This window comes from Nomascus leucogenys, chromosome 23 (assembly GCF_006542625.1).
Source record: "Nomascus leucogenys isolate Asia chromosome 23, Asia_NLE_v1, whole genome shotgun sequence".
Lineage (NCBI taxonomy): Eukaryota > Metazoa > Chordata > Mammalia > Primates > Hylobatidae > Nomascus > Nomascus leucogenys.
This window is the reverse complement of record NC_044403.1, coordinates 24,005,292-24,136,614: the sequence shown is the minus strand read 5'-3', so window position 1 is coordinate 24,136,614 and position 131,323 is coordinate 24,005,292. Positions and strand designations below refer to the sequence as shown.

At 37.9% G+C, this 131,323-nt stretch overlaps 1 protein-coding gene and 2 pseudogenes across 1 annotated transcript; 1 reads left to right on the top strand and 2 right to left on the bottom strand.

Annotated features, from left to right (window-relative positions):
• The first annotated feature begins 17,799 nt into the window (after positions 1-17,799).
• Positions 17,800-18,469, top strand: LOC100583938 (annotated as a pseudogene).
• Positions 18,470-40,841: 22,372 nt separating this feature from the next.
• On the bottom strand, positions 40,842-101,200 carry PZP (PZP alpha-2-macroglobulin like). The gene is made up of 36 exons (XM_030804753.1): positions 101,064-101,200; positions 96,503-96,686; positions 95,277-95,436; positions 95,067-95,119; positions 94,076-94,096; positions 93,641-93,809; positions 93,112-93,196; positions 89,623-89,734; positions 89,179-89,293; positions 88,933-89,042; positions 86,614-86,775; positions 85,027-85,254; positions 84,708-84,771; positions 74,964-75,106; positions 73,653-73,802; positions 62,887-63,051; positions 62,334-62,439; positions 58,339-58,486; positions 57,425-57,653; positions 56,432-56,558; positions 55,964-56,085; positions 54,893-54,944; positions 53,325-53,408; positions 52,592-52,768; positions 52,215-52,302; positions 50,722-50,878; positions 50,042-50,116; positions 49,449-49,629; positions 46,933-47,156; positions 45,446-45,664; positions 45,144-45,271; positions 44,536-44,626; positions 43,617-43,685; positions 42,658-42,760; positions 41,572-41,613; positions 40,842-41,001 (listed from the first exon to the last, which is right to left on the bottom strand). Exons 1-36 carry the CDS (start codon positions 101,144-101,146, stop codon positions 40,979-40,981), a joined length of 4,449 nt encoding a protein of 1,482 aa, XP_030660613.1. The 5' UTR covers positions 101,147-101,200; the 3' UTR covers positions 40,842-40,978.
• On the bottom strand, positions 48,162-48,712 carry LOC105738876 (annotated as a pseudogene).
• Positions 101,201-131,323: the final 30,123 nt, after the last annotated feature.

Genomic DNA, 131,323 nt, shown 5'->3' with positions numbered 1-131,323 from the left:
GCACATGCATGAAATGAAAACTATTTGGTATGGAGGAAATACTCCTTTCTGATGCTTCAAATCAGAAAGGAATTTGTCAACAATATTAAGGTATTCAGAGGAGTACTCAGTGGATTGACTTCAGGTTTGTTTCCTGGAAAGCTTGCTCTTATTGAAATTTGAAAGGGCAGCTAGAAAGAGGTGATCCAGGATGCAGAAACGACCAGATGGGAGCTGGTGTAATAATACAGGTGAAAGCTGATGGCATTTTGAACTATGGAATTTGTGGTAGTATTGAAAAGAGCTTGCAGATTTATATCATATTTAAGAGATAATTATAGTGCTCAGTGAATATATGAATGTGAGGAATAAAGGAAAATGTGTCTTTCCATTTTCCTGACTTGTCACTGAGTGAATTGTGTTGCCTTTAGCTGAGTGAGTGAAACAGAAGAAACAGATTGGTGGGAGCAGAAGGAGGACAGAAGGGCTGAGGATTGGGAAGATGGAGTAAGTGCTTGTGGGATATTCACGTATTAATATTCACAGGAGTTTGACATTTGAATCTTGAGCTTAGAGCAGTGTGGTCTACTAGAAATAGAATGTGATCGCCCTGTGTAATTTTAAATTTAAAATTTTCTAGTAACCACATAAAGAGAAACATTGAATTAATTTTAATATATACTTTATTTAATCCAATATATCCAAAATATAATTATTTCAACATTTAGCCAATATAAAATTGTTAATGATATCTTAAAGACTTTTTTTTCATAATTTGTTTTCACAAGCTCGTGTGAATTTTATACTGACAACATAGATCAATTTAGGCTAGCCATACTTCAAGTGGCCAATATTAGACATAATATAGGTAATATTTTTCAGATTATGGTATTAGCATCTAAGTGGGTTATAACATCATGACCTGTGAGTCATGACCAGGATTTTAAAAAATGAAATAGAATATAATAAAAAATACAGTGTATCAGACAGAATAAGTGAGAATAGTGATTTGGGAAACATCTGTTTCATATACATGCAGCAGAGGCCAGTGGTGGTTTCCTGTTACCACTTCTCCAATTCTGCTTTAATAATAGAACTCCTGATCCTTTGCTGGGTGCAGACTGCCTAGTTGACTTCTATTTCTTAACCCCCTCCCTTGAAGCTGGGTATGGCATATGACTAAGTTCTGGTGATTGGAGGGCAAGTGGAAGTGATACATGCAACTTTCAGTTCATGACTTAAAAAGGAAGGGTACAGTTTTGCGCTTCCCCTTTCTTCCTTGCCCAGGCTAGAATGTGGACATGCTGACTGTAGGGATAGGTACTGCTGTAGCTCATCAGATGGAAGCCATGTGTTAAGGAAAGCAGAACCACAAACCAGGCACAGCCTGAGCCCTTGAGTCATCAAAAGGCTACTCCAGTTGGGACCTTTATGTGACAGAGAAATGCATTCTCTTAGTTAACCATTGTATTTTGAGGTCTGTTTGTTACAGCATTAAAACCTATATCCTAACCTTATTTTTCTTTGTCACTATTTCTATCTCAATCATCTGTATCCTTTACTGTAAGTGTCCTAGGTCACAACTGTGGAAATGTGATTACAGTGTTACAGTGGGAACTGCTTACTGAACATGTACAAAATCCCTTATTTTTGGTTAAAGTTAAAGCAGTCTGAATGCCACTAGCTTGATGAGATCTGCTCTACTTATAGAGACTGTGGATTTATCAGTTTATTGGGCAAGCTGATGCCATGGAAACGGATGATAATACCCAGGTAGAAGATGTTGATGAAAAGAGAGAGAGAGCCCAAGACAGAGTTACAGGGAATGCCCTTGTCTAGGCAATGGGCAGGAGCACCCAAATGGAGCAAGAAGGGCCAGTTAGAGAGGAAGAAACACAGGTAGGAGAGTGTGAGGTCTCTGAGTCCCAAGGAAGGGACCGCTTTAGTAAGAGAATAGTCAATAGAAGATTGCTACTAGACCAGAATGATCATGACTTTATACCAAGGCATCAATGTTAATAGCACACAACATTTTAAAAAATTATTACAAATGATTGTATAATTTTATAATGTATTGATTCAAAATGTAACATAATTTAAATGGTTTCTAAGACGCTAGAAATAAGTGAGCATTTACTTGGATTAATGACTTAAAATAGGAGGGATTAATGTTAATAGCATTCATTTGATACCTCATGATAAATTACAAAGATGATCTGTAAAGGTTGTTATTGAAAAATTCCTGGCTACCCATGTCAAATGCTGCTGTGAAATCAAATAATAGATTGATTTTTTTTTCTGCTGGGTTTAAGGACAAGGACATTGGGATTCAGCTGTTTCGGTGCCAGTGTGGGGCAGAAGCTTGCTGAGGGGGATGGGGAATGTGAGGGACTAGAGCCAGTTGGCTGGCAGTTTGTCTGTAGGGGAGAAAAACAACAGGGCAGTACCTGACGGAGATGCCAGGGTGAAAGGAATATTTCTTTAGGTGGAGATAAACTTGAATAAGTTTGAATGAAATATTGCTTCTAAAAATGCTGAGTGGGAGGCGCAAATGACAGAGGAGGGGTTGAGCCTTTTGGAGTGACAAGGGATGATCCCAGAGGGAGGTCTCTGAAGGATGCATGCAGCAGATGTATTAAGAAAGTGGGTGGAGGAATGATCCTTAATGGGAGAGATGCCGCATTCATTATAATCACAGATAAAAAGGAAAGTATTATTAAAATCCCCTTTCACCACGACAGAGCCTCATATTCTTTAGGAGAGGGAAAACGAGCTTGAGGGAAAAAATAACTGAACCAGTTAGTTGCCAGGACACCTGAGCCCTACTTCTAACTTAGCCGTGTGGTCCTGGATAACTCAGTTAACTGCTCTGAGCCTCAGCTTTCATGCCAATAGTGGGGCACTAATATCTGCGGTCTCACCTTCATGGGGTAGTTTCATACAAGATGCTAGGTGTAACACAGCTTTAACATTCTGATCCTTACTATACCAGTGTAAATTAATTTTTATAGTTTGAATGCTAATGGCTGAGGATGACATCTATTTCATCTCTGTTCTGGGTTTCGCTATAGGAATAGCATCCATCAGTATTTCCAGGAAAAATCACCAATTGGGTTACCTGAGTAGCAAGTTCTTGACAGAAAGGGGAGCACACAATTTGAACAAGTTCTGTACAGTTTTGAAATATTTAGCAAATACTGCTAGAAAGCTGAGGTAAAGGGGTAAAGAGAGAAAAAAAGGGAAGGGAAAAAGATAGTTCATGGAAAAAAAAGTAGAATAGCAAAATACAGGAAAGCACATAACAGTAAGAACAAACAAGGAATGTTTGGGAAATGAGAGAAATTAGGATTAGGAGGTACGTGGGCCTTAAAAAAAATAAATAGAATCAAATTTTCTCCTTGTATTGCCGTAGTGCTTCCCAGGAACTGAATGTAACTTATTTAATTGTATCAATTGTACACTTAGTGCACATTGTCCTCAAAAAGAGAACACTTAAGCTTCCCATGGTCCTGACAGTGACGATAATGACAATTTCATCTGGTTACATATTAACTACTATCAAAATCAGAAAGCTCAGTAGGTGGCATAACCATATTCACCCTATTAGAGGGTGTACTGGCTTTGTCTTTGACCAAGTATCTTGGGCAAAATCTGCAGTGAAGGATATATGTATCTACAGAGATGTACTCAGTGATCAAAGAGCAGAGTTTTTCTCATTTGTGCTATCTTTTTAACATATATATGTGTGTGTGTATATATACATGTATATATATGCACTTTTTTTTTTCAGAGACAGGGTCTTGCTCTGTTGCCCAGGCTGGAGTACAGTGGTTAGATCATAGCTCAGTGCAGCCTTGAACTCCTAGGCTCAAGCGATCCTCCCATCTCAGCCTCCCAAATAGCTAAGACTACAGGTGCACTCCACCATGCCCAGCTAGTTTTTTTCTTAAGCTTTTTGTAGAGACAGGATCCTACTATGTTGCTTAGGCTAGCCTCAAAGTCCTGGCCTCAAGGGATCTTCCTATCTCGGCCCCCCAAAGTGTTAGGGTAACAGGCATGAACCATCATACCTGGCCTTTCTGCTTTTTAATGAGAAAAAATATTTGAATATACAAAGATAAAAGCACATCCTCAGGTTGTCTTCATTCTAATATGCTTCCATTATTTCTCAAAATTATCAAAAAGCACTTTGGGAGACCGAGGTGGGTGGATCATAAGGTCAAGAGATCGAGACCATCCTGGCCAACATGGTGAAACCCCATCTCTACTAAAAATACAAAAATTAGCTGGGCGTGGTGGCGTGCGCCTGTAATCCCAGCTACACGGGAGACCGATGCAGGAGAATCACTTACACCCGGGAGGCAGAGGTTGCAGTGAGCCGAGATCGCGCCACTGCACTCCAGCCTGGCAACAGAGCAAGCCTCTGTCTCGAAACAAACAAACAAAAAAAACAAAAACAAAAAGAAAGAAAGCATTTTATCTTTTTAATCAGGATGCACTTGCTCCTTTAGGTTTCTAAAGAGGACTGATTTCCACCCATAATCCATTTTATTAGATCCTGTGTTTTGCTACAGAGGAATTAGTGTTTGGACTAAAACAATTTACTACAAACAATAGAATTCAATGGCTGTCCTAACATATTTATACTTTTGGGCATGTAGAAGTATTTTTGTATAATGAATCTGTCCCCACTGTGAATTTGCTATGTACATACATTTCAAATTTATAGATACTATCTCATCAACTTTCTAAAACGACTGCCAATGTACCTTCTCACTAGCAATGCTTACGTGTATGTATTCTCCCAGCACTCATCTTTTAAAATGTTACCAATCTGAGGGGGAGGGGAGCGTGATCTATTTTGTCTTTTGTCTTTCAAGTTCATGATTACTGGTGATGTTCAGCATCATTGTCACTTGTAGGAACTCTGTTGCTTATAATTTATCTTTGTTTAACTTTCTATCTTTATTTTCTGATTAAGAAGTCCTTCTGCATATGCATACTGAAATTGTAAAAATATTATCCTACATTTTTTCCTACATTAAGTATTTGTGTTTAGATTTTAATCTTCATCTGGAGTTTATTTTGGAATAGGAAGAAAGGTGGGGGAAATGTTACAGGATTACTTTTCCTTTGATGAACAGAAAATAAGTGTTTGTGTGTGGGTGTGCACAAGGTTGATTCATGACTCTTAACCATAGGAGCCCCTTTGTTCACTGTAGCTCTCATGTTCGCTGTGGAACTTTCCAGTGTCAGAACTTTCATTTTAGAGAGTTCTATTAGGTTTGGGAGCAAACACTGGGGTTAAATTTTAAAAGTAGGAAAGATAAAGTTGTTCACCAACTTTACTTAATTGCTCAGATGATGCTGATGATAATGATGCTAACAACAATAGCTACAACAGTAACAAGTAATGACAGCTAGCAATTATGTAGTACTTACTACATAAATGGGCTAAGACAAGTTCTAAGAGATTTAGATGTTCTAATTTTTGTTATGCTAAAAGATTATTTTACTATTAGTTGAACTGTCGGTTCCTAAACCCACAATTTACAGTAATATTATAAAAATGTATTAAAAAGTAATTATGGAATATATTGTATAGGGTATTATTGAAAGTTCTTAAGTTTTAAATAGTGTAGTTTTCATAATTCATTTATTTTCAAAGCAAGTTATACATATGTACTCTCATTATTTAATTTAAAGTAATGCAGTATAATTTGAAGGTAAAATTACAAGTTACTTACAAAGAAAAGGGTATAAAAAGGCATGGTATTTAAGATGTAAGTATCAAACTGGTTTTTGACTTTTGGCAGTAATTATAAATAACTATTTATTAATTAGACTTCATAATGTAACTTTTTCCATGTAATTAAAGAAGTGGTATAGACTGCTAACATATTTTAACTTTTATTAGAAAGTAAAACATGTTAATTTTTGTTAGATAAAATAATTTGAATATATCTTGTTATTAGCACAAATATTTTAGGACACAATTTTATAAATGAATTTTAAGTGACCTTATTTAATCTCGTATATAGTAGTTCCCCTTATCTGAGGGGCATATGTTCCAAGATGCCCAGTGGACACCTGGAACTACAGATAGTGCCCAACCCTATATATACCATGTTTTTTCCTATACATACATACTTAGGGTGAAGTTTAATTTATAAATTAGGCTTAGTAAGAGATTAACAAAACTGATAATAAAAGAACAATTATAACAATATGCCAACATCACTACTCTTGAGCTTTGGGACCATTATTAAGTAAAATAAGGATTACTTGAACATAAGCACTGCAGTATTGAGATAGCTACTAAGTGACCGGGGTGGGGGTTAGGGGGAATAACAGCAGCATATACAGCATGGATACGCTGGAGAAAGGAATGATTGACGTCCCAGGTGTCAAGATTTCATCACACCACTCAGAATGGCACACAATTGAAAATTTATGAATAGTTTATTTCTGGAATTTTCCATTTAATATTTTTGGACCCTGGATGACCAAGGGTAACTGAAACCACAGAAAGTGAAGCTGCAGATAACAGAGAACTAATATACTATCTTTCTTGCATAAAGCACATCAGCAATACTAATTGACTAGATTTCTAGTTTCAGTTTCTTCCTTGTTTGTGAAGCAATTAGAGTATTTTCCTAGATCCTTTACATTATCCCTTAAACTTTATAGTAATTTCCTCTATGCCTAATTCAAGGCCTTTTTTTTTGGCAGAAAATGCAAGATGAGCCTAGAATATCTTATCCTACCAAACCGAAAGGATGCTGCCAAAGACTACTAGGGTGATGTCGAAAGGACTCAGCCGCCGCCCTTAACCCATTTCCCATTTAGAAAAAAAAGTGCAGCTCCCTGCCAGCATTCATTTAATTTTAGCAAACACATTCTTTGAGGCTGAAGCAAATCTGACTGATTTTCAATGTGAAAATAAAATATAAAAGCTGTTTGGAGTTATTTCTAAACAGAACTTGTCTCTAATCCTAGTGTAACACACATGTATGTGATGTTACCTTAGGATTAGAGACAAGAAGATTCTCGGGGCAAACGGGAAATGCATTAAGATGTTTCCACTTGCCAAAGATGGGATACCTTTGATGGTAGCCGCTGCTGCCATAATGTTGGCTGCAATGGAGCCGTCCCTTCTGAGCTGGAGCTCCGTCCCTTCTGAGCTGGAGCTCCGTCCCTTCTGAGCTGGAGCTCCGTTCCTTCTGAGTTGGGGCCAGAGCTCCCCAGGTGCCGCTGCAGCTGCCCAAACCGAGGGTGCAGACCCAGGCCTCCTGCTCTATGGAGCGGGTAGGAGCCCGCCCAAACTGCGGCTGTGGATCTGAGCCTCCCTGTGCTCTTGGAGGGGGCTGGGAGCTGGCAAGATCTACCCTCCCCGTGCAGCTGCAGCACCCCGACCAGTGGCTGCAGACCTGGGCCTACTGCTCCACTGAGCCGGAGAGAGCCCGGGACAAGCGGGAGCCCTGCCCATTCCCAGCTGGCTGCGCGGGAGATCCCCTGGTGCAGCTGCGGCACCCTCACAGGTGCAGGTCCAGGCATCTCTGCAGCCTGCACCCTTGAGAGCCGGGAAGACCCTCCCCTTCCCTCGACCTGCAGGCTCAGGGGTGTCTGCTCCCATTGCCCGGCCTTTCTTCTCTCCCAGAGCCTGCTCCAATCTTGGGGCTGAGCCCAGGGGCCATGAATGGCAGCGGGAGGCAGACAGACTCCTGGGCAGAAGAGGGCAGGTCCCCTCTAAGGCCCCACCTTCAGGCCAGGGAGGACCTGAAGGTTGGGAGCCTGGCAGTCAGTCCCTAGGACTTGTGGTGCCTCCTTTGGCCTGCCCATGGCTGCCCATGGATCAATCAGCAGGCGTTTCCTCCATCCCATAAAAGCCTCGGGCTCAGGCAGAGCAAGAGAGAGGATGGAGGGACAGGAAGACCAGTTGCAGAGAGAAGCTGCCCTCCCTGCTGATAGCAGGAGACGATGGGACAACCAGCTGCACAGAGGAACTACCCTCTCTGCTGAGAGCTTCAGAGACCTGCAGAGACGTCGGGACTACCATGCAGAGAGGAGCAAGGAGCACTCGGGTGCTCCAGGGCCTCCTCTCTGCTGAGAGCAGTAGATGTTGGGAGGACCTGCCTGCGGAGAGGAGCTACCTACCCACTGTGGTCTCCTCTGAGCTGTTCTAAAACTTAGTAAAGCTCATCTTCGTCTTGCCCTTCACCTCTCTGGGTACCTCATTCTTATTGTGCACCCTTCACTTGTTCGTGTACCTCATTCTTCCTGTCATTCTTCCTGGATGCAGCACAAGAACTCGTCGCCGGCCACAGAAGTTTCCGGCCAGAAAATCGATACCTCAAAGCACTAGGTAATACCTTGAAGTTTAAGAAATACAGAAAATATAATGAACTTAAGCTCATTAAATATATTTAAATTTTTGAGTTAATAATATATTTTTAAATCTAATTGGTCACATTATTTCCAATTGACAGAAAATTATATAGACATTGTGTGTAACATGTCATTCTGAAATATTGTACATTGCAGAATGGCTTCAATAGCATTTTTAAGGTATTCCTCTCCATGGACTCTTTCCAAAGACTTTTAATCTAGGTTTTAGATAAAAACTGAGTTTTAAAATAATGTGTGTATATATATATATATATATTTTGTTTGTTTGTTTGTTCGTTTTTTGAGATGGAATCTTGCTCTATGCCCAGGCTGGAGTGCAGTGGCACAATCTTGGCTCACTGCAACCTCCACCTCCCGGGTTCAAGTGATTCTCCTGCCTCAGCCTCCCAAGTAGCTGGGACAACAGGCGCTCGCCACCATGCCCGGCTAATTTTTGTATTTTCAGTAGAGACGGGGTTTCACCATATTGGGCAGGCTGGTCTCAAACTCCTGACCTTGTGCTCCACCCACCTCGGCCTCCCAAAGTGCTGGGATTACAGGCGTGAGCCACTGTGCCTGGCCATGTTTATATTTTATAAGTTCCTGTACTTTATTCCTCAAATTTGTAATTACAATAATGCAACTGGCATAACAATATACCACAATCATACAGGGTGAGCATACATCTCAACTGTTAGGAGCAAAAGTATGTAGAAATATTAGAGATTATTATTAATCACAGCATTTAATATTGTACTAGTTTCATTTTCTGAAGTGGAGAATGTTATTTCATCTGGTGAATCTCTTAAGACCTAGCATTTTTACTATAACTCATTCGAATGTTATATAAAATATATTCTCTTGAAACTTTATTTTAAAACAGTAACAACTTTAGATTTCATGTTTAGGACACAATGTGTATGAAGCAACTTTTCATGTGACACAGGAATTTTTTAGAGGAAAACTTGAGTTTGCTGTTTCTTCTGTGGCTCATTTTATAAACCAAGCAAGAGTCCTGGTAGAGGCTTAAGTTTTTCAGAAGAATGCATAACTTACCTGCTGCCCATCTGATTTCTAAATATGGAACTACCCGACATAGCAATTAAGAATACAGGGACTCCAGGTCTTTCAGTGGGCTGCTATCTAGCCCCCATCCAAAGCTTGACTAAAAGAGGTGATGTGTATAAAATACCAGACTGTTGCAAGCCTAGAAGTTTCTCTTAAGTATGGGTGCACCCTCCCTCTTCTTGTCTCCACCATGGAATACAATGGACTGCAATCTGACTTTCAGCTGATCACTGCCTGAAACTTCTGTGCATAGTTCTCTGCCTGGGATTCTGCTCCCACCAGTGAGGAGGCCTTAGTTTTTTCTTTTACTCACCTGTCCATTTAGTTTGTATATCATCACTAGACAATGCTGAAGTGTATTAGACTTTCCTAAAAGGGTTAGAGTAATTAGTTACAGAAAACATTATAACACAAGAGGGAAAATACAGAGCTATATGATAAATATACCTTGTCCCGCAGTCTATGAGTAAAAGCCCTAGATGTTACATTCTTTCTAGGCCGTCTGTCATGGACACACTCAGCTCCTAATCTCAGTTCCTTGTTCTCACCTTTTTCCTATCCCTTTATTAAAGCACCTCATTCTTCTCTGCTATCTTTCCAACAAACTTTTGAGGATGTCTGTCCAGTCCTCCTAGGAATTGATTCATCTCTCCACAGGAGTACATTTTTCCCGTCTGGGTTGTTCTATCTAGAATAATGCCAGGGAACGGCCTTTGGTAGGACACCCAATGGTGGGCTTGGTTACCTTTCTGGGGAATGAAGACTGTGCTTTAAATTCTGTGGCAGTCTATGGTGAGTTTAGGAGCTTGAAGCCTGGTTCCCTCTTAAGTTCTCCTCACCAGTGGTTTTGGTGTTTTATCGGCCCGTTTTTGGGTCCACTCATAGCACAAAAATTCTTATAATTGGTAATAATGCAATTAAAACTTCCGATTCCTCCTGCCGATTGCAGCTCCTTGGACCGTTCTCCTCTGCCTCACCCTAACTTCCTGCAGCCCTCGCCAGTCATTGGCCACTTAGTCCTTTGGGGGCTGGGCAGCGGCTCCGTGCACTATGGGGTCGGGGGCGCCTTCCTACCGCCCAGCATCCACTGGGGCGCCGAAGCCATGGCCTGTGTCCTCCACCCACTTTGCGCCCTCATCCTCCTCTATGGCAGTGGTGATGCCAGCGTCCTGGGCAGGTCCGACAGGCTGCTGACGGGCACCAAGATCACTACGCAGAACATCCACGACCACCTGGTTCCTACCTGGACAAGGTGCGGGTTCTGGAGGAGGCCGGGTGAGCTGAAGGTGAAGATCTGCAACTGGGCCCCGGGGCCCCAGCAATTACAGCCACTACTTCAAGACCATCGAAGACCTGCGGGACAAGATTCGTGGTGTCACCATTGAGAACTCCAGGATTGTCTTGCAGATTGACAACCCCTGCTTGGCTGCAGATCACTTCTGAACCAAGTCTGAGATGGAGCAGGCTCTGCGAAGGAGCTTGGAGGCAGACATCAAGGCCTGCGCGGGGCGCCCGATGAGCTGACCCCGGCCAGGGCTGACCTGAAGACGCACATCCGAGGCCTGCAGGAGGAGCTGGATCACCTGGAGAAGAACCACAACGAGGAAATCAGTGCTGCGGGTGGCCAGGTCAGTGTGGAGGTGGATTCTGCTCCAGGCATTGCTCTTGCCAAGATCCTGGGCAACACGTGAAGCCAGTATGCGGTCATGGCTGAGCAGATGCGGAAGATGCTGAAGCCTGGTCACCAGCCAGACTGAGGAGCCGAGCTGGGAGGTCGCTGGCCACACGGAGCAGCTCCAGATGCGCAAGTCGGAGTGACGGACTGGTGGCGTACCCTCCGGGGTCTTGAGATTGAGCTGCAGTTGCAGCTCAGCATGAAAGCCGCATTGGAAGGCCGCACTGCAGGAACTGAGGCCTGCGTTGAGGCCCAGCTGGTGCGGATCCAGGCTCTGAGCAGCGGTGCCGAAGTCCAGCTGGGCGATGTGTGTGCTGACTGCCAGAGGAGGCCTGAGCAGGAGATCACTGCCCACCGCTCGAGCGCCAGAAAGATCCTTACAGCAACCTGCCCACCTGCAAGGTCCGCTGAGTGGCAGGCTCCTGGGCTTCTGCTCTCCTTCAGAGGGAGGATCCTGGGTAGGGGATGGGAAGGGAGGGACCCTTACTCCTGGCTCTTCCCCTTACCTGCTAATAAAATTTTATGGCCCAAGGGGGTGGGGGGAAGAATGCAATTAACTTCCAAACCAGTTTTTCTTACACCAGTTTTCTCTGGCAGAAGCTGGAGTGGGGTGACTGGGTCTGCGGGTATTTCATACTCGCTGTTACATGTTTTTGAAGTATGTGAAATCTATTCTCTTTGCTATGTATTTAGGCTCTAACTATGATAAAACCAGACCACCAGAGTACTACATACCTGGACTATACTATCTTGACTTGTAATGGGGTTTCATGAAGTGGCTTGCTTTTGAATGTTACCAGCTAGCCATAACCTCTTTCTTTCTCTCTTTCTCTTTTTCTCTTTCTTCATCAAAAGATAGTTTCAAGAAATAACCATGTTAATTACTCAAAACCTACACAGGGACATCGGGCATATCCTAGGCACCTAATAACAATCGGTATTCATTAAATGAAGAACTGTATTAAATTAATGTCTTCATTTGGTGCTAAATATAAATTTTTATTGAAGGCATTATTCATTATCACTAGTTGATGATACATTTATTATTTCATTCAATAAATATAAATTCTGTTGGTGACTACATAAGTACAAATAAATGGTCATTACTATTTGAGGAGAGAGAGAGAGAAGAAAGTACCTGGTAATTTCTTAAATTTTTTCTAATATTTCTCTGACTATAAAAAGTAATGTACACTTATTATAAAATATATAAATATGAAGAAAATATAATGTAATGTGTGAGCTACCCACCAAATTCATAAACTGAAAGTATTTTCAGTATTATTGTATATAATAATATATATGAAGATGCAGGTATGGGTTTTCCTTTTTCCCATCTTAACCTTTTTTTTTTTTTCCCGAGACTGTGTTTCACTCTGTCGCCCAGGCTAGAGTGCAGTGGCGCGATCTCTGCTCACTGCAAGCTCTGCCTCCCTGGTTCACGAATAGCTGGGACTACAGGCACCCGCCACCACGCCTGGCTAATTTTTTTGTATTTTTAGTAGAGACGGGGTTTCACCGTGTTAGCCAGGATGGTCTAGATCTCCTGACCTTGTGATCCACCCGCCTTGGCCTCCCAAAGTGCTGGGATTACAAGCGTGAGCCACCGTGCCTGGCGAACCATTTTTAAATGTACAGTTTAGTAGTGTAAAGTATATACACATTGTTGTGAGACAGATCTCCAGAGCTTTTATATCTTGCAAATCTGAAACTCTATACCTATTAAACAACCTATTAAACACCTTCCTTTTCTCCTCTTCTCTGTCCCTGGGAACCAGCGTTCTTCTTTCTGTTTTTATGAATTTGGCTTGGATACTTCATATAGGTGAAATAATACAGTATTTGTCATTTTGTGACTAGCTTATTTTACTTAGTAAAATTTCTTCAAAGTTCATCCATGTTGCAGCATGTATCAGAATTTCATTTCTTTTTAAGGCTGAATAGTATTTGATTGTATGTATTCATTCTTCCATTGATGGACTTTTGGCTCACTTTTATTTCTTGGTTATTGGGAATAGTGCTATGACTGTGGTATGTAAATATCTCTTCAAGACCATGTTTTCAATTCTTTTGGATATACACCCATAAGTAAAATTCCTGGATCATATGGTAGTTCTATTTGAATTTTTTGAGGAAACTTCGCAGTGTTTTCCATAGCAGTTAAACCATTTTACAATCCTCCAACTGTGCACAAGGGTTTCCATTTCTCCCCATCCTTGTCAACACTTGTTACTTTCTGTTTTTTTTTATAGCAGCCATCCTCACAGATGTGAAGTAATATGTCATTGTGATTTTGATTTGCATTTCTCTGGTGATTAGTAATGTTGAGCACCTTTTCAATGTTTATTAGCCATTTGTATATATTCTTTAGAAAAATATCTATTCAAATATCTTGCACACTTTAAAATCTAGTTATTTGATTTTTTTTTCATTGTTTAGTTGTGGGAGTTCTTTACATATCGTGGATAATAACTTCTAAATATATTCTTTGTAAATATTTTTTTCCCATTTTGTATGTTGCCATTCACTCTTTTGATTGTGTCCTTTGATGCACAAATATTTTCAAGTTTGATGTAGTCCCACTTATTTATTTTTGCTTTTGTTACCTGTGCTTTTGGTGTCATATCTAAGAAGTCATTGACAAACCCAATATCATGAGATTATCCTGTCTGTTTTCTTCTAGAAATTTTATAGTTTTAGGTCTTATGCTTATGTCTTTAATATATTATAAGTTAAATTTTGTAGATAGTGTAAAATCAAGGTTTAACTTTCATTTCCAGTGTTCCCAGGACCATTTGTTGAGGAGACTATCATTTTCCCAATAAGTGGTCTTGGCACCCTTGTTGAACATCATTTGACCACATACGCACCAGCTTATTTCTAGGCTCTTTATTCTATTCCTATGGTTTCTTTGTCTGTCTTTATGCCAGTGCCACACTGTTTTGATTAATGTATCTTTGTAATATGCTTTGAAATCAGGAAGTGTGAGTCTAATACCTTTGTTCTTCTTCCAAAGTTGTTTTGGCTATTTCAGATTCCTCGAGATCCCATATGAATTTGGGGATGGATTTTCCTTTTAAAAGTGAGAGTTTACTATACATTTTGGTCTTCCATTATTTGAAGTAAAATATATGTTGGGGACAGCTTTCCATGTTAGTATATCTCTATTAAGAGGAATATAGTTTTTTGAATGATTACATTTTAAAATTTTATGTATATTATAATCAATCCCATAGTGATATTTATCAGATTTTTGTTATTCTAGTTATCACTTCAATGAGCATCCTTGTTTTTGAGGTGTAGTCTGTAAGGTAAGTTACTAGAGGTGAAAAAGTTAGATCAAAGGGTAAACACTAGGATGTAAATTCCACAAAGGAAAGGATGTTGTTCACTGCTGTATTCCCAGTGCCTAGAACAGTACCTAGCATGCACTGTGTACAGGTGCTTGATAAATATTCAGTTAATGATGAAAGGGTACATACTATATATATGTTTATATATTTGTCTTTTATGTATGCTTATATAAATATCAATATAATTTATATACATATAATTTATATACTATATAATTTATATACACATATATACATTTCTAAATTTCTAAGATATAACTCTTGAGTTGAATCTCACAAAAAATGAGAAGATATTTTCCAAGCAGACTGTGGCAGACACTGCTCATTGGCTAAACTACTCACAACATCCCTCTCTCTAGGCATCTTCAAACGAGAGTGACTGTGGTGCTGTTTGGGCAATGAGATGTAAGTAGAAAACTGCTGGGTAGGGCTTATGGTAAACATTTGCTTTCTTAAAAAGAAGAGTTGTAGTGGGCATACCTCTGAATGTCCTTCCTTGTTCTTACTTAATAGAAAATAGATGTGATATTTAATATTTCAATGACCACCTTGAGACAGCAAAGTAACAAGCAGGGGGATGAAGGTCTGCATGTTAAGGAAGTCTGAAAGATAATCCTCATCAGCATTATTGGGCAATTCTATCAACCTTGGAACACCAACCTATGGACTTTCCTATTTGTTTAAGCGACTGCTAGTTGCTTTTCTGTTATTTATTGCCAGAGGGATTCCAGCTGATACAAAACATTTTCAAGATAGGTCAGTGTGATAAAAGACATGGGTTGTGAAACAACATAGGGTGTTAAGTAATCTGCAAGTACAGAAAGGAGGTCAACTTGACTGTGGCTTAGGGATTAGGCTAAAGAGAAAGAGAGTCAGAGCCCTGTGTGCCATATGAAAGAATCTGGATTCCATTTTGCAGGCAGTTGTGTAGATAATGAAGTGAGTTAGGCATGAGAGAAACATGATTACTCTGGCATGAATATGACACACACATTGGAGAAGGGCAATACAGTCAGCAGGAAGACCATTCAGGGGGCTAATTCAATGTTCAGTTGAAAGAAAATGAGGGCCCAAAGTAAGATTACAACAGTGGGAAGAGTGAGAAAAATATGGATTTGAAAAGTACGTGATGTGACCTAATTACTACTTTAATATGTGTGGGCACGTTGGAGAGAGCAGTTGTGTTACTGCAAATTATCACATCTGAAGCACCACTGAGGTAAAGGACACAATTTTCTAATAAAGTATTTAAAGAAAAAATTTCTACCTGATTAATGATTAGATGTGTATCCAAGTATGAAACACTGCTGATCACAAAACATATCTTGGTTTCAGAGATGTGAAAAGATGTGCCTCTTTGAATCAATGAAAACTGGTATAGCTAAACTAATATTTATAGATACTGTATGCCAGGCATTGTGATAGGCACTTTGCTTATTTCACTTAGTGAACCCAAAACTTTATGAAAAAGGTGTGGGTTTTTTTTTTTCATTTTAGAGATAAGTAAAGGATGATTGTAGATTTCCTACTAGGGCAAGTGCTGGGTTTGTTGCTAATAACAGATAGGGAAAGTAGACATATTGAATTTGAGGTTCTTTTGAGATATCCAGTGAAGCTACTCAAGTAGGGAGCTGGGCACAGAGTTCAGAAGTTAAAGAAAAAAGTGATTAATTGGGTTCAGTCAATATTTAAAAGCTGACAATGAACCAAGCTCTTGAATTAGGTACTGGGGATGTGTGGCAAGTAAAGCAATCAAGTGGAGAAGATGGATATTATTTAGTCAGTTCACAAGAATTTTAATGCGTATTTTGTATCAGATACTGTTCTGTGGTTAACAAAAACCACATGTTCCTGCCATTGGGGATTTTACATTCCTGTGGAAGAATACAGATCAAAGTATACAAACAAATAAATTAAATAAGATAATTCCATATGATGATAAATGCTGTGAAAGAAAAAAATGTTTCTTTTCTTTCCTGAACATCTAGGGAGATCCAACATAGATTGTGCGTTCAGGGAAGACCTCTCTTATGATATGGCATTTAAGCTGGGAATTTATCCTTGCAAAAAGGGAGAGGGCAAGTTATACAGCCTTATAGGCAGAGGGAAGCATGTGCTAAACTCCCCAGGCAGAAATAAAGTATTCAAGATTAGAGAGAGGGCCAATGTGCTGACACATCATCACCAAAGAGGGGAAAAGTATGAGGCAAGAGAATCACAGTGAAAATAGCAATCTGGGAGCTACCTATACACACTATTAAAAGTTGTAGAAATGAATGAAGAAAATGTAGAGTGCAAAGAACAAGCAGCATAGATTTAAATCTAGAGGAATCTCAATATTTAGAGATCTGATAAAGAAGAAGATATCCAGAAACCGGTCTGTGAAGGAGGGGCCTCAGAAGAAAAGAAAGTGTTATTTTACAGAAATCAAAGGTAGAGATTGTTCTAGGAAGTATAGATTGTTGGGTTTAATGCTGCTGGCAAGAACCCTGCTCTCAATATCAACCTTGGTAGAATTGCAAGGAAGTCTACGGAACTCTTCTTTCCTTGGTTAGACTTTGCCTGTCTTGGTCTCAATAACTATCATGGCAGAATTGCACAAGGGACTACAGAACCTATGCCATGGTGTTTTGGAGAAGAATGCCATTTCCAATCTCTCCATCATTCCCCACCTCAAGTGCTTGACTCCAGTCTCAAGATGGAGGCTATAATCCAGACCTCTTTGTAAGAGAAAATCAAACTAATGCCCATACACCCATACATCTCTATTTACTTCAGTTGCTACAAGAAAAAGACACCAGATGTCCTTCTTTCTTTTAAAAATTTTATTTTATTGTGGTAAGAACATTTAACATGAGATCTCCCTTTTAACAAATTTTAAGTGTACAATACATTATTATTGTCGACTGTAAGTACAACATTGTAGAGCAAATCTCCAGAGCTTATTTACCTTGCTTCACTGAAATTTTATGTCCATCGATTACAAACTCCCAGTTCCCTCTTCAGTTTAGCCCCTGACAACCACTATTTTACTCTTTGATTCTATGAATTTGGCTGTTTTAGATAAATCATGTAACTGGAATCATGCAGTATTTGTCTTTCTGTGACTTATTTCACTGAGCAGAATGTCCTCAAGATTCATTAATTTTGTCGTATACAGAATTTTCTTCTTTTTAAAGAAGTTCGCCCTTTGGTGTTGGAAAGGCAACTGTTGGGATCTTCAGAGGCTGTGCAGCCAGGGGTGGAGGCAGCTGGGGAGGTCCTAGCCATGAAACCAAACCGCCATCGCTCCTCTCTTCTGTCTCTTCCTGTCCAGAAAATAACTTTTTTACTCTAATGAAAGAAAAAAGTAGCTGTCTGCCCCTCACGCCCTCTCTTCCTCTCAGCTCTCTGCTCTGTGAGGAAGCCCTGGGGGCTGCTCAGCTGCTGAGGCAGCGCAGCCGAGCCCCGGCATTCCCGGGCCGCCCCACCTCTGCCTCCTTGCATCCCTTCTACCCCGGAGCCACCACTACGGTAGGCGAGATGGCCGCCGCCATGTCCTTCGTCTCCGTTTCTCCACACCAAAGGGCTCACGAACGGGCAACAGCTGCAGACCTTCAGCCACAGCCTGCAGGAGCTGCTGACAGAACATTATAAACATCACTGATTCCCAGAAAAGTCATACAGAAGATCAGGTTATCTTTGTGTTAGCATCAACCATAAAATGGATCCCCTGGACAGGCAGCACAGCGGATTGGACCGAGCAGTCAGGAGCTGTTCAAGCTTCTCCCAAGCGAACTCACACTCTGGGTTGGACGCTCACCTCAACCTATGAGATATCTGTCATACAGAATTGGAGAGGATGGCTCCATCTGTGTGCCGTATGAAAGCCCCACCAGCAGGAGGTAGCACTCAAAACAGCACCGACATGCAAATGGTAGACAGCTGGATAAGCTATAAGGACGAATTTCTCTGGGGCACAACAAGCCCTTCCAAAAACTACAGTGTGATGACTGTATCAGGTTAAGATGGATCATCTCATAGTGCATGGATAAATTTGATTTTGGCTTTGGGTGGGCTCCTATTGGGGATGGATTATGGAATTTAAACCATGTCACAGCTGTGAAGATCTGGCACAAGATAGAGTGGTAAACATTTTTTTTAAAGTGACAGTGCCATAGTTTGTACAGTACCTTTCAATAATTTAATAGCCTGTGAGTCCAAGTAAATGATCACTTTATTTACTAGGGAGTGAAGTCCTAGAGTGGTTTCAGCTTCTCCCAGACATACTTAAATTTTTACATCAATTCCTTTAAAGAAAATCTGTATGTCAAAGAACGTTTCTCTGTAGTAGATCTCGCAGAGGAATTTGCACTATCACACTTGAAAATTATTGTTTACCTTTTTGGCAGCTCAATGGGGAGCTCAACGTTTTAAATATGGTAGTACTGGAAATTTTACGACAAGACTTTTACCTAGCAAATATTTCTAAATGTACATAAAGACAAGCTAGCAAACATGACCTGGGAAAACGGTCAGACTTTGTATTGTGTTTTTGACCTTAAAAGTAGCAAGTGACCAGAATCTGCCATGGCAACGGGTTTTTAAAAAGACCCTTAGAAAGACTGTTTCAACTGTGGTGTTGGCACCAGCCAGCTCTACCTACATTTGCTAGCTTGTAGTTTTCTAAGACTGAGTAAACTTCTATTTTAGAAAGTGAAGGTCTGGTTTGAACTTTCCTGGGTAAAAGTATTTTCATCTATTTTGTGAACTTTGTTAATCATCTTTTATTTGGTAAATTATGAATGGGTATAAATTTGTACAGTTCATGTATATTGATTGTGGCAAACTTGTATAGATTTCTATATTTTGGATGAGAAATTTTTCTTCTCTAATAAATTCCTTCTTATCCTGGCATTTAAAAAAGGCAATATTCCATTGTGCTTGTGTGTGTGCATATATATATGCATGTATATATAATATGCATATACATATATACAAATATACATGAATATATACACCATGTTTCCATAGCAGTTGCACCATTTTGCATTAACACCAACAGTATACAAAGATTCCAGTTTTCTCCACATCTTTGCCAACCACTTGTCTTTTATTTGATAATAGGCATCCTGACATGTGTGAAGTGATATCTCACTGTGGTTTTGATTTGCATTTCCCTGATTAGTGGCATTGAGCATTTCTTCATATACCTGTTGGCCATTTGTATGTTTTCTTTTGAAAGATGTCTACTCAGATCCTTGCCCATTTTAAAGTCATGTTATTAGTTTTTTTGCTATTGAGTTGAGTTGAAGGAGTTGCTTATATGTTTTGGATAGCAACCCCTTGTCAGACACATGGTTTGCAAATATTTTCTATCATTCCATATGTTGTCTTTTCACTCAGTTGATTATTCCTTTGCTTTGCAAGAGCTTTCCAGTTTGACATAGTTCAACTTATTTGTTTTTGTTTTTGTTGTCTGTGATTTTGGTGTCATATCCAAGAAATCATTGCCAAGACCAAGGTCATAAAGTATTTCTTTTATTTTTTCTTTTATCAGTTTTGCAGTTTCAGGCCTTACTTTTATGTCTTTAATCCACTTTGAGTTAATTCTTGTGTATGGTGTAAGATAAACATCCAATTTTATTGTTTTGCTTTTGGATATACAGCTTTCTCCACACCATTTGTTGAAGGGACTATCCTTCCCCCTAGTGTATTCTTGGTACCCTTGTCAAAGACCAGTTGACCTTTTATGTGTGCATTTATTCCTGAGATCTCTATTCTGTCACTGATGTTTGTCTGTCTTTATGCCAGCACCATACTGTTTTGATTACTGTGGTTTTGTACTAAATTTTGAAATTAGAAAGTGTGAGTCCTCCAGCTTTCTTTTTTCTCAAGATTGATTTTGTTATTTGTGGTGTTTTCTCTTTCCCTATAAATTTTAGGATTTCCTTTTCTATTTTTGTGAACAATACCAATGTGATTTTGACAGAGGTTGCATTGAATATGTAGATTGCTTTTGATATTATGGTTATTTTAACAATAGTAAATTTTCCAATCAATTGAACATGGTATATATTTTTATTTAATTGTGTCTTAATTTCTTTCATCAATGTTTTGTTTCCAGATACAGGTCTTTCACTTCCTTGGAAAAGTTTTTCCTTAAGTATTTAATTCTTTTTTGTGCTATTGTAAATGGGATTGTTGTCTTAATTTCCTTTTTGGAGTTTATTGCTAGTGTATAGAAATGCAACTGATTTTTGTATGTTGATCTTGTAGCTTGCAATCTTACTGAATTTGTGTATTAGTTTTAACAGTTTTTTAAAATGGAGCCTTTGGGATTTTAAATACATAATATAATGGCATCAGCAAACAGGAAAAAGTTTATCTCTTCCTTTCTGATTTGGTAGACTTTAATTTATTTTTCTTACCTAACTGTTCTGGCTAGGGCTTTGGTACTGTATTGAATAAAAGTGGCAAGAGTGGGCATCATTGCCTTGCTCCTGTTCTTAAAGGAAATGCTTTCAATTTTTCACTGTTGAGTCTGATATTATCTATGGGCCTTTCATATATAGCCTGTATTATGTTGAGATACTCTCCTATTTCTAGTTTCTTGAGAGTTTTTAACATGAAAGAATGTTGAATTTGGTCAAATGCTTTTTCTGCATGTATTGATATAATCATGTGATTTTTTTTCCCTTTATTTTGTGAATGTGGTACAAATTTATACATATTGAACCATCCTTGCATCCTGGGAGTAAATACCACTTGGTCATGATGTATGATCCCTTTAATGTGCTGTTGGATTCTATTTCCTAATATTTTTTGAAGATTTTTTGCATCTATATTCATCAGAGATATTGGCCTGTCATTTTTTTTTCTTGTAGTATCCTTGTCTGGCTTTGGTAGCAGAGTGCTACTGGCCTTATAAAATGAGTTTGGAAGTGTTCTCTCAGTTTTTAGAAGTATTTGGGACAGATTGGCACTTTTTAAAAAAAATGTGCATTAGAATCTACCTGTGAAGCTATCTGATCCTGGGTTTTTATTTGTTAGAAGGATTTTTGTTATTCATTAAATCTCCATACTAATGATAGGTCTGTTCAAACTTTCTTGATTGTTACTTTTGTCATGTTTTATGTGTTTGAGAATTTACACAATTCTTCTAGGTTATTCGATTAGTTGACATATTTGTTCACTTATGATAATTTTTATTTCTAAAAGAGCAGTTATAATGTCTCTTCTTTCATTTCTTTTTTTTTTAATCTCGATAAGGATTTGTTCATTATTTTTTTCAAAAAACCCACTCAGCCTCTTTGATTTTTTTCTTTTCTTGTTTTATTTATTTCTTCTCTAATTTTTGTTATTTCTCTCTGCTAATTTTGAGCTTAGTTTGTTCTTTTTCTAGCCTCTTGAAGTATAAATTTGGGTTGATTATTTTAGATCTTTGTTCTTTGTTAATGTCGGTATTTATCACAGTAAACTTCCTTCTTAATAGTGCTTTTGCTGAATACCATAATTTTAGTGTGTTTTATTTTTGTTTTCGTTTGTATTAAGGCACTTTAAATTCCTTCTTGATTCCTTCTTTCACTCAATGACTTTTCAAGAGTCTGTTGTTTAATATCTATGTATTTTTTATTTTTCCAGTCTTCCTTCTGTTATTGATTTATAGTTTAATTTCATTGTGGCCAGAAAAGACACTTGGTATGATTTCAATCTTTCCAAATTCATTATAACTTATTTTGTGACTTAATATGTGACCTATCCTGGAGAAAGATCTGAGTGCACATGAGAAGAGTATGTATTCAGCTGCTGTTTGGTGGAATATTCTGCATATATCTGTTTGGTCCATTTGGTCTATTGCGTTATTCAAGTCTGCTGTTTTCTTATGGATATGGATTTCTGTCTGAATGATGTATCCATTATTTCAAATAGTATTGAAATCTCCTACTATTATTTTATTGCTACCTATTTCTCTTTTCTGTTTTTCCAATGTTTGCTTTATATATTTAGGTGTTCTACTGTTGGATGCATATATAATTGTAATTGTTATATATTCCTGTTGAATTGACCCTTTTATCATTATAAAATTTCCCTTTTTGTCTCTTGTAACCGTTTTTAACTCAGTCTATTTTATCTGATATAAGTGTAGCCTCTCCTACTGTAAAGAGTTAAAGAAAGAGGAAAGAAACGTGAAAAGTGGCTCCACAGTCAAAGACAGGTTTATTTTGGAGAATAAATCTGAGAGGGGATTCTGACCAAGTTTGGTCAGGACCACTCTCTCTTACAGACTAAGAGTATTTAAGGGTTTTAGGGCAAGAGAGCTTATCACAGGACTGGAATGTTTCTGTGTGGAGGAGAAGTTTATTGCGGGGTTGGACTGTCTCTGGTCAGAGGGGAGGTTATCTTGGGGCTGCATCTCTCTGGCCGGAGAGGAGGTTATCTTGGGACGGGCATGTCTCTGGCTGGGGAGGGGTTTGTTTTCGTGTTGGAATGTTACTGGTCAGAGATGTCATTTGTGGTTTATTGTCATGCTGACATTAGCCATTAGGTTGATGCCCTTTGGGGCAGTTTTTGGGTAGTTGCCTGTGAAATGGCCATGATCCTGTCAGTTAAAAATCCTTGGAAAAGATTAATTAGTCAGGGTAAGAACATTAGTCCTAGGCATATTAGAAGGGGAGGGCCCAGGAATGGGATGACCCATGCTGTGGTTTTGTTCCCAAACCAAGAATCCATTTGGTTGTTTTGGAATTCCCTTAGCTTTTTGGCCCTTACTTTAAGTTACTTAGCAGCGTTTCTTACTAGGCCCAATTGATTGAGATAGAAGCAACATTCCCTACCTAATGAGAGGCAGAGGCACATGTTTGGAAAAGGCCATGTGTTATTTTCTGCTAGTAACCGTTATTAAAAAATAAATCATGGTATGAATGGTTTGCTTTATTATACTTGGTTTAATTATTTGCATACAGTGCAGCAAGAATAATTATGTTACATAGGCCTTTTAAACTGGCATTGATGGAATTTTGTTCCATAGAAGGAATCTGAGATAAGGCCTTTTAAAGCTGAGCCCAGTCATGGAATTGTACCATTAAATACATATCAGTTAGGTGAATTCCTCTCCTCTTGAGGTTCTAAGATAACTTGGGGGTCCTGGCCTGTCAGAAAGTGACATTCTTTACTTACCACAGGTCAGAAACCCTGTACAGGGACGGTGCACATAAAATATGAGGCCAGTTTCCCAAGAGCTTTATTGGCTCCATAAGTCAAGTTTGATTCCTTAAAGGAGAGCACACCTCTCCAGTCAAAGCCTTGGTAAAATAACCAGTTTTTCAAATCGTGTTCTGTTACAAAACAAAACAGATTCTTATTGCACTGATGCAAATAACTATATTGCCATAACTTAAAAATACTCAAAAAGTCAAAAAGATTACTTCAGTCTCTAGAGGACCAAAAACAAGACAACAACTGTTTATGGATGACAAAAAGTTTTATGGTAGCCATAAAGTTACAATTGACAAGAATATCTGTTACCTTTGTGGCACGCAATAATTTTAACATAACAATTATACTTATTACTGATAATGTACACTAAGATATATCAGAAATATAGGAGTCTCTTATAACTTTGGAACACATACAAATAACATATTTATACAAATATAGCCCAAAGAAAGCCAAACACCATTTTATATTTGACAATGCTTCCTGTATGATTTTATACCAAATAAGCCAAGTTTTACCTTTATATTAGCGTGCTATTAATGTTAAGCTCAATTTTTAATAGAACCTTGTAGACACATTTACCCAATTTTAATGTTTGACCATAAGGTAAGATTTCTATAGACCCTTTTTAACCCTTTATAATTTTTGTTAAAGAGCAGGTTAGTGCTTTAAGAGAAACCCATTGTGCTTTTATTTTAATGCCAGTTTACAGAAAAACTGGATGATACCCCTTCAACTTTAGCCAGTATATTTACACACAGAATTTCCTTTACAATTAACCTTCCAAAACTTGCTTAAACCTTCGTTTTTATTTTATTCAACTTAAAACAATTCTTTAACCTTTTAATCTAGGTAAAAATCCACATTCTCATGCCTCCTTATAATCTTTTTACCAAAAGTATATGTAAACTGTTTTTTCAATAGTCTTAAATACATGTCACACTGTTAACTTTTAGCAACCTTTACTTTTGTTGGTAAGTTTGGGATTTTAATTATGTACTAGGTGGAGAGCCTAGGACCCAGATAGAAGTTCAGATAAGGTCTGACTTATTCCAGCATTTAACTCCATGTGTCCTAGGTCTTAGCTAGCTGCAAAGCAGGCAAGTTGTACAGCTAAGAGTTATATGGCATTTTATAAAGCACTCAGGAGTCCTAATCACTTTTAAATTGTACAGCATTTCTTGCATAAATTCCCTTTTATAAATTTTTTCATGACTTACATGGACAATCTCTGAAATGCCTCGACTTTGTTGTAAACATCTCTCTCTTTAAACAACCAGTTAATTTACTTTAGGACAAGAATTTACCATATATGATTCTTTTTTATATAAATTCTCTTTTCTTTAATATCAAAGATGATAACAGTCCTTTCCCAAAACAAACTTCCTTCATGTCTGTGCACTAGACTGCCTAAGGCCACAAAATTAGAAGTTAGGGTATTTCACTAAATAGTTCAAGATGAAGCTATCTTTATTAAACCAATATTAATGTTTCATTTATTAAAAAATTACACAAGCAAAGATTATTCTGTTTGGGCTGAGTTATAGTTTTGTAGACTCTATGCCAAATTTTGACACCTTATAGTATTTGGCAGAGATAAGTATGAAATTGCTTGATTAATAAATGCAAACAAAAATGCATGCTGGTAACTCTTAAAACATTTCTAATTTTACTGTGCCAGTAAGTTTTAAAGATTAAAGTCACGTGAACTGAAAGGTCCCATAGCTTTTACTTTTCCCCTAAAAATATTTGATTTAAGCACTTATTTTTCTTAGGCCAGTTAATTAGAGCTTTTTAAATAGACATTGCACAACTAACACATATTTAGCCACACAGACAACCAGAAGAAAATCCAGTAGTTATAAGATTTTTTTTCTAATTTTCCAATTGGATTATTGGCCTTTGGGTGAGGCCCTTTAAGAACAGGGCTAGGAAAATAATTTCCAGGGCCTAATAAACAAGGATAGCTGGGAGACAAAGACAGATTTTGAGAGTTACTTATTTACCTCTAATTCCAGGGGTTCCATAAGGAAAGCAAAGGTTTCTCCCCAAATGGGATTTGTGGCAACTTTTCTGCCTTCCCAAGGAATCCCAGGCCACCAGAAGTCATTTTAGGGTCTTTCATACCTGCACCAAGAGTGGAAGAAAGAATGGAGAAAAGTAATTCAGTTGACTGGGAAAAAACCTTTTCCAGGAAAACAAGATTTATGAAGAGAAAAACATAAAAGTCTTTGAATATACTCATAACTTGGACATCCATTTTAATTAAGCTGAGTGCTCTTTTTCATCGGGGTGAGGGTTGAGGTTAGAATTATATAAATAATATGCCAAGTTAAGTTAAATGATTGGGTTATGTGCAGGAATTCCCTGTGATAATGAGAGGGATTTTCAGAGAAAGATCCAAGGTGCTGTTTAATCTGTGACAAATCAGACGTGGAGAAAGGTACATGAACGCGAGCAATACCTTCAACCCTAGCCACTTCCCAGAGTGGGAGAAAGGCAGAGGTGGTTTGACTGGTTGAAGTAGTTTTTGAATGAGTAACAGATGGAGAAGGAGGAGTGGAGTTTGGGGCTGAGGGTTCGGACAGGCAAGAAGTGGATCCAGGGGGATGAGGATAGAGAGGGCATTCATCTGTAGGGTCAAAAGGGGTTTCAGAGGAAGGGTTTAGAAGGAAGGAATTTCAGAGGAAGGAGAAACCTGGGAAGGGTTTTATTAAGAAGGATTTCATGAGGGGTGCAAGCTTGACACAGGGAGGGTCAGCATCTAAGGTAGAAGAAAGCCTGAATATTCAGACAAGAACCTCTTGCCATTTGCTGTTCCTGGTTATAAAGTTGTCAAGGTCCCTGAGAATTTGAAAAATAAAAGGTGCCATTTTCTGGCCACTAGTTGTCTTTATCTAATTTGCACTGGGGCCCTGCCACGTTGCAATAAAAAGCCAAATGCTTTGGCTTTATGCTTCCCATAAGCCAAGTTTGGCAAGGCTGTGAAGGAGACAGCCCAGTGGAGAGGACATAGGAATTTTGGATTGTTGAGTGTTGGAGAAGGGCACAAGGAACACCTAAATATGACAGGGGAAGAAGTTCCTGGGGTTTGTAATATAAGGTAAGGAATTTAGTTTCCTTCCAAATTCAATGTGAAGCTAATGGAGATTAGCTGATATGGTGTGGGCTGATATGGAGTGGGCTAATATGGTCAGATTTATGTTTCAGAGGTATTATTTTGACTATTTGGAAAAAATCAATTGCAATAGAACAATAATAGAAGTATGGAGACTAATTAGAAGGCAGCAGCCTTCTAATTAGAAGGGAAAATATCACAGTGGAAAAGGCAAAAATGGAGGGAAGTGAACAAATTTAGGCTGTGTTTTGAAGGTATAGTACACAGGCATGCTGACAGATTGGACTATGGTGTGAGACGAAGAGGGGAGTCAAGGATGTGATTTTGAACAACTTGGATAAAAGGTGATAACAAAAATTCATGTGAGGAGGAGTTGGTGGAGGAACAGATTTTGGTGGAGAGGAATTTCAGAGCCAGAGTTCTGTTTTGGGCTGCCTACTGGATATCCAAGAGACGAGATAAAAAAGGTGTAGGATATGGTATATGAATCTGAAGTGTGGTGCCACTGAAGCAGAGATAAAAATGTCCCAAGGAGTGGGTGGTCAGCTTTGATGAAGGTAAGATAAGAAAGTGATATAAAAGTGTTTAACAAATATCTCTTGGTAATGAACCAAACAGCCAAGGACTTTATCCTCATAGAGCTTCCAGTCTAGTGAGAAAATCAGGCACAAAGAAAATTATGCAATACATAAATAAATTATTACAAATGTTATGATGGAAAGAATTGAATGTTAGAAGCGAGGGGAGGTGGGCTATTTCAGATTGGGAATCAGAAAAGACTACCCTTAGGAAGAGACATTTGAGCAGCTTCCTAAGATATAAGTAAGAGGTACCCAGGAAAAGATGAAAGAGCATTCTAAGCTGTATATGGGTTAGTACCTGTAAAAGACACAAGGACAGAAAAATCTTGGTGCGTGTAAGGATGTGAATGAAAGCCAGTGTGAATGGAGCATGATGGTGATGTGAGATGAGTTTGAAGAGGGAAGAAGATCTGGATCATGCAAAGACTTTGGATATTATTCTAGGTGTAAGGAGCAGCCGCTAAAAGCTTTTAAGCAAAAGAGTGATATAATCTCATAGACATTTAAAAATCATTATGTTGAGTGCTGTGTAGGGAATGGATTTAGAAGAGCAAGAAAAAAAATGCAAAGAGGTCAGAAGTGCAGTGATGGGAGATAACGGTGCTCCAGATTAGGAATTAGAATGAGGACAAAGAAAGTAAATTAAGCTGATTAAGTCATGATAGCATTATTAGCAAGATAGTTCATAGAGGACAAGAAAAGTGGAAAGGAGGGGGAAAGAGTTGGATGCATTTCTAAGACATCAAAGTAGAGATGTCCAGAAGGCATTTATATCTTTGGCAGGAATATAGTGAAGGGGATGCTGTGTTCTTCCTATTGTACTTTATCAGGTGGCCACAAGTTTCAATTTATTTAATTTCTGGTGATGTTAAATTTGGTTACCTTATTAAGGTCATATGTGCCAAGCTCCTGGTTTATAAAGTTATTTTTTCCTTTATAATTAATAAATATTTTATGGGAGGTACTATCAGACAGTATAAGTATACTGTTTCTCATCAAAATTTTAATTTATTAATTCCAGCATGGAGTCTTGGTTTCCTTTTAACCAATGGGTAATAATCTGTTACTGTTATTATTTATTTTTATGCTCAGATTATCTCAGAGTTGGCCAGAAGTCCCTTCAATCTGCCTTCTGAGTTCCTTCGATGTGTTATCATTATTCTTTGAGCACTTCTTTATTTTCTGGTGCAAGATATTTTGGCTCATCTTGTAATTTTCCTGCCCTGAAACTAGAATCAGCATTTCTTCAAAAATTAAAATAAATAAATATATTTTGGGTATCGCTGCTTTCAGGATCTCTAGCAAGTAGAGCTACATAGTTTATGTATGTCCATACATATGTACATGCATATACACACATATGTATACATACATACATACATACATACTCCACTTGGCTTCTGATATCCTACACACAGATTGCCCCTTCATGAAAATTCCCTCCCCACCCTACTCTAGCTCTGAGAGCTTAAGCAAAGCCACCCTCCTTGATAGACATTCTCCTTACCCTTGCCAGCCTTAGACACCCATTCTAGAATGCCATGACTCTCAAGTCATCATGACACCTACCTTGCCCCATCTAGTGACTTTTGGACTGAATTATCTAGGAAATAACAAAGCTGATTTTTTAAAAATTTTACTTCAGGTTCCAGGATACATGTGCAGAATGTGCAGGTTTGTTACATAGGTATACTTGTGCCATGCTGGTTTGCTGCATCTATCAACCCATTATCTAGGTTTTAAGTCCCACATGCATTAGGCATTTGTCCTAATGCTCTTCCTCCCCTTGCCCTCCACCCCATGACAGGCCCTGGTGTGTGTTGTTCCCCTCCTGTGTCCATGTGTTCATGATCATTGTTCAACTTTCACTTATGAGTAAGAACATGCAGTGTTTGTTTTTCTGTTCCCGTGTTAGTTTGAGACAGCTGATTTTTACTTCTTTTGAGGATTTCTGCATTTTTCAAACTTTAGTAGACACATGCTACTTATAAAATAAACACAGTTAAGAAAACAGAAACTGCTAAACAGACACAGACCTAAATAGATAAACAGAATTATCTTAGTAAAATGATGTTTATTCTGTCAAGATCAGAATTTAAGGTTCATTCTTTCAGGTGTCGCTTAATTAGCACTTAGTAAAATAAATAGAAAACACCTTAGTTTTGAAATAAATGAGAGAAATAGGATGGTAGGTATGGTGAATTGAGCCCCAGAGTTTTAAAAATTGCTTTTTCCCCCCAATATGGGACCATTTTCAGCATATTTATTATATGAGGTAAGAAATCCAATAGAATGAAGAGAAGTTAAACAAAGCCAGGTGTCCAAAACCTGACTGGTGGGATTACCTTCAGGCAGGAGGAGGATCCATCTCCCCTGAACCAGAAGGAATGGAAGATTGGATGTGTAGTCATCTGATCTACTGAAGGTGATGAAGAAAAAAGTTTCCATGTTCTTGGCTGATAAACTCTATTTGTTTTTTAATAAAACATGAGGCATGATCATATATTGAAAGGGTTTTAAAGTTGGGTGGGAGTTTGGACTAACTGTTGAGGTGTAGGAGACAGACAGCTAAAAACACGCAGGCATTGAGGGTCCTTGTGGGGTTGGAAACCATCTATCTATCTGTCTGTGTGTCTGTCTGTCTATCTATCTATCTATCATCTATCATCTATCTATCTATCATCATCTATCATCTATTTTTTGAGACAGGCCCTCACTCTGTCACCCAGGTGGGAGTGCAGTGGCGTGATCATGGCTCATTGCAACCTTAACCTCTCAGGTTCAAGCGACCCTCACTTCACCCTCCTGAGTAGCTACGACTGCAGGCACCCACCACAATGCCCTGCTAATTTGTGTGTGTGTGTGTGTGTGTGGTGTGTGTGTGTGTGTGTGTGTGTGTGTGTGTGCAGAAACAGGGTCTCCCTGTGTTGCCCAGGCTGGTCTCAAATTCCTGGGCTCAAGCAATCCTCCTGCCTTTGCCTCTCCAAGCTCTGGGATTACAGACATGAGCTACTGCGTCCAGCCAAAAGCCATATATTTTTAGTGGCAATGGTCTTCATTATTTCATGAATTGTTCTACTAAAAATACAAAAAAATTAGCCAGGCGTGGTGGCATGCACCTAGTATCTGAGCACTAGTCCCAGATACTCAGGAGGCTGAGGCAGGAGAATCACTTGAACCCAGGAGGATTGCAGTGAGCTGAGACACGCCACTGCACCTCCAGCCTGGGCAACAGAGCGAGACTCCATCTCAATAAATAAATAAATAATAAAGACACTCAAACAGTAACCAAAAACCTCACAACCAAAAAAATCAAGAAACAGATGGCTTCATGGGTTAATTATATTCTACCAAACATTAAAGAAAATATCGGCCGGGCGCGGTGGCTCACGCCTGTAATCCCAGCACTTTGGGAGGCCGAGGCGGGCAGATCACGAGGTCAGGACATCAAGACCATCCTGGCTAACAAGGTGAAACCCCGTCTCTACTAAAAAATACAAAAAATTAGCCGGGCGCAGTGGCGGGCTCCTGTAGTCCCAGCTACTCGGGAGGCTGAGGCAGGAGAATGGCCTGAACCCGGGAGGCAAAGCTAGCAGTGAGCTGAGATCGCACCACTGCACTCCAGCCTGGGTGACAGAGCGAGACTCCGTCTCAAAAAAAAAAAAAAAAAAAAGAAAACATCAATCCTTCTGTGTTATGATGGATTCATGGATAAACTCTTTCACCTCCTATTTAAGGCAACCCTTCTCCATGGGAGCACTGGGCCTGTCCCCCATTTCTTTAATCATGAACTCTATTCCTCTCTGTCATCAATGTCTTCTCATCAGTTTATTTCTCTGTACTGGATCATTTTCATCCACACACGAACATTGTGTAATAGATTGTATTATTTCACAATCTTTCTTATAGTTTAAATAAGACATAAGCTAATTCCTCTTACACAAGATCGTCTAGAGGCGGTGGGGCAGCTCTGAAAATGAGGTAATCTGAGGGAACAATGTGCCCGCTCACCATCCTCAATACATGACTTCTGCTTCTGGGTCCAAAGTGGCTGCTCTATCTTCAAGACAGAAGCAAGGATAGGGTGGGTAGGAAGGGAAGTGGGAGGGGTGGGTATGCAGTTCTGGGCAAGAGGCTTTATCTTTAAAGAGAGGATCTGAAAGTTAAGCACATCTCCTGTGCTAACATCTTGGTGTTATTCTACTCTGTTGGTCAAAACTAATTGCAAGGAAAGCGAGGAAATGATGTTTGTGGTGATACAGGAGTTAAAAAGAAATTACTTAAGCAGATAATGAGGTTACAGGGGTTCTCAGTAAGGTTTTCCATTTAATGAAAAGCAGCCCCCAAATCATTTTCTTTTCTAACAAAGAGCGGCCTGTAAAATCGAGCTGCAGACATAGGGAAGCAAGCTGGAAGCTTGCACAGGTGAATGCCGGCAGTTGTGCATTGCAATAGGCTACCTGTGGCTAGGCATGATCAAAATGGTGGCTTCGTCTTCCATTCTCTTTGCCAGCTACGTGTACAGTAAGGAGCAGACAAAATGGCACTGGCCAAGTAGAAAGCCTATGTGCATAATAAGATTAAGGTGGGGCGACCAGCCTTCCCCATGCGCTACGTAAGCATCACATCTGGTCGAACCAATCTGTGGCCCTGTGTAAATCAGACACTGCCTCCTCAAGCCTGCCTATAAAATCTGCTGCTGTCCACCACTCTTCCTTTTTTGGACGCCCGTCTCTTGCAAGACAGAGAGAGCTGCTCTCCTTTCTCCTTCCTATTGAACTTTCCGCTTCTTAACACACCCACATGTGTTCGTGTCCTTAATCCTCTTGGTGGGAGAGGACAAACCTGGGTATTTACCCCAGACAACGATGCTGCTTCAGTGGCTTTAGTGGTCATGCACTAAAACACAAAAGGTTCTGATACTGAAAAGAAAAATGGATGGGGTAGAATATATACTGGAGGGATAGTTAGCAGTTCCTAACATTCTTGCCTTGATCTACATCTCCCCTGAGCTACAATCCCAAGTTTTTGTTCCCTTTTAGAGCAAGTCTCTACAAACATATTGTCTATATCCACTGTCTCTCATTCTTTGTTTTCTTGATAAAATAACTAGAAATTAATTGAATACTTCTAAAAGATGTTCTGGTATTGAATAGAATAAAGAATAATAAGATATATAAAGACTTGATAAATCTATGGAACTATGATAATGCTTTAATCTGAGTATTCTAATCTATAAGCTTGAAATAAATCATTCAGAGTGTATATAAAACAAAAATTTTCATTCAGTTTTTATACAATTAAAAAATAAAATTTAATTCAAATAAGTTTCACTGTGGCTGTTACCACCAATAGAATAATTCTATGGTACTTTTAAGTTTAATTTTAAAATAGAAAAAGTTAATATACTCAAAAATATGGAAAAGTATATGATATCTGTGCCTCCCTACACTGACCCAATTTCTACTCCTTCCCTCTACTCCAAACCATCAGTAACTTCTTGCATACTTTAAGAGTTTCTTTCTAGATGTAAATTAATACAATATATATGTATATGTGTGTATATATATTTATTTTTATTTTTCAATACAAAGGCCAGCATACAATATACATTATTAGACACCTTTTATTTTTAGTTAACTATATATGGAAGAACTTGTGGCCAACAGCTTTCCCATTCTATTTTTGTTTTCTTTTTTTACAGTTGCATATTATTTTATTGCTTTGATAACCCATAATTTAGCTAGTCCCTGACCAACTATAACAAACAATCCTAAAATGAACAATTTTGTTCATATGGCATTTCATTTGTATGCAAGAATGTCTATGGAAAAATTTCACATAAATGGAATTTCTGAATTAATGAGTATATGCATTTTTTTGAATTTTGATTGACACTGACATATTACTCTCCATAGAAGCTGTACACATTTACCTTCCTCAGAACTAGCAATGTTTGAATGCTGAGTTTACCAATAGCATTGCCTTCAAGGTGTCACCAGATTTTTGGATTTCTGACAATCAACTATGTGAAAAATAATGTCACAATTTGACCTTAATTTGTGTATCTCTTGACAAATAAAGGTGAACATGGTTTCATAACTTAAGGGCCTTTTATATGTTCCCTTCTCTGACCCTTTATGAGCTGCTTGTTCACATCTTTTACTAAATTTCTAGATTCTCTCTCTCTTTTATAGACATTCCAATGACGTGATTTGTAAACGCAGGTATTTTGTTTCCAAGTTTGCCATTTGTTTTTGAAATTGTTTATGGTGGGCTTTTTTGATTGCTTGTTTGTTGTTTTTTTACTCCACTAAAGATTTGTTTTAAATATATTGAATATATCAGTCTTTTATTTGATACCTTCTGGATTTTGAATTTTGGTTCAAAAGGTCTTCCCCTACTAATTGTTTTGGGATGTTAATTTTATCATATACAAAATTATCCTATTTATTTACAAGTGTTTTTGGCAGGACAACAAATGTGACCTCAGGATAAGATAAAGTCAAAATTTTGATTGCAATGTCCTACATTAAGATTCAGAACTATGTAAGGTATGTTTAGCAGGTTTTCTCAGGTAAAAAAAAAATGACTTCTAAGAAATTTAAGGGTATATCTTTTAGACCATATTTGCTAGACAACATAAATCCTAATAATCCTATTCACAGCAGCCTCACACATGGCCTAAGCTAGAGAAGGGTCTTTGTTGGAGAGATGTGTGGGTGTTGCTTTTGTCTTAGGGAATAAATCTCACTGAGGTTCATAGGAAACTCATGAACTTTTAAGAGAATTGTATTAGTAGAAACATTGCCAGATTGGACTTCAAACGATAGAGACAATTCAAAATGAAAATAAATTTTAGAGCCCTCAAACTTTATAGACAGGCAAAAGGCCAAGAACCCTTTTCAACTAACACATGTCCATTCTTGTGGAAAAGGAAGGATTGATTAGCATGTACAATAAACCCAAACCAGCAGAGAACTACTCTGAGGAAGCAGGACTGAGCCCTGGTGAAAGAACAGGTGACATGTGCCTGGCTATATTTCAGAATGGCTATGGACCAGTAACTGATATGTGCCTCCTGTTCTCTACCCTTTTAAGCAGGAATGTCTGTTACAGTTATCCTATGACTCCTCCCAGCTGTGCAGTGGCAGATGACTTGTGTTTTTATTCTATAGGTCTTAAGATTGAGAGAAACTGTGCATCAGAAACTGCACTCGAGGAAGATGAACTCCAGGGACCTCATCTGTACTTGGACATAATTTAGATGACAAAATCTTAGATTTCAAGCTTGAGAATGGTGCAGTATTATAATGAGACATCATTATAATTGGAAGGGATTATGCATGAGCATATTTTGCACACAGGAGAGCTGCAAATCACTGGGGTCCCAGAGGAAGATTATGGTATCTAGTTGCTGAAGATTGTTCCCCAGTGAACCATGCCTCCTGGTATTCATGCCCTTGTGTAGTCTCCTCCCCTTCAATTTGGGCTTGCCCTGTGAATTGCACTAGATAAAAGGTATATGATGGAAGTGATAATGTATGACTTTCAAAGTTAGGCTAAGAGGTATTTTAATTTCTTCCTTGGTCCCCTGCAATGCCTGTACTTCAGACACACCCTCTTGGAATCCTGTCACCATTTTGTGAGAATCTGAATCACAAGGACAGGCCACTTGTAGGCACCTTTGTTGACATCCCCAGGTGTTGGCTAGCATTGACTGCATGCTGTATGAGGACATACAGTGTCCAAGACACTTGACTAGTGTCTTGGACACTAGTCAAGTCGAATCTGCAAAAGACTGCAGCCCTAGTCAACATCTGACTGCAACTGTGTGAGAGACCCATGGCAAGCACTTCCCTGGTACGGTTAACCCAGTCAATCCACAGAACCAAGAAAGGGAAAGATTAAATTTTTGTTTTAAACTATTAACTTGTAGATTGATAAAGGGGGCTCATAATTCCATAGACACACATACTCACATACATACTTGGCTTATAGCAGAGACTGGCTAGCTCTGCATCAAATCTCTTTTCCTCTTCTCCTGGCTATACATGTAGAGCATGAAATCATTTGACTGTGTTATGGCTAATGGAATATGGGTAAGTATGATATACATCACATCCAGGTTTGGCACATTAAATCCTCCCAAGGGCTTTTTTCACACTCTTTCTTTCACTGCCTGCTGGATGAACATGTTTTGGAAGTGACACATTGAAGGTAACAAAGCCTCCATCTGCTTGGGTTACTGTGATGAGTCACTGAGTTTTTGCAGTTAATTGTTATTGCAGCTAAGATAAGATTAAATATGTTGATACACAGTTCAATACACAATTGAAAATAAATTGTCAATATTTTTGGATTGTACTTTGTGTTCATAAGTGAGATTGATATTTAGTTTTATTTTCTGTGCTTCTGGTGATAATTAACTCTTAAAACTCTTATTTGTATACATAATCTTTTTTTATTCACTAAATAGCATATTTAAGATAGGAATTATCACTTTCTTGAAAGCTTGGTAAAGCTTTGTAAAACATTTTTGTGACAGGATCTTTTGCAAATGCTTATTCCCTGGTAGGGTTAACCCAGTCAATCCACAGAACCAAGAAAGAGAAAGATTAAATTTTTAATCTTTAATTAAAAAAGGACCTTTAGGCCTCTCAAAAGAAAGTATAAGAATGCTTATTACTACTGATTCAATTCCTTTATGGTTGTTAGCTGACTTAATTTTTCAATATATTTTCAAGTTGATGTGGATCACTTCAATAATTTTTATATTTCTAGAATATCCTTTTCATCTAAGTTTTCAAATTATTAATCTTTATTTTAATTTTTATTTATTTAATCTTCATTATTATTAAACTTTTAGGATATTAATGTTTTGTTTCTTGAGTCTATCATTTCTTTGACTTCCTTTTTTTGGTTTCTGTTCTTCATAATTTCTTCTGTAAACATTTTTTGTATTTAAAAAATTCATTTTCTAGCTTTTTTTAAGCTCATGTCATCTATTTTTAATTTTTTCTTGATGTTCAATATGTGTAGTTTAGTTTTAGAAAACAAAATTTTAAGTTTTACTTTAAACAACTTTTTTCTTTTTTTTTTTTCCTTTTTAGAGGCAGGGTCTTGCTCTGTCACCCAGGCTAAAGGGAAGTGGTGTAATTGTAGCTCACTATAACCTCAAATTCCTGGGCTCAAGCTGTCTTCCCGCCTCAGCTTCCTGCGTAGCTGGGATTATAGGCGTGAGCCACTACCTCTGACCCAACCCAGGTATTTTGACATTTAATGTTTTAAGTAGTTTTCAGTCCAAATAGTTTTGTGACTTTCATTATTATTCACGTTTAATTTTAAAGTTTCTATGACAAAGAGTTTCAAACAAAACAAAACTAGACAAGACAATATAATGAATCCAGACATACTCACAATACTATAATACTAAAATATATCCACAATGTGCATCCCCAATATCCATTAACCCATGTACAATTTTGCCCTTCCCACATCCCATCCATATTGCTATCTACATTCCACCATTATACCTCTCCTACTATCATTTGGAAGCAAAATCCTTAAGTATTTTAGTATACGTTTCTAGAAGATAAGGATTTTTTTTTTCAAACAAAAGCACGATATTATCGTTGTATGTAAACATTAGGAAAAATATTTCATATCATAAGTATTCAAATATTTAGCCACCACAAATTTCTAATTGCTGATTAAATGTCATAATTTTTTTATGTTGTTTGAATCAAGATCTAATTTAGGTTCATACTTTGTCATTGATTAATGTCTTTTAAATCTCTTTTTAACTTATAAGTTCTTTCTCTTTCTGAGATAATGTATTTATGGGAGAATTTGCAATGTTTTCCTTCATGTACAAATTTTGCAGATTACATCCCCATTATATAATTTAACATGTTCCCGGCCGGGCGCGGTGGCTCACGCTTGTAATCCCAGCACTTTGGGAGGCCGAGGCGGGCGGATCACGAGGTCAGGAGATCGAGACCACGGTGAAACCCCGTCTCTACTAAAAATACAAAAAATTATCCGGGCGTGGTGGCGGGCGCCTGTAGTCCCAGCTACTCGGAGAGGCTGAGGCAGGAGAATGGCGTGAACCCGGGAGACGGAGCTTGCAGTGAGCCGAGATTGCGCCACTGCACTCCAGCCTGGGTGACAGAGCGAGACTCCGTCTCAAGAAAAAATAAAAAATAAAAAAATAATAATTTAACATGTTCCTTTGAACTCTGTGTTTTCTGAAAATTAATAGATAAATCTAGGCTTAAGCAGAATTAGCTTTGATTTTTTTTTGGCATTTTTTAACCTCATAGGTAGTATTTTATTCACTTATCAAGATCCCCCGAGTGTCTATTTCACTTTTTGTAATGTTAGAAACTGTTGGTGTGCAAGACTTAAATCCATTATTTCATTAAGAGCTGCAAAATGGTGATCTTGGAGTTCAGCTTCTATGTGGGATATAAAAAGCTGCAGTGAAATGTTGCTTTCACTGTAAGAAGGAGAAATAAAATGGGATAATATTACAAAACTATAACCTTTCTTGTACTCATCAGTGATCTGAGGTTGCAAGGTAACCAAGTAGAATGGATTGATTCTGAAAATGTTCTATAGGATTTGACTATAAATAAAAATTGATCAAGCTTTGCCGTTAACATTTGTGCATTTTATGGTATATAAATTATATCTTAATAAGAGAATTCCATAGCAAATCTTTTTATATGTAACTAGTTTATATAATAAAATATATGTTTTTAATAAGAATACAGTAAGAGACCTAGAAATAAATAAATAAGAAATATGTATATATATCCTATATAGAAAAAACTTTAAAATACTGAAACACACATAAGGAGACTTGAAAAATGACAATTAAAAATAAATAAATACAACCTGTTCTTGGATAAGAAAACTCAACCTCAAAAAGCTGACAATGCTCCTTATGTGAATGCACACATTTGATGAGATTCCAACTTTAAAAAAAAAAAAGTTGATTCTAAAGTTCATATGAGAAAATAAACAAAGGCATAGTTGAGAAAAAATCAGAAAAATAAGAGCAATGATGAGGAACTATCCCTGTGAGATATTAAAACATATTATAAAGTTATGACAATTAAAATAATGTGATATATGAATACACAGAGAGAGCAAAGAAACAGACTATAAATTCATTAAATACTCCAGAAAATGTGTGGAAATTTAGTATAGGATAAAGGCATCCTTTCAAATTAGTGTGCTATGGGTGAACTATTTAATAAAAGCTTGTGAGATTAAGTTGTATTTATGCTTCACTCTTATGTGGAATTGTATGCTTTTTCTTATCTACTGTTGTCTCTGTAAGACAATTATGTACTTCTGCACATTGTCACGTAGCTTGTGTGCCTGCCTGTGAGAAAAGTCACAGCACCCCATCATCAACCTTATTATTAAAGCATTAAAGCCAGGCTTGGTCATGTGACTTGCTTTAGCCAATAGAATGTAAGTGAAATTGACATACAGCTCATTGGAGCAGAAGCATTGAGTCATTGCTTGATTCAGTTATTTCTCTTTTACCTCTTCCAGGAGAGTGGCACATTCTCATAAATAGTGCTTTGAGCTAGAGTTGAAACCGACTCAATAATCCCATAGACTGTTCTTTTGGATAAACATAGAAATTGACCTTTCTGGTCTTAAAACTTGAAACTTATATTTGTTTTATCTGACTTCCTTCCTCAGGAAAGGACCTTTAGGCCTCTCAAAAGAAAGTATAAAAGAACTGAAACTCACCAGATCACCACATCCAGACAATGAGACATTGGATCCCTCATTCATCATAATTGCTTCCTTGCCCCTCCCTAGTTCCTGTTTTCTTACACGTTGTCACATTTGTTCCCTGCTATATAAACCTCTGGTTTTAGTTGGTCAGGAAGATGGATTTTGAACTGAACTCCCATCTTCTCAGCTGCAGGACCCAATTAAAGCCTTGTTCCTTGGCAATACTTGTCTCAGTGATTGGCTTTCTGTGCAGCAAGCAGCAGGACCTAGACTGGACCCCTGGTATTTCAGTAATAGAATCTGTTGTTATTTTCATTTCTCAATGAGAAAGTCAAAGCAGTGAGGTTAAACAACTGCCCTACAAAGGACATGAACTCAAAAGAAGACGTTAATGAGGCCAAAAAACGTAAGAAAAAAAGCTCAACGTCACTGATCATTAGAGAAATGCAAATCAAAACGACAATGAGAGACCATCTCATGCCAGTCAGAATGGTGATTATTAAAAAGTCGAGAAACAACAGATGCTGGTGAAGTTGCAGAGAAAAAGGATTGCTTGTACTCTGTTGGTGGGAGTGTAAATTAGTTCAACCATTGTGGAAGACAGTGTGTGGCAGTTTCTCAAAGATCTAGAGGCAGAAATACCATTTGACCCAGCAATCCCATTACTGGGTATATACACAAAAGGATATAAATCATTCTACTATAAAGATATAAACATACATGCACATGTATGTTCATTGCAGCACTATTCACAATAGCAAAGGCATGGAATCAACCCAAATGCCCATCAGTGATAGACTGTGTAAAGAAAACATGGTACATATACACCATGGGATATTATGCAGCAATAAAAAGGAATGAAATCATGTCCTTTGCAGGGACATGGATGAAATTGGAAGCCATTATCCTCAGCAGACTAATGCAGGAACAGAAAACCAAAAATCGCATGTTCTCACTTATAAGTGGGAGCTGAACAATGAGAACACATGGACATATGATGGGGAACAACACACATTGCCACCTGTAAGGGAGAGTTTGGGGAGGGAGAGCATCAGGAAGAATAGCAAATGGATGCTAGGCTTAATACCTAGGTGGTGGGTTGACCTGTGCAGCAAACCATTATGGCACATGTTTACCTGTGTAACAAACCTGCACATTCTACACATGCACCCTGGAATTTAAAATAAAAGTTGAAGAAAAAGAAAGAAACCCTCACCGGGGGAAGGGATAGTGGAAAATAAATAAGTAAATAAATAACTGCCCTAGTGACTTAATTCGTGAGGCAGGGATGGAATCAAGATTCGAACCTAGGCAGTTTGGCTCTAGTGTCTAGAATTTAACCACTGTACAATACTGCCTCTTTCCAACATATTCTCCATTTACTCCAATCATTTTTGCCTCCTGTCAAATCAATTTTTGATGCTTTTGCTTAGGATATTCCTTCTCAAGAAATATTTATGCCTTCCTAATTATTAATCAGTACTACATACTTTTGCCTTTAGCTCCTAAGTAAAATCTTCATAGATGAAAGAACATTTTTTTTCTAACGTCTCTTAGAACTTAAGTTATTTAAAATTATCCTTGATTTGACTTTATATCCACATTTGGAATACAAGCAAATATGTTATACAACTGTATTCTTTATATTATTTGAAACAATATAACTCATCATGTGAACATGTTATTAATGTCTGATGAATGAATGATGCAACAAGTGATAGTGTGACCAGAAATACATATTTATTCAGCGAATCTTTTTAGTGTCTATTTTATAGACACAAATAACTCCATTCCTTCTAAGTAAATGTATAGGATAGGACAGATAATCCACCAAAATATACAGCCTGTATGGTCCTCAAACATTTCCATGCTCTGTATCTATGGAGAAAAGAAAAACGTAAGGAGGTTGTACGGTTTCCTGGGGAGCATTCAGTTGAGTGTAGGCAGCAGAGTGAGCTTACGCAGGGTCAGCAAACTTTGTCTGTGAAAGTCCAGATGGTAATTATTTTAGGTTTATATGCCATGTGGTCTGTCATGAGTAATCAGCACACAAAGGCAGCCATAGACAATGTTAATAATAAGTGTGGCTATGTGCCAATAAAGCTTCATTTACAAAATTAAGTGTAAGGCTAGATTTGGTTTGAGGCGTGTGATTAGCTGACCATTGTGTTGAAGGAAGCCCAATTAGCTGTGAAGTGAAATGTTGCTTTTAGAGACAGCTGTCCTACAAATAACCAAAGCTTATTGACTTTTCTGGGAGTGAATATCTGAAATTGGAGAGTCCACTACAGAATAGGCATGCTACGCCACAGTTTTTTCTTGGTGTGAAGACATGCCATGTGGATTGTCTCAGATGTAGGAAAAGCCTCGTAGAGAATTTAAAATGCAGGGGCCCTTGGAGAGTGGGTTAATGCCATCTAGTACGGGTCATAAGCTGTGAACTCTTACCTGTGCTGCAGGGGGCGATATATTCAGCAACCACAGACTCATCTGAAAAGTACGTTGGGTGAAGGAAGAAATGAAAGATCTATGAACTAGGGACCATGGTAAATCTGTCTAGTCACTTTACTACTGGCGAAAAGCACGCCCTATCAGAATTGTCAAAACTTCATGTAAATAGACCAGGATTCAACAGGATCATTAACATATTTATATTCTCTTTCCCTGAGACCGGAGATGGGGATTGAAGCCTGTTCAGAAGGCAGCTGTTCAAATTTTAAATTCTTGGGAAGATGATCATAATTGCACTAACCTGTAGTTCTCTCTTCCATGACGTCTCTGCTTCTATTCACTTTGTTCAGCTTGCTCCCTTAATTCCTTTTCTAAGATTATTGTTCCAGCTTGAAACACTCCTCCTACTTCTATAGACCCCCAAAATTCCATTCATCCTCTAGGATCCAAACCAGATCTTTCTTCCTGTTTGTTCTTCCTGAGCACCAGCCTTCTGTGCTGTTTTTGCCTCTCAAACTTATTGCTTAGCTCACTAACACTCATTTGTCACTAATAGTCTTTCCTGTTATGTAATATTTTTATCTGTGTTATGTTATCTATGTCTCTAAACTACTTGAAAGCAGTGACTATATATTATCATTCTTTTTAATTCTTAAGTTTCTGACTCAAGAAACACTAATTGATAAATTTGTTCAGTAAGTTTTTTTTTTTAATTTTGTTTTGTTTTTTCTTTTTTTTTTGAGACGGAGTCTCGAGCTGTCACCCGGGCTGGAGTGCAATGGCGCGATCTCGGCTCACTGCAACCTCTGCCTCCCAGGCTTACACGATTCTCCTGCCTCAGCCTCCAAAGTAGCTGGGATTACAGGCACACACCACCACACCCGGCTAATTTTTTGTATTTTTAGTAAAGATGGGGTTTTGCTATGTTGGCCAGACTGTAGTAAGTCGTTTTTATAGTGTACATCTTGGAGGAAAGAAACAAAAGATTAATGTTGACTAAGTGGGCTAAGAACAGGATCAACTGTCACAACAGGATCCATTTCTTGGCTCTGGTTAAGATTGTTTCATTTTTCTCTCACTCACCTGTCTCATAGTAATCATAGACTTTAACAATTGCTGGCTTCAAGTCTCTTACTGGGATGTCTTGCAGAACCGTGAAGGAAAAACTTAGTGTCTGATTTGTCACCTAAAAGGAAAAGTGGGAGTAATCAAGACCTAGAAAGCCTCCTTCTTTCTCCCATGAGCAAAACATTGTTGTTCTTTGACTCTTTTTCACCAGTGTCTTTAGGTGAGCAGATATTTGTGGATGTCAAGACGGGTTTTAGAATGCATCCTTGGGAACTCTATTTAGTCAACAGATTTTCACAGATTTTCTTCTAAACAACTGAGCCAGCCCTATTCTTTTGTAGTCCCTTGTTATGAGATTAACTCTCTGGGCCCATGTGAATGTGTTCTAAGCTAGAGAAACATGGTTTCATACAATCTGTAATTAAAACGACAAAGTATTCTTTCTGTTTGGATACATAAAACATTTTCTTTGTTTTATGGTCATATTTGAAAATATTCATAAAACCCACATTTTATTTTATGGTGACATTTTAGAATGTTACCATTATCATTAGTCAACCACTGGGGTCATATTTATTCGTTTTGTGGAGGTGGTCTTTAAAATAACAGGAATGCATGATAACCTTTAGTCCTATTGATTTATCACTTCAAATTTAATATTTATTCATATTGTCGGGGAGTGGAGTCTTTAAAACAACAGGAATACATGGTACACATTTTTTTCTATTGATTCTATACTTTAAATTTCATGGAAATATTCATATTCCAATTTTAACATAATTAAAAATAGAACAGAACACTACAGGGAGTTCAAAGATTTCCCCTCTTATTCTTCTTGGAATAGATAAACTTTCTGGAAGAACATTACTAATGATTGTTTTCCTCATATTACTGGCTATTTACTATTCTAGTAAAGAGACTCACTTAGAAAGATGACCCATATGTAGTCTCAGCCAGGATGTCAGAGCCCTCACCTGTTCCACATAAATGAGGACATGGTTGTTGCTCACTTCTGTCCGGCTCACGGAGCTGGATCTTTCAAGCTGGAGAGAATTAGAAAACTTGAGTTAAAGTTAGAGAACAGATGTGAGAATGCTGTGAGATCTAGAGCAGATTGTAATAAGGGACAAATGGTCATTCTCTGAAGAGAAGAAAGCTAATTGTTTTTAGGTCAGGAGTTCCACTATTCTTCAATATCCAAGTAACACATTAGACCCTCTGGCATCTTTTTTTTTTTTTTTTTTTTTTTTGAGACGGAGTCTCACTCTGTTGCCCAGGCTGGAGTGCAGTGGCGCAATCTTGGCTCACTGTAACCTCCGCCTCCTGGGTTCATGCCATTCTCCTGCCTCAGCCTCTCCGAGTAGCTGGGACTACAGGCACCCGCCACCACGCCTGGCTAATTTTTTGTATTTTTAGTAGAGACGGGGTTTCACCGTGGTCTCAATCTCCTGACCTCGTGATCCGCCCGCCTCGGCCTCCCAAAGTGCTGGGATTACAAGCGTGAGCCAACGCGCCCGGCCTCTGGCATCTTTGATAATTTTAGTTCACGATGATTTTTTCCCTTCTCAAATTTTTAGTGCGTATCAGTCAGTTTGGGATTTAAACCATACCCTATCTTTCTTGGGTGGTTTCATTGTTTTGTGTCCAAGTGCTTTAAATTCCTAACTAAACTATGAGTGGCCTAAGGATAGGGACTCCTCGTGCATTTCTCTGGTATCACATATGTCCCTTAGCTTACGGCCAAGTAAATAGTTCATTTACTTCCTGGGTTTGGGGAAAATATTTTTTTTGGGGCAGGATGCTGTTGACATGGTTTTGCTATTGGTATGGTCTTAGTTTGGAGATACGGAACATACTTTTGAATGAAGTCTATTAGGATTAAAATACACCTACCATTTTTACTGTTGGTTTCAGGGGAATAAAACCAGATACCATCTTTACATCAACAATCACCATATTGGAAGCAGGACGGTTTCCTGTGTAACTGTAGTGTCAAAGGAAAAAGAAGTTAGGGTTTTATACGTGAAAGAAAGCCAAATTTCTGCTTTCAAAAGTCCCTTTAAGCCTGTCCGTCTTCAAGAAGTTGTCCGTAACAATATTCTACAAAGGTCTGTGTTCCCTGGTCATGTGCAACGTTGACATTGGACACATGAATATACATCAGATCTACCACTTGCTAAAATTACAGATGTTTAAGCATCAACCCAAAACAATCAAATCAAAATCTTTGGTAGTGAATCTTGCTAATTGGCACTTTTAACATATCTATGGTTTTTGCACACCTAATCTATACGGTTCATTTGTTATTTAGTATATACTACTTTTATATTTTTAGTAGAGAAAGGATCACGTCATAATGATAAAAGCCGAAATTCATTTATAGATCTATCAATTCTAAATTATATTAATCTAATAACATAGTTTCCAAATGGACTATTAATTTCTGTTAATTCCAAGTTGCTTTTGAGCCAAAGATAGGTGATTAGGTCAGAACATCTTACCTGATGGTCAGTGAGATCTGGAAGCTGGTGTGGGCTTTGTGTCCATCACAAGTTTGGGGCACAGTCTGCACTTTTAAAGCAAATGGGGAGTCCTCTTTCTCTGGAAGAATATTGTATTTCATGGATGTCTGTGAAACAGCAAAGACACTATCAGTTTCTCTCTTTTTCTGGGACCCCTCACTTCCTCATTACTTAACGTCTCCAGAGGTGCCCTTTACTTTCCCAGGAAGGAAGGAACAGAGTTTCCATTTCAATTGGCAAGTTTAAAGTTGACTCTCACCCATATAACCTTGGAGCCCTACCTGAAGATACACACATCTTTCCCCAGTTACTGTTATGACATATTCTCCAGGGAGCTCTGGCAATGAGATCTGCTGCAGTAACAGGAGGTTGTTGTTGTCTACTTGGAAATTTGTAGAAAAGGTCTGTGAATCCTGAACGGTGACCTGTGCAGTTTTCTCAGTTCTGGTGAAAGTGGCTGCTCCATACCTGGACAGGGCATGGAGAGCCACCACTGTGTCCTGGAAGAGATGAGTGGACAACCGCCCCAAAGAGTAAATTTTTGGCATCTGGGATTTTCCCCCGAAGTCTGTGTTAGCCTGCCATGAGGGAAGCTGGCTTTTTACCCCTAAAGTAGATCTTCACTAATTGCCTTTCCTTTTTCTCTGCCTTTCAGGCATTATCAAAATCATGCTGCAGTTTCTCCAAATGAAATAAAAGGCGAATAATGTTTATTAATTTCACAGTTTATTTTCATTGACAGTCATTTTGGATATGTCCTTCAAAGAACAGGTCTAAAACTAAGAAGTTAAGACAAAAATAGTGACCATTTTTAAGTAGATGATTGACCAGTTAGATGGAAGAGTGATAAAAATTTACTGTACATGAAAATGGTATGAGACAAGTTGCACTTTCTTTTCTTTTTACCTTCATCTAGCTTGTTTTTATTTCCCCCACCAAATCTCTCTGAAAAACAAAAGTTTCACTATGGAGATCCTAACTGTTGAAAGAAGACATGTAGGAGGGAAAAGCCAGACACTCTGGGTGTTTAATACAATCATTTATGCTCTCGATAAAATATTTTTAGAATTATGCTAGAAAAATAAATTTTCAAGAGCTTCAGCTTAAAAAAGATCAACTTAAAGAGAAAGTAAGAAGAGCACTCTCAGGGAAAGTAGAAAGGAGTGAAGAAGCTGAGTTCCTTGGAGTAGTTGAAATGGAACTTCTCATTCTGAAAAGATCAAAGTGGATTCTACTTAGTCACTGTACTTTTAATCACACATTTTTGGGGGGATACATCTTAGAGGATTTCTTGTTAGATTCTGAAGATGTCTGCAACGTTGATTCCCAACTGGAGGAAATTTTTTCTTGTTTCAATTGGAAGTGGGGTGCTACTGGCATCTAATGGGGAGAGGCCAGGGATGCTATCGAACATTTCATAAGGCTGAGGATAGCTCCTTTTACCACGATGATGTGGCTCCAAATGTCAATAGTGTTGATGCTGAAAAACTCTGGTCTAGAATGTGTCCAATGACCATAGCATGGCTTTAGAGGGTAAAGATGCTCATTGTAAGTCTCTATGTTGCTAATATATTAACACAGGGCTTAGTGAAAAGTGTTATGGGGGATGTCTTAAGTCTTTCCTTAAAATTTTCATGGTCCTCAAATATTCCTAAATACTTCTTCTATGATTTAATAATTGCCTTCTCTTTTCCATTAACTGTTCTACTTTTAAGCCTCCCAATTGCCAACTGAACCTGGAGCAGAAGACCCTTTGGGAACCACTGACCTGGGTGGAGGAGAAACCGCCCTGAGAGTTCTGCTGCTTCATGATCCACTTCACAATGTTAGTTGCAGAGGTCAGGTCCTCTGAGGTGGGGGCTGGCTGGGCCGTGAGATAAGCGAGGAGCACATAGGATGTCATCTCCACCTCAGCAGAGGGAGCCTGGGGTTGGTAAAAATGCCCCACTGGTGCCTGGGGTTTCTGAGGGCGCTCCCAATGGACAAGGTTGTCTTAAGGGTGAGAAAAAGGAGATAACTGTAACTCGTAAATAAGTAATTATAACTGGCAAATAAGAGAATGCACATTCATAATACATGGAGCCGAAAATAATACAGGAGAAGCAAGGTCTTCTCTGTCATAAACTTCTGAAACTCACTAACTCACACTTCTATGCCAAACTTGATTCGTCCTGTGGGGCGAAGGTAGGGTAGGTTGATGGAGGAAGAAGCATAGAGCATACTCACCAATCTCTCCAATGTTATTTTAGTTGGACTGATGAAAGAGAAAAGTGGTAGAGAGAGTTCTTTTATTGTTTGTGATATTTCCTGAGAATTGCAGTATAGACTAGAATATAAAACCTAACTATTGATCTCATATGACTTTTGTGATGCTGTCTCTGGCAAATAGAGATAAAAATACTTTGAAAATGTTATTGCATTTTCTTTCTGTTTGTTGTACCTCTTTTCTTTCTTTTTTTTCTCCCCAACCGAATCAGTCCCTTTTTGTTCTTTTGGTAACGTCTTCCAGAGTTAACTACTTCTATTGTAGGTGATGAAATGTATAAGGCTTCACTTCAAATGTTGGCACTGCTATAAGCATGTTCTTTCCCGTTAATTCAAATTAGAATTAAAACTTTTGATTCTTGTTTTTTTTTGTACTCCAACCTCAGAAATAGTTTCCACTGTAGAAGTTATCTTATGGCAGTCGTGTTCTTTCTAGTAGTGGTCTACAATCACACTCTAGTTTCTCCAAGAACACTACAAGATAGATTGAGTTTAAATATGTACTAAACTAAATGACACTCAAATGAGTTTGAATGCATTTTATTTTTAGACAACATTTATGACATTTTTTCCTTAAAAACAATGCCTCTGCTCCAAATAAATCATGGTCAAAATAAATGAAGATCTCAAGATGACATCAGTTCCACTTGTCTAAGTCCTGGTGTTGTGTGGATGACAAGCAGAAGCCAGTTATGATGACAGGTGATACATCCAAAGTAACGGCCAAATTTGTTAACATTTTTCCATTTCTAAACCATGGAAAATCATCTATGGAGTCACACCATCCTCATGGTAGTCCAGCAGAGGCACCATGCCATGTGAGTTCATGTTTTCACTAATAAAGAACTGGTAGTTTTTATTGCTTCTTGACCTTTTGGCTAAGATCAAGTGAAGAATTGGTAGTTTTTGAGATTAGCAAGAGTGTGCTTGACTTGTTCTGCAGCTCCCGTTATAAAAGGTTTTACTCTTTCTGGTCTCTGTTCTTTAAGTTTGTCTTTGATTTTATGTCAGCTTTGATGTACTTCTTGTAGGCTTCTTTTGTGAAGTTGGTTCCTGCAAGTGATTGTTCATGACAACATCAACACCAATGATTACTCTGTTTCCAGTACCTTCGCCTTGGGAAACTTGAGTGAATGCATTTCCACCAATAAGCAAGTCATCAATGTCACCCTTTGTCCTATTGACCATCTTCCCCTCCACCTCCAGGCACAGTCCTTCCTCCATCTCTGGATCTTGTAAATGTCAGAGAACATCTCAGCGTGGCTGATGAGATCCTGGTAGATAATTATGATGGTAGCTGAAAGGAGACTACAGCAGCGCTAGCTTAGCAGGAGCCCAGAGCATGAAGCGAGCATGGTGCAGCCAGGACGGCGTTGGGTGGGCGTTTGGGGGTATGGAAGAGCTGTTGTACCTTTTTCATTCAATTAAGTAGGCAGAAATCATGAGAAAATGAATCTATTTGTCTATTATATTGGTTTTAGCAAGTAGAAATAAAATTGCATAATTATCTGCAGCATTATGTCTATTATGTTCTGTTCTGTATAACATATGCAATCCCAGAGAAGGTAGTTTTATAAGAGGTGCTCTGATCTCACAATGTATGACTTGGTTAAGGAATTACAGATGAAGCTTGTGGATTTCAGCAGGAATATATTTCTCTTCTTTTTGTAGAATCAGTATAAATGGAAATGGAAATTTGGTACCACTTGCTGTTTGTTCTCACCTTTTTTGCACAGTTTTTAAAAAAACTTTTTTTATTCATTTATTTATTTTTTAAATTTTATTTTATTTTAAGTTCTGGGGTACAAGTGCAGGATGTGCAGGTTTGTTACATAGGTGTGCCATGGTGGTTTGCTGCACCTATCAACCCATCACCTGGTTATTAGGTCCTGCATGCATTAGCTATTTATCCTGATGCTCTCCCTCTCCGCACCTCCCAGACAGGTCCCAATGTGTGCCGTTCCCCTCCCTGTGTCTATGTGTTCTCATTGTTCAGCTCCCACTTACAAGTGCTCTCACCTTCTTTCACAGCTTCCTTATCAAGTGAGTTCAGTATTTCTCTATTCTTGTTTTGCTTTCCTAGTAGGGAAAAGGCATAGGCCAGCAATGCCTTGGTGTAGACATGGCTCCCATGGGTCCCCTCCTTTGCTACATTCCAGGCTGACTCCAGGCAGAACAGAGCATTGCGAACAACAGGGTGCTGTAAAGGCAAAAAGGTGGTTGTGTCAAACTAGGGTGAATAGAGGGCAGAGCAAGCCGAGAGCTGGATATTGACAGTCAGATGTTATTAATGGATTTCAGATGGATAGGCAGACAGCTAGATATTCATCAAATTTAAATAGAAAAATATTTGGATCTCTTCACTTTATAGTTCAATCTTAAAGAATAAGACAAGAGAACCTGTTTTTAGGATTGGTTTTGATACATAGTCTAAGGGCATTACTGGGCAAGTGTAAATCCCTCTTAATGCATCAACCAAAGAGCTTATCAGTCTGAGAAATGCCTCATCATTGAACCAAAAGAGACTTGAGACTCAGCCCTTAGCAGGGTGGCATTCCAGACAGCAGGTCTACAGTTTTCATGGTAGGGAATGGGATTGAGCTGGTACCTACAGTGACTGGGAGAGGAATTTCCAGAAGGGCAATAGTAACATAGGCGGAGAGGGTCACTTCATCTTCTACACCTCCCTGTGAATACAACATTGATTTGATTAATTTCAGTGCCAAGTGTTAGTATATTCTCTTCTGTTGTTTGATGGAAACACCTCTCAGTATCTGTTTCTATCAGGTAAGGTAATGCCCCCATTCAAAGTATACCATTTCCTTCTCTCTCTCTCTCTCTCTCAACAGGATCTTGCTCTGTAGCTCAGGCTGGAGTGCAGTAGCAGTATCACACATGGCAGCCTCAAGCTCCTGGGCTCAAGCAATTCTCCTGCCTCAGCTTCTCAAGTAGCTGCAACTACAGGCACAGGCCACCATGCCTGGCTAATTTTGTAAAATGTTTTTTGTAGAGACTGGGTCTTGCTATGTTGCCCAGGCTAGTCTTAAACTCCTGGGCTCAAGTGATCCACCTGCCTTGGCCTCCCAAAGTGCTGTGATTCTATGTGTGATCCACTGCATCTGGCCCAATTTCTTCCTTCTCTGTAGAAGGTTTAATACTCTTTCCCTGATGCCATTCCACATCATCCAGGACTTCATCTTTGCAATTTCCTTGTGCCTCCTTCTTCCCCTCACCCCTGGGGGATGTTATGTTGATGTGTGTCATAGGCTGAGAAGTTCGTGGAACAGTTCACCTTTATGGCATTGTTGAGCAGTGACCCAGAGCTCCTGAAACAGCCATTGTCCTTCTGCATCTGGGAGAGCCACGTGAGAGATTGGGTAATGTGTGCTTCATCAATGAAGATGTAGGATCGAGCCTGGGCGAAAGTCTTCAGTACAAAAGCTGTGAGCCTAGGGGGAGGAAAAACGCAGTGCTGAGGCTCTTTTCATTGAGCACTTTACTGCTGTGTTTTGTACACACAGCCTCCTCCATCACAGTGTGCCCCAAGAAAGTCAATCAGCTATTACTGAGAGTTTGGGGACTTTTCTTTTTCACTTGGAAATTTCTTTTTCTTTTTTCTTTTTTTTGCTGCCACATGTTGTTCAATTCATTACCAACTTGTCCTTGCTTCCTAAAGCATTTCTATGCCACTTTAGAGGTTCAGGTTCCTTCTAGTTTTCTTGGTTGGTTAACTAAGGCATTTGCTTTTACACTGTGGGCTTTATGCATTTATTTCCTTTCCTAGATTTCTTAGCTTACTTTTTGTAGTTTTAACTCTAATCAGCTAACTTCTAATGCTCTGCTTCAGTAAATATTTCCCTCCATCATCCTGCCCTTCCACTTTTTTTTCCCCTGTGTTTGCCTGTGTGGTAAAACTACAAACAGAGAGAGAAAGGATATTATCTAGTAGAAAGTAGTAAGGTATGCTCTGTCAGTAACGGTTGTGGTTTTTTCTAGCATTTTTCTAACACCTCTTAGTGCTGAGCAACAATTTACAGGGGCAAGTTACAAACTTATAATGTTCCCTTAGTAACATGAGAAGGAAGAGGGTCTGGGTATATTGGATTTAAAAAATCAACCTAAAAGTGTTCTCAATTTTGCCACTTATTAGATGTTTGCTCCTGACACATTTATTTATCCACACTGAATATCAGTTTTCTCCTCTGTAAAATGAAGCTAATAACTCTCACTTCCCAGGGTAGCTATAAGAATTAAATAAGGTAACATTATGGTTTAGAAATGGTTTCTCCACCAAAACTCATGTTAAAATTTAATCCCCAATGTGGTAGTATTGAGAAGTGGAACCTTTAAGAGGTGAATGGATCATGAGGGTTCTGCTCTCATGAATGGATGAATCCATTCTTAGATTAAAGGGCTATCATGAGAGTTGGACTGGTAGCTTAATAAGAAGAGGAGGAGATGCTAGCCCAGTCTCTACTAAGTAAAACAAAGAAAATAAGAGAAGGAGAGACCTGAGTAAGCACGTTCAATCCTCTAGCCATATGATGCCCTGCATCACCGTAGGACTCCTCAGAGTCCACACCAGCAAGAAGACTCTCAACTAGATGCAGCCCCTAGACTTTGGACTTATCAGCCTTCCTAGCTGTAAGAAATAAATTTCTTTTCTTTATAAATTACCTAGTTTCAGGTATTCTGTTATAAGCAACAGAAAATGGACTAAGACAGGTAATCTATGTGCACGTTCTGAACTCATAGTTGAAACTCAGAATAGATTTTCTTTCTTACCAAGTGTTGCCCTGGTTCCTGCCATATCGTTCCCCAAAGGTGCTGTAGGAGCCATCTTGGTGTTTGTAGTTCAGCTGTCTCTGGTAACCTGAAATGGAAGGCTTCAGATGGTTCATGAAGCACTAAAGAAAGGCAGGCCATCCATATGTTTAGGCTGATGCATCCAGGAGCCATGGACATTTTATGACCTCCTGTGATCTGCCATAGTTTTGTGAATGTTATGGATATATCAAAACACGACATCCTATTAGAGTGTGGGAAGATTGTTGTTTTCATAAAAATTATCATCATGGGTTAATATTCGATGATATAACTGAAGCCTAATTGGGAAAAGTTTCATTAGAGTAACAAAGTAAATTTTTCTCTGTCTCAGTTACCAGTGATGAGATAGCCAACGGCCTTGGCCTTGATCTCCTGCGTCAGCTGCTGGGTTTCATTCAGATAGTTCAAGACATAGATGTTAGGAGCAAATAGGACCATGTTCTGTTCTCCACAGCCATACGGCATCTGGAGGAGATTTTGTATATTTTGCATAGCAGAACCTAGTATGTCACCTGGGGAATGTGAAAGATTAGATGTCAGAATAATTTCAGTTCATGAATAGCCAACATTATTAACAAAAATGGCTTTTATATTCAGAGTCTATCATTTAGGTAAGAGAAAAGTTATATACACAGAGTGTGACTTCCAGGATCCTAATAAGAATAGCAGCTATCGCCTGTAATCCCAGCACTTTGGGAGGCTCAGGCCGGCGGATCACGAGGTCAGGAGATCGAGACCATCCTGGTGAAGACAGTGAAACCCCGTCTCTACTAAAAATACAAAAAAATTAGCCAGGCATGGTGGCGGGCGCCTGTAGTCCCAGCTACTCAGGAGGTTGAGGCAGGAGAATGGCGTGAACCCGGGAGGCGGAGCTTGCAGTGAGCCGAGATCACATCACTGTACTCCAGCCTGGGCGACAGAGCCAGACTCTGTCTCAAAAAAAAAAAAAAAAAAAAAAAAAAAAGAATAGCAGCTATCAAGAACTTGATAATTCAAATACAAATACGTAGATAAGATGTACAGTGGCAACTCTTTTGGCCCAAGTTTACTAAATGGAAGGTGACTCACCCAGAACTGAGAAAGAAGCTCTGGCAGATTCTTTGACCACATTTGATGGGAGCTTCAAGGACAACTGCTCAGACACATCAGCACCTTTAGAAACAGACAGCCTATGTTAAAGGAGGACATCTATGATTACAATATAATTTAGTGATTATAATGTAGTGAGAGCTTCAGAGCCACACTCCCTGGATATGGTACTGGCCCTGCTTTGTGACCTTGGGTAAATTGTGATGATTTGAGGAAAAAATACATGTAAAACATTCAGAACAGTATCTGCAACATATTCAATTTCAATGAATGTGAGCAATTGTTATTATTGCGGTTATTTTATTATTAGAGTTAGCAGTAATATTATTATATCTCCTTGTGGAACTCTGGGTGCAAGGAATAAGAATTTGACTTAATGACTACCTTTGATAGTCTAATTGCTTTTGGCACTGTGTGACTTCCAGAGTCCTTCCTCTTCTCATTTAACTATATTTTTGCATTGCTGTGCTCAGCAGCTTTCTAAAAGAAGCCTAAGACTTAGTGGGGGAACTATCGCTCTCCACTTTTGTAGCAATATTAAGACTTATACCCATAATAATACAAGTTATTTTACTGCCTCCCTTACTCTATATAATATTTGAATGGAGTCCCATGTTTATAAATAAATAACGTGAGTGTACCTTAAATTAGTCCTTCTCAAATGACAAATACAGTGTTGTATACACCGTGGACATAAAACTAATAATGTGACAGTGCTGTATAAAAGCTACAACTAGTTCTTAATGATATGATGAAGTTAAATGTAAATTATTTTCTGACACAGAAAACACACATTTTTAGTGAGATAGGTAGAAAATGCTATACGTTTTGTCAGCAGCTGTTTTAGAGACCATCTCTTGGGATTCAAACTTATCATGACCCTGCTCTCTTTAGTTTTTGTTGTTGTTGTTGTTGTTTGTTTGTTTTTTTGAGACAGAGTCTCACTCTGTCGCCCAGGTTGGAGTGCAGCGGTGCGATCTCGGCTCACTGCAACCTCCCCCTCCCCGGCTCAAGCGATTCTCATGCCTCAGCCCCCCATGTAGCTGGAACTACAGGCGCCCGCCACCAGGCCTGGCTAATTTTTGTATTTTTAGTAGAGACAGGGTTTCACCGTGTTGGCCAGGCTGTTCTCAAACTCCTGACCTCAAGTGATCCTCCCGCCTCAGCCTCCCAAAGTGCTGGGATTACAGATGTGAGCCACCACACCCGGCCAACCCTGCTCTCTTTCTACCTCATCCTGGGACACCCTAAGCTTCTGCAGCTGGACTTGTCAGTGAGCAGCCACAGGGCCATCCAGGTAAAAGAGCTACGTATGAACCAAGAAAGCCCAGGTATTAGTCCTGTCTGTACCACCTGAGTCCCATTAACTTGCTCTCTTGGGCTCAATGTCTTCATCTGTAAAACATACATAAAGAAATATTTAGTATTATGCTGCCTTGCATGGAACACTCTGAAAACTGGGAGATAATATGAATGCGCATTGTAACTTGAGGTTTATACCCCTTTGTGGCTTTGATTTCACTATGATTATGAGGATGGACTCTTACCTGAGGCACAGGTCATGGAACTGAAAGTCTTTTCTTGCTCAATACCTTCAGCCTTGGATGAAAAGAAAGAAAAGGAGAAAAGATAGAAATATCCCGGTGACAAGAGAACAACCATGGATTCCTTTCTTTGATGGGTGGGGTTTATACGAATGATGTTTACCATCCTACTCTTTTTTTTCCAACTTTTAAGTTCAAGGGGACATGTGCAGGATGTGCAGGTTTGTTACATAGGTGAACGTGTGCCATGGCGTTTTGCTGCACAGATCATCCCATCACCTAGGTATTAAGCCCAGCATCCACTAGCTATTCTTCCTGATGCTCTCCCTCCTCTCACTCCCACCCTCAGACAGGCCCCATATATGTTGCTCCCCTCCATGTGTCTATGTGTTTGCATCATTCAGCTCCTACTTATAAGTGAGAACATAACATCCTACTTGTTATTGAATTATTACAAATCCATAAAACATTGAAGAACCAGGGAGTGTGGTAGGGAGAAAATGGGAAGAGATCATAAGGGCAGTAAATCAAAGGTAATGGGTATGAGAGATATGTGAATCTTAGGAGAGAGGTGGAGATCGAGAAGTTGCACTCAATGTAATCCCAGCACTTTGGGAGGCCAAGGAGGGAGATCACGAGGTCAGGAGATCGAGACCATCCTGGTGAACACAGTGAAACCCCGTCTCTACTAAAAAAAAAAAAAAAAAATTAGCCAGGCGCCTGTAGTCCCAGCTACTTGGGAGGCTGAGGCAGGAGAATGGCACGAACCCGGGAGGCAGAGCTTGCAGTGAGCCGAGACTGCGCCACTGCACTTCAACCTGGGCAACAGAGCAAAACGCCGTCTCAAAAAAAAAAAAAAAAAAAAAAAAAAGGAAATTGCACTCAAATAATTTGTGAAAAAAAATTTACAATAGCTGGCAATGTTGCCTGCTGCAATGCTTTTAGGATAGGAAATTCCATTAGTCTCACAGGATGTATTGTGTGAGCATGATATTAATGGTTCTTTGTTGTCTCAAGAGTGACCGCCCGGTGTTGCATTCTTACAGTTGTTAGGGACTCCCAAAAATATGTTACCTCCACCAACAGGGTTTTGATGACTGTGTCTTTTCTTTTAATCTCAGGGACCTCAGCAACCTCATTTCCACAGAGTTCTAGGGACTGCATTGCCTCTGCACTCACTGAGAAGTTCACATTCCCTAAAACAAGGAATATTGAAAACATGAGTATCCACTTTGATAGTCCAATCACCTTTAAGGGCTACACCTTAAACTTACAATTGGCCAGAATAGAAAATAAGGCTAAAAAAAAACAAAAAACCCACAAGGTTAATGTACACTGAGTAGCCAATGTCCAAGAGTAGTGATTATGGGGACTAGCTTGGGTAAGAACAGTGGGAGGAGGTCATAGTGGATAGAAATAGGAAAAAAATTAACTTTATATAATTATATCTATGGCAAATAAAACAGAGAATATGATGAAAAAAGTGCTCTGCCAGCCACCATCCTTGTTGATTGATAGGCCCTTTTGGGTACTGTCACTCACCCAGAGTTTTAGGAGTCACTGTCCAAGACAAGGTTTGCCTCTCATTTCCACAGATACAATAGGATTCTTCTCCCTTTGTATTTTGGGAAGCTAGGAAGGCTGGAGAGGCTTTCAGCTGCACACTGACCTATCGCCCCATGTGAGGCAGAGACAGAAATGATCAGAATATGGAACGACGTGAACATGTAGAATTGGGGCCAAGTGTGAGATGCTGCAGTAAATTGGGATTTGCAAGAAAAATGTATGTCACATAGATTCATCCATGCTTTAAGAAGCATGGAAATGGCAATGATACAAATCAAGATTGGTTGTGTATTAGGAGGATTTGGCATTTGCCTTAGGGTAGATTGTGGACGTGCAGGCTTGGCCGTGGCGGAGGAAAGGGAAAAGCAGTGATTGTATATTGCCCTAGGGAGTACTATCTGCTGCTATGTAGATTTTCTTACTGTTTCTTCCTTCCTCTCTTCTCCTATTTCTTACAACATATATTACATGTCTACTCCATACAAGACATAAAACACTGGGAATGGTAGATGATAGGCTCCTGATCTTGAGGAAAGATGACCTATATACAACCACTATTACATAATTTACAAAGAGATAAGTGCTATAAGATAAACTAAAATTATATATTTTGGAGATTTCAAGATGAGGGGTTGGAGAATGACACTCGTGGAACTGAGAAAGATGAGTTGTGTGTCAGCTTCAAGAATGTTCCTGGCATAAAACCTAACTTGCAGCAAAGAATTCTGCAAGCGCTAAGAAATAGAAAAGCAAGGTGTGGCTTAGAGAGCCATGGTTTAAGCACCCATAGCATATATATCATTGTATTATCTTTCTGATCATGTCCTGCTTTGCATAGCACTAATTATTCACAGGGCTAACACACAATCCCTTGAATTATCCTTAGTCTCAGGAACAGAATCAGTAGCTGACTGATCAAAGGAATCTTTTGTTCTACCCACCTTTCCTGTTCACCCTCATTTCCCTTACCCGGATGCATTTGGGAAGGTAGTTTAGGACCGTGGCCTTGAGTGTGAAGACCTCTCCACGAATCACAGAGTAAGGCATTGTGAGCTCCACAAAGAAGGGTTGGAAGGCTCGGAGAGAGGCAGTGGAAGAGATACCAAGTCCAGCATCTTCGGACAGGCAGAAGGCCCCTGCCTTCCACTCGGTGATCGTGTCAGGGACTGTTACTCCTACCTCAGCCACACCTGATGAGCTGGGGAGGAGGGCAAGTGAAGAATAGAAATAATGAATATAAGCCACTTTTTCTCAAGTGAGAATCGATATGCATAAAGCTAATGTCAAGAACTGAATCCACTTAAGGGTATATGGGTGTGTGCGTTCGTGTGCACACTAGATTATGTCCTGGGATCTGAGTTGGGAAAATGAAAGCCACTAAATGGCACCTCTCCCCCTTATCAACAAATGATCATATCCCACATGTCTGTACTTTGAATAAAAGTATTTGAATTGCGATTCATTTTGGTCCTTAACTTCCCTTGCTATTGTATAATCCCATAAATAAGCATTTTTAAGAATCATGACCAACAATTCGACCGTTGGATTAATGTAGCCTGATTTGTTTATGTGCCTGCTCGAGCCCTGATATTTACAGAAGGCTCCCTGAATGACATTAAGCAGTACATATAGAACTGAATATTTATAGTTCTCATGTCTACTATTTGACAGTATCAGAAACAATTATTTTAGAATTGCTCAGCACTGAGACAATTGTATTAATAAGCCTATGCAATTGCAGCATTTTACTTAGGTTTATCCTAAAAAGTAAGAGGTTAAGATAATTATTCAGAACTTTTCAGGAAGATTGTCTTAGAATTGAAAGTGTTGGAGGAACCACATTCCCTCCCCTCCAGCAAATGGAGGAAAGTAAAGTTACTTACTCCACTGCCACCAACTCCCAGATCCAAGTCTCAGGAAAATAGCTTCGCACCGTTTCAGGGACTGGCCCTGAACTTTGTTCATTATTTAAGGGTATCATATATGCACCTAATTGAGGAACATATGGTCTCGCTACTACTCCTAGATCTGCTAAAGTAAGAGAAAATTGTCTAGTTAGGGAAAAACATTCATTAATTTCATGGTGCACATGTGAGACGTCAGAGAACAAATTTTCAGTTTTCCTGCTCAGACTGTCCTAAAAGTCTTGTAGAAGTTGTAGAACTTGGGAAATACTTTGTGATCCTTCATTCCCTGAAAAGAGAGGAGTCTTTGTCAAAGGTGGAAATTCTATATATCCTAGACATAGCATAATTTGATGTGAATGGAAGCTGGAAAAACAAGATCACTTGGAGACAGTTTTATGGGTTTTGTGGCGAAGGACCAGTTTTGAAGTTGAGACAGTATTGCTTCATTCTTAGAGAAACTGAGCAGGAATTGTAAAATGCTCTTTAGACATTGTGAGTGGTTGCTATACTGAAAATGAAATTACCAGTGGAGTGAACAGAATTTAATGATTTACATTCTGTGTACTGTATGGAAGTTTGCAAAACTGTTGTTCTCTGGGGAATAAGATTAGAGCATTAGATTTTATTCCACTTATTTTTTGACATCTGAAATAAACAATTCAGATGTCAAAAACAGATATTTCCATTTGGAATGGCTGTGTGGTTGAGACAAATCATTTACCAACGTGAGAGGGTGGAGAGCTAGACATGAAAGCAATTTTGTCCATGTTGTGCCTGAAATCATGCTTACTAACTGAATTTGATTTAAGATCTCCCTCCATGCATCCCATCTGATATTTCAGAAATACCTTGTGAAAGAACACTTATAAGGAAAAAATATATTTCTAGCAATTTCACCCTAATAGTTTTCTCCACTGAAAAACGCATCAGTAGTAATTTCTTTGGTGAATACCATACACCTTCTTGCCCCATGTCCTTCCAAGTGGTAACGATTTCTATCTCTGACTCTGATTTCTCACTGATGTTCTGTCTTCTCTGTCTTCACTCTTCTCTTAAATATTGAAATATCTAAAAGGATGATGCACCTAAATGAACTGTTTTCCATTTTCTACTGGATATGTCAAGGGCCCTCCAACTCCTCCAGTTATTGCAGTTAACAAACCATGGCATTATGTGTTATTTCAACTCCATTTAGTGGACCATGGCTATATCCTTCCTACTCTTACTGTCAACTTGACTTTCCATGTATTCTTTCATAGTCTCTGTATCAAAGTTTTATTCTTCTGCATGCCACAACTAATAATCTCTACAGTAAATGCCTTTAAATCAGTTTCCCAGGACAAAAATCTTTTTTTTTTTTCTTGCTTCCTTTCCCCATTTGACTTCATGAAAATGTGCTGAACTCTGGACTAAGCCACTCATACTCTGTTTTGTTGCTGATCCCAAAATACTTTCAATGAAATGTTCTGTTCATGGCTTAAAAAGGGCTGCTTAACCCAGCTTTGTAATACTTTTTTTGACCTTTAATACCTTCAAGCAAACAACAACAAAAACAAAAAAACCCTGAAAATTGTCTTTTAATTTAGAATCTAGTGTGATTGAGACACATATAAGATCATGTCACTCCTCTTCTGAAAAGCTTCTTATTTCACTCATAGTATAAAAGTCAAGTCCTTACTATGACCTACAAGCCCCACACAACGTGACCTCAAGTATTGCTCTGATCTCTCTCTCCAACTGCTCACACTTTATTCATTCTGTTCCAATCACACTGGTTCCCTTTTGCTGCTTAGAGTATTTCAGGCATACTCTCACATCAAAGCCTTTGAGAGATAGACTAGTGAGGAAGTTATGAACATGAGATTTGGAATCAAACTCCCTGACTTGAATCTACTGCACGCAACATCTTATTGGCTATAAGATCTTAGTGGCCAGGTTATTTAACCTTTCTGGGCCTCAGTTTTTCCATATGAAAAATGATGTTAAAAATACCTACCTTATAAGGCTACTGCAAGAATCAAGGAAATCTATCTAAACTCGTCTATCTATACCTATCCAACGATCTATCAATCTATCAATCATCTATCTCCCTATTATCTCCTGGAGCATAGAAAGCACTGCATAAGTATTTTCTATTATTGATATTGTTTCCTAGGACTATAACACTCTTATTCCAGAGAGTCATATGGCTTATTGTCTTCCTTCACGTTTTTGCTCAAATTTCACTCTCTTGTTAAGATCTTTACTGACCCCCACCCATTTAAATTTGCAACTTCCTTCAGTCTCAACATCCCTTCCCTACTTGATTTTTTCCATATAGTATTTATGACCTTATAGTGAGCCATATAATTTACTTGCTTATTTTGTTTATATTCTCTCTGTGTCTATTAGAACATAACCTTCATAGAGTTGAATAGTTTTGTTCATAATGTTTGTTATATAATCAGAAACTATGTCAGTAAATATTGAACACATGAGTTTAAATTTGTAACTTCTTAATTTTTATAGTTGCAGGTACTAGCCATGCCTTTCATTGTCTAGCATAATTTTAGTTCCTTGTTTAGTTTAATTATTATCTTTCACTCTTCTTCTCTTTTAGGCACTACCAATGCTATTGAATTTATCTTCTTCATATGTACTGTTCTATAGCATCAAACACTTTCAGGGTGCATGATGGCTTCCCAAATAGTCATGGAAATGGCTTCATGTTGTTGAAGTTATTATCAAGAAATTTCACAAGATATTTCAGTTTTCTTAGCTCTTTTATTTCCTCCTCTACCTGATTCATTTATAGCTCTAATTTCAATCCCTGTTGTATATTCATCACACATTTTAGAAGGTCTTTTTTTTCTGAGTGTTATTATATGCCCCCAATTCCATTTTTAATAAATTCAAGAACATTTCCTTTCCCCCAAACCTCCATAGTTTAAACTTGAAGTTTGTTCTATGTAAATCTCATGGCTATTTTCCTTTCCCTTATTATCTATTCTCATTATTTATATAACATCTTAGTTACATGACAAAATCACATTTACCATTTTTGAGAAATTGTTTGAAATTTGTGCTATCATTGAAGGTATACTTAGAGATAAACAGTCCATGGCCCTTTAAAAGGTGTCATTTTCTTAATAATAAAGCTCATTTAAAGATGGATATTAATCTTAAATCCCAAGGAACATAGAAAATGCTATTCAAACAATCAAAGTTCTTAATTTGTGTTGGTGCATTATATTTAGTTATCTTACTGGGCATTTTGCAAGATCTTGAAGAACCATTAGTCAAATTCCTTCAATTTATTAATGAAGGATTTGAGGCTTAGAGTGGAGATATGACACACCCACTTCACATATAGGACTTCTGATTTCCAATCCGAGCATATAAATATTTGTTAGCAGGTGGATGTCAGGAATATTTTGGAGAAAAAGGGAGTTGGATTCATGAGAGAGGGATGACAAATGGCTGGGTAGTGTTCAAGTATAAGTAGAACTGGTGATGGGACAGATGTTTTTTAATAAGTTCAAGGGTGTTGAAAAAGGCTGCTCTATTTGAATAGTGGTTTTGGCCATGGATTATGAGATATTTCTGTGATGTTCACGTTGTTTCTTCTCACCAGTGAAGCCCTTTGTCCTTCTTTATGTTTTTTAAAATACAGCATCCCTATGAATGTCTTTCCTGTTTCCATAATCAGAATTATTCTTTCTATTGTCAGCATTTTCCCTCTCTTACGGTACATCAGAATCTTGTATTTTATCTGATTTTGTGCCCTGAAGTATCTGATGTATCTAAAAAAAAATCTCTGATCAGTTCTAGCTATCACCAGCTAAGTCACCTCAGCAAGAAACAATTAATTTGAATCTTGGTTTCTTTGTGTGTATAAAGTGGAAATAGGGCTACATTATCTCATTTTAGCATTTTGGGCATAGTAATATTGTTGGACATGAAATAAAATTAAAAGCAAATTGCTATTTTACCTCCAGAGTGTCCTTGACCTATTACTCCTGCAGACGTGGAGGGGATGACTGAACACGACTTTGGTTTTCGGATTTTTGAGTTAGTGAACACCTTCAATCCCATCCCCTGGAAAAAAATAATTACTCAATCTACTTGTAAGCTTGATTAGAATATATAAAACATATTATCCTTAGAGACTGCCCTATGTAATTCCAGTAGCCTTATATTAATTCTATGGCAAAACACTTGACAGTAAATATAGAGTAGTACAATTACTAAACTTATGGATAACTAAGATTTTATTCTTTATTTATTTTTTAATTTGCAAAAAAACCTAAATATAACTAAAAAGTATCCAGATGAATAGGCAGAGGTTAGATCTAGCCCTGACTCACAAACTGAGCTTTTATGTGATCCTGACAGAGACTTTCACCTTTTTATTGGCTTCATTTTTCTCTGCTGAAAAATGGAGAGGCAAGTCTACATAATTACTAAGATTATGAATAGATACAGAGTTTTATTAACATTCAAAAAATCGCAAGCCAGCATGTTAATAAGTAGTGAGAATTTTACCTTGAGGAAGCTATAAATATCTGCTTCATCATTACTTGATAAGGGAACATAGAAGGCTCCATTACGAATGAAGAAAGGATGGAGACAGTGTCCTTGTTCTTCCTCCTGCTGGTCCACATTGTCAGGAAAATTGGTGAGATCCTTCACAGTTAGCAGATTATATACCTGTAGCAGTAGGGAGATCAAAGGCAGAACTGTTACTTACTTTTCTTTTGAAATAGAATGAACTGAGAGAAATAAAATAATTGTCACCAATCTTTTCTTGAATATGTTCATGTAGTTGGTACCTTAGAGATAGTTGAAGATTTTCCTTATATTTAACAGTGTTGTTTTGTTATAAAGAAATAAAACCTACTTGGGAAAATGCTTCCAAAGATTAACAAAATCTTAAGTTATGAAGGATTAATTAAAACTTCATTGTAGAGTCTAGAGGTAAAAATAGACCAAATATAGAAAGAAGACCTAACTTGCATCTGTGTTTAATTAATACATAATTCCCTGAGGAATTTAGCTACATATTATTATTGCCACCTGTTAAACATCTATGTCTACTCGGGCTTATTCTCAGACAGAAAATCGTATAGATGGCCCATTAGAAGCAGCTGCGGTCTGCAGCACTTACGGAGTGGAATGAAAAAGCTTATTAAATTCAGCATCTTCAACTGAAATACCCAGGTTCTCATACTGAGACTGACTAAGCAAGCAACTTGAGCCACAGAGAACAATGAAAAGCAGCAGGGGTGGAGGTGGGGGAGGGCAACAGAAGGAACCCCGACCCCCAGCCAAGGGAAGCGGTGAGTGATTGTGCGACCTCGCCTGGGAAATCACACTTCTCCCAAGGATCTCTGCAACCCATGGATCAGAAGATACCCTTGTGAGCCCATGCCACCAGGGCTTTGGGTCTGATACACAAAGCTATGTGGAGTCTTGAGAGAGCAGCTGCTCAGGCACACAGAAACCCTGGAGTTTTACATAATCTGGCCCTGGGATCCCAGAAAAGGCAGGAAATCTGTTTGTATATATCCCTAGGAAGTGGGCTGAATTCAGAGAGCCAAAGAGCATCATCCTGTGGACCCCACTTCCACAGCACCTCACAGGTTAAGACTCACTGTCTTGGAATCTCAGCCAGACAACGGCAGTGAGTTGGAGTCCACCTGAGATGGATCTGAGTTCCTAGGGGGAGAGGTGGCTGCCATCTCTGTGGTTCTGAGGACTCAGCCACTCCAGCCTGCAGGCTTGGGGAATACAGATGGTCTGGATGAGGAAGGGTCCCCCATGATGCAGCACAGCTGCCTTGCCAGATTGTGATCAGACTGCTTCTTTAAGTGGGACCCTGATCCATTCCTCCTAATTGAGTGGGACCTTTCTGTGGGGGCTTCAGGTACTCCAGCCAGGGTTCTAAAGACAGAGCTTTCATCTCTCCCTGGGACCGAGCTCCTGGGGGGCAGGGGTGTCTGCCATCTCTGCAGTTTGCGACTCTGCCACTCCAACACACTGGCTTTGGAGAATACAGGTGATCCAGATGAGGAAGGATCCCACCCAATGCAGCCCACCTGCTCTACCAAAAAGTAGCCAGTCTGCTTCTTTGAGAAGGTCCCTGATCCCATTCCTCCTGACTGGGCGAGACCTCCCAATGAGGGTCTCTAGCCACCTCCAACAGTTGCATGTGGGCTGGCAACAGGTTAGTATACCCCCACAGGATGGAGCTTCTAGAGGAAGGCACAGGCTGCCATCTTTGCTGTTTCATGGCCTTTGCTGGTGATACCTCCAGGTACGGGAGAAACCAAAGCAACTGGGGTCTGGAGTGGACCCCCAGCAAACCTCGGCAGCCCTATGATAGAGTGGCTTGACTGTTAAAAGAAAAACAAACAAACAAACAAACAAACAAACAAACAGAAAACAATAGCATCAACAAAAAAGACCCAACAAAAATCTAATTCAAAGGGCAGCAGCCTCAAGGATTAAACGTAGATAAGCTCACAAAGGTGAGAAAGAATTAATTCAAAAACAATGAAAACTCAAAATGCCAGAGTGTCTCTTCTCTTCCAGATGACTGTGACACCTCACCAGCAAGGGCACAGAACCAGGCTGAGGCTAAGAATTGACAGAAGTAGACTTCAGAAAGTGGATAATAATAAACTTCGCTGAGCTGTAACCCAATGAAAAGAAGCTGAGAATCATGATAAAACAATACAGGAGCTGGTAGCCAGAATAGCCATTTTAGAGAGGAACATCACTGACCTGATGGAGCTGAAAACCACATCACAAGAACTTCACAATGCAATCACAAGTATCAATAGCAGGATAGACCAAGAGGAGGAAAGAATCTCAGAGCCTGAAGATTATCTGTCTGAAATAAGACAGGCAGACTAGAATAGAGAAGAAAGAATGAAAAGAAATGAAAAAAACCTTTGAGAAATATGGGATTATGTAAAACGACCAAACCTATGACTGATTGGGATCCTTGAAAGAGGCAGGGAGAATGGAACCAAGTTGGAAAACATACTTCAGGATATCATCCAGGAGAACTTCCCCAACCTAGCAAGACAGGCCAACATTCAAATTCAGGAAATGCAGAGAAGGCCAGTAAGATACTCCACAAGAAGATCAACCCAAAGACAAAAAATCGTCAGATTCTCCAACGTCAAAATGAAAGAAACCATGTAAAGGGCAGCTAGAGAGAAAGGCCAGGTCATCTACAAAAGGAAACATATAACATTAATAGCGGACCTCTCCACCAAAACCATGCAAGCCAGAAGAAATTGGAGGCCAATATTCGACATTCTAAAAGAAAATAATTTCTAACCCAGAATTTTATACCTGGCCAAACTAAGCTTCATAAGCAAAGGAGAAGTAAGATTCTTTTCAAACAAGTGAATGGTTAGGAAATTTATCAACACAAGGCCTGCCTTGCAAGAGCTCCTGAAGAAACCACTACATTTGGAAAAGAAAGACCATTACCAGCCACTACAAAAACACACTGAAGTACACAGGCCAGAACACTATGAAGCAACCACATAAACAAGTCTGCAAAAAAGCATCATGATGACAGGACCTAATTCACACATAAAAATACTAACCTTAAATGTAAATGGGCTAAATACCCCAGTTAAAAGACACAGAATGGCAAGCTGAATAAAGAGCCAAGACCCATTATCAGTATGCTGTCTTCAAGAGACTCATCTCACATGCAAGGACAGACACAGGCTCAAAATAAAGGGATGGGGGAAAATTTACCAAGCAAATGGAAAACAGAAAAAAGCAATCCTAGTTTCTGACAAAACAGACTTTAAGCCAACAAAGATCAAACAAACAAAGAAGGGTAGTATATAATAGTAAAGGGTTCAATTCAACCAGAAGAGCTAACTATCCTAAATATATATGCACCCAATACAGAAGCACCCAGATTCATAAAGCAAGTTCTTATATACCTACAAAGAGACTTAGACTCCCACACAATAATAGCGATAGACCTTAACACACCACTGACAATACTAGACAGATGATTAAGACAGAAAATTAACAAAGATATTTAGGACCTGAACTCAACTCTGGATCAAGTGGACCTGATAGATATCTACAGAACTCTCCACCGAAATTCAACAGAATATACATTTTTCTCATTGCCACATGGCATTTACTCTAAAATTGATCACATAATTGGAAGTAAAACACTTCTCAGCAAATGCACAAGAACTGAAATCATAACAGTCTTTCAGACAACAGTGCAATCAACTTAGAACTCAAGATTAAGAAATTCACTCAAAACCACACAACTATATGGAAATTGAATAAGCTGCTCCTGAGTGACTCTTGGGTAAACAATGAAATTAAGGCAGAAATCAAGAAGTTATTTGAAACTAATGAGAACAAAGAGACAATGTATTGCAATCTCTGGGATGCAGCTAAAACAGTGTTAAGTGGGAAATTTATAGCACTGAGTGCCTGCATCCAAAAGCTAGAAGGATATTAAATCAACAACCTAACATCTCAACTAAAAGGACTGTAGAACCAAGAGCATACAAACCCCAAAGCTAGCAGAAGACAAGAAATAGCAAAGATCAGAGCTGAGCTGAAGGAGACAGAGACATGAAAAACCCTCTTAAAAAAACAATGAATCCAGGAGCTGGTTTTTTGAAAAAAAGTTAACAAAATAGATAGACTACTAGCTAGACTAATAAAGAAGAAAAAAAGAAAAGAATCAAGTAGACACAATCAGAAATGATAGGGGAATATCACCACTGACCTCACAGAAACGCAAACAACCATCAGCAAATACTATAAACACCTCTGTCTACATAAGCTAGAAAATCTAGAAGAAATGGATAAATTACTAGACACATACACCCTCCCAAGACTGAGCCAGGAAGAAACTGAATATTTGAATAGACCAATAACGAGTTCTGAAATTGAGGCAGTAATAAATAATCTACCAACAAAAAACGCCCAGGACCAGATGGATCCACAGCTGAATTCTACAATAGGTACAAAGAAGAGCTGGTACCATTTCTACTAAAACTATTCCAAAAATTGAAAAGGAGGGACTCCTCCCTAACTCATTCTATGAGGCCACCATCATCTTGATACCAAAACCTGGCAGAGTCACAACAAAAAAAGAAAGCTTTAGGCCAATATCCCTGATGAACATCGATGCAAAAATCCTCAACAAAATACTTGCAAACCAAATCCAGCAGCACATCAAAAAGCTTATCCACCACAACCAAGTAGGCTTCATCCCTGGGATGCAAGCTTGGCTCAACATACACAAATCAACAAATGCGATTCATTACGTAAACAGAACTAAAGACAAAAACCACATGATTATCTCAATAGATGCAGAAAAGGCCTTTGATAAAATTCAACATCCTTTTATGTTGAAAACTCTCGATAAACTAGGTATTGAAGGAACATACCTCATAAGAGCCATATATGACAAACACACAGCCAATATCATACTGAATGGGAAAAAGCTGGGAGCATTCCCCTTGAAAACTGGCACAAGACAGGGATGCCCTCTCTCACCACTCCCATTCAACATAGTATTGGAATTTCTGGCCAGGGCAATCAGGCAAGAGAAATAAATAAAGTGTATTCGAATAGGAAGAGAGAAAGTCAAATTATCTTTATTTGCAGATGACATGATTTTATATCTAGAAAACCCCATTATCTCAGCCCAAAAGATTCTTAAGCTGATAAGCAACTTCAGCAAAACCTCAGGATACAAAATCAATGTGCAAAAATCACAAGCATTTCTATACACCAACAACAGGCAAGCAGAGATCCAAATCATGAATGAACTCCCATTCACAATTGCTACAGAAAGAATAAAATACCTAGGAATACAGCTAACAAGGGAAGTGAAGGACCTCTTCAAGGAGAACTACAAACCACTGCTCAAGGATATCATAGAGGACACAAACAAATGGAGAAACATTCCATCCTCATGCATAAGAAGAATCAATGTAATGACAATGGCCATACTGCCCAAAGTATTTTATAGATTCAATGCTATTCCCATTAAACTACCATTGACATTCTTCACAGAATTAGAAAAATCTATTTTAAAATTCATATGGAACCAAAAAGAGCCTGAATTGCCAAGACAATTCTAAGCAAGAAGAACAAAGCTGGAGGCATCATGTTACCCGACTTCAAACTTTACTACAAGGTTACAGTAACCAAAACAACATGGTACTGGTACAAGAACAGACACATAGACCAATGGTACAGAATAGAGAACTCAGAAATAAAACTGCAAACCTACAACCATCTGATCTTTGACAAACTTGACAAAAACAAGCAATGAGGAAAGGCCTCCCTGTTTAATAAATGGTGCTGGGAATGCTGGCTAGCCTTATGCAGAAAATTGAAACTGGACCCCTTCCTTACACCACATACAAAAATTAACTCGAGATGAATTAAATACTTAAATGTGAAACCCAATAGACCCTTGAAGAAAATCTAGGCAATACCATTCAGGAGATAGGCACAGGCAAAGATTTCATGATGAAAATGCCAAAAGCAACTGCAACAAAAGCAAAAATTGGCAAATGAGATATAATTAAATTAAAGATCTTCTGTACAGCAAAAGGAACTATCATTAGAGTGAACAGACAACTTAAAGAATGGGAGAAAAATTTCCCAATCTACCCACCTGAGAAAGGCCTAATATCCAGAGTCTACAAGGAACTTAAACAAATTTACAAGAAATAAAAACCCATTAAAAAGTGGGCAAAGGACATGAACAGACAATTCTCAAAAGAAAACATACATGCAGCCAACAAACATATGAAAAAAAGCTCAACATTGCTAATCATTAGAGAAATTCAAATCAAAACCACAATGAGATACCATCTCACAACAGTCAGAATGGCTGCTATTAAAAAGTCAAAAATCAACAGATGCTGGTGAGGTTGCAGAGAAAAAGGAATGCTTTTTTACTGTTGGTGGGAGTGTAAATTAGTTCAACCACTGTGGAAGAAAGTGTGGTGATTCCTCAAAGACCCAGAGGCAAAAATACCATTTGACTCAGCAATTCCATTACTGGGTGTATACCCATAGGAATATAAATTATTCTGTTATAAAGATACATGCATGCATATATTCACTGCAGCACTATTCATGATAGCAAAGACATGGAATCAATCTAAATGCCCATCAATGATAGACTGGACAAAGAAAATGTGGTACATATACACAATGGAATACTATGCAGCCATAAAAAGGATGAGTTCATATCCTTTGCAGGGACATGGATACAGCTGAAAGCCATTATCCTCAGCAAGCTAACACATAACAGAAAACTAAACACTACATGTTCTCACTTATCAGTGGGAGCTGAATGATGAGAACACATGGGGGAGAACAACACTCACTCCAGCCAATTAGAGGGTAGGGTGTGGGGAGGGAGAGCATCAAGAAGAATAGCTAATGGATGCTGGACTTAATATGTAGGTGTTGGCTTGATCTGTGCAGCAAATCACCATGGCACATGTTTACCTATGTAACAACCCTTCACATCCTGCACTTGTAACTCGAAGTTAAAATAAAAGTTGAATAAATAAATAAATAAATAAAATGCAGTCCATATTCAAAATAAAAATAACCACATAGGCACATAAATGAACTTATGCCATTATATTGGATAGACCAATGTCTATGCAGTGTATTTTTATGGAAAATGGATGACACAACAGATTCAAGAACCCACACGGCAGGGCCAGAGGCCTGAATATTTATCCCTGGACAGATGTAAGATTGAGTCTTAGTTAGAGAACTTCCATTTGTCAGGCTTGATCTCAGAGTAATTATGGACGAGTAACTCCTGAGTGCCTCTTGTTTCCCCTTTTTTGAACAGGAGTGTCAATAGTGATTATTCTATGCCAGTTCCACCATTGTATGTTGAGTGTGTGGGGCCAAATAACTTGAGTATGCTTTAGTTCAATGTCTTTGTATCTAGAGGTATTGTACCTGAGGAATCACACCTAAGAGGCATTATCTGTACTTGGACCTGATTTAAATGATATTTAGCCTTTGAGCTGTTCCTATTTTACAATGAGAATCTCAGAAAGAGGATCGAGTATATTTTACATGTGAGAACTCATGAATTTCTGGGGATCAGAGGTCAGGCTGTGGAGACAGCTTCCAAAATTGCCCACAACAATCTCTGCCTCCTGGTATTCATGCCCTAACATTGTTCGTCACACAATGAATAGGGTTGACCTCTATAGCCAATGGGATATTGTGGAAATGAGGGAACATGTCTTTCAGCTCTAGGTCATAAAAGATACTGCAACTTTAGCACTCTTGGAAAGCATTAGCTCTCTCAGATCACATGCGCTGGAGAAAATCAGTTGTCACATTATGGGGACATCAGCAGCCCTAGGACCTCTGCGTGGTGAGGAACTGAGGCCTCCTGCCAATAGCTCTCAAGAAACCTGTCTTGGAAGCAGATCTTCCAACCTCTGTCAAGCTGTCAGGTGGCTGCAGCTTTGGTTGCCATGTTAATCACAACCACGACAGGTCACAAACTAGACCCACCTAGCTAAGCTGCTCTGAATTCCTGACTCACAGAAACTGCATGTGATAATAAATGTTTATTATTTTAAGCCACTAGGTTTTGAAGAAAATTGTTACGCGGCAGTAGACAGCTAACGCAAACACCCTTTCTACTTCTTTATTTACCTTTGTTTTTGAGTATAATTAAATAGGTACATAAATGAACATGTATTATTTATATTGGGTGAACTAACGATTTTTATTATTATTCAAAGCGACCAAGCTTAAACGTTTCTATAACTTTATCATCTGAAACCTTCAGTTATGTTCATAATTCCCTCTCACTTCCACAACGCTCAAAGGTTACCAAACCTTACTGAAGTGACTGTTAAATTTATGTGACTAAACAGAATAAGACAGACATAAACTGTTGAGAGGTAGACTAAATTCCTGTACTACATGCTGAAATTAATAGCTTAGACTAGACTGCCATAAATACGGAGTGTAAAGTATCAGGCATATTTCCAAAGAAAGCACTCAGAGAAAGTTTTCTTGTTTCAGGTTAACTTCTTGTTGTTGTTTCTTCTAACTAAAATACAGAAATATAGTTATTGTCTCTTGCATAATAATTATTATGCTATGAGGAGATATTTTGACCTATTAATAAAATACAAATCAAGATCAAGAAAAATTTTGATTATAGCAATCCTCCGATCCGCAGTTTTGGTTTCCAAGATTTCCATTATCTGTGGTCAACTGTGATACAAAAATATTAAATGGAAAATTCAGAAATAAACAATTCATACTTTGTAAATTGCTGCCATTTTGAGCAGCATGATGAAATCTCACACTTTCCTGCTTCATCTTGCTCGGGATATGAATCTTCTGTTTTTCTGGTGGATCCACACTGTAGCCACTCCCTGCCCCTTAGTCACCTAGAATCCTCAGTTACAAGATTGTCACAGTATCACAGTGCTTGTGTTCAAGTCACCCTTATTTTACTTTATCATGGCCCCAATGCACCAGAGTACTGATGCTGGCAATTGGGAGGTGAAAGAGAAGCCGTCAAGTGCTTCCTTCAGGTGAAAAGGTGAAAGTTCTCCACTTGATGAGGAAAGAAAAAATAATGTATGCTGAGGTTGCTAAGATCCATGGTAAGAATGAATCTTCTATCTATCAAATTATGAAGGAGGAAAAAGAAAATCATGCTTGTTTTGCTGTCACATCTCAAACTACAAAAATTATGGCTACAGCACGCGATAAGTGCTTTGTTAAGATGGAAAAGGCATTAAATTTGTGGGTGGAAGACAGGAACAGAAATGTGTTCCAGCTGATGGTCATTGGGTTCAGTGCCATCCACAGTTTCAGAAACCCACTGAAGGTCTTGGGACACACCCGTGCAGATCGGGGGCACTAGTGGATATGCTCCAACCTGAAGAATGTTAATTTTGATAATTAAAAATAGGACAGGGGTCTCAGATATAGTTATCTCACAGTTTAAAATTTTAATAGACATGAAGTAGAAACTAGAACAAACAAAAGAAACTTTCATATTACTAATTTACCAACCAACATTGAAAGGTAATAATACCTCCCAAACAGATAAGTTGATTGACCCTTTTAAATGGTGATTCATGAGGCAGTTAAAGCTATAAAATTTCTCATAACTTTTTGTCAATGATCAAATCATAACATTATTTTTTCTTGCATTACATTAAAAAATTCCAAACATGAGTAATCTAGTTTTAAATAGGTTAGACAGGTAGTTTCTGAACTTTTCCCTTCCTTCTGATAATTGTTCTTCAAAAACCCCATATTAGATATTATTTTCTCCAAATGGCAATTATTAACCAATGTTCACCTTTTATTTTGCTGATCCACCTATATCCTTTTTTTATTGCCTCTCTCTAAGGACAAGGACTGTGATATGTTTCCTTCTGTTTCCCCAGCTTTTACAACAGATCCAGCATGTAGTAAGCTTGAAATAATAATAATAAAATAAATAAATCATCACGACATGCCAAATGTCACCCCCATGAATTAATATAACTATAGTAAAAAGCAGATAATTAAAATTTTAGTCTGTGAATCAACATTGCTAACAAAGGTGTAGTAGGTCATTTTTTAAAAGTAGAAAATAATTTGTAAATCACTTATTACCACTTTCACAGATCCCAACAACTCTACGGACATAAATAGTTAGATCTGTTAAAAGGTACATGACTTCCCTTATGTTGCAGGTATTAATTTTGTAGCAAGCTTACATACTCCAGTGACCAAAAGTGATTCTATTTAGACAGGATCCAAATTAATACTTTGGCAACACATTAATTTACTCACTCTTTTAAACATGACTATCACATAGGTGGGGAATCTTAACAAAATATGGCTTTCATTAAGATCACTGTAAGACATTAATAACTGAGGTTAAGATTTGATTCTTTACAGAAATAGAAGCTGTGCCATAGAAGGAATCAAACTTGCAGGCAGATTCAGAATTTCAGAATCACATCTCAGCTTATGCCACTTATCTTGAACAAATCTCTCAACTATTCTGAATCCACTTTTCTAATCTTAAAATGGGACTATTATTCTCCAGAATGTTGGGCAGATTAAGTGAGAAAACCTGTATGAGACAGCTTGAGAAACTATCAAGTACTTGGCAAGTGGTAAGTATTTTTACTGTTACATTTTACTCTCAATAGAGGCTTCTTGATCTGAGCCCCTGGAATGGCCCTTCCTGGTCCCCGAGGCCGCTGGAAACTCACCGAGGACGCGGAGAGCTCAGCCTCAGGCTTCATGAGCAGCATACTTTGGTCCACAGCACGAAGGGCACAGAGGGACTGCGGAGCAGCCGCTACTCGCAGGTGGGCATGTGAGGCTGGGGGACTTCGTGCTGGGCTGAAACTCAAATCCACCTGTGGGAAATGAAGGAAACGTCAACCAGCATTTTCCCTACTTCTGTGATCTTGCGGTCACCTGCATTTCCTAAGTCACCCTTATATTCAGTTCATATGACTATGTTGGTAATGTCAGTCAGAAACCTATTTTTACAACTTTCCTTCACTTTAAAAATAGAAAATAATTGGTAAATCACTTATTACCACTTTCACAGATCCCAACAACTCTAGAGACATAAATAGTGAGATCTGTTAAAAGGTACATGACTTCCCTTATGTTTGCAAGTATTAATTTTATAACAAGCTTACCTACTCCAGTGACCAAGTGATTCTATTTAGACAGGATCCAAATTATCTAATACTTTGGCAACACATTAATTTACTCACTCTTTTAAACATGACTATCACATAGGTGGGGAATCTTAACAAAATATAGCTTCTCTACAGTAGCTTAGTCTTGTCCTAAGGAGACAACTGAGGAAGAATAAGGATAGATACCTTGTTTGATTTTTAGATGGCCATCTTTATCTCTGACACATGATAAGGTAATTCTAGGTGTTTGCACTTATTCTTCAGGTTTTGGGAACTTTTGAGTCTTAGCATTTTACATACTCACACAATTGAATCAGCAGAGAATAGCATCATGAACACAAAACTGATTGTATTTTATCTGGTAGCAGCTTTGTGTAATTGAAAAAGTGCTGTACTAGATCCCTAGAAATTTGGGTCCGCCATAAACTTGTTGGGAACTGTTGGGCAACTCATTTTACTTTTCTGGACTCAGTTTTCTCTGGGGTAAAATAGATGGCACCTACAGTATCATTTATTTGTGTTCTTTTAATTTTATGTTAAGGCCGGGCGCGGTGGCTCACGCTTGTAATCCCAGCACTTTGGGAGGCCGAGGCGGGCGGATCACGAGGTCAGGAGATCGAGACCACGGTGAAACCCCGTCTCTACTAAAAATACAAAAAAATTAGCCGGGCGTGGTGGCGGGCGCCTGTAGTCCCAGCTACTCGGAGAGGCTGAGGCAGGAGAACGGAGTGAACCCGGGAGGTGGAGCTTGCAGTGAGCCGAGATTGCGCCACTGCACTCCAGCCTGGCAGACAAAGCGAGACTCCGTCTCAAAAAAAAAAAAAAAAAAAAAAAAAAAAAAAAAAAAATTTATGTTAAATCACTCACCTTGTTGGCTAGACAGTTTTCAATCTCAAATTTTTCAGAGTCTCCAACAACTTCTCCATCTGGTAAAATGGCAAAGATGAACATTCGTGCAATGGGGGCAATGTCTGACTCCACAGGGAAGGATAAGGCAAAACTGCCTTTCACTGGAACGTGGAGAGAGTGAGAAAAAATGGTCATAAGTCAGGACACTATTGCTTGGTCTTATCCAGTTTAGAACTGTGTCCATTCATTCAATGGCTTAGTCTCTCTATGTGCCATTAGTTATTTGGTGAAATCAGTAGGCCAATGTCTCCCTTCAGAACTTTAATTATAGCATGAGTTAACAAAGTTCCTTTCACTCACATCTTTTTTATTTGATATTCCACTTAACTGTTGCCTAAATCAATTAAATATCAGTAGCTCCAAATTTTCTGCATATATATGTGACAACTATTTTATTTACATTTCAGACTAGAGGTGATTCTCAATTTAAATATAGAGCTATAATCTGTAAGATATAATGTTTATTTTGTCATATATGACTTTTAAAAAGCTCTGTATGTAAAAAAAAAGTTCATACTAATTGAACTTCCTGAAAGAATATTTAATTCTTGGAGTTTTCATTGCAGTGTTAAACTCTTTTTTTTTTTTTTTTTTTTGAGATGGAGTCTCGCTCTGTCACCCAGGCTGGAGTGCAGCGCAATCTCGGCTCAATGCAAGCTCTGCCTCCTGGGTTCACGCCATTCTCCTGCCTCAGCCTCCCGAGTAGCTGGGACTACAGGTGCCCACCACCACGTCCGGCTAATTTCTTGTATTTTTTTTTTTTAGTAGAGACGGGGTTTCATTGTGTTAGCCAGGATGGTCTCGATCTCCTGACCTCGTGATCCGTCCGACTTGGCCTCCCAAAGTGCTGGGATTACAGGTGTGAGCCACTGCAACCGGCCAGTCATTTTACTATCTATATGTGTCTCATAACGTTATGTTGTACACCTTAAATAAATGTAATTTTTTTTTGAGACAGGGTCTTGCTCTGTTGCCCAGGCTGGAATGAAGTAGTGCAATCATAGCTCACTGCAGCCTCGAATTTCTGGGCTCAAGTGATTGTACTGCCTCAGACTCCCCAGTAGCTGGGACTATAGGTGCACAACACCATGTTTGGCTAATTTTTTAATATATTTTTGTAGAGATAGGGTCTTGCTATGTAGCCCAGGCTGGTCCCAAACTCCTGGGTTCAAGCAATCCTCCCAAAATGCTGCAATTACAGGCAGCAACCACTGTGCCCGGCCAAAATTTACTTTTTTAAAATGATTATATTAAAGCCCTGAGATTGGTGGTGCTCAATTAAAAACTGTTTTAACTCTATGTAGAATATGGAAACTTTCCAACTTTATGCAAATTTTACTTTAGCTTAACATTACTTATTATTTTATATCACTATGTGTTTATACTGCAAAACTCTTAAGTTTGGGAAGAAAGGAAGCTTAAAAGATCCTTAAGGCAGTGTTATGCCATTCATATTTCTGTTCAGTTGGACAGAGTCAAGTTTTAGCTCAGACCTCAAAAAGGAAATAAGTTCTCCTTCTAAAAGGAAGTAAGCCCTTTTATCACTGTGTCTTGAGTTCAACAAGGAAGGTGGGGTAGATTGAAATGTCATAAAACCAGAAAAAAATTATGGTGACTTTATGGCAAAGAATAGTGGCAGGAAATTAAAGCTTTTAATAATAAAATTTTCCAGCACATGTGTGTGTGTGCACCCTGCCTTGCCACTGCTGGCAGTGTGAGTGTACTCCATCCCCCCTACCCCTACCACACCGCCACTGACGTCAGAGCATTGGCAGGCACTAAGCTCACCAACCCTGCCAGCACCCTGCCCCCGAAAGTGCAAAACTAGGCACAAAACACACAAACTCACCCCTAGTCATGTGCAGACACTGCCACCAGCGTGAATGCACACAAAAGGTTCATACAGTCCTGCACCTACCAGTGACCCACCGCCATGCTAACACCACCATCAGTGCAAATGCATGCACAGTTGCTGGTGGGGATCCCCCAATCCCCTGAGCCATACTGCTGTGACCACTGCTATGAATGCCTGCACAAAGGCCGGCAACCCGGCACCTGCTAGCACCCTGCCACAGCTGATGAGTGTGTACCCCACCACTCTGCCACTGCCATGCTGCTGGTACCTGTGAATGAGGATGGATCCCAATGCCACTGTCCTGCAAAGTGCTTTGGCTGACATGACCCATGGGAGTGTTGTGACTAGTGGTCTGGGAGCACCCTGGTCCCTTCAGTGCAGCATGTTCCTAACCTCGAGGAGCCAGAGAACAAAGTTGGAGCCAGATCAGTCCCCCAGAGTTACAGCATGCAATCCAGGAGTCCTGAGCTGAGCCTTGCCCCTCCCTGCCTCCACTGCCCCCGAATCTTCTGGTAACAAAGTCAGTTGACTAAACCCACCTTATACCACAATCAAACCCCTAAGGTCATCGAATAGGATAAAAGGAAAAAATCAAAACAACGGCAATTTCTAAGACTGAAGGAACATCAGCCCACAAAGATGAGAAAGAACCAGCACAAGAACTCTGACAACTCAAAAAGCCAGAGCATCTTCTTTCCTCCAAACACTCACACCAGTTCACCAGCAAGGGTTCTTAACTGGGCTGAGATGGCTGAAATGACAGAAATAGAATTCAGACTATGGATAGGAATGAGGGTCATTGAGGTTCAGAAGAATGTTGAAACCCTATCTAAGCAAGCTAAGAATCACAATAAAATGATGCAGGAGCTGACAAGACAAAAGAGCCAGTATAGAAAAGAACATAACCAACCTGACAGAGCTGAACAACAGTCTACAAGAATTTCATGATGCAATCACAAGTATTAACAGCAGAACAGACCAAGTTGAGGAAAGAATCTCAGAGCTACAAAATTGACTTTCTGCAATACAACAGTCAGACAAGAATAAAGAAAGAAGAATGAAAAGGAATAAACAAAACCTCTGAGAAATATGGGATTATGTATGTAAAAAGACTGAATCTACAACTCCTTGATGTCTCTGAAAGAGATGAGCATAATGAAAGCAACTTGGAAAACATATTTTAGGATATCATCCATGAGAACTTCCCCTCCTAGCTAGAGAGGCCAAATTCATATTCAGGGAATGTAGAGAACCCCAAAATATACTTCACAAGAAGGTCATCCCCAAGACACATAATCATCAGATTTACCAAGGTTGAAATGAATGAAAAAAAAATGTTAAAGGCAGCTACAGAGAAAGGACAAGTCACCTACAAAGGGAAGCCCATCAGACTAATGGTGGGCCTCTTAGCAGACACCCTACAAGCCATAAGAGATTGAGGGCCTTTGTTCAACATTCTTTTCTTTTCTTTTTTTTCTTGACAGAGTCTCACTCTGTCACCAGGATGGAGTGCAGTGGCACGATCTCAGCTCACTGCAACCTCCACCTCCCAGGTTCAAACAGTTCTACTGCCTCAGCCTCCCAAGTAGCTGGGAGTACAGGCATGCACCACCACACCTGGCTAATTTTTGTATTTTTAGTAGAGATGGGGTTTCACCATGTTGGCCAGGATGGTCTCGATCTCCTGACTTCATGATCCGACCACCTTGGCCCCCCAAAGTGCTGGGATTACAGGTATGAGCCACCGCACCTGGCCAACATTCTTAAAGAAAATAAATTCCAACTAAGAATTTCATATCTAGCCAAACTAAACTACATAAGTGAAGGAGAAATAAGATGCTTCTCAGACAAGGAAATGCTGAGGGAATTTGTTACCAACAGATCCATCTTACAAGAGCTCCAGAAAGAAGCACGAAATATAACAAGGAAAGAATATTACCAGCCACTACAAAACCACACTGAAGTACACAGACCAGTGACACTATAGAGCAACTACACAAACAAGTTGACAAACAGCTAACAACATGATGACAGATTCAAATTCACACATCTCAATATTAACCTCTAATGTAAACAGACTAAATGCCCCAATTAAGAGGCACAGAGTGGCAAGCCAGATGAAGAAGCAAGACTCAGTGGTATGCCATCTTTAAGAGACCCATCTCACATGCAATGACACCCATAGGCTCAAGATAAAGGGAAGGAGAAAAATCTGTCAAGCAAATGGAAAATAGAAAAAAGCAGGGGTTGCCAAATGCCCATCAATGATAGACTGGATAAAGAAAATGTGGCACATATACACCATGGAATACTATTCAGCCATAAAAAAGGATGAGTTCATGTCCTTTGCAGGGACATGGATGAAGCTGGAAACTGTCATTCTCAGGAAACTAACACAAGAACAGAAAACCAAACACCACATGTTCTCACTCATAAGTGGGAGTTGAACAATGAGAACACATGGACACAGGGAGGGGAACATCACACACTGGGGCCGGGGGAGGGATAGCATTAGGAGAAATACCTAATGTAGATGACAGGCTGATGGGTGCAGCAAACCACCATGGCACATGTATACCTATGTAACAAACCTGCACATTCTGCCCATGTACCCCAGAACTTAAAGTATAATTAAAAAAAAAAAAAGAGAAAAGCAAGGGTTGCAATACTAATTTCAGACAAAACAGACTTTAAACCAAGAAAGGTAAAAAAAAAAAAAAAAAAAAAGACAAAGAAGGGAATTGCATAATGGTAAAAGGGTTTAATTCAACAAGAAGACCTAACTAAACAAAATCTACATGCACCCAACACAGGAGCACCCAGATTCATAAAACAAGTGCTTATAGACCTTCAAAGAGACTTAGACTCCCACACAATAATATTGAGAAACTTCAACACTCCACTGACAGTATTAGACAGATCATCAAGGCAGAAAATTAACAAAGACATTTAGGATCTGAACTCAGCACTGGACTCAAATGGATCTGATAGACATCTACAAAACTATCCACCACAAAACAACAACATATACATTCTTCTCAACTGCATGTGGCACTACTCTAAAACCGATCACACAATCAGACATAAAACTATCCTCAGTAAATTTAAAAAAATGAAATCATACACTCCACACTCTCAGACTACCATGTGATTAAAATAGAATTCAATAAGAAGAAAATCACTCAAAGCCATACAATTACATAGAAATTAAACAACCTGCTCCTGCATGACTTCTGGGCAAATAATGAAATTTTGGCAGAAATCAGGAAGTTCTTTGAAACTAATGAGAACAAAGATACAACATACCAGAATTTCTGGGACACAGCCAAGGCAGTGTTAAGAGGGAAACTTATAGCACTAAACATCCACATCAAAAAGTTAGAAAGATCTCAACTTAACCTCATATCACAACTAAAAGAACTAGTGGGTCAGCTGTGCTGTGCAGGTGATCCATGCTACACCCTCATCACTACTTGCTCTTCGGAACCTGAAAGTTATAGCAACGGGAGCTTCAAGACGGAAAAAATGGCAGCCAGCCTCTCCCTCTGTGAGCTCAGTCCCAGGGAAATGTAGAGTTGCTACCAGCCTGAAAACCCTGATGGGGGTGGGGTGGTGGTGGCTGCAGTCCCAGGTTGTGGGGTCGCCCGCATGAGGAGAAGTGGGACTCACATAAAAAATAGTCTGGCCAAACGTCCTTGATGAACATTGATGCAAAAATCCTCAACAAAATATTTGCAAACCAATATTCCTGATGAACATTGATGCGAAAATCCTCAATAAAATACTGGCAAACTGAATCCAGCAGCACATCAAAAAGCTTAGCCACCATGATCAAGTAGACTTCATCCCTGGGATGCAAGGTTGGTTCAACATAGGCATATCAATAAATGTGATTCATCATATAAACAGAACCAATGACAAAAATATGATTATCTCATCAGATGTAGAAAAAGATTTTAGTAAAATTCAACACCTCTTCATGTTAAAAACTCCCAATAAACTAGATATTGAAAGAACATATCTCAAAATAATAAGAGCCATCTATGACAAACCCACAGCCAACATCATACTGAATGGGCAAAAGCTGGAAGCATTCTCCTTAAAAACTGGCACAAGGATGCCCTCTCTCACCACTCCTATTCAACACAGTATTGGAAGTCCTCGCCAGAACAATCAGGCAAGACAAAGAAATAAAGGCATCAGAATAGGAAGAGAGGAAGTCAAACTATCCCTGTTTGCAGATGACATGATTTTATACCTAGAAAACCCCATAGTGTTGGCCCCAAAGCTTCTTAAGCTGAAAAATGATGTTAGCAAAATTTCAGGATACAAAATCAATGTACAAAAATTACTAGCATTCCTATACGCCAACAACAGTCAAGCCAAAAGCCAAATCAGGAATGCAATCCCATTCACAATTGTCACAGAAAGAATAAAATACCTAGAAATATAGCTAACCAGGGAAGTGAAAGATCTCTACAATGAGAATTATAAAACACTGCTCAAAGAAATCAGAGATGACACAAACAAATGGAAAAACATTCCATGCTCATAGATAGGAAGAATCAATATGAAAATGGTCATATTGCCCAAAGATCTCTACAATGAGAATTACAGAACACTGCTCAAATAAATCAGAGATGACACAAATGGAAAAAATATTCCATGCTCACAGATAGGAAGAATCAATATCGTGAAAATGGTCATATTGCCCAAAGCAATTTATAGATTTAATGTTTTTCCTATAAAACTACCAATGACATCCTTCACAGACCTAGATAAAACTATTTAAAAATGTATATGGAACTAAAAAAAGAGCCCCAAAATAGCCAAGGCAATCCTAAGCAAAAAGAACAAAGGAGGAGGCATCACACTACCCAACTTCAAACTATGCCACAGGGCTACAGTTACCAAAACAGCATAGTACTGGTACAAAAACAGATACACAAATCAATGGGACAGAATACAGAGACCAGAAATAATGCTGCACACCCACAACCATCTGATCTTCAACAAAGCTGACAAACACAAGGAAAGGACTCCCTATTCAATAAATGGTGCTGAGATAACTGGCTAGCCACAGGCAGAAGATTGAAACTGGATCCCCTCCTTACACAATACACAAAAATCAACTCAAGATTGGTTAAAGATTTAAATGTAAAACCAAAAAGTATACAAACTCTGGAAGACAACCTAGGCAATACCATTCTGGACACAGGAACTGCAAAGATTTCACAAAGAAGACACTAAAAACAATCTCAACAAATGCAAACATTGACAAATGGGATCTAATTAACCTAAAGAGCTTCTGCACAGCAAAAGAAACTATCAATAAACAGACAACTTAGAGAATGACAGAAAACTTTTGCAAACTATGTATCCAATAAAGGTCTAATACCTAGCATCTATATAGAATTTAAACAAATTTACAAGGAAAAAACAAACCACCACATTAAAAAGTGGGCAAAGGACAAGAATAAACACTTTTCAAAAGAAGATATACATGTAGCCAACAAGCGAATGAAAAAAAGCTCAATACTACTGAATATTAGAGAAATGCAATCAAAACCACAATGAGATTATCATCTCACATCAGTCAGAATGGCTATTATTAAGAGTCAAAAAATAACAGATGTTGGCAAGGTTGCGGAGAAAAGGGAATGCTTATACACTGTTGGTGGGAATGTACATTAGTTCAGCCATTGTGGAAAGCAGTGTGGCGATTCCTCAAAGAGCTAAAAACAGAACTATCATTTGACCCAGGAATCCCAGTACTGGGTATACATATCCAAAGGAATATAAATTGTTCTGTCATAAAGACACATGCGCATGTATGTTCATTGCAACCCCATTCACGATAGCAAAGACATGGAATCAACCTAAATGCCCATCAGTGGAAGACTGGATAAAGAAAATGTGGTACATATACACCATGGAACTATGCAGCCATAAAAAAGAACGCTATCATGTCCTTTGCAGGAGCATAGATGGAGCTAGAAGCTATTATTCTTAGCAAAATAATGCAGGAACAGAAAACCAAATATTCCATGTGCTCTGTTGTAAGTGGGAGCTAAATGATGAGAACATAACGGATACAAAGAGGAGGACAACACACAATGGGGCCTATCTGAGGGTGGAGGGTGGAGGGTGGAGGGTGGAAGGAGGGAGAGCAGAAGACATTGAGGCCTATTGAAGGGTGGAGGGTGGGTGGAGAAAGACGATCAGAAAAAATAACTATTGGGTAGTAGGCTTAGAACCTGGGTAACGAAGTAATCTGTACAACAAACCCTCGTGACACGAGTTTACCTACATAACAAACCTGCACATGAACCCTTCAAACCTAAAATAAAAGTTTTAAAAATAATAATAAATAATAAAAATTGAGAACGTTTCATTATTTAAAATCTCAATTCTGAAAATTAAATAGGCAAATAGTTTAGGAAATAATAATTTGGACAGTATGAAGAATAGTGTGAAAAGAGAACAATATGAGGAAGCTCAACTTGGACAATTTGAAAAGTTTTAAAAAGTTGAATTTAGACAAATTGTGAACAAAATTTGTTCTTTTATCATAGAGGTGTAAGGGCTTTCAATAATTCTTTGGTGAAGAGTAAATTGGTAATTAATAACTATTAAAATATGTGGTCAAAATTGTTTTACGATGAAACAATTGTGATTTAATTAGCTGTATAGAGAAATTTCTTTCAATTGTTGACTTAGCTACTTTCAATAAAATTTTGTGGCATCTTCACAAAGTAAATTATTAAATAACTATTCCTCATTTTACTATATATTTTTATACAGACTCTTCCTGTTATGAATAAAATTCAAGTTGAAATATTATAAAAGAAAAAATTAAATAAACAAATGTTTTAAAACCTTCAATTATTTCTGTGAATGTGATACATATAGCAGTATTAGAAGAAAATTATTCAACAAAAATTGAAGAGGAACAATGTACACAGTGGGGTCCATTCTCCATATCTAACTATCTCTACACTAGTATTGGGAAAAAAACTGATATTCAAAACTGGCAGCAGTTTTTAATGTTTAATTAAAATAATTATTAATTACTAGAGTACTGATTAATAACGTGTAAATTTTAACTTTCTCAAAATTGTTTCAATTTTCAAAACTGAAAAATAAAAATTAAAAATTGATATTTAATTTTTCCAGCTTAGCAGGAAGAGAAACCACATAAATAGAAAATATTAGGCATGGAGCAAATCCTAATGGTTATTAAGTTTAGCTTAGAGGTGTGGTGGAAATTGGTAAAATGTTTGCCTTAGTTTAGGTTAATTACAAAAATGTTCATGGGTTCTCTTTTCAGTGGTTTAACCTCTACATTATTTGACTTAGAATATAAAACAATCTTGGTTCCCTAGGCCACAATTTATTCTTGAAGTGAATCCAATTTTGTATATAAAGTACTCATGGCCTGGCACAAGAAAAAAAAATCTATCACCTTTCTTCCTTCCCATTTCCCATGATAATTACTCTTTTCTTCTCTGCAGTATTAACATAATCAATGCACACTTTATTAGGGGTGGAGATGAATAGAAGGAAGCTTAGATTTTGAAAAGAGCTTTATTTTACTGTTAGAAGAAACAAACTAAAGTGAAAAACTAGTGTGCGTTAGCAGAATGACTGATACAGAGTAGATAATCAAATATATCTGTTGACTGTTGAATTTTAAAATGCCAAAGAGTCATAAGACGAGTATTTTCCTGAGTGTCGTTCTTATTGTGAAGGGGTGATGGAAATGATTTCCCATTTGTGAACCGTCACCGAGGGAAGGGTAAGGATGTGTTAGGGAAGCAAGGAGAGATGAATCTGAGGATACTTACTGTCTCCTGACTCCAAGGGCAGAGTGTGGGTTCCAGATCTGACGATGCCTCCCTTAGCCATGATCTGAAATGAAAAAACAGTAAAGGAATTTTCTTGAGCTGGACACAGTTCTCAGCCTTCTATTCCCCACGTGACCCGCTTTCAGTTGTCAAGTCTGTGCTGGAGAGAATCAACCTCAAGAAAACTCATGGAATGAAGGACGCACAACAAGAACACAAGGTGGCTGTGTGCAAGTAGTTTATTTTGACATTCCTGAGCCTATTGACCACTTTTGTCCTACTGATAAGCTGCAATTGTATTCCATGGCCTCATCCTTACCAGGTAATGGAAACTGAGCTCTGATAACTCTCCCACGGCCTGTCTATTCAGTATATAGTGTGCCCTGATAGTCTGTGTGTGGCCACAGGGCAGGGTGCCAGCCACAGGCTCCAGGTGAATGTAACTCCCACTTAAGGAGAAAACACGATTTGCAGTGTGCTGAGCATTCTGGCGGTCTTCTGCTACCCATGAATAGTGAAAACACGAGTTGGGATGCACGGTGTAAACCTGAGTAAACAGAAAAACAGAGAAAGAATATTGTCTTGAAATTCTTCACCTTAGCTTCTCACCAAAATGAATAGTTACAACGGTGTCTTCCACTCTAAAATACACTATGGCTTTCCCTCATACTGGTCGACAGCCAAATAAATGAATTTTCAGTTTCCCAACATTCAAATATTAAAAGGAAATCATCCACAAATTTATCTCTTTTGCCCTGATTCTGCTAACTCATTACTACTTTGACATTTTCCTCCTGCCCCTCAGAACTAGAGGAAAAATGACATCCCAATGAGAATGATAAATAACTCAAACAAGTGGAAAAGGGATTTTTCAGATATTAGAATTACCTCATAAATTGGCTTAATTAAAATTAGGGTTTGTATTAATATAACATTCTATTACCTTATGAGCTTCAAAATTGTTTATAGTAATCCTTAGTAAATTAGCATTTATGCCTCTTATCATTATTGTGACTTCCAACCTTTAAGACCGATGTGATTTCTGAAACTTTAAGCCTTGCAGATAATGTTTAGCGCACAATTCTATTTCCCTTGTAGTAACTGCTCCTTAGCTTTTCTTCAGAGTGCGCTTATTTTTTTCTAAATTTATTAGGCATATTTTATGGACTCTTCTATTTGCTCTCATAATAAAGTTCCTATTTAAAAAAACCTTTTGCACGTAAACACATCATACTGATAATTTACAGATCTGTTAACTCCATGAAAATAGGAATTTTAAAGTGTAGGGACACTATATAGTCACCTTTTAAATCCTAGGGAGAGTGAGTGTCTATCACATAGAAAACATTAAACATCATTACATATTTTTAAACTGAATTAACGTGTGAAACTGAGAAACAGAAATAATTTATATGCTATTTATCTACACTGAAATCCATAAATTATAGTCTTTTATCACTTCTTTGAGATAACAAGCATGAAAACTTTTTAGCTATAGAAATCTTTTGATCATCATCATTAGACAATGTATTATTGTGTGTGTGTGTGTGTGTGTGTGTGTGATCACTTTACAAAATTTCTAAGTAGACATGGAAAAAATAACATAAAACAAATTACATGAATTACTGAAGCAGCTGATATTGTTCAAGACCCAAATCAATAAGATTTTTTTTCATAATATATAAAATGTTACAGATAATGATAGTGAAATTATCAGGCACTTCTGTAATGCCTTTTCTAATGCCTTTATTGTTTTTCGTGAAATTCTATTATCCTCAAATTTGTAAACTCAAAGTTGGATATCTTCTTATTTCTTACTCTTAAATGCAATCTGTGTGTTTCTTCTGAATATATCACTGTTCCTAACATTTCCTTTGTCCTCAGAGGTTTGTCTTTCTATACTTACCTGGACAAAAAGTTTATTAGCCAAGATACTGGTAGTATTGATTGAAAACTGTGCAAGACCCTGTTCATTGGTGGTTGCATTGGAGACATAACTGGCTTCACTCACAGAGATGAAGATGAGTTTATTGGGGATGGGCACACCTTTTCCATCCACCAGAAGCACCTAAAGAAGAAAAGTACTTGATAGTTGATGTGAATAATACCCAGAGAGGACCGAACTCATGTGAACAAATGTTTTTGCTGCTGTAACTAAAACAACAACCTCCCTCTCAAAAAAACCCCACCAAACCTTCATATTTACAACAAAATGTTTCCTTCCATTTGGATCCTCATGTCCTACATAGCTTATCTGTGAAACTTTGTAGTATTTCCAGTAAAGTCAGGGAGTTTTTTTTTTGCTTTTTTTTTCTTTGAGACAGAGTCTCGCTCTGTCGCCCAGGCTGGAGTGCAGTGGCGCAATCTCGGCTCACTGCAAGCTCTGCCTCCTGGGTTCACGCCATTCTCCTGCCTCAGCCTCCCGAGTAGCTGGGACTACAGGCGCCCGCCACCACGCCCGGCTAATTTTTTGTATTTTTAGTAGAGACGGGGTTTCACCATGTTAGCCAGGAGGGTCTCGATCTCCTGACCTCGTGATCTGCCCGCCTCGGCCTCCCAAAGTGCTGGGATTACAGGCGTGAGCCACTGCGCCCGGCCAGAGTCAGGGAGATTTTTAATAACTACAACATGCCACTTAATATGCACTTGGAATAAGAATAACAGAAATGAATTTAAACTGGCTGTTTTTCCCTTTTTGCATAGACGGAGGCTAGAATGCTTGGCTGTGTTCTGAACTCAGAACTAAAAAAGTTACTTAACTTCTCTGTGCTTCAGTTTTTTCCACCTTCATTAAAAGGGGGATAATAGTTGTGCCTCCTTCATATGGTAGTACTGAAGATTAAATAATTATTTAAAAATACATTAGAGGAGTAGGGCGACTATAGTTTTCTGATAATCTGTTATGATTTAAAAATAGCCAAAAGAGAATAATTTGAATTTTTGGCAGAAAAAGGACAAATATTTAAGGGGATGAATATCTCAATTATGCTGATTGGATCTTCACAAATTATTTGAATGTATTAAATAATCACATGCACTCCCCAAAATTGATACTATGATGTATCAATTTTTAAAACATGTAAAATAATAAAAATACATTAGAAGATATTTGGTGTTATGATAATTATTCCATATATGTTAGTTAATAACGTTAGTATTATCTCCTGCAACAAACCAGCTAAGAAAATCCACGAGAATGTTTTCTTCCCTTCCCTTCCCTTCCCCTTCCCTTCCCTTCCCTTCCCTTCCCTTCCCTTCCCCTTCCCTTCCTCTTCCCTTCCCCTTCCTTTCCCCTTTTTTCTTTTCCTTTTCCTTCCCCTTTCCTTCTTTTCTTTTCTTTTCTTTGTTTTTTCTTTTCTTTTCTTTCACAGCAGGTCTTGCTCTGTTGCCCAGGCTGGAGTGCAGTGGTGCCATTATAACTCACAGCAACATCGAAGTTCTGGGCTCGAAGGATCCTCCCACCTCAGCTTCCCAAGCAGCTGGGACTACAGGTGCATGCCACCAACCCACTGCCAGTTTTTTTTTTTTTTTTTTTTTGTAGAGGCAGAGTCTTACTATGTTGCCAGGGCTGATCTAGAACTCCCGGCCTCAGGCAATCCTCCACCCCTTGGCCTCCCAAAGTTCTGGGATTAAAAGCATGAGCCACTATGCCTGGCCAAATGTCTCAATTTACTAATTATAAAACTGGTAAAATTAATTATCAATATGAATAAAATTAATATTTTATTTGTTTTATTATTGTTAAAATATATGTTAAACATATAAAATGTAATAATAATAACCATGAAATGCACACTATTTTAATACCTATGCCTAAAATTAAAGACATTTATTTATGTCAAAAGAGAACAACAGATACAAAAAGAACACTGACAGCCATAAATGTTACAAACTGAAAATTCTGATGCTGCCTGGGTCATGACAGAAATATCATTTATTCTATACTGCATGAAAGAAGAGGTTTGATATAATAACTAAGTCACATTACATTAAATATCTTTATAGGCTACATATTAAAATAGTATCTCTGATTCTCATAATAATTTAGTATGTGTCTGTTCGTTTCATCAGTGATATTTAGAAAGGAAAGTATTTCTCCTTGGTTTCATGGTTTTGGTCATATTAATTAACTGATAACACTAACCAAGTGTGGGCTGCATCACTGTGTCCTGTGCTTAGGTGCAACTGGACACTTTGCTTACCTGTGCATTACGATATATCCTACCTGTCCAAAAAAGGGGATTCCTTGTCTAAAGTGTGAATCCACTTTCACGAATATGAGTTTGGATGCAATGTTTGTGATTTCACTGATCCCGTTTGCGGTGACTTCCAGGTCTGAAAAATATAGAGTCAGTACTTTTAGAAGTTACTTTAGTCATAAAATTCCTTTCTTACAAATGACCTTTATTTTGTTATGGAAAGTAAACTAATGTTTATTGTTTTATTTCCCATATTCATTCATTACTCACACCTGTTCCCTCTTCTCTGATCCTGGCTTCCACTCTAAGCTTCATTTCAAAGCCCATAGTTTTAATCTGGAGCATTTTGGTGTGTACTTGTTGGGTGATGCAGCCATTGCTGTTGAGCTGAGAAAATACCAAAAACCATAAATGTCAAACCGATTAAGATCAATAGTCACTAAATCTACTATTCTCTCTCTAATGACAAGAAAACATTTTTTTTTTTTGCATTAAGCATGTTAATTGACCTTCAAGAACTTAATACTCATATCTGCTTTGTGACCTCCAAAGTTAGTCGTCCAGATGAGAATCTTGTTGACTAAGAACAGAAATTCCCTTTTTGGTGGGGGATATTTTGGGACAAGCTTGTCCTGATGCCCTCTTTCTAGTTAGTAAAATGGAGTCTCACTGGTTGTAAACAGTGATAGCACTGAGGGAGAATACCGCCTACTAACCTGTTGACTGAATTCCTCACAGACCTCGGGCTTATCACAATTACGAACATGAAATAATTTTCTACACAGGCTCACAGTTGCAAGTCCTGGGACAGGCTTCCCATAGGTGTATCTGGCACATAAGAAATAAATCAGGAATTGAGAATGGCTGTTTGCATTTTCCACTACCACTACTCCACAGAACTGTTCCTCTTTAGAGTTCCCTACACAACCTTATCATCTGGGTGCCCACCAAGTAGAAACCTGTCTGGAAAATGTCTCCCTCAAGAAATATTATCCATTAAAACCTTTGAAACTTGACTGCACTGTACCACCACATTCTCTTTGGGATTAAAAAAATATATATTTATATAAATATTTTTATATATTTAATATATATTATAATTATATTTTAATGTTTAATTAAAATATAATTATTAGAGTGCTGATTAATAATATATATTATATATAAACATATATATTATATATCATATATAAACATATGTAATATAATATATATCATATATAAACATATGTAATATAATATATATCATATATAAACATGTAATATAATATATATATCATATATAAACATATGTAATATAATATATATATCATATATAAACATATGTAATATAATATATATCATATATAAACATATGTAATATAATATATATTATATATAAACATATGTAACATAATATATATTATATATAAACATATGTAACATAATATATATTATATATAAACATATGTAACATAATATATATTATATATAAACATATGTAACATAATATATATTATATATAAACATATGTAACATAATATATATTATATATAAACATATGTAACATAATATATATTATATATAAACATATGTAATATAATATATATTATATATAAACATATGTAATATATATGTTTAAAATAATTATTAATTATTAGAGTACTGATTAATAATATATAATAATAAAATATATAATAAATATATAATATATGTTTCATTAAAATAATTATTAATTATTAGAGTACTGATTAATAATATATAATATAATCTATTATATAATATTTATATTCTATAAATATAATATAATCTATTATATATAAATATATAAAATAGATTATATTATATATATATTTAATCCCAAAGAGAATGTGGTGGTACAATGCAGCCATATATATATGCAAACATATATATATGTTTTTTCTTTTGCCAAGTGCGGTGGCTCATGCCTGCAACCCCAACACTTTGGGAAGCCAAGAAGAAGGATCACTTGAGGCCAAAAGTTCCCAACTAGCATGGGTAACATAACAGGACCCAGTCTCTACAAAATTTTTAAAAAGATTAGCTGGGTATGGTGACATGCACCTGTAGTCCTAGCTACTTAGGAGGTTTAGGCGGGAGATTTACATGAGCCCAGGAGTTCGAGGCTACAATGAGCTAAGATTGCTCCACTGCACTCCAGCATGGGTGAGAGACTCTGTCTATTAAAAAAAATTTCTTCCTTCTGACCTATTTCTTTTCTATCATTCTTTTTTATTTTGTTTTAATAATATCAAAGCTTATTCTGTATACCAAGTGAGCAAATGTAGATGACAAATTGAATAAAAATAAGTACATAATAACTAAGCAAATCTAACACAAAATGCATGCACACACACACACACACACGTGCACTTACACAAATGCACAGAGAAGAGAAGGGAGAGAGAGGGAGAAAAAGAAGCCTAGGAACACCATGAGGCATGTAAACACAAAATAATTAGTGGGGTTATGTTTGTGCACACATGTTATATTAGTCCTTTCTCTCATTAGATAATGGGTAACAGAATAATATGCAATAATTTTGTTTTGGACATTGGTTTTCTTTCCTATTTGCAAATAGCTCTGAAATTACTTCAAATAAAAAGATAGAATCAAAGCAGCTTATTCTGAAACGCTTCTCCAAGATATAGATATCTGCACTACGGCACTATTAAGTTAGACACATAACTCCTTGGTCATTGCTCTGAGGCTGAAATGAGGCAGAGACCTAGGCGTTTTGGTGTTTCCGGTATATAATATTTAGGCTGGCATATTCCTTTACCCTGCATGCTCCCTCTGGGACTGTTTGTTTGTAGGCAATCAGTTTTGCTTCTTAAGGTTAAAAGGAACTGTAAGAGGTATCTGTAATCACAGAGGGCAACAGTGGAAAGAAACCTCATAGGTAAGGTTCATGCCCTCTGTCTACTGCTTAAGAGATGGAGGTGCAGAGAAGCAGCAGAATGCCTAGTAAAAACAGTAAGTTCTGACAGGGGAGGCACACTCATCGCTGCCGATTCTGAGTCTAGTACCCTTCATAATCATGACATCAGTCACTGGATCATTTATATTATGTTTAAGTCACTTCTATAAAATCCTAATCATTGGCTTTTGCCCAGTAATTGTGACCTGTGATCTTTAGGCTTCTCTGTCACATTTTTAGTCCATCGTATCAGCTCATCCTCTTTCCTCGATGACAGGATTAGTATTTATGGCATACATATGAAGAAAAGGAGAAAGTGAAATTTCCTGGAGTAGAAATTTCTGGGGGAGAGATTATTTCAGGTTATTAAGCAATTTGTTCTACCACTGCACTATTTCTGGTTATTGAACAATTGTTCTACCAAAAAGATCAATGTAAAACTATTCAATGTATCCTCTTAAAATTGCCCAGAGGAAAGATTAGGCATAATTAATTCAATGTTCCATGAGAAAACAAACAGGCAGATTCTGCAAGCAAGACTTCTAGAGGCCAACTGATGATCTTCAGTGAAATGTCATTAAAAAAAGGTTATAGACTTTTAAACCTCTAAGATATTTATAGATTCCTATGGCTTGCTTTAAAATATTAGAGCTAAAAAACTACTGTAGGGGAGGAAATGGGGCAAAAAGAACCTGGCAAATTTTACAATTTTAAAAATAGGTGATAGGTACATGAAATTGTATTTTACTTCTCCATTAACTTTTGCACGTGATTGAAAATTTCCATTGTAGAGAGTTTGGAAAATAAAAAAGGTACTTAGGAGTCATAATAACCAAAACCAATGTGTGAACACCCAGCTTTATGAGACCATTTTTAGGACAATTGAAGATACTTGACTGTAAACTTGGAATTAGTTTTGGAAAATTACTTATAATTTTGTTAAGTGATCATGGTGTCATGGAAGTGGAAAATGTCTCTGTATTTTAGAGGTACATACTACTGCATATACAGAAAAACATCATGATCTTTGTGATTTATCCTAAAATGTTAAAGCAAAATATATGATGAAACAATACGGAAAGATGTTTATTGTTAAATCATAATTAAGTGTGTTTCTATTCTTTTATGTATTTGAAAATTTTAATAGTAAGTCATTAAATAAAGAGACGTCAATGGAGTAATATTACAAAAGTGCTGAGGGAAGTAAATTTATAATTTTGTACCTACATAATCACTCAAAATTGAGGCAAAATATAAAATTTTAGATAAAAACAATATAACTCACTCTCCACATACTGTTATGTTCACTTTTTCATCCATGATACTGATCACCTTTGGCACCTGAACTTTGACCTCAAACTTGGGAAGCACTGTTAATAGACATAATACAAATAAAGAAGATTGGTAAACATTTATTGGAAATACAAATAATTTCAGTATGTCTATAATTTTTCCCAAAATACTACTCCGAATGTTAGATTTATTTTCCAATGTATCAACTTTAAGATGGTAAGGTTTAACAATTCATGCAGAATCTAACTGACTTCTTGAGCACAGCAGATCTCAGCGACACTAACAAATGATGGTGGTTTCACTGAAACAAGAAGTTTCATGCTTGGCAAAGCGTAATTTGCTACTGAAAATCAGCAAGCTCTTATGAGCTTCTGTGTTCACACCATCCTAATGGTCTTAGAAGCAGGTAAGTCTGACTCTACTGCAAGTTCAACGTATCTATGGGAAATTCAAAGGATTTAAGTGAGCTCGCACTCTAGGAACCAAAATATTATGCCTTTTTCATCTTCCATAATCCATACCAAATTCCTCCACGGTGAAGGGGTGTTCTATCCTTCCACCTGATTCTGTCTGTACCACCACCTTGTAGGAGCCCTGAATGGGCTCTGATGAGAGGGGAAAGGACAACTGATTGAGGCCACCTTCTAGCTTGAGACTCAGCCATTGTGCAATTCGATTTCTTCTTGGGTTCTGAAGGGAAACAAGAAGTATGGGCAGTAATCATTTAGTCACAATAGTCCTTGAGCATCTCAAATGATTTTGAAGGTGATAATTAGCATTGCCTCTGGAAAGACAAATACAGAAGGAAGAGAAAATACAATCAACCTGACAACTGGGAGTAGGAGGAGTTCAGATCTGAAAATTTTTAGAGTAGTTCATCTGTCTGAAGTATTATCAGAACCTCCTACTCTCTAAAAGTACTAATTTCCTTATAAGATACTTTTTCTGATACTTACCTCAAGGTATATCAGTGGAATCTATATGATAAAAGGAAAGAAGACATGTGATTAGAATTCCAGCAAAGGCTACAAATTCAGACTTGTGATCAAACAACATACTGAGGAAGAATACTATCTGCAGCTAAATTCAACAAGAAACATCACAGAACTGGAAAAAATCTCAGGGAAATTATTAAATAGTTCTAGGATGAGCATACACAATATATTCAATAATTACTATTATGTGTTGCCATTTCCCTGAAAATTATTGGTGAATGATATTATTGAATCTTTAAGTATTAATATTATTTGGATACTAAAATTCTCCTAGTGAATAATATGACTATACTGCTTACTTTCATAAATTGGGAAATAGATATTAATAGAGTTATATGTCATTATGATTTAGACCTAACAGAAAGAGAATTCCCAGAATCATTTGGTTGAAAGTAAACAAAGAATATTTCTTCTAATTTCAACATTGTCTATTTTCTACCTATTAAAAGCAGCTTTGTTCCTTTGCACTAATATTGAAGGTAAGTTGAAAAAAGGGAAATTCAATTAGCATAAAAAAGTCTTTGTGTATAATATATTTCTATACTATATGTATAGAATATATAATAAAGTTATAATATGGTCTATTGTATATACCTATATATTCATAAAAGTATAATTCTTTGTTGCTTTTTTAATCATAAATTCCTTGAAAGTATGAATATGAATAGTGCCTTTTTTCTTATGCTTCTTTAATATTCTTAATGCAGTGTGTTCAGAGCAACTAATGCAGCTATTGCCAGACTGATTAACTACTGTTGTAAGAGAAAGAACTTCCTCATCTCTTGTCCCTCAATTTTTGTTTTGTATAAGACTGCAAATCTGTGCTGAGGCTGGAGCCAAGTTCAAAAACAAGTGTCTTTCACCCTCTCGCTTTTCTTGTACCTTTCTACCTCACTCTGGGTGAGTATTCCCACTCTACCCCCAACCCAAACCACAGATAGTGGATGCTTACCAGTTCATTTCGAGGGTGAAAATTTTCATCCACGGAGACAACACGGAATCTTACTGGAAAAGTAGTTCTCTGATAAGATTCAGACACGATAAAGCAGGCAATTTGGGTAATAAGACAGGAGGCTACGGGGCTAGGATAATGGAGACTTTGGAGGTTCAGGTGGCCCTTCCTTCTCAGTGTTGCCCCAAACAGTGGAATTTCCCTACTTACCTGTCTGTCCTGGTTTATACATGGGTTTGTCTGTCTGGACAAAGACCACACTTTGGGTGTTCTTTACCAGAACTGTGTTCTTCTTCCTGAAATCTTGCGTAGGCCCCTTTATCTGGATGCTAAGGAATGCCACCTCCGAAGAGGCTGAGATCCTTGGGAGCTAAAAAGCAAAGGATTTTTTACTACTGAGGAACTGTGCAGTCTTCTCCCTCTGCATTCTTCAGTCATTGTTATTTCCTATCTCTCCTTCAGCTTCACCAAGGAGAAGGAAGGTGTGACTATTTCTTCAGACATAAGAGTGAAGATATTAATGTGAGATAGAGGAATTGTATCAGTAAGAGTGGCCATCAATAGAACCCAGATCTCCATGGAGTTCACCTAGAGCTCTAGTTATTAAATTAGATGCCTTTTAACTGAGTATATATATTCTGAAGGAATAGAGAGAAACATCTCTGAAAAAATATGGGAGAGCATAGGAGCTTAGTATCCCAAGTTAGGCAACTTTAAAGAGGTACTAGGTGTTTGCTTAGGGTATCCTGCATGTGCAAAAAATTATGTTGCCTGCAAAGTTTTTATCATGAAATTTTCATACGATCTATTTCTAGGAAATGTCCAGCCTGATCCTTAATGAGACAGTTACAATCAAAACTAGAAAACTCCTCTAAGTCATGGAATTTTTGTGGGCAATAGGATTATTATTTAGGAATGAAATTTAGAAGAGTATTTCTTCCTTACTCTGGTAAAAAATGCTTTCTTCCTTAATAGTTGAAAATCACTATTTTTAGTCCTTTCTGAAGTCTTTTTTTTTTTTTTTTTTTTAGACGGAGTCTCGCTCTGTTGCCCAGGCTGGAGTGCAGTGGCGCGATCCCGGCTCCCTGCAAGCTCTGCCTCCTGGGTTCACGCCATTCTCCTGCCTCAGCCTCCTGAGTAGCTGGGACCACAAGCGCCCACCACCACGCCCGGCTAATTTTTTGTATTTTTAGTAGAGACGGGGTTTCACCTTGTTAGCCAGGATGGTCTCGATCTCCTGACCTCGTGATCTGCCCGCCTTGGCCTCCCAAAGTGCTGGGATTACAGGCGTGAGCCACCGCGCCTGGCCCCTGAAGTCCTAACTACATTCTTAAAGTCATTCCTTTGGATTGCACACCAGAGCTCCATCACCATGACCTATAGAGCTCAATAAAATGTATCAAGCAGGGACAGCCAGCTGGCACCATAGCACTCACAGTGAAGGAGACACAGTGGAATAAGTCCTTCTCCGCCACCAGGTCAGTGAAGAGGCTCCTGTTTTTGCTGCCAGACTCCAAGGAAGCACTTACAGTCACTGTCTCGTTCAGGTGGCTCAGAAGGACACAGCCCTTCTTAGGGGCCTCAGTGTGGAGCAGGGAGGGGACCAGCACCATATATTGCCTGGGAAAGGAAGAAGTCTAAATTAGAGAAAAACTGATGATAGTAAGCATTTTCATCCATACATGTGTTTTCATAATAATATCTATTAATTGGTGCAATCAGTTTTATTCCAAAAGTCAATGGACTAAGTCAATGGAGGTTCTGTCACATATCAGCACAAAAATTTTATCTTTTACTCATCAGACATGCCTCAGCCACACAATCTGGAGCCATACAACACTGGAGATTGCTTTCCAAGATGTTATAATTTCAAAGGCATTCCTTGCTTTAAAGAGCAATCTGAACTCTTTAAACTTTAACTTTGAACTTTAAAAAGAATCTGAATTCTTGAATATATATCCATAAAAGTGCATGCACACAAACACACACACATATAATAAATTGGGAGTGATTATTCATTTTAAAAAAGCACTTACATTAAAATCTGTCTAAACAAACATCACTTTGAAATGAACACCATGACTAGATTTACAGAAATTCAACGGAAAGAACTTCAGTAAGCATATATCATTACACAAAATAACACGTGTATATTGCAAAATCATTTTCTTAGTATCAGCAACACTGAAAAAAAGTATTTGCTGTTTCTCTTAGGCTCCTCAGATACAGCTCAGTCAAAGTCAATATTTTATCAACAAGTTTGAAAATTTTGTCAATTATTTACATGCACAACTCCCCACTACACACACCACACAAACACACACTGTATTTTATTATCATTTCCCTTTATGCTCAATTTCTTGAGGCAATCAACATTAATAATATTAGTATGTCCATGTTTATAAACATATGTTTGTTTCAGAATCACATGGGTGGGTAGGTTATCTTTTTAATTAAAAAAAAAAAAAACAGGTTCAGGCTGGGAGCAGTGGCTTATACCTAATTCCCAGCACTTTAGGAGGCGGAGACAGGAGAGTCACTTGAGGCCAGTAGTTTGAGAACAGCCTGGGCAACATTGTGAGGCCCCCCATCTCTACAAAAATAAAAATAAAAAATTCAGCCAGGTCTGGTTGTGTGGTGGTGCATGGCTGTAGTACCAGTTACTCAGGGGGCTGAGGCAAGAAGGATCACTTAAGCCCAGGAGGTTGAGTCTACAGTGAGCTATGATTGCACCAGTGCTTTCAGAGTGACAGAGTGAGACCCTGTCTCAAAAAAAAAAAAAAAAATTTATATGGGTACTAAAAGTACATATTATTTTGAAAAGTCTTTTCTTATTTAAATTGTTGAAAGTTTTCAGTTTTTCAGAGGCACAGGCAATTTCTTGTATAAGCCTCACATTCTTGCCTTAGCTGTACTGATGAGTGTCCTTTGTCTCTAATGCCCTCCATTCCGTATTTTCCTGTCACTTTCCAGAAGCCTCCAATTCAATATAATCTCTCCACACTCTGAACTCCCATGGGCTGAAAGAGAATGTGTTTTTGCTGTTGCTGTTTTTGAGTATCTGCCACATGACAGGAATTGTTAAGCTGTCTCTGTATTAAGCCATTTAATCTTCCCGGCAATGCTGTAAGGTACGTGCATGATACTCTCCATATTCATGGAAGCTAAAACATGAGATCCTCATCAGTCCCCAAAACTTGAATCCATAACAGATGGATAAAATCCCTGCCCCCATGCCAAATCAGTAAATCGTGACTAAAATGTAACTCTTCAAAGCTTTAATGATTCAGTGATTCATGATTCAATATCTGCAGGGTTAGGCCATTTATAGAGTAAATTTGCAAGTAAAAACTATTATTTTCTTATATTATTTTACTACCCTTACTTTCCATTGCCAACATAAACTCTTACTTTTTAAATTGTTTTCTGGACAGGCAATTTGACACAAGAAACCCAATATTGTTACTTTACAAAATTAATAGGTGTGAGACTAGGAGGAGAGAATCCAAGGACAATTGAGTTGTGGAATCTGGAACTCAATTTGGTCCCCTCATCCTCCACGTAGTCTGCTCCAGCACACCAGTCTTGCTACATGTGTTTTAAAGTGTTCCTGGGCAAAACTACGTGCCATGAATCTCTAGGGCCACTCTTAAATCATCCAAGTTTCAGATGATTTTGCTGTATGAGTGGTAAGGTATTGTTCTCCAGCAGAGAAGCTGAGGGCAGTTAAGTAACTCGCCGGTAGTCATTCAGCTAGTCTCTTATGTCTAATCTTTTTCTGGTATCTGGATGCTTCTGATCTCCTGATCACTGCTCTTTTAACAGCATAATAAATAATAAAAATGTATCATTTTTTAGCTCCCCATCCAAAAATTTTTCCTTTAGTTCTTTGATCTTAATAAGAAGGTATATGTACATTTATAATTTATTTAATTTACTATTTTTATTCTTATATATTATAAGCCTAAAAAATATCATAATTAAAAATTAATTCCACATATATTTGATATGCTAAAGAACTATTTTATATGAGTTCAGTTAATTTTTTTTAATAGATATTGAAATTGGAACAAATCCAGGTTGACAAACTTGCCCAAGATTTCATTGGTAGTGAGCTGCTAAAATGTTTTAATATATTAGTCAATCATGAATGTTTGTGTTTTAAATATTTGCCTTTAACAGGGACTAAATGTAGCAAATATTAAAGTAATAACTTTTAATTTTCTCTTTTTCATTTTATTCCCCTGAAACCTTCATCTTTCTGAAGCTTACTGCCCCAAGGCAGGGGAGAATGGCTATTGGTTCTTTTTGGCAATCTCTCTCATTTATCACATCAAGGGTTAATTCTGGAGAGATGAAGTTAAGTTTTCTCCTTACAAAGGAAGAAAACACCCCTTCTGCTTGTGATAACTAGGGCATGAGGCTTGTTCTTTGTTCAGTGGCGGACACAGTGTAAACGGTTTCAATGGCAGCATGGTCCTATGTAGTGTAGGACTGCATCCAGAACCACAAATTGCTTAATGTTTCTGACCCAATACACGCTACTCACTTTATCCATTCAGTCTGCTCTCAGAAAGCAAAATAGCCTCCACATATTCCCAAATGCTTTCTGGATGGAGTGCAGCTGGAAGTAGTACCGCCCACAGCTGTAGATGAGGTAGAGGGATAGCGGGGGAGAAATGTACCCCTACTGGTTGCCAGGAAATTGTGTAAGGAAAAAGCCTGAGGAAAGCAGGAGACTTACTGGATTGAAGTCCTTATTTCTGCTTTCTGCACTTTGGTCTGAAGAAGGCTAATTGTGTTGGACGAATAAGGGTAACACACAGAGCAGAGGGACCCCTTATCCCTTTCCCGATTTGGGACTCTGAGGACTTCCCTGTATTAGTCTGGAATACAGGAGACATGATAGGCATCTAGAAGTACAGTGTGGGTATGCAGGAGAGAGGTAGAAGTTGAACCTCTCCAGGACACCTCAGTGCCTATGTGCTATTATTGGACCCAAGAGTTCTCACTATTCTCTGGAAGAAATGTAAAGGCAGCTGGGTTAAGGCCAGGGACCTTAAATGGCCTGGACTGCAAAGGGGCAAGGTGACCCTGCATCACAGGCTGTGTTGAAACAATAGCCATAGTATTTGAGGCAGGATGCAAAGGTAGGAGTTCTATGGGATATGAAACAGCTGAAGTGAGGACTTTGGGTCCTGAACACACAAGAGAAACCAGATGGCTAAACTTCAACAGTGCATGCTAGCAAGTAAGAAGAAGACAGATTGACAGTAGCCAAGAAGGACAGAGAATTTTGAGACCAAGGACTCTGATACTTTTCTCTATTAGGAGTTAATAGAGACCACAGTCCTCTAGACACTACAGAGGAGAGGAACTGGGGAGAGGTGGAAAAGAAGTCTTACAATTATTGAATTGTACCAACTTACAACTGGATAGGGTTAAAATTATTTCCCCTGCTTTAGTCCCCCATTGGGGGCTGTTGGTGAAGACTTGATACATGATTGAAAAATAAAGGAGCTATACTTTCTGTATATATATATATACATACAGAATATATATATATATATACAGAATACATATATATACAGAATATATATATATATACAGAATACATATATATACAGAATATATATATATATATATATGGCCTACAATACATGTTAAGTTGCACTTCACTATACATTTTGAATATCTTTATATTCAGTGCCTTCCATCCAAAAGAATGGTTCTGTGAAGGTGGGATCTAGTGTTTTATTTAATCATGCTTCCTAGTGAGTACTTGTATTTATGACTCTGATTGGCCCAGTGTAGAAAAAATGATTTCAAGAAGAGAGGATAAATGAAAGATAAACAAGGGATTAACTGGAATAATTTCTTATATTTGGAAGGTATCGTAATGAGTGGAAAGGTGGCATTTACAAAGGAAGGCAAAGTGAAGACATAAGGGAGAGACTGAAACGCGCTCTGGAGGAAAGGGTCTTGAGTGAGACTTACGGTTCTGCAGAGCTTGAGTCACTGGCAGAAAGCAGGATAAGAAGTAGCATGAGACATAAGTGAAGAATTCTGTCTGTCCCCATTGTGAGGGATAAATCTCAGGGTTGTGTCCAATTCTCTGCCCTCAGCCTCGCCCTGGAGACCAGCCGAGTTTACCAGGCTTTATGCAGCCACTATGTGCAAACAAGCCCCACCCCAAGGCCTCTGAATAGAGTTCAGAATTGAGCACAGATTCCCTAAAAGGGTCATTACTCTCAGTGGTTGCCTCATTTTTCTCAAGGCTAAATTCTGACAGGTACTGAGGCATGTCTGGAGGATAAAATTCATATTCCATTTAGAATGAGCTTTGACAGCAAACCTCCTGATGAAGAACCTTCAACCTACCTTTCTCCATCTCTTTCAAAATCCTTACAAGCAGGAGACAAAGGATGCTGACAAAGAATGTCAGGGACATGTTACCATGATAGTAACTCATGCATTGCAGATTCATTTCTGGGACTGAGTGAGTTATAACTACAGCCTTTAGGGTTTTGGGGTTTTTTGTTTTTTTTTTTTAGCAATTGATTTGAGTACATGGTCCTGGAAGAAAGTGATACAAAATAAGGATTTCAAGAGTAGAGGATAAATGAAAGATAAAAGAGATAAAAGATCAAAGAGATTTTAGAAAGGAGTTATCAAAGATCACCCTTGCCTATTTCACAGCATTGACCTGATCAGATGCTTAATTTCTCCTATCTGTTCTTGCTACTGTCTGAGCACTCTAACATTTGAGTCCCTTAAACCATTTTTTTTGAGCCATACTGTGTGCTAAGTGCTATTCTGGTGATGAAAATACAATATTGAACAGGATATTCAGTATCCATGCTCCCATAGAACTTGTAGTACAATGATCACATATAAACCACCAGCAGATTTAATGCCATCCCTAGACTGCAGACGTTGCTGTTTACATACTGTATTGCTTGAAACTTTTTAAATCAACTTTCTTTCTCTTTCTCCATATTTCAGCCTAATCATCCCTTCTTTGGAGAGCAAATTCCTGGCCACACTGCTTAAAGTGGATTCCTTCCCATTAGTTTTTATTTCACATCTTTGTTTCTTTTGTCACATTATCATAGAATGAAATAATTTATCTTAAATTATGAAATGTTTTATATATATATACTCACAAATATAGAGAGCAAGATAAAAAAGCACTCGTACCTTACATGCACCCAACTTTCATAAAATTAAACACTTGCCAAGTTTGTTTAAGATGATTTCTTCTTAAGAAATGAAGGATGGCAATGGTAGTGCTCTTTTCAAATTTGTCTAGCAGCTTTTCCAGTTTTTACCAGATCCACCAACCCAAAAAAAGAAATAAAGCAAGACAAATATGGTTGGAGTTTCCTTTGTAATTCTCTCCAATCTCATTTCCCTCCCAATGTTGTGGGATTAGGAAGTTGATATGTATTCTTCAAGATGTGTTTATGTTTTTAATCCATATTTATGTAAATAATATACAGCATAATTTTGTTTTGTATTTTATATATATAAGTGGTATGCGCATATTGTAAAATTTGTCATCACTATTATGATTTTAAGACTTATTAGCATTGATAATGAGGATAAAATTTATTAATTTTAATGACCATCTATATGACATTCTATTGTATGAATGTGGCCGAACCTGTTACTCTATTCCCCTAGTGCTGGATTTTGGATTCTTCATAGTTTTTCAACATTACAAATAATGTTGCTACAAATATGGTACGTTTACTTAAGCATATTTGCAAGAGTTTCTCTAGGGTATACAGCAGAAATTGGGTTATAGGCTATATATGTATGTACATCTTGAAATCTATCAGATATTGGTAAATTGCTCTTCAGAGTTAAATGGATTTGAATACCCATCTGCAACAGCGGATATTTTCAGTTTATTATATATTTACCATCATTTTACTCTGCTAGGCATTTTACTTTTTCTCAATCTGATGAGTGAAGCAGTATCTTGCCTTAATTTTCATTATTAATGACTTCACACATCTTTTCATATGTTTATGGACCATTTGAATTATACCTTCAGTTTGATATCTCAACACAATATGTAAAGGGTCTATCAGAAACATCTCCTTGCCCCAATTTGGTGAGCCTTGGACTCTAGAAGCTGCGATTTTATTTACTAAAGGCTTTAAAATGTGCTTCTAAATCTATTAAATACCCTAAGGGGAAAGTGCCCTTAAACACAGAATTGCCCCTTTGGGTTGCTATGTTGCTTCTGAACTTTGGATTCATAATTCTTCAGTCTTTGCTTTTCAATACCTCCAGTGAATATATATATATATATATATATATATATATATATATATATATATATATATCTCCAACAATTCCTAGTTTAAGTGGGAAGTTTGGTCTCAATTACCTTGTATACCATTACTGGAAAGGAAAGTCCTAAGTGTGTATTTTTATTTTATATAAACAGTATTGGAAAAAGACCTTGCCTTTTTCTTATTCTTTTTAGTTATTGCTAGTTTTAAAACATCTTCCCATGTTTATATGTATATATTTTATTAATTGCATTTTATTACAGTATAGCCCTCTTTGGTGATCATCCAAGACGTTTAATGTTTCCACTCTCCTAATGATAAAAACAAGATTGTCTCTATTGCCCTGCCATGATCAAATAATGCTTTGATAAATATCTTTTCACATATACCCTTTGAGACAGGTAAATCCTCTTGCAAGATGCATACACAGGAGTGAGATTATTGTATGAGAGGCATGTACTTAAGTGACTGAAGAGTGACAAATAACTCTCCAGAATGGTTGCATCACACCACAATTCTACCAGTAGTGCATGAGGATTTTCCTATCCCCATAGTGCCACCAATACTCTAGCTTTTACATTTTTCTTCCAGTATTCCTTTAAATAAGCTTTCTGCTCATTTCCCTCTTTTCTCCTTCTTGGACTCCCATAATATGTGTATTTGCATGCTTGATGGTATTCCATAGGTCCCTTATACTTTCTTCACTCTTCTTTAATTTTTTTCTTTTTTCACCTTTAATTAAACTATTTACATGACCTGTCTTCAAGTTACTAATTCTTTCTTTTGTATGACTGTGTTTGCTGGTGAAGCTCTCTGTTAAAATATTCAGTTCTATTCTTATATAATTTTTGTGTTTTTTTCTTAATGGTTTCTATTTCTTTATTAAACTTCTCATTTTGTTCATACATTGTTTTTCTAATTTTATTTAGTTGTCTGTGTTTTCTGGCATCTCACTCAGCATCTTTAAGATGATTATTTTGAATTTTGGGGGGAAATTTGTAGATCTCCATTTGGGGTGGAGATTAGTTACTGGAACTTTATTAGTTTCTTTTAGTGGTATTATGTTTGCCTGGTTCATCATTATCTGTGTAACTTTGCATTGGTTTCTATGCATCTGAAGGAGCAAACACCTTTTCCCGTCTTTATGGACTGGTTTTGCAGGTAAAGATCCTCAGGATCCTCCTGTTGGGTTCCCAGGATTGACAGGATTGCTTCCAGAATTGTGGTCGACTAGAGGTAGAGCCAGGTCACATGGTTTTGCTGGGTCAACAGTGAGGTCTGTGGTTGGGAGGCCTGTTACCTGGGGCTCCAGTAGGCTTAGATTCTGTCTGTTCCCTGGGTAAATTGGACTGCCTCCTAGACCTTGGTCAGTAGGTCTGGCACTGGGATGAGGGTCTACTTCAGAGTCCACAGATTGTGGGCTAGTTACCAGATATGTGGATGAATGTGGCTTCCTCTGGGTCCTTAGGAGGGCTCCTACTGGGTCACTGGGTAGGTTCCTAGGCAGACAGTGCTGGTCCAGATTGCAGCTGAGAGAAAAGGGAACCAAGTAACAGGGCTGCCTCAGGGCCTACAGCTGAGACCCAGGTCTTCAGGCCAGCCTCTGGGTTCATGAATGGGCACATGTCCCAGTGGGTCCCTGAGTGGGCAGGCCTGCTCTCAAATCACAGATGAGAGGGCCTGGAGCCAGTTTACAGTGCTGTTTTAAGATCCACAGTGGGACCAAGTTCAGCCTACCAGGGCACTTACGAGCATTTCTCCCAGTAGGTCTCTGTGAGGGCAAGACTGCTCTTAGATTGCATCATAGAAGAGCTGGTACCAGATTTCAGGGCCATTTTAGGATTCATTGTATAGGAAAGAAAGTAGTCAATGATCTTTTCTAGTTTTTTTTATGTTAAATAGTTATTTTCTTTCATTAAATGTTATAACTAATATGTATAGTTGAGGCCATGGTAGAAACAGTAGTGACAAAAAACATAACTCTGTATGCAAGATAATAGGACAAATGTTTTCCAAATGAGGAAAAGAGAGTAGTTTTGTCTTAAAATATCTGATTTTTCCAGAATGTGAAATGGGACAGTGAAGGAGAAAATCTGAATGAATGTACAATAAGGTTTGCAGGAAAGGAAACTATTTCCTTCATTTATAACATTGAATCTGAAAAAAAAACAGTAAAAATTTTTCCATAGTTGGCTATTTTTTACAATTTTTAAATGGAAACAAATTCCCATTACATAACATTTATTACATTACAGCGTATAATTCAGTGGCTGTTAGTATGCTCATGGTGTTATGTAATTATTACCACTGTGAAATTATGGAACATTTCCATCACCCCCAAAAGAAACCACATACATGTCAGTAGTCACTTCCTATTTTCAACAAGTGGAAATACTAATTCGTGCATTCTCTGCAACCACTAATCTACTTTATATTTTTATGAATTTACCTGTTTGGACATTTCATATTAATAAAAGCATAATATATGTGGCCTATGTTGTGTGGCTTCTTTCACATAGCATGATGTTTTCAAAGTTCTTCCATGTTGTAGCATATATACAGTACTTCATTCCTTTATATGAATAATCGATATTGAACAATATTCCAATGTATGGATGTACCACATTTTGTTTATCCATTCCTCAGTTGATAGACATTTGGGTTATTCTCATTTATTAGCTATTGTGAATAGTTCTGCTATAAATATCTGTATACAAGTGTTTGCATGAGCATATGATTTCAATTTTTGGGGGATTATATACAGGAGTGAATCTGCGGGTCATATGGTAGCTCAGTGTTTAACTTTTTGCAGAACTGCCAGATTATTTTTCACAGTGGATGAAATATTTTAAATTCCCACCAGCAATGTATAAGCATTCCATTTTCTCCACATTTTTGGCAACATTTGTTATTTTCTCTATATTTAATTTTTAGGATGATGGCCATAGTGGATATAAAGAGGTATCTCTTTATGGTTTTAATTTGTATTTTCCTAGTGAGTAACGATTTTGAGCATATTCTCATGTGCTTACTGACCATTTATGTATCATCTTTAGAGGAATGTCTGTTCAATTCCTTTGCCCATCTTTTAATTCACTTGTTTATTTTTTTATTGTTGAATTGTAAGAGTTCTTTACATATTTTGGATCTTTTATCTTTATCAGATATATAATTTGCAAATATTTACTACTGTTCTGTGAGTTGTCTCTTCACACTTGATAGTGTCCTGAGACACATAAAAGTTTTTAGTTTTAATAAAATACAATTTAAAACATTTTTTGGTTCATTGTGCTTCTGATGTCATATTTAATAAATTAGTGCCTAATCCAAGGTCCTGAGAATTCATACCTATGTCTCCTCCTAGGAGTTTTATTATTTTAGCTCTTACATTTGGGTTTGTAACCGATTTGAGTTAATTTTTTGTATATAATGTGAGTTAGGGGTCCAACTCCAATCTTTCTTTTGCATATGGGTATTTGGTTTTCTCATCATTTATGTTGAAAATATTATCCTTTCCCCATTAAATGTTCTTGGCACCCTTTTCAAAAGTAGACTGACCAAAAATGTGTGGATTTATTTATGGACTCTCAATGTTCTTCCATTGATCTATATATCTATCCTTACGCTAGTACCATGCTGTCTTGAGATTGCTACAGCTTTTGTGGTTAAGTTTCAAAATTAGAACGTAGAAGTGCTCTTAGTTCTTTTTTTCCCTTCAACATTGTTGTGACTAATATGAATCTTTATAATATCCAAATGAATCTTAGAATCAGTCTGTCCATTTCTGTATAAAAGACGGTTGTAATTTTGATGGAATTGTATTGAATCTGTACATCAGTTTGGGGACTATCTTTGTTATCTTAATCCGATTAAGTCTTCCAACTCGTGAGCATGGAGGTATTTTAGAGTTCCTTACTCTGCCTTTTGTGCTAATGTCACCTTTGGCTCAATTTTAATTGGCTTATTAATTTAAAGGTTTATAAAAGATTTACTGCCAAATATTATATTTATACAGAAATAATTTGACTTTCTTTTTGTTAAATGACATATTGGTTTTAGAGTGCTTAACAAAGGTTATGAGATTATTACTTATCTTTTGTTGCAATGCGTCCAGATAGCAGTTATTCAATGTCTCACTAGAATATTTTTCTCTGCTTTATGTTGACTTTACAGTCATGTTACCTTTACTAATGCTAATTTTAAAAGATTTCCTTGTCATTTTGGTTACATAAGTATAACTGAGTATTACTTCTTGGGCATATAACACTATTTAATGGAGTAACCAGTGGCAACTCTTGCTTTTGCCTTCCAAAAATAGAATCTTAAAAAAAAATTTTTTAAGTCAGTTTTAAAATCAGGTATTTGACTTTTTCCAACTGAGTTGTAGGGGTTCCTTATATATTTTGAAAATTAACCCATTTAACCTATTATCAGATACATGATTTGAAATTTTTTCCTCTCATTCCATAGGTTTTCTATTCATTTTGTTAGTATTCCAATAGAAAATTTTGGCCTCCTCCATTCTTACATTATTGGTTATACTAATAAATTAATCTCATTATGAAGCAGATTATTGCTTCTTTATGCTTGCTGAAGGCATCTGGAAAGAACCCTATTAGACATTGTGAACTTTGATATTTCAAAGAATGGACCCTTGAATTCAGTCCTCTGAGGTGTTATTCTTTTGTCAACTTTCAGATTGTACCAATGGCTTGAGGCAGGATTTCCAAGACTCTTTTTAGTTCAGAAGCAAACATACTTCCTTAAAAAAGAATGCTTGATACAAGATCAAGCAAAAGAAGAATTACTAGGACTGAAAAAAACTGAAAAAAAATTAAATTGTGATTACTTTTTTGGAATATGGTAGGCATTATTTTAATTACGTTTTTAATAAATATGAAAAAAGTCCTTTTTCTTTTTATACGATATCTAACTCTTAATTTAGAAGATTTTACTTCTGTGAGTTGAATTAAACATTTTTAAATGATATCTGATTTTTGTGGACTCCACTAGACTTCAGAAAAAAAAGAATACTTTTACTGAGTCTCCTTACTTTTCATGGCATATAATTATTTAATAAAAATCTGTTTTCCTTTTAACCTGTATATAATTGGATACATTGATACAATTATATTAAAGTATATCTTGTGTGTTAATATTTGAAAATACTCATTTAATCAGGCATGATAAGCCCATTACGAGAGGACTTCAGAAAGTCCTAGGTATCCTAAATATATATGTACCCAATACAGGAGCACCCAAATACATAAAGCAAGCTCTTACAGACCTATGAAGAGACATAGATTCCTACACGATAATAGTAGTAGACTTCAACAGAGCATTGACAGTATTAGATCACTAAGGCAGAAAACTTACAGAGATACTCAGGACTTGAACTCGACGCTTGACCAAATGGACCTAATAGATATCTACAGAACTCCCTACCCCATAACAACAGAATATATATTCTTCTCATTGCCATATGGCAAATACTCTGAAACTGTCCACAAAATTGGATAAAAGAATCCTCAGCGAATTCAGAGAAACCAAAATCATACCAAACACAGTCTCAGACTACAGTGCAATAAAAATAGAAATCAATACTAAGAAGATCCCTTAAATCCATACAATTACATGGAAAGTAAAAACATGCTCCTGAATAGCTTTTGGGTAAACAATGAAATTAAAGCAGAAATCAAGAAATTCTTTGAAACAAATGAGAACAAAGATAGAAAATGCCAGAATGTCTGAGACACATCTGCAGCAGTGTTAAGAGGGAAGTTTATAATGCTAAACATGCACATCAAAAAGTTACAAGATCTCAAAGTAACAACCTAGCATCATATCTAGAGGAACAAGAGATATAAGAGTAAACCAACCCCAAAGCTAGCAGGAGAAATGAAATAAGCAAAATCAGAATTTAACTGAAGGAAGTTAAGATGCAAAAAAAAAAAAAAAAAAAATACAAAAGATCAATGAATTGAGGAGTGGATTTTTGAAAGAATAGATAAGGTTGATAGAACACTAGATAGACCAATAAAGAAAAAAAGAGAGAAGATCCAAATAAGCACAATCAGAAATGAAAATGAGAATTTACCACCAACTCCACAGAAATGCAAAAGAACCTCAGATACTACTAAGAACACCTCTGTGCAAACAAACTAGGAAACCTATAAGAAATGGATAAATTCCTGAAAACATTCAACCTCCCAAGACTGAACCAAGAAGAGACTGAATCCCTGAACAGAGCTTTAATGATTTCTGATATTGAATCAGTAATAAAATGCCTACCAACCAGAAAAAGCCCAGGACCAGATTCACAGCCGAATTCTACCAGATACATAAAGAAGAGATGGTACCATTCCTATTGAAATCACTTCCAAAAATTGAGGAGAAAGGCCTCCTCCCTAAATCATTCTGTGAGGCTAGCATTATCTTGATACCAAAACCTGACAGAGACAGAACAAAAAAAGAAAACTTTAGGCCAATATACTCAATGTACATGGATGCAAAAATCCTCAACAAAATATTAGCAAACCGAATCCAGCAGCACATCAAAAAGCTAATTCATTGTCAGATGTATAGATTGTGAAGATTTTCTCCCACTCTGTGGGTTGTCTGTTTACTCTGCTGACTGTTCCTTTTGCCATGTAAAAGTTCTTTAGTTTAATTAAGTCCCACCTATTTATCTTTGTTTTTATTGCATTTGCTTTTGAGTTCTTGGTAATGAAATCCTTGCCTAAGCCAAAGTCTAGAAGGGTTTTTCTGATGTTATCTTCTAGAATTTTTATGGTTTCAGGACTTAGATTTAAGTCCTTGATCCACCTTGAGTTGATTTTTGCATAAGGTGAGAGATGGGGATCCAGTTTCATTCTCGTACATATGGCTTGCCAATTATCCCAGCACCATTTGTTAAATAAAATGTACTTTCTCCATTTTATGTTTTTGTTTGCTTTATCAAAGATCAGTTGGCTGTAAATATTTGGGTTTATTTCTGGGTTCCCTATTCTGTTCCATTAGTCTATGTGCCTATTTTTATATCAGTACCATGCTGTTTTGGTGACTATGGCCTCATTGTAGTTTGAAATCAAGTAATGTGATGCCTCCACAGTTGTTTTTTGTTTGTTTGTTTGTTTTTGTTTAGTCTTTCTTTGGCTACGCGGGATCCTTTTATGTTCCATATGAATTTTAGGATTTTTTTCTAGTTCTGTGAAGAATGATGATGATATTTTGATAACAACACAATTCGCAATTGCAAAAATATGGAACCAGCCCAAATCCCCATCAATCAATGAGTGGATAAAGCAACTGCGGTATATATATGATAGAATGCTACTTAGCCATAAAAAGGAATGTATTAATGGCATTCACAGCAACCTGGATGGGACTGGAGACTATTATTCTAAGTGAAGTAACTCAGGAATGGAAAACCAAACATTATATGTTTTCATTCATAAGTGAGAGCTAAGCTATGAGGATGCAAAGGCATAAAAATGATACAGTGGACTTTGGGGACTTGTGAGGAAAGGGTGGGAAATGGGTGAGGGATAAAAGACTACAAACTGGGTTCCGTGTATTCTGGTCGTGAGGCTGGAAAATAGGGTCTGGAGGCAGGGAACATAAGGCTGATACACACTTCAGCTATAACAGGAAATATCCTCTCTATAAGGCGTAGGCCAAGTAAATGACTTTGTAACTTTACTTCATCTTCTTCATTTACATAGGGCGTACACCAAGTAGAGGGTATTTAAACTCCCAAAAGTTCTGTAATGGAGCCTTTGAGTCCCTATGCTCAGTCCCGCTCTTACACTGTGGAATGTACTTTCATTTTCAATAAAACCCTTCATTCCTTCCTTGCTTTGTTAGTGAGTTTTGTCCAATTCTTTGTTCAAGACACCAAGAACCTTGGATACCCTCTACCCTTAACATTTGCGTGATGGGTGCACTAAAATCTCACAAATCACCACTAAATAACTTACTCATGTAACCGAATACCACCTGTTCACCAAAATCCTATGGAAATAAAAAATAAAAAAAAATAAACCCATGCCAAAAAAAAGCTAATCCACCATTATCAAGTGGGCTTTATTCTTGGTTCAACATGCATAAATCAATAAATGTTATTCACCACATAAACAGAACGCCAAACTAAAAAACCACATGATCACCTCAATAGGTGCAGAAAAGGCTTTCAATAAAAATCAAAATTCTTTCATGTTAAAAACCTACAAAATCTAGGCATTGAAGGAACATACTTCAAAATAATAAAAACCATGTATAAAAAACACACAGCCAACATCATACTGAATGGGCAAAAGCTGGAAGCATTCCTCTTGAAAACTAGGACGAGACAAAGATGCCTTCTCTTACCACTCCTATTCAACACAGTACTGGAATTCTTAGCCAGCACAATCAGGCAAAAGAAGGAAATAAAAGGCATCCAAATAGGAAGAGAGGAAGTTAAACTCTCCCTGTTTGTGAATAATATGATTCTATATCTAGAAAACCTCATCATCTCTGCCGAAAAGCTCCTTGATCTGATAAACAACTGATACCCAAGGCAATCCTAAGCAAAACGAACATAGCAGGAGACATCATATTCCCCAATTTGAAACCATACTACAGGGCTACAGTAACCAAAACAGCATGGTCCTGGTACAAAAACAGACTTACAGACCAATGGAACAAAATGGAGAGCCCAGAAACAATGCCACATACCTACAACCATCTAATCTTTGATAAAGTTGACAAAAGCAAGCAAGGGGGAAATAACTCTATTCAATAAATGGGGCTGGAATGACTGGCTAGCCATGCACAGAAGATTGAACCTGGACCTCTTCCTTACACCATATGCAAAAATCAACTCAAGATGGATTAAAGACCTAAATGTAAAACCTAAAACTATAAAATCCTGGAAGATAACCTAGAAGATACCTTTCTGGACATAGGCCCTTGTAAAGATTTCATGATGGAGGTGTTAAAAGCAATTGCAACAAAATAAAAAATTGACAAGTGGGACCTAATTCGACTAAGGAGCATCTGCATAGCAAAAGAAACATCAACAGAGGAAACAGTCAACCTACAAAATAGAGGAAAATATTTGCACACTATGCATCTGACAAAGGTCTAATAATATCCAGCATCTATAAGGAACTTGCTTAAGAAATTAACAAGGAAGAAACAAAGAACACCATAAAAATGTGGGCAAGGACAGGAACAGACACTTCTCAAAAGAAAACATTCATGTGGCCAATAAGCTTGTGAAAAAATATTCAACATCACTAACCGTTAGAGAAATGCAAATCAAAACCACATTGAGATACCATCTCACACCAGTCAGAATGGCTATTAGATGGTGGCAATGTTGTAGAGAAAAAGGAATGCTTATACACTGCTGGTGGGAATGTAATTTAGTTCACTATTGTGGAGAGCAATTTGGTGATTTCTCAAAGATCTTAAAATGGAATTACCATCTGACCCAGAAATCCCATTATTGAGTATATACCCAAAGAAATATAAATCATTCTATCATAAAGGCACATACGTGCAGTTCATTGCAGCACTATTCACAATAGCTAAGCCATGGAATCAATCTAAATGCCCACCAATGGTAGACTGGATAAAGAAAACATGCTACATATACACTATGGAATATTACACAGCCATAAGAAAGAATGAGATCATGTCTTTTGCAGCAAAATTGATGGAGCTGGAGACCATCATCCTAAGCAAACTAACACAGGAACAGAAAACCAAATACTGTAAGTTCTCACCTGTAAGTGGGAGCTAAACATTGAGTACACATGGACATAAGGAAGGAAACAACAGACACCAGGGCCTACTTGCACGTGGAGAATGGAAGAGTGAGGACTGCAAAATTACCTATTGGGTACTATGCTTTTTACGTGGGTGATAAAATAATTATACACCAAACCCCCATGACACACAATTTATCTATATAACAAACCTGCACACGTACCCTTGAACCTAAAACACAAGTTAAAAAAGAACAATCTTTGGTGAGGGGAGACTCTGAAAAAAAGTATCAGAAACTCGAAAATAAGGTAAAATGATGGTACATTCTTTCAATACTATTTTGGGGTAAGGGTCACTTAAGTATTATCTAGGGGAATATCCTTAGTTCATCTCATTATTTATCATGAAGATTCCAAACTTACTAAAGTCACTTTTTGACTTTTATCAAGTACCGATATAAATAATTTCTGTCCAATGGAACAGAAACCTAAGATTTTTACCATATTGTAATGTTAACCAGTTTTATACATAACATGTCATTCTTATCCTAACAGATTTTTTGTTTGTTTGTTTAATTGTAAGTAAATATCTTAGTTTTTTTTATATGCTCTTTGAATTGGTAATAACATCCTACTGGTTATTTCTTTGATGTGTGTCGTTTTTATATTTGCCTAAGAATCATGGTTTTATCCTTTTAAAATTATGTTTTTACAAAAAATTTGTCAAAATAGACAGTTATCATAGTTGGCCAGGTGCAGTGGCTCACACCTGTAATCCTAGCACTTTGGGAGACCAAGGTGGGTGGGTTGCCTTAGGTCAGGAGTTCAAAACCAGCCTGGCCAACGTTGTGAAACCTCGTCTCTACTGAAAATGTAAAACTAGCCGGGGGTGGTGATGTGTGCCTGTAATCCAGTTATTTGGGGTGCTGAGGCAGGCGAATCGCTTGAACTCAGGAGGCGGAGGTTGCAGTGAGCTGAGATTGTGCCGTTGCACTCCAGCATGGGCAACAAGGGCAAAACTATGTCAAAAAAAGAAAAGAAAGGAAAGAAAGAAAAGAGAAAGAAAGAAAGAAAGAAAGAAAGAAAGAAAGAAAGAAAGACAGACAGACAGACAGACAGACAGAAAGAGAAAGAAGGAAAAGAAAGAGAAAGAAGGAAAGAAAGAGAAAGAAGGAAAGAAAGAAAGAAAGAAAAAGAAAGTTACCACAGTTAATAATACCTACCTATGAGCCTCAGTATGAATTATAAAATATTTTATAGAAAAGTACTCTTTATACAATTTGACGAAGGCATTCTCTTTTATTTTCAATATTTTACTTTTTTATGCCTGCTACAAAGAAGCAATTTAAGTTTTCATTCAGCTGCTCTGTGATATGGAGAGTATTTTTGGGTCAAGTGTTATTCAAGTGTACTGATGATGAAAGTCTTTTGTTAATATATTAACAGACTTTGAGTAATCAGAGATCATTTACTGGAAAAGACAAGTTTCATCTCGTCTGATTAAGTATACATGAAATCTTGGCACAGATTTTCTTAGGCAAAACTTTGCTCAACAATAACTTGAATCCACATAGAACCCTTGCCTTTAGTACCTTGAATATTGTTATCGCATTAATTCCCATTCCTAAATTTTACCAGATGTCTGAGACTATTAAGTAAAATGCATAAAGATATTTCTCATATTATTGCTGTTTAAGTGACTCCTCTATGTTTTAAAAATTCCTAAGAAAGGTCTTTAACAATACTTCTACTTTGCATTAAATAATAATCAAACATCCCCTTGGGGGTGTGCCAGACAGATTAAAATGAATAAATCAACCCTTCACTCAAACATTCATGCATAGATTTGCTTTTTTTTTTTTTTAGGTGGAGTCTAGATCTGTCGCCCAGGCTGGAGTGCAGTGGTGTGATCTCGGCTCACTGCAAGCTCTGCCTCCCGGGTTCACGCCATTCTCCTGCCTCAGCCTCCTGAGTAGCTGGGACTACAGGCGCCCGCCACCACGTCCGGCTAATTTTTTTTTGTATTTTTAGTAGAGACAGGGTTTCACCGTGTTAGCCAGAATGGTCTCGATCTCCTGATCTCGTGATCCACCCACCTCAGCCTCCCAAAGTGCTAGGATTACAGGCGTGAGCCACCACGCCCGGCCTCATTCAACAAGTGTTTATTGTGCAAATGACTGAGATGATGGCCTCCAACAAGGTGCTCACCTTTCCAAGAGTGTCAGACACATTATGGAAAATATTTTGTTTTGGTTTTCTCACATATTGGAATCCCCAAGAGTCACTGAGAGGGGAATATGATGGTGGCAAGCAGCTTTGGGATCCATTTGGTTAGGGTTTGTGGCCTAAAAGTAAACCAATTGCTGTTTAAGGTGGTAGAGAAATTCATGTGTGAACACCTGTGTGTCCATAAAGTTCTCTGTCTCTGAGATTTCAATATTTTTCTGTTAGTTATCATTTTGTTAGAGGGAGGGGAGAAAAGATCCTAGAGCTTAGAAGTCCATTGTTTCTCCATCTAAACAGAGACGTAGAAATCAGTTTTTGTTATGTTTTTAGGGAAAAAAAATTACCGTGAAGATACTGTAAATGTCATCCCCCTCCAGGACTTGCTTTAGTGTGGAAGTTATTCCGCTGTGAGTTGTGTCTTTTGCGTTGTTGCACTCTTCATCATATTCATCCGCAGGACCTCCAACTCTAAAGGTAAATGGACTCATTACTGGTAGCAAGTTATAGACCTGCAACATTGAGAGAACAAAGAAAATCTCTTTAACAAATTTTAAAATGTGATAGTGTCCTACAGGCGATTTAAAAGATTATGGTGTTTATTTAACATGTGCATGCCTACATTATGAAAAGCAACACAGAGAATCATGGAGTGATATCAAAGGTCATGGATCCTAGTTCTTTTGTTGTGCAAAAGAAAGTAATATATAGAGAGATGAAATGAATTGATCAAAATCTCAAAATTCATTTTGGTTGAGTAAAAATAAAACCGTCTCTATTTCCCAGAAAAAAAATGCCTACTTTTAAAAGAAAGTAGAAAATGTGGACATCAGAGACACATAATGAAAGAATAAAAGCCACTCACAGCCCCCTCACCTAAAATAATCCCCATAAATACCTGATTCATTTCCTTTTTCCATTTCATATGACTAAGGCTGTACCAAGTTTTCTTTTTAGTCTACTATATTAGGACCAAATTTAGCTTAAGAAAAATCTAGGTGCAGGGACAACTGAGAAGTAATTCAATTCCAGTTTGGTTTTGCCCAGAGCCTAGTGTAAGGCCATGTACTCAGGGTTCAGGTAGCCTTACTATACAGTGTTCAGGCCATTAAACACACCTGCAGACCTTCTAATGTGGCTTCTGTCACTTGTCATCTGTGCTACTGCAATAACTTCGTAACTGTTCTTGTGCTTTCATTCTTGCTCCCACACTCTTAGCAGCAAATATGATCTTTTTAATAGGTTCATCTCAATTGTCCACTCTCCAGTGTAAATTTCCTCATTGATTTACCATTGCATTTACTATCAACTCCAAACTCCACACCAAGTAAACAGAGCTTGCCATGATCTTCCCAGTTTTCCATCCTACCTGCAGCCTCTATCATCCTCCCCTCTCACTGCTACATATTAGGTGATGACCTTTTCCTTTTCAGTACACTCCAAATTCATTCTGACTCAAAACCTTTGGCATGCTGCTTCCATTTTTTGTAAGCTTGCTCTGGCCTCTCCACTATTCTCCAATGTAAAAATTTCAAAATTGCTCAACTATTTCAAAAATTTCTCAGCACCTTTATGCTTGATATCAATACTCTGTTTATTCTTTTCATAGTATTTATAAAAATCTGGAATTATTATATGTTTATATGTTTTTGTTGTTTGCTTGTTTTTGTATCTCACAAAATTATAAATCAAAATTGGTAAAAGACCAAATCTGGATTGTCCATCATTAATAATCCTGGTCTCAAAACAATGTCCATCTTATAGTCAAGATGCAATAAATATTTCTTAAATAAACAAGTGAACCATGAAGCCAATAAAATATAGGGCTGTTCTGAAATTGCTTCATTGCAAGAGACATTTTTAAAGACAACATTGAATGGAAACTCTCTTTTGTCCACACTTAAAACCATTGAGTGAGTGTCAATGGTTTTTAAGAAAAGCATAAAATTTTTGCATAATTTCTTGAAATTATATTAATGGTGGGTTAGGAAGTGGATTTAAAAGAAAAGAAATGAGAATCGAATTCTTCCTTTAAAATGTATTGTTTTTATCATCAATTTCTTATAGTTGCCTTATTTCTCAAGTGGAATAGGTCATATGCTCAGAGAATGTTTATTATTGGAACAATTTAACCTACCAGCTTGTTATTTTGTTCACTTTCCTGTTGAAAGGCTAACCCTATTTTTAATATCTCCTAGTTGTGTTTTTTTCATTCATAATATATATATATATTTTTTGACATGGAGTCTCGCTCTGTCACCCAGGCTGGAGTGCAGTGGTGCAATCTCGGCTCACTGCAAGCTCCGCCTCCTGGGTTCACGCCATTCTCCTGCCTCAGCCTCTCCGAGTAGCTGGGACTACAGGCGCCCGCCACCACGCCTGGCTAATTTTTGGTATTTTTAGTAGAGACGGGGTTTCACCGTGGTCTCAATCTCCTGACCTCGTGATCCGCCCACCTCGGCCTCCCAAAGTGCTGGGATTACAAGCGTGAGCCACCACGCCCGGCCTTGTTCTCTCTTTCAGTATATGGTTCTTCCATCTATCAGATAACTGATGCAGGAATACTGAGGAGTTGGGTTTTTTTAATGAGTCATTTTCTCTCTTTCACTGCTCATCTCAAACTCATTGTCAAGTGCTATCTCCTCTCCCCATCTCCCATCAAATATTTATTGATTCTATCTGCTTCTCTCCAGATCTGCTGCTACCATTCTAGTTAAAACCACATTTTTTCCCATCTGGTTTCCAGTAGCTTTCTATTTAATCTTCTGCATCTCCTTGCTGCTTCATTCTTGTCTAAACCATTCTATACAGCCTGAGCTAACCTGATCATGTTACTCTCTTTCTTAAAACCATTACTCACTTCTCAATCCAAAATTCTTACCATATCTTAAAAGACCTTAATAACTGTGCTTGCTTGCCTGCAATTATTCAGTCAATTCGGTCATGTCTTTAACCTTAGCTGTCATCACACTGGCTGCTTTTTAGTTCTTTGCTCTTGAAAAACTGTTTCATACCTAGAACCTTAGACATTCTCCCTTTTGTCTTACATTTCTGACCATGTCATACTCACCCTTCAAGTCATCAGTTTTTCTCATGATCTTCTCTCTACCTGAAACGGCCATATGAAACTATATCTATATATTTATTAATTTCTTGATAATTTAATATGAAATACTAGGATAAATGAAGAAAATATAAAATTCAAGTATAAAATATCAGATACAAAATTCAAAATATAGCTAGAAGCATTTGCCCATGAACTGTTAATTCAAAGATTAGTTACTACAAAAGATAATTTAAAATACCAAGAAATCTTGCATCTCTTATATGAAAGAAAATGGATAGTTTACTAAATTACTGGCTCTAAAATTTATCAATATTGATATCTATATGAAACTTTGAAATGGAAAACAACTTTAAAAACTACCAGTAATAAAAAATTCAATCATCTAGATGAAAGAATATGTTTGAATTCTTCCTATAAAAATTATGTTACAAAATCATTGTTTATAAAGAGACAATCAAAGAGTATGCAGCTGAACTACACAAATGTATTACAGAGGTGTGTTAGGAAGTTAATAAAACATGCTTTGTTTTTCTGGATTTTGTGATTATATTTGCTTTTTAAATTATAATCCACTGTACTTTTTTCCTATTTGAAATATTATTTTTTAAAATAAATTTTGATTTTGTGACGTAAAACTTCATTTTCTTAAAAACCTCATGCCCCAAATTGTGATTATGTCAAAAAGATTTTTTTTACCTGTCCATACCAGGGGAGTCCACTTCTGTAATGTGAATCTACTTTAGTAAATCTCAGTATCCTTAAGGTATTTGTGATTTCACATGATCCATGCCCAGTTAATTCCAATCCTGAAAAATAAATGAAGTTGAACCACTCTATGTATTCAAAACTCACCTCCTACTTCCTCCCCAGCCTCACTGCATCATAACAAAATACCATCAACATTCTCTTTTCTTTATTCTTGCCAGTTTTCCACACATACAAGCTATTTGACCAGCAACTTGACATTAGCTTCAACTTCACATGAAACATTATTGGTATCCATCGTCCCTCATTCCTCTGGTTTTCCACCTATGTTCTTTATTTTCTCATCTCCTCTATGATCTTGCTCCATCTTTGTTTTTCCCTCTCTCACATCCCTGCTCTCCCCCCACAACTTTCTGTACGTGGTTGGATTCTTCACAATCACACTGGCCCAAAATATGCTTGAATTTCTAATACAAACTATTTCCAGAAAGACCTGTCGTTTCCCTGCGTGAGCTATCCAAAGGATAGTGAACACCTGGTGCTTTTCCATTCAATGATGTGTACCCTGTATCTTGTTCTTATCAAAAACACAGCGCTATCAAAGTCTTAAAAGATTCCCTAGTTGCCCTCCATATGGAATTCTCATCTCAGACTTCATTGTACATGAACTCTCGGTAGTACTCCACACTAAGTACCACTGAAACTCTCCCTTCCAGGGGCTTCTAAAAAATTATCCTCTTTGTTTTTGCCCCCGCTCTCTGACTTCTTATTTAATTATGCTGATTTATTTGTTACTATCTCCTAAATGCAGGTGTTTCTGTCCTTGGACGCCTCTTTGTCCTGTCTCTATCCTAAATTTAGCAGTGCTAAATGAGCTCACTTTCAGAGCATTTGCAGTCTTTTTTTTTTTTTGGGACGGAGTCTCACTCTGTCGCCCAGGCTGGAGTGCAGTGGCGCTATCTCAGCTCACTGCAGGCTCTGCCTCCCAGGTTCACGCCATTCTCCTGCCTCAGCCTCTTCGAGTAGCTGGGACTACAAGCGCCCGCCACCACGCCCGGCTAATTTTTTTGTATTTTTAGTGGAGTCAGGGTTTCACCGTGTTTTGCCAGAATGGTCTTGATTTCCTGACCTCATGATCCGCCCGCCTCGGCCTCCCAAAGTGCTGGGATTACAGGCGTGAGCCACTGCGCCCGGCCGCACTCGCTCTTAGGAGGACATAGACACAACGAGAATGGATTTAGATTTACATTTCTGGTCCTAATTTAACTCTGGCTCTCTTTTAAAATTATCAGCTAAATACATCCACTTTCGTTTTGATATTCCAAACTATAGTTAATTATCTTTAACACATCTCATCACAACAGTTCTTTTTCATTGACTCATTATCTTGGTTAATGGTATTTCCATTTCCCAGGCCCCAAATTTGGAATCTTTGGGGTCACCTTTGACTAATCGTCTGACGTACCACATTGTAGCACATTTTTTCATCTAGCCTATCCTCTTTAGGTCTACTAGACGTACCTTTTAAGAATATCAATTTATTTAGATGCTTCTTCTCAAATATATTGAAAGATATCCAAGCTTTTCAGAATAAATTTAAACTCTTTAGTGTATGATTTACTTTTCTCCACACCTTAGCACCAGCCTCCATTTTCAGATTCTTCTGAGATCAAACACAGTTTTTGATGCTTATCACGTTTTCTCTTCCCATCATTAATCTTTCAAAGTATTATCTACCCTATATAAATCAGTTGAAATGCTATTTTAGCTGTAAGGTTTTCTTTGGGCTCTGGAAGGTATACTAGAATTAATTACTTCCCTTCATACTCAGTTGGCCCTCGTTTTTGTATTTCTTGCAGAAATTTTACTATAGCTATGTGCACACACACACTTAATTTCTATTTTTAGATGCCTAATTCCTTGAGGGCAGGGACCGTGTTATTTTCATAATCTCCAGAAACTGTAAAGTGTTTTACATGGAATGGAAGTTTGATAAATATGTGTCACATTAATAAATATTTAAAAATAATACAAACCGGTTCCTTCCTCTTTGACCTTCGCTTCGACATGTATTGTCATGTCATGCTCTTTTTCTCTCAGCTGAAATATTTTAGTTTTTACGAGTTGTGTGAAACATCCTTCAGTGTCTGCCTGAAGAAAAAGAAAGAGAATTCTCAGGTCTTCCAATTTGCTACTTAAAAAGTCAGCTGTCAATTTATGAGAATTTTTTTATTGGCCATAAAAATAAATGTAACAGGCCGGGCGCGGTGGCTCACGCTTGTAATCCCAGCACTTTGGGAGGCCGAGGCGGGCGGATCACGAGGTCAGGAGATCGAGACCACGGCGAAACCCCGTCTCTACTAAAAATACAAAAAATTAGCCAGGCGTGGTAGCGGGCGCCTGTAGTCCCAGCTATTCGGAGAGGCTGAGGCAGGAGAATGGCGTGAACCCGGGAGGCGGAGCTTGCAGTGAGCCGAGATTGCGCCACTGCACTCCAGCCTGGGCGACAGAGCCAGACTCTGTCTCAAAAAAAAAAAATGTAACAAATGTTCTGACCATCCTTTTGGTGCTTATCTTTTCCCAAGCCCAAGAATGACATAAAGTTTCTTCATTCATCATTGATTTATCCATTATCAACCTTTGGCTTCTCCCCTCTCTTCTAAAAACTGATTCCATTTTTGCCATATTAAACTTTCTGGAGTTTCCAAACATACCATGGTATTTCGTAATTCTATCTCTTTGCATATGTTGTTCCTCAAATGATAATTTTCTTTCTCCCATTCTTACCTTAGCCAACAGTTAGGCTCCTCAAAACTTAACTCAGACATAACATATTCTGAGAAGGCTTGCATTTCTAAATATTGACTAAGGATTGCTATGTTTTTTTTTTTCTTCTTTTTTTGAGTCAGAGTCTCACTCTGTCACCCAGGCTAGAGTGCAGTGGCCATGATCATAACTCACTGCAGCCTCAACCTCCTGGGCTCAAGTGATCCTCCTACCTCAGCCTCCCAAGTGGTTGGGACAACAGGTATGTGCCACCACACCAGGCTGATTTTTTATTTTTTATAGAGGTGGGGGTCTCACTATATTGCATAGGTTGGTCTCAAACTCCTGGGCTCAAGCGATTTTCTCACCTCAGCCTCTCAAAGTGCTGGGATTACAGGTGTAAGCCACTGCACCCAGCCAGGATTGTTATGTTCTTAACTGTATATTCTCAATATCTAGGATATTAATCGGAATATATACATTTATTAAATAGATTAATCCTCGCCATAACCAAGTTTTCAAACTAAATGTTGGGGTACATGTTTTAATAAAGATTTGTTTTCATTTTAAATTTATTTATATGAAAATCTTTATTGCATAATAAAATTTAATCATATTTTATTTTTATATAGATGTCATGACTCACTTGAAAATAGAAGTTAATACCAGTCTCCTTGATACATTACAGATTTGGGCAGCTAGAGTACTCTTATGGTATCCTGCTTATCAATGTCTGCCTTTGTGTTCATTATTATATTTATTACTCTGGCCTCTCATTCATTTGCTCTCTGAAGCTTTGATAACTTTCTTTTCCATACCCTTGAGGTAAAAGGTGGAACTCAACTTTGAAACAGGTCTCAGACACTGGACCAAATTGAGAACTCACTAAAACAGGGATGCAGGGGAGGCTGCTTTCCATAAGACATGCCTACCAATGTGCCATGTCAGTTTACCATTGCCATGGCAACACCCGAGGTTAATGCCTCTTTCCATGGCAATGGCCTGACAACCCAGAAGTTACCACCTTTTTCCTGGAAATGTCTTCATAATCTGCCTCTTAATTTCCATGTAACTAAAAGTGGGTGTAAATATGACTGCAGTACTCCCTTTGAGCTGCTACTGTGGGCACACTGCTTATGGGGTAGCCCTGCTCTGCAAGGAACAGTACCTCTGCTGCTGCTGTACACTGCTGCTTCAATAAACGTTGCTGTCTCTAACACCTCTGGCTTGCCCTTGAATTCTTTCCTGGGTGAAGAAAAGAACCCTCTTGGGCTAAACCCCCATTTGGGGGCTTGCCTGCCCTGCATCACCCTTACAGTGTCTGCTCATACTGCCACACCCTGGACTTTTACATACTCTGCCTCTGGAATCAGTAATTTTTGCCTTTTATTTTTTAATACATCACATTCTACTTTCAGCTGTTCCCCTTAATTATTCCTATTCCACTTCTCCCTTGACGTGTTTTGGGCCTCTAATCCCTTGTCCTTTGAAGTCTTCCTTTCTTCAGCCTTATACTGGTTTAACATTCCTCCAGTGCAGTTTACTTTCCACGGCATGCCATTTGATTCTCCCACTAGCCAAATTCTTAACACCTGCCACACACATTTTTCTGTTTTCTGTTTGATAAAAGCCAACTTTGGATCCTTCCACATCCTTTTATGCCCTTATATCTGGCAGTTGGATTGCTGTTGGGAGGAAATTACCAAACTAACCAAATAAATACCACTAGACACCCATAAGCCCAACCCTCAAGTGAGCCCCTAACACTGCCAGACCATCTTACAATTTTCCCCCCACTCCACCATTTTGCTTGATTGGTATTTTAAACATATTCTCTGTTGTACTGTATTCACTATTGTAATCCATGAGAAGAGAAAACCTTGGTATTAGTGTCCTGAGGAGAGTGGTTTCTGCATACCTGTTGACTGAATTCTTCACAGATACTTCGTGAATGTGTGTTGTGGCAGTTGGAATGGCATAGTGAATATCTGCTGCATACACTAAGTGTCACCAGACCAGGGACAGGCTCTCCATATGTGTACCTATAACAATGAGGTGGCCATGCAAAAAGCTACTTAATACAATTAATACTGATGTTTCTTCAACTGATTTGATCCATTCATACATCCACCTTAAGCTGTTGTATTACCTTCCATATTATTTCCATTTTATAAACACTTACTCTGAAAGACTGTGTCTTAATGGTCCATAACTCTAAGAAAAAGTACTGGAAGAATCTTTTTGAAACAACTCCAAATGGAAAATTACCAATTTAGTTTTTCTCAGATCTTTCTTCCCTCTTAGTTGCGCTTTTACTATAAGATGGTCCTATTTCCCTCTTTCTCTGCTGTCAGATTATCTAGGTCATGATTCCAGCTTTGACAACACCTCCTATATTGTTTTAGGGCAACATATCAAGACTATGTAGAGAGCGTATTTCTGAGTTCTCCTTGATTTATAAGTACTTTAAGAAAATAAATGAGAAGTTAGATGGAAAAGTAGTAGCTATAAAACAAAAATGTTATATCATAATGACTCAGTTTGATTCTGCCTAATCTGATAGAAGGATATCACACAAAGCCGTAACTAATTTGTTGTCTGTCAAAACGTGTTTTGTGGACCACCAACATTGAAATCATCTGGGATACGTGTTGACATGCAGATTTCTGAGACTTTCCTCAGATGTATGATTGGAATCTTTGGACATGGGCCAGAGAATCTGCATTTTAAGTAAGCACACTCGCCACCCCATAGATTCTGATGAACACTGATGTTTGAAACCTATTGCTTAAGCCCAAATGATGGGGCAGATAAGGTGTAGGGTCAGTTCCCCAAGCTTCTCCTTTTTATAGGATTACTTACAGAATAAAAATATTAGTAAGCACAAGGCACTTAGATTGTCTGGCCCATTTCAAATGTCCAGTAAATGGTTTTATGATTAGCAGATGTGTCATCTGCTACTGTCCCTGCTCCCTACTGTAAGCTTAGGCAAGCTACAAAGAGAGTTACTCCTCTCCTAATTAAAACACTTCCAACTTTGGTAACCGTTATTTACAATACCTCCCCTCAGATAGAGTACGGAAATAGAAATGAGATGAAAAAAATGCAACTCACAAGGCACAGCCGGTTACCACAAATTCTTCATCTAGAAAACCAATAACCTTGGGCATTTTTACTTGGACCTCAAATTTAGGCAAAACTGTTTTGATAAAAAAGAAAAAAAAAGGTGAGAGTGGGCCGGAGATCTTACAAGTATTAGCGGTAGAGAATATGACAGAACCTTTAACATGTGATCACATGAAATGACTTCAGCTACAACAGGGAGGCCAGGGACAATACTGAGAAGGAGAAGCCATTCATTACCATGAGTAGTTTGTACTACGTTCACTTGGTTAAGTTGATAATAGATTTCCTAGACTCTCTTTCTCTGAATTTGTGCAAGATTTCCCAGATAGAGGGAAGGCAGCATGATTAGTCCCTGAAGATCATCACAGTTAGATGTGGTAAAGAGGGACTGATAGGTTTCAATGTATTCTTACTCTTTCCCTCCCTAGGCCCAGCTCTTCTTCCCAAATGCCAGCCCTGCTGACTAACAGAGGTCTCAGGCCCACCATCTGACACTTGGCTATAAGCCTACTAAAGTAGTAGCTATGCAGAGTGCAGAGGTAATAATCTTCCATAGATTCTTCTGTCAGCTCCTCTGCATGGTTGGTGCACTTGGGCAGCTGAGGGTCCCTGGCTTCCCAGACCTTTGCAAGCTCACATTTATACACCCCTAATCATGCTTCAGAACTGGCTAGTAATTTTCTCTCATCTGTCAACTCCTCCTGATGGCCTCTTACTTTTCTAGCTTCTCTCACAGTTTTGTAAGGTGTTATCCCTACAATATAATACTATTCTGTGATGTTGATGGCAGTTCTGATGAGTTTTGGGAACCATGTTTTGTGATAGGACTTCTCAGCCATGGCATAAAATATTTAATTTACATTACAAAATCCACATAACTGATAACTAATAAGATGGCTTCAATGTCTGACTTAGTAATCAACTATGGTTGAGTACCAACTAAATCAATTGTGTTAAAGTTTAGTAGACTACCACACTTAGTTGAACTATAGTTTAGTTGATTACTAAATTATATGGTTTAGGAATCATAGTTGATTAAAGTAGTATAGGTGTAGGTTATAGACAACCATAAAATAATCCCCAGAAATACTTTCAGTTATAAAATATAAAAAACAGATATATAGTGTATGTAGCTGACATAATGTATTGGTTAACAATTTATGTTTGAGTATCAATTCAAATCTTTCCTACCCCTTAATGACTAGGTGATTTTTTTATGTTACTAACTTTTCCAGTACTGATATGCTCATTTGCAAAATGGGAATAATAATAGTATCTGCCCCCCAGAGGGACATTGTGAGAATTAAATGAGGTAGTACATAAAAAGCACTTAGCAAATATATGGGTAAATTTAAAACTTGCTAATTTTCAACTATTGCATGCTAGACCTTTGATTTTTACCTATATGTAAAAATTATCTAATCTTAAATACTCTGATGTTATAAATGCCTTACACATAGAACATTCTTACCATATTCATTCACCTCAAATGAGTGCTGTATTTTATTCCCTGACTCTTTCTGCAGCATGATCTTGTAGGAACCCAGAATGGGCTCCACTGATAGCGGGAAAGAGAGTTGGTTGAGTCCCCCTTGCAATTTGAGACTTTGCCTTTGGAAAATTCGGTTCTTCCTGGGGTCCTATAGGTAAAAATATTATGAGTTCATGAAACAATTGAAATATATACCTTTGAGTAGAAGGGCAGCTTTGCAGATAAGAATGACATAGGCAGCTGTATCACAGATGGTTGGTAAACTGGCCCAAAGGTATTAGCAAAGTTCTATAGGAATTCCAGCCTGAGATAAGGGCAATAAGTTTACTAGCTATGAGATATTACAGATAACATTTCATACTGATGTCTCTTTTTGGTATTATGTATATTTATTTTGGTCAGAAATATTGGACGAGTCACTAAATTGCATCATCTCAAGAAATGTTCCTGCATTTACATCTTATTCACTTAGAATTTAAGGTGGACAGAAAAACAGTATTTGTTTAGCTTTGGTGAAATGGTGAGGGAAGGGAGAGAGGCAATTTAATGTAACTTGTACAGAGTCCTCATTCCAGTTGTAATGTACAACATACCACTTACCTCAATATAAACCACCGGAAACTGAAAAGAAAAAAAGATAGTATGAGCACATGGTAGAATATCGAAGGAGAAAACCATGACACCAGCACTGACAGAGTATATGGGCTAGAGAAAGTAAGTCTCTATATTCCAAATGAGGAAACACCCCATTTGGTTCATAGCACTTTGTATGTTTAGTTTGAGACATACATCTTTCAAGAAGTCATGACTTTCCTATTGTTAAATAACATACAATTGAGGAAACCTACTTAGATAAAAAGGTCTGAATAATAAGTTTATTATTATTTCACAGATGATATTTATTTAGGAGGGAAATCAAATTCACATATTTATTCAATGAAAGTAACTGGAATCTTTAAGAAGACAGCTTCAACTGCATACTGAATTCATTTTAAGAATGCAGTTTATGAAGTGCCTTGATTCTGACCTCCCTTATTCTTCTAGCAGAGATACCCTTATGAGATTTTCCTGTGGTGGGCTTAAAATACCTCTTTAATTGGTCTCAAGTTTCCCAAAAGAATAGGCCTTACATTTTCCCTCAACCATCACCCATCATTACGAGACTCACCATTTCATCCAAAGGGTGGAAACTGACATCCATAGAGACAACACGGAATTTCACTGAAACAGAGGTATTTTCCTGTGAAATCTCCCAGCGGAGCCTGGGGTAGTAACGGCATGCCTGAATTCCCAGGATTGCAGAATAAAGTAATAAAGAAGCTCCTCCCCTCTCCCAAAGTTCCCCTTGCTCATTTGATTCCTCATACCTGTTTGTCCTGGTTTGTATATGGGTTTGTCCGTCTGGACAAAGACTAGGTTCTTTGCTGTAGTTATATGTATTGATTTGCTCTTTGTGAAAGGCAGAGTTGCCTCCTTTACCTCCACAGCAATGACCACCCAGGAAGATGGTAATTCTGGAATCTGTAAAACAGAAATGAGCTGAAGAATCTGCCCAGACTTACTTCTGAATTTCTCAGCCATTAGGAGTTTCTGTCTTCCTGGTTAGTCCCTGAGAATTAGTAAGGGACAAAGTCAACGATAATGCTCCTTGTTTTAAAAGTAGATTATTATGATGTTATAACATGACAGTAACATGAGTGAAGGAGAAAATATTGCAATAAAATGAGCTAATTCTTCAAGCCAGTTATGACTGAAATGGGATGCTTGCATTTTCACAGCAAAATGGTGATATTAAAATAATCATTAAATTTTATTTTTCAAAGGTCAACAACATTATATATTATCTGGCCAGGCACGGTGGCTCATGCCTATAGTCCCAGCACTTCGGGAGGCCAAGTGAGCAGATTGCTTGAGCCCAGGAGTTCAAGACCAGCCTGGGAACCACAGTGAGACCCCCACCTCTACAAAAAATTAAAAAATCATCCAGGCATGGTGGTGCCTATCTATAGTCCCAGCTACTCAGGAGGCTGAGGTAGGAGGATCACTGAGCCTGGGAGGCCAAGGCTGCAGTGAGCCGTGATGGCACCACTGCACTCCAGCCTGGGTGCCAGAAAGAGACCCTGTCTCAAAAAAATTTTTATTATTTGTGGTAACTATGTATGATTAAACAATTAATACCTAAGTAGTAAAAGATTAAAAGGACAATACATCAACTATCAACCATTGGTGAGATCTTAGACAAGTTAATTGACTTTATAAATCTCAGTGTTTCTATCTGTAATGGTATGGAATATTATTTACCTCAGAAGTTAAAGATCAGATTAAATCCTTTCTATAACTACTGTTAAATTTTACACATGGCACTCTGTTTTTAAATACCACGTGAGCTGTGAGCATATTCAGAACTTCCATTCTTAAAATCTAAATTGAGATTCACTCTGTACTTCTCATTTTTCTTTCATTATGCATTTTTATTTTCAAAGGATCAGAACCAAAGGTATCAGCTAATATGCTCTTTCTCTATCCAGCTCCCTTATTTCAAGGATCACTACTGACCATGAAGGAACTGCAGTAGAAATAGTTACTCTTCGTCACCAGGTCTGTGAGGAGGGACCTCTTCTGCATTTCGTACATCAGAGTTACTTTCAGTGCCACCGTCTCATTCAGGTGATTAAGGATGACACAGGACTTTTCAGGAACTCCAGTGTAGAGGTGTGATGGGACCCGCACTATGTACTGCCTGTGGAGGGGAGAAGTCCAGATTAACTATGGAGGAGTCAAAAAGACATCATTATTATGGCCATTTTCTAAGTAATCTTTGCTTTTGTCACCAATCACAGAACAGAGACAGATTTTAGCAGGAGTGTATTCTCCAAAGGCCAACCCAAAAGATCTGAGGAATTGAGAAAACCACAAATTAAACCCCAGATATTCTTCTCTTCTGTTGTGGAAATACCCACATAATATTAGGAAACCTGTCAATAGCCATGGGTAAGCAATCCATGAGTTATTATACATTTTGGATAAAAATTTCAAAATTTCAAAATGTGAATCAATCAACAAATCATCATTGAAAGCATTAAGAACCTCTCTGCATGTGGTCTTGGGTTTTCCATGGATGATACTACAAATCTCTGTTCCAGGAAACTAGGAAAAATACATTTAATACATGGGGAGAAGCTGAATTGCTTTTCAGTATGACCTTGGGATCAACCATATCTTTTCTTTCTTTGGCTCTTTGGTGATGGAGACGAGGCAAGCTGAGCCAGGCTAATCACCAGACATATTGCCATATACACCCAGAAGAAAATACCACTCTCCTCTCACCAATTGCCTCTCACAATCACCCAGACACACTACCTCTGGGGATGCTGTACGTGTGCACACTCTTCTCTCTCTTCCTGAGTGTCCCTGTCCACCCAGAAAACTTCTGTTTGCTTCATAACACATATCTCAAAAGTGACTTTCTCTGTGCAGAATTTGGTGAAACCCTCTCTCTTACATCAGGCCTCATGAAGAATGAACATTCTTTGGAAGTATTCTGACAGAATCCTGCAATGCCTGCTTCTGTTTTTCTTCTATAGTTCATTCTCTGTGCACCATCTCTCTACCTTTCCATACTGTGAGGTGTTGAGGGCAGCGTCTGAATTTTGTTAATCTGTAGATTCCCAAGACCTAATGCCAGCTCCTAAAGGTGTGCCAAAGGATTGAGTGAACTGACACACAAATCCTGGCTTGTCTGTAGAGCATACATTCATCTTGGCAATCCCTGATTTGAGGAAAACACAGATACTGAGTCATTTCACAATTGTCATGATGTGCAATCCATTTTATGAATCAATAAAAAAAGTATCCCTTTTTGTGTAGAAATTCTATATTCTTTTTTGGTAAATGTTTCATAGATGTTGCTGCCCTATGTCTGTGAGTTTCCTGAAATTGGAGGATGTCTCTTTCCACATGAGTAGTAATGACTTGCTGATACTTCCTGGCCCTTTTTGCAGCAGAAAATTGTGTAGGGAATTAGGAAATACAGATCAAAGAGATAATAGAACGGAAAAAAGGAGGACAATTTAATTTTCTGGAAATAGTGCTTATGGTTCTGCAGCAGCTGAAGCATCACTGGGAAGGAGCAGGAAAAGCAGGATTAAGACTGGCTGGGGCAGTTGACTTCCCATCATGGTGCAGAAAGGAAGAGGGCAGAATGGGAGTCTGAGCCCTCGATTCTTTCAACCCTGTTCTTGCTCCAGCTCACTGGTTTTTATTTCATCTAAGGGGCAGTGAAAGTAAACTGCCAATCATTTATTTTTGTAACATATTAACTACTTCCAGCATAAAAAAAATCAATTCCAGATCATTTTTATGACCATATGGATTATTTTATCCACTTTCCCAAATTTTCTAAATTCCTGAAAAATAGTAGTTTGAGGCTACCACTAGCTCAGGTCATTAATCAGTTTTAAAACTATTTTCATGAAAACACAAAATAAATTACATGGTTTGATGAAATAAACCAATATTCTTGCAGTTTTAAAAAGAGGTATTAATGTAAATCCATATCCCAAATACGTTTTGGTAGTCTAGGGAGCACAACATATATTCTTCACCCAAGATTCATCCTAACTGGCTCTTCAGTGAAACAAGGAAATGAAATCTGTCACAGAATTTTAAATAAAACAAGTTTGGGAGCAACCTCTCCATTGCTTGAAAGATTCACTTTTGATTTGTATAAGTATTCTTATATTTATTATTTTAAAAAAGGCAGTTCATTGGGTATAACAACATATGTAATATATAATTACTGTTTCTTAATTCATTCA

Coding starts and splice junctions, on each gene's coding strand:
- PZP (XM_030804753.1), bottom strand. CDS start 101,146: ATGGGGACAGACAGAATTCTTCACTTATGTCTCATGCTACTTCTTATC. Junction 93,197..93,640: donor CTTCACCGTGGAGGAATTTG/GTATGGATTATG, acceptor GTCTATTAACAG/TGCTTCCCAAGTTTGAGGTC. Junction 89,043..89,178: donor GATCAGAGAAGAGGGAACAG/GTGTGAGTAATG, acceptor TATATTTTTCAG/ACCTGGAAGTCACCGCAAAC.